Source organism: Eutrigla gurnardus (assembly GCF_963514095.1).
Source record: "Eutrigla gurnardus genome assembly, chromosome: 12".
In the NCBI taxonomy this organism is placed as follows: domain Eukaryota; kingdom Metazoa; phylum Chordata; class Actinopteri; order Perciformes; family Triglidae; genus Eutrigla; species Eutrigla gurnardus.
In genome coordinates, this window is record NC_139926.1 from 10,338,886 (window position 1) to 10,483,064 (window position 144,179).

Sequence of the window (144,179 nt, forward strand, 5' to 3'; positions counted from 1 at the left end):
AGGCAATTGCAGCTCCAAACCTGAAAGGTGAGCTAGTGTCAGATATAACCATTGTGAAGCCCGGAGGTCAGTTCAGTTTAAGTCTTCTTCTGCTGTAGCTTTTCCATCAGCGGTACATTTGGTCGTAGCCTGAACTCAAAGGCTTGTCACTCAAAAGAACTATTGCAAAAGAAGAAGAGGACATCCCTGCCATTTCTAAAAGTGAACATCATACTCGTTTACATTATGTACACATTTATACAGTCTCTCAACAATCTGTCACACGTCCTGCGACTACGTATCCAAGACGTCCTCAGGACATTTGATGGACAGTTGCTTCATTTATCATTCAAAATGTCTACTGCAATATAACAGCTACAGCTCTAGTTTCTAAAAGTGAACGTGACATTCATCATTTACATTATGTACATATTTTCATTTATAGGCTAGTGTCACACTCTTAATGGGGAATTGTGGATGTTTCATTAATGAATGGAGGAGGATGGTGCTTCTGTAAAAAAAGGTTCCATCGATGGATGAGAAAAGATGGAAGGTGGAAGCAGTTGAAGCATGTTTTGTGTGGATTCAACCAACCCTGCGCCTGGGATTACGCTGAGCTATAGTCTTTGCATCTGACTACGGTGCAAACAGAGAAAGTCACACAAATTCAAATAAGTCAAAGAGTAAGAGTTGCTTTGTGATTAAATCCTTTAATATTATCAAGTGTTTCAATTGAAGAAAACATAAAAATAGCCTTAGAAAACAAAACAAAAGCTGACACAAGAGGTGCCACTAATTCAATTATCTTAAAGACTTTAGAGAAGTCATTTAAATGTCAATTGTAATGTTATTGATTCCATTGGAGACCTCAGAAAAGAACAACAACCACATGTTACAGTTAGATTTCTTTACTGAATTAAAAAAAAAAAACATCCAGTGTAAAAAGTTATTTCCAAATATTTGTTTGAACTTCTCAGCATCCTTTCTACTTTGGAATATGATTTTTACTGAATGACAGAATGAGTTGGACTGCATTTGTATCTGATCAGATCTCTTGAAGAAAAACATAACAGGCCAAGTTACTTAAGATTTAAACAATAATTTGAGGTAAAGCAACTCAAAATATCTTTTTATAAAAAAAAAGAAAGAATTGGATTACAAACAGCTCTTATTCATAAGAGCAGACTTCATCTACTCTCAGTTATTTTTAAATGTTAAATCTTGAGAACAAGCTGCATGGCAACTAATCCCAGCAAACTGCTTGCTATACAAGAGGGCATTTATTTTTATTTTCAATCCTTTACTACAACAGGGGCTCAGTTAGCTTCTACATTTTCACACAGAAATTAAGCAGCACTGTCTATTAAGGCTTGTATGAAATCTGTCTGGTTTGAGATAACTCTACAGCGAGATGAAGTACACAACATAGTGCTGCTGAGGAGGGAGAGATAAAACCAACCAAATATTTGACTAACACTACGTTTGGCATGGGAAGGGGTGCGTTTGTGTGGGGGGTGTGTGTGTGTGTGTATGGGAGGGCATGTCTTGCTACCTTTGTTTGCATTTTTTTTTAACCAGGAAATGTGCCTCAACACTGGGCGAGATCCACTCATGTACTGTAGCAGCCAACCTTTCATTTGTGGCGGGTAAAAACTGAGTTTAAAATGGTGAAATGTATGGAGCTGTGCACTGACAATGGCTAGGACATGAGGACGTGAGCCGCCTGCACACAGTGTGAAAGCAGCTTCCTTTCACGAACGACTATGTAGGGATAGAAGGAAGCAACAAACCAACAACTTTCTAGCTTAAAATGAAAAATAGTTTACAAATAATCGTTTGCTTTGGTGATCAAACCAAATCAACGCACACTGCTCCTTGTATGTACTGTGATGGGAGGACGAGGATGATTATTCAAACATAACGCAGAGGTAAGAGGTGAGTGCTGTTTTAAAGGGGTGTCGAATGAGCAATCCCTTGCCTGAGCAAGCTTGATTTAAGGCAAAGGGTAAAAGATCACTACTACGGTCTATGTCTGGACAGAAAAAAATATATATATGCAGACAGTTGTGAGGCTACATGAAGGAAATTGATTAAATTTTTCTGGAATCTGGCTGCACTGAAATTCAACAGAGCAGTGTGCACCGCATTTAAACCATCAACACTGGCATCAGAGGAGGGGTAGCTTGAACTGCTTCAATGTTTGGACTGGGATTGCTGGTTGGATTAATATGACATTGAACACAACATTGAAACAAATTCCTGTTTGTGTAAAGCAAGTGAAAATGGAAATAGAAACTGAAGAAATCATTGAAATGTTTCAAGGTGAATCCTTGGGTGTTGGGTGCTGTGGGATAAAAACGAGACCTGTAACAGATGATGGTGTCCCTGATGAGGACAGTTTTCACATTCGGAGCCCTTGCTGTAGTTTAACAGATGCCAGCCTCTCTATGCCAATACATCAAGGGGTCAGTTCACCGAGATCACAAGATTTAAAACAAAATATTTCCCCACTCAGTCCTTGCAGGATCTAGCCCTGGAGATGATGTGGGATGTATGTTTTCAGATCTTTGCCCTGGGAATTCTGCTGCTAATGGAGCTGAATCTCATCGGTAGTGCTGGAATGATTGAAAATTAGATTTGAAAAACTCAAGAGCATTTTGTATTTTACAACCAACATAAAGTTATGATAAAATAGTGAGAAACGATCCACTGTACACAGCAACACGCTGGAAAGACACACTGCTGTTAAGTTCAAATTACTTTTAGAAGGATTTGTGCACCATGGACATTTCATTCACCCACACTGTATGAAGGGGCAGTAGAAGTGTCCGTGGTGGCTACTTCAGACCGATGTGTAGTGATTTGGGTGAACCGGCCCTTTAACATTAAGGAAACCAGGCTGGGCATCAAGGCAACAATTCCTGTTACAAGTCCCACTAAGTGGGAAAAAAGGGGAGGGAGATGTCCTGCATGTTACACATTGCTGTTGCAGAAAACACACATTGCAACATTACAGCATTCAAAAAAATCAGATAGAGACCGCCTTTTGTTCTGTGGGCAAAAAAAAAAAATGAGCCCGTCCCCACTCCCTGATTGGCTAACGACCGACAGGAAGTGGCGGTAGGTAGAGCACAGCAGGAAATGGGCTGTGTGGCTTTCCATGTGACCTCAGACAGGTTAGGAGTTTAACCTGGAGTGTTACCGGGATATAATGGGACTTGGATGTTGACAGTAGGATTAAGAAAGATGCAGGGGGACACAGTACTGCATCTCTTAAGTTCTGTGTTACACCAGAGCTTGCACCCAGACCTTCCATGCTTTCTAACTCGGGTCTCTATTATGTTTTCACAGTTGGCTCTCCTCCCCAGTCTGCCAACTGACTCAACAGTGGGAGGAGAATAGAGGTGGGTTGGGGTGAGACACCGCAGGGTGACCGTACAGAGACGGCCGTCCACGGGGGGGAGGGGGAGGGGAGACACACACACACACTTTAGTTTTGTTTCTTGGCCTCAGGGTTGCCGTAACTGGAGCCGGTTTTCTTCACCTCGGTGACCCCGATGAGGCGGCGGATAGCTATCGAGGCTGGGGAGAAAACAAAGAAGAGTGGGTCGGGGTGAAGACAGCGATCCAAATGTTAAACAGCACTGCCTTTAGCAATTTGACTTGTTTTTTTCTCCTCCGGGTAAAGTCAAACTACCACTGCCTCTTGGTCTATCCACAAGAGGAAGACGCCATTTTATTGTACAGTTTAAGGGTCACTTGTGCAGAGATCACCTACCTATGATGAGGAAGATGATAAAGCCAATGATTAGGAGTGGGGAGCCACTGACAGCCACTCCGCAAGCAAAGTTGATGAGGGGCGAAAGCAGCAGGGTGGCCCAAAACAGGAAGTTCAGCAGTGTCCATGGCCTGCGACGTGTGACTATTGTGGGTCCAGGGAACTTGCCTTCTTTTTTGTAGATTTCCTGTAAGGCATCCTGTGCAGGACAGCAAGAAGAATTGGTTTGCACGATACGAGTTGATCAGGTATTGCCTCATTCAGAAATTGTGAAGTGAGGCATCAAATCAGAAAATAAATGTCCCCACAAATAATAAACAAACACGTCAAAGCAGGTCTCAGGGGCCAGAGATGCATCTGGGGCCATTAATGAAGTTTACACTTTCATGCCAAATGATCCAAAGCATGTCCAGTCAACATACAAACTGCCTGAATAGAAACTCCACCCCAGTGCATTTAAGTGAGTTATGGTGTCAGAGTGGGTTCTGAGTTTAATGTGGAGGCTACTAGAATTGTAAATGTGTCAAAAATGACATTTGTGAATGGATTTTACATTTTGATTGTGCCTCTAATGTCTTTCCTGGGTTTACCTTCTCCTGGTAGAGCTTGTGCAGCCAGATCGCACACTCTTTCTCATCATCTGGTATATCCTCCACAGGAAAACGCCTGGATGGGGGGGGAAATGTCTTAAACTGGGAAAGGACTTTGAGATTCCTACAACTACAGAGATTAGAGACCAACTATTCCAGCCGTTCACAGATTTGTATTTTGTCAGAAAATTAGCACATAATTAAATACTGGGAAAATACAAAAGAACACCTTTATATCAAGTTAGCAGAAGAGAACAGACTAGTGTGACATAACAATAATAATACATTGGTCCATTAAGTGTAATGTGTGTTTTCTAGCTTTTAAAAGGATATATTGACATCATGACCGACCAACTTAATAGAATCAACGTTTTTTTTGGTAACAAATGAGGTCATTCAGCTAACACTGCATGAACAAGTAGGACTCAACGCTGTCGTGACGTTTCTCACCACCAGGGGGCTCCCTCACCTCAGTGCTCTACCACTGCACTATAGATCATCTTTATTTGACTGTGGGATTTCTTTAAACTAGGTATGTTTAATTGACACCAGTCTGCTGAACCATGAAAAGTATCTTGCAGTTTTCTCCTTTTCCTCAAGTTTCTTTTCTCAGATAAAATGAAGAAATGCTATTTTTTTTCTAATTAGATTTTGCTGTCTCGACAAAAAACATGCTTATCCCAGCCGTTTCGAGGGGAGCCATCCCAGTCCATTTCTGTCTCAGGCTCCCAGCTCTTTACTCATTAGAAGTGTCCTGGCCATTAGAGGGATTGTTCTAAAAACAATTAAATTGCTGGGAAACTAGCCAACATTTAGAACACTCTCAGCGTCTCTTTCCTTATTATGACGTAAACACAGCGGGTAGGGGGCCAAAAAGGTTTAGAATACATTCATCATGTTCCGATTCAGTACAGCTGGCAATGTAACGCGTCTTCATCACTATAAATTAAGATTCGAAGGTAAATGGAGGGTACCGGGGTCACTCACCTTACACTCAAGTCGGCTTTGTATTTCTTGCCATTGACGATGCCCAGGAGAGTGGGAGTTTGGTTGTCTTTGAAGTTGAGAGTCACATCGTACACGGCAGTTACTGCAAGAAAGAAAAACCCAGACTGAGAATAAAAGTCGAATTTGTGAATTGAGTGTGATGACCTTTGTGTGTGTGTGTGTTTGCACACGGTACCTGTGCCCTTAAGACACTGCAGTGTGGTGGTGAATCCTTTGGTGCGCGGTAGTAGGTGGTATTTGAGCTTGGGCAGGCCTTTACTCTCTGCAACCTGCATGCTGATTTCATGCTTTGTCTCTGTAAAGCGGGTGCCCTCGCAGTACAGCAGAAACTGTGGAGGGAGATAAGCTGTGTTAAAACACACACACAAAGCTATAAAAATAAAAAAAAAACAATCACACTGACTGACTTTCTTGTCCTGTCAACTACTTTATTTCTGCTTGGTTGAATCACAGATCAAGTTAACCTCAATATAACACTACGATGAAATCACTATCTTATCTCAACAGACGAGTGGATGACAACTGCACCAAAGAGATAGTTTGTTTATATGAACACCCAAAACCATGTCATCAGCAGTGACCTAATGCTTGACTTAAGGGGTAATTAGATCAACTGCTGATCTGCCTAATCTCAGCTGGTGAACTGGTTGACTCACTGCGAAAATCTGTAGCACAAGGTGCTTTACACCTGCAGTAAAGGTGCACAACAATCAGCAGGACCTGCAGCCACGGATCCAAGCCACCTACTTGTTTAAACAGAAAACAGCCTGAGGAGGCTTTCACTCTGCAATGTGAAGCAAAAAAATCTGTTTGTGGAAAGTCCAGTTCATGAGGTTCCACAGAAAAAACACACACCCTCCTGGTGAGAGATTTCAAATACAGCTGGTGCACTCAGATAACTAGAGTTCCATCTACGTACAGTATGAGAAACTAGGTCAAAGGGCAGCAGCTGGACCGCCACATATTTTGTATCCATATGGATCCTGAAGAACTGACATATTAATTATTGAATTCCAGTTTGTCACAACATGGATCTTATTTTTTTTTGCAGTTATTACTTGATTGTTTCTATTTGTAGTAATATTGTATTCACCAAGCTAATAGTTTTGATACGTGAACACAAGCAATCACACTATAAGGGCATTCACATATTGCATAGAAACTGCTAAATGTTTGGGAAGATGCATACCCAGTGCCTGCCGTTACTTACCTGCAACTTGTTAAGTTGCAGTAATTTTGCAGTAAGCCTTGCTGACTAAACAAAAATGAATGGATTTCAATCAACGTAAAGTCCCGTTACTGCACGATTTGTTAGAGTCAATTTGTATCCCTGCACTAATATTATTAACGCTCCATATATCTACCGTAGACTGATATTTACAGAAGAAAGAAAAGATATTGGCCTCCTGTGATTTGTAGTTCCTTGCCATGACAGGCGGTGCTTGCTACAGCATTCCACAAATGTAACCGTTTTTATTTTGGGGCAGAGCCCTGAAAGATAGGTGCTTGTTGAAGGTGTCGCTCTCGCTTTTCAGCGTGGCTTCGTCGACAATAATGGATTTTTAGGATGGAAGGAGACAAACAGTAATATTGTAACCAGCTTGCTCAATGTAAAGCGCTTACCGGCCGAGGTTATGGTTCATCTTTGAGTTGCTAAACTTCCCAGTCCCTCTTCGGTGACCTCCACTGGCTCCCTGTAGCAGCTCGCATCAGATTTAAGACAATGGTACTGGCCTACAAGGCTGTCAACAGAACTGCCCCTACCTACCTCCAAGTGTTAATCAGACCCTACGCCCCAGCTCGAGCGCTCCGCTCAACTACCTCAGCTGGACGGCTGCTGCCAACATCGCTAAGAGCAAGCAAATGTTGCACAACAAAACAATTTCACTGAACCAAACATGTCTTTGTTCCTAAGAAGTCTATTCTGAGACTGAACTGATCACGTCATCATGTCACGTCACACCATGTGTAGCGGGATAATGTTTCTCAGCACACTGCTAGACCTTACACACAGCTTACACATATACTCACACCAGAAGACAGACACACACAGTATGTTGGACGTCTACCTACCCACATATATTCAGGATAGTCTTTGAGCCTGCTAAGTCCCTTGAAGACAGTCTTTCGGTCCTCCTCCCACTTTCTTTTGCAGAAGACTATTTCCAGGAAGTACCAGGTCCAGCCAATAAGAGGAACCTTCAGTAGCTCGTGTTTGGCTAGCACTTTTGAACTCTAGAAGGAAAGGATGGGTATACAGATGTGTAGAGTAGTGAAGCTTAGATTTCTCGCAATGGGGATTCAAGTCTGACTTCAACTAATTATTAATTTGATTCATTTTTGCTACATTACTGACCCCTAAGACGCCAAATCTTTCGCACATGGTCCAGCCACACAGGAAGTCGATCTCATAGTTGTGGTTGAGGATGGTGATGACATGCTCTTTGCCAAACTTGTCCACCGTAGCTTGGTCAGTGTATAGGGTGCATTCTGTGCCTGACCACCACTCCAGCAGCATCACCAGCTCTGCAAAGATAACAACACATCATGTGCACAACGCTTCATCATGTATAGTCCTATGACAACTTTGCTTAGCAGCAGCTCAAAGCATTTATCTTTAAACGCATGTCAGATTTGCTCCTCTGCGATGCACTCAGAATTATGAGCCAACTGTATGGAGCTATTTTTGTGTAAATGTTCATTAACCCACATGGGCAGGCATCTCCACCTGCCCAGCACCAAACAGCAGATAGACAAGGTTAGCGGGCGCCTGGTGATATTGTGGAAAATCTAGGTGCTTTTGTTTAAAACAAAAAATAATAATAATTTAAGTATCATATACTCACGACTCCAGAGGGAGTAGGAGAGTCTGCAGTTGATTGTGCGATAGAGTTGTTTGTTGATCGGCCAGAGGATGCAGGTGCAGAGCTGAATGAAGTTTATGATGAGGCCGCTCACCACAAACACAAAGCCCATCAGCAACTGCAGGATGAACAGGCTCTTCAGGTAGTCCAGCAGAGCCATAGCTGAGGAGCCTGGAGAGCTGAGTAGGCTCCTCTCTATACACTATGACAAACCTGAGAGAGGGTAGAGACAGAGGAGGCAGCGTCATAGCAATGAAAACAACTACACTGAGATATGGGGGGGAAAGGAGAACAATTAGAGAGTGATGGAACAGTGTAGACAAAGGGATGTGGTCTGTTTAAGACTGTTGCTCTGCAGGCAAACATGCTGTCAGAAATGAAAAAAAAAAACAGTAGCGTTTCTTACCACGGTGGGATCCTTTTACAAGCCGCGTTTACACGGTCCGTCAGCTAAAACTACAGACCTGATGGAGACAGAAGAACAGGGGTTGACCCAACAGTCAACATCAAGCCAACATCAAGCCAACATCAAGTGACATAAAGGAACAGTACAGTGTCATTACAGCACAATCTAATAAAGTGCATATTACATCAAACAGGTTGAATTGTATTAGAATGTCAGAAGTAGCCTCTGTTGCTCTTAGTATGGGTGGAAATTTAACATGAAGACAGATGCCGAGTAAACTGTGGCACACGCCTTGTTAGGTAATGTGCGATTATAGCTGTGTGGAACAGAAGACAAAGAGCATGCATGCTGAGTTTGGATTTGTTTGTGTCTTTCCTCGTTCAGACCCCAGCCTGACCTTTCACAAAGGCCATGAGACATAAGATTTCATAAGATTTCATGACAAGCATTCTACACAAAAGTTAAGCATAGTTCAGCTTCAGGGTTTACATGAAGATAAAGCACAGGCCTCAGAAAACGAAGGGTGCTTTCACACCTAAGCCGTTTGGTTCAGTTTAATCAGCTCGGGTCCATTTGCTCGGCTAGTGTGGTTCATTTGAGCTCAATCCGGCCCTGGTGTGGAACAAACAAGCAAACAGAGACCACTTGAAACAATAGGTCCCTGTCAGCTTCCAAACAAACTCTGGTGTGGTATGTTTATGGCGACAAAGCAAATGGATCAACACTCAATTGTGGCATGATTTCGAAAGCTAAACTACTAATAAATCCACCTGATGATTGTGAAATCTGTTCAGCAACTGATCTTGTAAATCAGTCTAGTCAGTCTATAGTATAATGTATTAATTGATTAACCGATTGGAAAGTTTTGGCGACAATCATCCTGTATCATGAGGACCCATGAGGGGATATCAATTCAAATCAGTGTTGCAAAGCTCACGAAGAAATATCGGATTATACGGACTACAATTAAGACTGCTCTTAGATGTCAACGTTGGGCAGCGCATGGACGAAAGCATGAGAGATCGCTACACTTTTTAATGGTGTAGGTTATACAGAGTCGGCTACAAGCACATCAGTTTTAACAGCTACCACGGGCAATCGATGCATTTTTTAGTGATTGGTAGTAGTCATATAAGCTTTTTGCAAAGAATACACAAATTACCATTAGTTGGAGCCCGAGCCCAAGTGTATGTATGTGTATATTATTCCAACAACAATGCTGCCCACCATGACAGAGCTGTCGCCAGTGTAGAGTTTAAGGTTTTGTCTATATGATTGTGTGAGTTTCCTTTCTGTGCTCCAGTTCCCTCCAACAGGCTAAACACATTCAACTCAGCTGAACTAGAAACATTTAACTGCCCTAGGTAAGGATGTGACTATTCATCTGACTATTAGCACCAGGCAGCAATAGACTGGGGAACTATCCAGGTTGTTTCTGTGATTGTGCAAAGCATGCTGGGAAAGACTCTACTCCTTTGTGGAGTCTAAGTAGAGAATTAACAGATGGGGAAAATATGGATCTATATTCATCATTTGCCACATTTTTATACAGTTTGTATGCAGTCAAAATAAGACCAGGTGCCCATTAGTTAGACTGATTTATTAGACTGGGCGGAGAGTTGTTTCATCAGTGAGCATAGCACTGTTCACAAAAAAGTATTTTTTGTTTGAAGTGACAGTTACTATCAACAAGGGGTGTGAATCTTTGGCTTCACAGTGATTCGATTAATGATTCAGTAGTTGGCGATTCGATTCAACTAACTAACTAACTTTTTTTTTTAACGATTCGATTCTATTCTGTAAATCACGATTCGATTCAGTAACTTTTAACCAAAATTCTATATCCATGAAATAAACATGCAATAATGCGAGTGAGACTATCTGTATTCTTCTGAAAGGTGAAAAAATAAACAGACAACAGAATTACTTATTTAACATATTCTATAAAAAAGTAGTCCTGCATAATATTTCATGCTGAATACAAAAATGTAATTAAACATTGCTCAGCTCAGCTCAGTTATATTGAACATTTTTCAATAGGCTACATATGCTGGCAGGGGCGAATGTGTCTTAAAAGTCTTAAAACAATCATAATTAAGAATTGCGATTCATAAGATTTACTGCATTTATATCGATTATTGGTGAAGCCAAAGTGATTCATTCTATTTATTTATTTTTAGCAGATTGATTTAGTTGAATCGGTAGGACTGACAATCGATTCAACGCTGCATTGCATGAATCGTTACACTACTACTATCAACGATCACTACCCTTCAGGATGGCCACAGGATGCCTGGCCTTGAATCGACTGTGCCCACATCTGCACCGAAGCCCATTAAAGTGTAGGTCAAGCCAGTTTAAAGCTGTTCTGAGAAACTCTTCTAATCCGTCCCTTTGCAGATCTGTGTGGCGATCTGTGGACACCCAATCCACTTCAGGACTGACAACTCAGCCTCCACCTGCTTTACTTTACATTATAACTCTCTCTTTTTAGTGACAGCAACATCAACTATTAAGAGTATATGGTATACATGGTCCATTCTAGTCCCATAAACGCATATTGACATATTTGCACATTTATAAATTAATAAAATGGGAATGCAGTCTGAAATTGCTTAAATAGAATACATGTGTTAACCTGTGAAGAGGGGGTAATCAATTTGATTCAACAGAACAAGTTTCAAATTAAAGCATCATTTCTGAAATCGAAGTTCACTTCATTTTGAAAGATAAAATGTCATATTATTAAACGATTAACTGTGCAGTGCTAGCAACATCAACATATGTTCAGTCCCCTGCATTCACTGATACAACTGTATCAGCAAATCAGCAAGAGAACAAGAGACCGTCTGGTGCTTTATAGAATAACAGCCTGCATGCGAGACAACAAGGGAGAGACAGACACATGGTGTGTCTGCGTGTCACACTGACATAACGGTCTCCATCAACAGCACTGTCTTGTTCACACAGCGTCTGTAATGACTACATTCTTGTCGCTTCAATTACTGTCTTGCAATTAGATCAAACTAACAGAAATGGCAGACCCTAAATCCCTTAAGGAGCCAAAAATGTAGTAACCCGAGTTGTTTTCTCAATCTTGACAAATCATTTGAAAAAGTCTCTCAATATAGATGACCAGAAATACAAGCCTTAATATTTAAGCAATCCAAACATATTTACAGCCACTTTATACTTCAAGTATGTATCATAATGTGAGTGTGAATGGTTGTCTGTCTCAACATGTCAGCCCTGTTATAGACTGGCGACCTGTCCAGGGTGTACCCTGCCTTCACCCAATGACGACGACGTGCCTGTACGCTCTGATTATCAGTCCAAACATCCACAGTTGTCTCTCTGCACTGTAACAGATGTGACCTTTGTTCCTACTGGGAGAGTGACTTGGAGGGGTAAAGTCACACATTTCACCTGTGGCTCCTATAACACATGAAGAAGGGTGGCAATACACAACAACACTGAATAATCAAATATGACAGTGTGTAGTAAATACAAAGTCAACAGAAAAATGATTGCAATATGATCTACTGTCATATCTGTACCCCTGGATGTGAGACCCATTAGAGGATAAGAAGGAGAATCTCTAAAAATGCTCAAATCTCCCCAACAACTTCAAATGTCTAATTTATAGTATTCCATTTCTTAAGTGCCAATTATCCCAATTCATCTATATTGTGTTAACATCTGTCATATTTTGTAATTTAATCTAAACACATTAACCACATTTGGAACTATTAAATGCCCCAAACCAAGTAGCGTGGTGCTTTGTTGTTCTTCGTTTGTCTTCCTTTGCTCCACAGTTGGTGCCTGGTTACAATTGTTGTCAATACTGTATAAAAATAACTTGTGGGGACTTGGCCCTATTTGGCCACAAGCAGCTAATAGAGAAGTTCCCGGACCAACTTTGATTGTGGCAACAAGCAGTAGTGCTGTGTGAGAGCTGAGAGACAGATTTACACACCATGAACTTTGTTCTCATTTTCCTCCACATTCTCTTCTTTCCGTTTCTGTTCACGGAGTCCTACAAACTCGGAAAAACCACACATTTTCACTTGGAGGCCTTCATTCAGAGCGCCTAGGGCAAAGTGCCTTTTACCACTGACGTTGTGTGCATACATGCTGCCTCCAAAAGAACCTTTACTTTATACATTCTGGGAATCCAAAAAGCAATCTTTTTATATCGTTGTACGCAGAGCACTTCAGGAGCAACAACATGACACGCTGCAAACTTAACAGTCTTACCTCAAAATGACCAGAACTCACTGTGATGGAAGCAGAGAATAGATATAGCAACAGGAAGAAGTGATGAAGATCGGACGCAATGCAGGGCGACACAACACGTGTTTGTTGGCTGCTTCTACGCTCTCAGCTCCAGCGACTTGAGCGCAAGTAAAAATGGCTAAAATTGCTTTTGAACCTCATGCTACTACTAACTCCTCTACTGCCATCCAGTCTGACAGAGTGCTCGGCTAACAGCGCTGTCAGCAGCAGAGACACTCTGGGCTGCGTTAGGATTTCACAACTTAAGTATGAGCAGTAGTTCCTCTGATTATCTCTATAGATAAGAAGAGAATGAAGCAATCATCCACACGGTATGACAAATCAATATACTGAAGACGACGTTTAAGTGCAGACCACAAGTGGACGACTGATTCAGAGACGGCCCTAATTCATTCATTTAAGAGAGTCTATTGTTAGCATTTTTACACCAAAATAGATTTCTTTTTAAAAGCTAAGAAACTGGTGGAACTGAAAAGTTTCTGCAAACTTTAGTGCTTGGGAAGAATAAAAAATACATGTCTTGTCAGATTAGATTCAGTTAAACATTGTTAAATGTATTAAGAGTGGATGGGATTGATTGCCCTGTATCATGAGGTGAATGTATTTTAGGTTAGGGGTGTGTGTACAACCGTTTAAATTTGACTTCCCTTTACTCTACAAGTATCTTAACTGTGCTACGGTTCAGAGCCCAGGGTTTCCACCTGACACCAGGAGCACAGGAACTTAGCATGGGTCTTGAGGAGTTGTACACACAAACACACATACTAATGTTATGTTACACAACCTACTCGTCAAGAAGTTCGCTACTTGTATAACAGGTATTTGTTTGAAAAATAAACACGTTAAAGGAATTCCCCAATACACTGGCAGAGACCCTGGAGGCAGACAACACTATTTTTTAACGTATATGATGCACAAATACATAAAATAAAACATACCTAATAAGGATCCCTTGAATTACAGTTGTAACCAAGATATGTACTTTGTGGAACAGTTGAAAAAGAAATTTCTAAGTGCTGCCTAGTGAACAAACTATTTATGGGAGACATCATTACTACATTATTTTATAATAGTTGACAGTTCGGTACACCAATTTCTTCTTACTTTTTGGCTGACATACAGCCATACCGACTTTACTGCATTGAGTAAATATCAATAATAATGTCAACCTGCCCCACTAAGTGTGTGCTACAGGACTGCTATAGCTTTTATAAAGCATTACAAAAAGGTTTCCTCGATTATAAGATGTTTTTCACACAATATATTAACTACCACAATATCATCATCCAACTAAACACCCACAACCAATGTAAATGTTGCTCTATATCCGAGTTCCATGAATAAACAATCCTGCGCTGCTCAGCCCAAGTGAATTTGATTGGATCAGCACTCCATTTCAGCAATTCAGGTTAGTAGTTCAGTAACAGTAGACAGTAAAAACCCACTTTGATAAAAAAATTTCACGCTTGACCCGTTCTCTAGGCCAAATCACAAAATCCCCACTAGCTAAAAACAACACAATGACTTAATCACTGACATTATAACAGTACACAAACATATCAACTTGTCCCTGTGGTGTTGGGATTGGACTAAAACCCAGGTGTTCCCTTATAAATACCATATTTGTCTTGTATTGAGGTGCAATAAAAAGATGTTTAGAGAAACAAACATAGGGTATGAGCATGAAAACAGCCAGTGAAGGTCCACCTCCCTGTTGGTAGAGGACCACCTGTAACCACACAAAGATTAGAGACGCTGACCGAGTCAAAGCTGCTTAAGGCCGCACAGCCGCTTCTGCTTTACATCATCTGAATGCAGCTTCTTAGCCAACAAATAACCACTGCTTGCTCGGAGTCCCAGATACGAGAAAGGACATTTAAAAAAGCTTTAGCCACACACTGGAAGGTACTGCATCTATATCAAGTTATTTTAAATCACAACATTTTGAATGGTCTGCACTGCACTTACTACTGAACAAGTCATCCCTTCAGTGCTATACTGACTTCTATCTCTTTTACAAGTTCTAATAATACCAGTAGGACGTATCCTATCCCAAAGAAACCACCTCTCTCACATTTAACTTACCAGTAGACGTAGTAGCCCATCGCAATGACCACCAATGCCCCACAAACCCCAGTGAAGATCATCACAGCACCCTGGTTCAGCATTCTGGCTCCTGGTATCTCACCAAATCAAAGCCAGAATATATTTTAAAAACATAAGAGTTCTGCAGAGAGCAGTGGGTAGTCACAGGCTGTCCTGCTTGATTGCCATGATAATCCCACAGAAAGACAGGGAGATTATGAAGATGGCAGCAAGAATATAGCTAGATCCCAGATCCTGTAGGAGCAGCTGACTATTCACAAAAAAAGTTTACCAAGGTGCAAAGAATTTCATATCACGATGAAAATTACCAATAACAATACATATTCACTGAGAGCGACTGCAAAAAGTGCCCACTAATGAATGCTAGGAAGACTGAAAGATAGCTCACTTCTGGCAGAAGACACACACATCTACTGTAAGCAGTGTCTTACATGCATTCCCATCCTCTAATCCAATGGATCGGATTAGGGCTGATTAGCAGGCTATGGGCACCCTGGATATGTCACATTTAATTCAAATTAACAAAGAAGACTGGACTCTCCCTCACCAGCGTAGTTAGCAGAAGGGCGTCTGCTACGCTCAAGGAACCAATCATAATGTAGAATTTCCTACCTCACCTTGCCATTGGCTACCTGTTAGTAACACCTAGCATTCTCTCTTTGAGGCTGCATTACAACCGCAATGGGAAGGCCAACAGTTTCCTTAAACAACCTCTTCATGTGTGTTGCCAAGCTGTGCTTCGTTTCTGTTTTGTCAAGTGTTATTACAGATTAATGACCCTGTCTTCTTGACAGTACCTTGGGTAGTGGAAATTATATACAACAGATCCGTGTGCTCAGCCACACAGAGATGACAGACAGGGCTTGTGGGCAAGCCACAAAAGCCTTTGGGTTCCCACACAGAGATAATGTCAAATGTGGTTCAGACAAGCTGGCAGAGAGAGATACAGAAATAAACTCCAGCGTTTACTGAAGCAAATAGGTCAAAGGTGAGAGTACAGTCCCGAGGCCTCGCTACTGGGCATTAAAGCCAAATATATACACAGATAGAAATACATTATGATAGCTTGACAACAAAGGTTATTCACATTTCAAAGCATGTAGTGTTCTTAGTCCTGCACATAGAAAACCTATAATGCTGAATAGAACATTCAGTTATACAGTTGTTTGTTAGGCCAAGTGTGATAATTTAAAGCCACACCACTTAGTCGTGCTACAGCCAAACGTTACTCTTAATGTTACTCTTGGCATGTAAAACAACACTGAAAAAGGGGAAAAAAACAAAACAAAAAGCTTATGGAGGATAATACAAGAAAATAAATGTTAACTTTACATGATTATATTATCAAAATCAACAAATCAATGAAAATATTAAAACCAGCAATTGATCCTACTAACATGCATCGTCAGTGTAGCATCCACCATCATCCAAAAACTATTAAAAACACATTCAAGATTTTCTTTTGGGTGATATTACTTATTACAACAGTGCTTATAGTGTATTCCTCTCAGGAGTGTAAACTGTGTCCTTGAACATGCTCAGTGATGCATGTCTGACACAAAGCTACAATCCAGAGAACAGAAAATGTGAGTTGCCTCAAATTAATCTCAAAACAATGGGATTTGATGTTGAGGAAATGTTGAAAACCCCTAAAATAGTCCATGCAAAGGCTCAACAGAAGGACATCTCAGTATTAAGACAGACAGTATTTATCAAATAGGGAAAGGAGCTGGCTGACGTAGAATGGCTTTGCATCGCTTAAACATGGATCTAGATGTAGACATGAAGTCATGACTTCTAAGACTCTAGGATATATAAAAAGGTCATTCTAGCTGTAGTCAGCAAAATAACAGGACTAATGGTAACAGCAGGAGAACCTAACGACTGAAATTGACTGCTTGAGTATAAACATTCAAAATGTATTGCAAGGATAATAAAATTACAGTGTCTGTGTGGGATTACCATCAAGATCGCAGTCCTCAGATACAATCTATCTGTTATCTATCTCAAAGTCCTACAGGGCAATACTTAAAGATAAAAGATGTCAATAGGTTACTGTGTGCAAACGTATCACTGCATTTACATTTTTTTCTTTAATGACATGCATAATTCATATACATACAACCTGAGAAGTGTTGAGGTAGAAGCTTCATTTTGGCCAACATTGCAACAGACGCATGTGTTATTTTATAGTAAATAATTTCTGTTTGCGCTTAGGTTTATGAGGCCAAAACCATAGGGAGTATACACACATCTTACATATTTCCTAAAAATGTATAACAATAATCATCAATCACTAGCATAGCAGTCTACACATCAGCTCCCTGTTGAGCTCTGTTGCATGCAGGCACACCTACAAAAAGGGACTCCACCATATCAGTGCAGAATCAATTAGTCAATAAAACATATCACCATTAATATTATCTATCCATAATATTCATTGTTGCATTGCAATCAATCAAGCCAAACGCTGCATCTATGGTAAGACTGCGAGGCCAATTTAACTACGTGGAGTAGCCTCTCGCACAAAGAGAGCAGGAATAGTCAGCCTTATTGCTATCACTAGTAAATATCAAATCCCCACCTTTAAACGACCGCTAGCAGGAAGTGAACTGATGATGATGATGATGATGAGCAGCGCTGTAACGTTACTTGCCCGTCACGCACGCGCTGCCCGCTTCGTTACAAGTCTAAAGTTGGCACCGGCTGAAAGACCCGCAGCCTTGAATGAACTCCAGTAACCTTACATATGGCGTGAGGTACGGCACATGACTTACCTCTACTTCAGCATATAACGTTACCCAGCTTAGTTTTACACATCGTTTGGCCTGTGAATAAAACGCACTAGTGTTCTCGTGCGGCATGGCAATCTTAAATAAAATGCTAATAAAGAACTAGGTAGCGTGCCCCTTCTGCCCAAGCAGACTGAGTGGACTTAGACACACATGTCATGACTGCGGCCGGGGACGTACATTAAGCTAGCTGAGCGGTGAACTCAAAGTTACATGAAAACAGAGAATGAAATGAATCCAAACTGCCCTGCTGTCGCTGTCAGAGACCAGAATTATGTGAACGCTAGCCGACAGGAGCCTGACGTTAGAGTTACACCTGACGTTAACGTGCAACTCAGCCGAGCGGCACAAGGACAGAACGGGCTGCTAACGGTGCAGGCTAGCATGCTATGTTTACAACACCAGTGTAGCTAGGGATAATAACTTAATTTGGGGAAGAGGATAGTGTCGCCGCCTCTACTGGCAAAACTGCTAATGAATGCCATGATTCTCCACAGACATCATCTGTAAACAGTCAACTGACCCGCTGTGCTATGCTAGTTAGCCCGCTAACGTTAGCAAGCCGTTGTCAGCAACGGTGCATTCTGCTTACCTGGAAATGATTCGCTCGGGAGTCGATATATTTTCTTCCACTTTTTTGTCGCTGCTTTTTTCCCTTCGGGGGCGTGAAAAATAATCGCTAAAGAAGCCCTTGTTACTTCGTCCGTTTCCTAAAACGCAATAAAGATGACTTGAGGTAATGCGATTAGCAAGAGCGCTATTGTTTGTCTGTTAAAGCTACACATTTCCTCAAAGCCCATCTGAAGGTGGCATCATGCCCCACATCCGGTCCGGCCCCTCATTCATCCTGACAATTAATTATAACGCACATACCTGTTTACACAGTCCCAGACGTGCCAGTCCATATACAACATGTATAATACAAGTAATATTTGACATATATTTACTGAAATTGGCGATATATTTTGTCATATATAAAGGATTCCCTGTGACCAGATAGAATAAATCATAGAGCAGGCTATTGTTTGCACTATTTAGAACTAATTTCACATTTAAATTGATAGATTTTGTGATCTCAGAAAGAGTAATTGAATCTCCACTATCCAAAACATGCACACCATAAGTAACATTACATTGACTGTAACACGACAGCCTAAATTGGATATACAATATATTGCCAGTCATAATCTGAATTTGCTCTGTTGAGACAAAGTGCTTAATTTGAAATGATTCTATAACATTTGGCATTTAATTGCACCCTTTAATTTCACACTCAATGTCTGGAATCCATGTTCCTGATGTTGCATGGAATGATTCGATACATCATCTTGTCATGTGTGTGTGTGTGTGTGTGTATTCCCTGAATAAGTGTGTGCAGTGTTTGATGAACTTTAGACCTCTTTAGCCCTCTGCTGGTAGTGTGGCGTAGCTGCAGTCGGCTACGTTGGACGTGAGACAAGCTGACGGATCAGAAACTTGGACACATAAGCCTCCGAGGCTTTGGTGTGACAAATCTGCTATGCCTGTTGATAACATATGGCACTTTATCTTGCTTGACTATAACGTCTCAAACATGAACCAGTCAGAATAACAAATTCATCCCTTCTCTTTCACAACAGCAGCATTGAGTTTGTCTTGTAGGCCTATTTTGCCCCCAAAGATGTCCTTCTAACTTTGCTTAGTGTATTCAGGTTGTAGTCGGGCAGACATATTGGCCTGTCTCGGTATTTGGGTTAATGCTGGCTATTCCTACTGTGGATTAGTGTTAGCAATACAGAGCTGTCACCTGGCCCAAATCACACAGTATAATAAGTGCCTGGAAGCTGATTTGTTTGCCTTTATTTATAACTTTAACTTTATTTCTTCTTATTATTTCCTTACCCTTTCATGTTAAAAGCACCACGCCTGATTTCTCCTTTAATCCTCTTTCTAATACATGAAGATCAAATGCAATCATAAATATTTCAAGTTTTATTTATGTAGTCCATTAGCATTTATTTTGAATGTCCTTTTAAAAAACACTTAAAAAAACCTTTTTCTAAAGTTAAACTTAGTAATTTAAGAATTCAAGTGAATGATGTGTACCTTTACATCTCCGTAGTGGAAATCTTAGTTTCTTTTGATCCCACACATTACCCATATTCAGCCTGAATTTGATTTGGGGATTATAGGCTATAAATGTTTCACATTTCCAAAAGGACAAAAAAAGAAAAGTTAATTATTTGTATGCAGACATGGGGAGATTCTCTGCCTTGTGTTAACACTTAAGCTTTGACCCAGATAACAGACCTAAAAGAAAAAAAGTATCAGTAATAAGAAATATTCCATCCTTGGAACTTTGTCATAATAATAATGAATACAATCAAAACAGTTTCAGTAAAATATTAATCATTTAATATCGTATATTGCTGTTTCTTCTATCAGAGCAGCAGCTCGAGGTTTGGCACTTGACTTTCTAACGTGTGAGGATCATTTATTACATCGGTACACAAAAACATTCACAACCAATGGTTTTCTTTGTAAGGCTATTGTACAGCATGGTCTCTCATACAGACTCTTTTGTTGAGATATGGTCAACAGTCAAAAATGAGAACAATGATCATTAGTAAATATATTAAAGATTATCTGTGCAAATACCTCAATTTGAGATGCTTAAGACGTGGCTCTAACATGTTATGCATCTGCTAGTTCAAGAAATCTATGCATAATTAAAATCGGAGGTGAAAAACATTTTCATAAAATTGATTAAAAGAACAATTTTAGACATCAATTATTCTCGTGATTATCGTCAAGTTACAATAGAAGTGAAACAAATTGGACTACTGAAACTGAATGGTCGACACTGTCATTGCATAAGATGTTTGACATTTTGTGGAGAAACAAATCACATTTTGAGCACTTATCATGCATCCGATGCATGAATAAGGGTATAACAATTCCTTCAAGTGCATGATATATAATGCCTTTTGACTAGTCCTTACGAGTAGAGCATGGTCATGCATGCATCTATTCATGAGTTGTTTTATAGCAAGACACACATTTCACCATGTCAATGAGGATTCAAGTACACTTACACTATCTTTAAACCTAATCGTAGTTAGCTAGTCCGTTTTCTTTTGTATGACAGATGATGTCTACAGGCCACAGTACAGACGCGTATGGCAGTGATTCCAGTGTGTTTTAGGGATCAGAATGGAAATACAACTAATCCTGCTGACTCCGCTCATGAAAACATGGTTGTACTCCCTCAGAGATTCTGTAAGGCAGAGATACGCGACAATCAGTTGATGTGAAAATACATGTCTGGCGGCCCACCCAGATTCTACGGCGATTTAGAGCCGCCGCAATGTGAGTGTCCACGACAAGGTTACGTTCTTCAGTGAGAAGGCTTTTATAAAACCTTAGCTTCCACTACAATGGCAGGGTTCTCAATGTCAGCTTTGCTCTGAACCATCCTCAGCTCCAGTTGTGAAGGACTGGGCCGATCCCCGGGTCCAGCCAAGTCTGAGGAGAGAAAAGAGCAGTTGAAAGTAAACTCCAGGTTTGTGGATTTGAGCCCACGAGTCAACTTAGCAGTAAAAGGCTCATTCATTCAGCCATTGCTAAGGCTGTTAATCCTCTTGTGACTTTTTACATGCAGTTACACAAGCAGTTGTTTTCCATATAAAATGTCCTTTTACTCAATACCTAACAACAACAAAACCAAATCTGTGAGAGGGTAAACTATGTAATGTAAACAACTCAGATGTGTTTCCAGGCAACCGCTTTTTAAGGTAATGCTAATGGGCTCTACATAACGCAGACAGCTGTTTGACATATGACTATTAAAGAGAGCTAATGGTTTCCTTTTATGTTTGGTAAATGACTTCAAGATAAAGCAGAAAGAGCACAGGACAGACAGAAGCCAGTAAATACACAGATCCCTACCATTGGCATAAGTCATGGTCCTCTTAATGACATGGTGCAGGACAGAAACAGTCTTTTCACAGGCAGCCTGCGAAAAATAGTAGGAAGACGAGGATACAATAAAATACTAATTTATTATCCAGGTGGACATTTTTTGATGGAAACGTCCAGTGTGATTTACCTTCAGGTCTTTAGGGTGATGGTGAGTCCAGGCCAGCAACATGGCAGCAAACAGATCTCCTGTTCCCACAAACACAGCATCCACTTTGGGGATGTCCATGCGGATTTTCTGACTGGTGTTGGTCCCATCTGGTTTCACTACAGCGAGGACACACATCCAAATCTTATAGGCAGCATTAAGTAGATGTTCTCTCCAGAGAAGTTTAGTCTGGTACTTTACCTATTTTTTGGCTCCCTAGGGCCACCAAAAACTGGTCCCCACGTTTGGACGGCAGGTCCGTACTAGTGAGGACCACGGTCTCTGGACCCATTTCATGTAGCAAGTCCATCACCTGGAGAGCAGGAAGGGTTTTCTCAAGCTTTTTGCTTTTTGTTGTCACAAACTAAACTAAATGTTTTATACACTCACCTCAACAGCATCGTCCTCTGTGGTGATTTTCCTCCCAGTTAGTAGCCTGTGTAGAACAAGGCAGTGTTCACAGATGTAGCCATGAGAATCATTCTCATCTAATATCTCTCCAGTATTAGCTAATAACGCCAAATTAGTATCATCCCGTCATTCATTTTGACAATATAGCGTACTATCAACTTTGTTCATGACGACTGGAAATGCACTCACTCCGCTTCAAACTGGTTGGGGGTGAGGATGTCGGCCAAAGGCACTACTTTGTCCCTGTAGACTGGCAGCAGATACTCTGGAACGTACTGAAACACACAGCAAAAACAAGAATTTCACGTTTTTTTTCCACACGGTTTTTAAACTGTGTCACTTACTTATTTTAAATTATGGATTTCCAAAAGTAAAAACAAATAAACTATCTGAATGAAAGTACAAAAAGGGCACATAGTACAGTGATCCCTGCACAGCTGTTTAGAAGAAGAAAAAGGGGAACACACTGTAAGATACGTACCATAGCACCGTGATCTCCCATGACAGGATCACAAACTGTGGAGAAGAGGATTCAAAATTAGGCTCTGGACTTACTTTAAGACTAAAGGTTACACTCTAGGGCTACAACTAATGATTATTTTTATCCTTTTCTTCCATCATCAGTCAATGCAAAGAAAAGTAGCAAACTGTCACAACTAAGATGCTGGAAAAAGGGAATCCTATTGCACTTTTGCTTGAAACAACTGGTCAATTATCTAAATAGATCAACTGATTACCATCATTTTTATCTCCATCTCCTGATCGGTTCAACTAACCAATACCAGTTATTTAAATGTGAAATGTGAGCATTGTACTCTCACCATATACCAGCCTGGGATTGGCCGTCTTCAGCTCCTGAATAATGTCAACCACCATCTCCAGGAAGGACGTGTCTCGGCTGTAACCTGGGTCATAAAAGAGTAACGAAGAGAAAATTACAGACTGAAAGTCTGTTTTACTTGTTCCCAAAAATGGATCAAAGTTTATCGATCCATCCATGACAACACATGCAAATGAATCAAATCTAACAGTGTGAGCCAGTCAAAGAACGGTTCATTGGTGTCTGCACATCAGTGGAGGGGAAACGTGCCACTTCACTCCAAATACATTGAGGCTTCATTGGATTGCAGTCCTGCTGAGGCTGCCGTTGGAAGACTATTTAGTATATATTCTAATAAAGAGCTATACAAAGCTGCTCGAGATCCACATCCCTTTACTGGGATTCGCTGCTTGTATTGTACTCACCTGTGAGGATGTAGTCGTAGCGGTTCACCTTATTGAGCTTAATGCCCTCATACAGCACATTAAGCTCCTCCGCTGTCAGTACTTGCCCTTTCCAATGGGCGTAGCCTAAGATTCAAGAGGGAGAACAGAGGTTCAAATTTACATGACATTTTACAAGACAAAAGTGTTTTAGACCTTTGGGGATCTGTGAGACCCTGCAGGAAATCAAATTAAACTACAGACATGCAAGTGTTTCTCCTCCTCCTCCCCTGTGCCGCGTCCAGAGCAAAACAGGGGCCTCCACTTCGACTGAATGGGATGCCTGTATCCTGGCTGCCAATTACCCCCCTTTCTTTGTCCCTCCTTCACTACTGACCTAGAATACACTCTCAAAAGCTGTTCTGACTGCTAACGATTGGACACAGAATGGAGACGCAGGCAATCACAATGTGGTATATTCTTCATACTGTTCACACGGAGCCCAAACCTGACCCTGGGCCAGCGAGAGAGCTCCACCTGCAGTGAGGTCTCAACAGAAAGCTTGAGGAACAATAAAAGCATGTGCTGGGGTCGTAGGGGAAAGACGCCAATGAAGGCGAACATTTCTGTATATTAATGTTGTTGACACACACTAGTGTGAACTAGAAGCAGGATTACAGTCTCCACAGTAATGTGATTTACTGAACATGCTCCAAACTGACCAGTTCTCAGAAGAGCGGATGCTTGTCCTGCTCCTGTGGTGAAAGAACATTCTTCACATACTTTGGCACAGGACCCCCAGATTATAATCCTGTCCTCTCTGCAGGTCTCCTCCAGCCAACAAGTTTCAATTCAGGACCTTAAATTTGATGTTGTTTTCTTTAATGGGTGAGCATTTACTGGCCCGTTGCACAAATCACTATAATGAAGCTTGTACTGTATGCAGAATAATGATAGAGCTGTTGATTGATCTATTAAAAAAGACAATTAACAATTCAGCGATAAAGATTTTTGGCTTTCATCAGCCTTGATGTGCGAAGGCTGGTTCTGTGTCTCTAACCCAGACTACCATACTACAATGCAGCACATGTACATTTGTTGTATAGATTTCACTACTTTTACATTTTAAATCTGTTTCAGGGCTGCTGCTGAATTGTTGTGTTCAGTTATCTAAATGCAATAACTTGAAGCAGCACTGGAACAGCTGAAAGTAAAAGATATAGTTTTCATCTTTGAATGAAACACAGAATTCACGAGCACTTGATCATTTCCAGCTTTGCAGTGTCTGGTATACTATGACCAGTATATGCCGGCCTATGTTCGCTAATGTTGGCAAACTTGATATATTTCTGTTGGTTATGCTGACCTTATTTCCTGCTCACAGTTCCATTCCACTTGCTCTCAGTCAGGTCACCGAATGAAGATGTTTTAGTTTAGAGCAACTGACTGAAAAGGATCTTGGGAAATAATAATAATGTGCAATCATCCTGTTACTGCTACTTGTGGCCTCTCAGCAAAGGATAGCCTGCATGACCTTCATCCCTCTTATTTGTGATATTATTTCAAATAAGAAAACCGATGAATTCTACTCGCTGATGTCTTAAACAGCCACCTTCTTCCAAACCTTATTCTACTCTCTATGGGTGTTGAATCACTCCTTCTAAACATTCTCAGAGTTGTTAGTTAAAGAGTTGCCTTGCCTTATCTTCAGGAAAACAAAAGAACAGTTGATGACCTCATGACAACATTGATTCATTCATTCAGGTGTTCATCATGTGTCAAATACCTTCCCGTTTCATGTTAACACTCAAAGAATCACATAGGAACCACCAAAATCAATACACTGATTATTACTACATTTAAAATGATCATTTCCAACATGGGGCGGACAGCAGAATATTTAAAAATAGTTATAAAACTTTAAATACAAATACATTCAAATATACAGATACTCTGGCTGAAATGACACCATTATTGCCAAATTGAAGACTGGGATTATTTCTATTTTAAAGTTTTCATTAAAATAGAAATTTTCATATCATTTATGATTACTATTATTTGTTTAGGATTCTACATAGAAGGTGTTATAGCCCAGAGAGGATGCATAAGATGAATGGTGAAATGTCTTCTTTATGTTTTTAGCATATGTTTCGGTGACCTTCTTGCCCCATTTTTGAAATCTATTATTTTATCCCTGTGCCTGCATTATGATGTATTGGTAAATCCTAGGCTTAGAAAATAAAAGATGGGAATGCATTGCTATGGACTGAGCTTTTATTTTAAATAATTTCAATAGCTTCATAAGGCTTATTATAACATTAAAGCTATAGATATATATAAAAGCTATATATATATAGTTGGTAAATTTAATTAAAAAAAATATTGTTTTGTCATATCTTTCGACAGTAGTACATGCAGATAATCTTTTAAAAAGAATCTGATTCCTCCACTTGCTCTTTGTGGCATCTGCAAGTATTCACACTAGGTAATGTAAAGTGGAAGTTAACTGAGAAAGAAGAGAAACTGATGAGAGAAACGATTCTTAGGAAACATTAACACAGTGAGTGTGAGACGCCTCCCCCGAACCTGACTTTTGACCACAAAGATTGTATTTCACAGCTTAAGTCTTTCACAAATAGGTTGATATTTGTGGGAGGGAGTTCTTTACATGCGTGTGCTAAGGTAAAAACAGAAGGACGACTGTAGGTCAAAGTCTACAACCTAAACACTGTATGAAACCACATGGATCCAAATGTAATAGTTTTTGAATAAAGACTAAAAGAAAAGCCATCTGCAACATATATTTGATTAAAAAATATGAAAGGGTCAAGTCATTGAGAATGTTTTTTTTTTCTTCTTTTTTACACAGGGCAATTTAAAACGACTCAGCCAACCTGTGTGATTGGAGAACTGCACCGAGTTGATGGAGTCCACTTCAAAGCCCAGCAACTAAGAAAAGAGAAATTAAGCAGCTATTAAAACAGAGAACAATGACATTTACTGGGTCTTCTTCTGAATTTCACTTCCCTGTGGGAACAGCATGGTTAAATACTGTGAGAGGTGTCCAAAGACCAAACCAAAGACTCAGTTACGCAACCCACTGTCTTTTATGATTATTATAAAAAAGGACTAAGGTCAGTTTTGGCATATTATAGTAAACTTAATGTAAATCACATTGCATTTGGAAACACTTTTACAATGCTTTAGTTTCTAAATGCTTGTCCCTGCACTTAAAGATAGATAGACGGCCATTTCTGGGGACTTTCTGAAAATGATCCTGCAAAGCAGAAAACATGTTTGATATAAGAACCATTAAATGCAAATATGTCAGATCCATCAAACACTGACAATGAAACGCTGTCATGATGTGAATGAGGGAAAGTGGACGCAAACTATTATGATGTTGCTAACTTGTGCTTGTTTTAAGGCTCAGAAATGTGGAAAATTAAAAGGAACCAATGGTTTTCTAGAGTTAAGAGTCAAATTTGCAAAAATCCTGCATAATGCAAACATTTTATTTCTGAAAGTTGAGTCTAGGGCAGAAACATTGGTATGGTGCTTTTATATCACCTTCTTCTTGGGGAAAATTATTAAAATTATGACAAAAAAGTCCGCTGTCCTCCCTGTGTATTATATTCAATACACCAAGCAAAAAGTATTTCAACAAATAAATAAATAAACTATGGTTGTGTTTTGTAGGCAACTATTTAGGCCCTAAATCAATCTCTCTTCGGAATGAAAACGTGTCTTTTAGATTGTCACATCACATCAGTTCTTTTTCATTGAGTTTAGGGTTATTTTTTATTATTATTATTTTATTTTATTTCACAGCCATTGTCTGTTAAGCTCCGTGGGGAAAGTCTTTACATCAGAAAACGGTCCGTGATGTTTGGACAGGAAAGGAAAGGAAACAGACCAATCACAAATCCGGAAGTCTCGCTTCTACCCACGTCGTTTCTTTCCACATTTTACGCCGTTTTCTGTGCGTGCTGTTGCCGAGGCGTCTAGTGGAGCCACCTGAATATCAGATATGGTTCTTACCTGCAGCGGGAATGTTGCCGACTTGTTCCCCACGTATCCCCTGACAACATGACTCTGAATGGACAACACGCGACACTCCATTACCGCAGAAAATCACACCGGCTGCGATTGAAAACTCGAATCGGAGACGACAGACGTGATGGATCCTAAAGCTGCATCAAAGCCGCGTTAAGGCTCCAACACGCCGAACTTAGCATGTGAGGAATAACTCCAGCATTGAAGGACAGAAGCGGCGCTGCTGCTGGTGACATTTGGTTTCTCTTCAGGCAGCTACGAGGACACCTAAAAGGGTGCATTCAAAGGCTCGTGATGATTGTGGGGGAAAACAAATGTCCCCTTCAGATTTCAGTTATCGTGGTTAAACTTTAACCGACTGAAAGGATAGGTTCACACAGTGCACTTTTTGCCTTAACAATATCCAGTGTCCGTATGAACTGTAACAGGATTTGCTTGTAATTATTACTCCGGTACAGACTGACATTTAAGACATTAAATATTTGTGTTGGCCAAGATTACCTCAACGATTGGGGGGCTTCTCCAATGGATTTTGGATTATTGCATACAATTAAAAGATGTAAAAAATGATTCTTACACGGTTACACACAACACAACTTTTGAAGCGTCCCTGCTGACCCCCAGTACGGATCGGCTTGGAAATCATGCTGGTATATACTGGGATTTTTCAACAGTGGTGAATGCAGTCGCCTGAAGTAAAAAAAAACAAAAAAAAAAACGACCTATACCACATTATGCGTTTACACAACGCGGCTTTACAAAGAGAATAGTCCCGGTGTTTACGTTTAGTAGAGTAATGTATAAGATTCACCTGAGGGCTGGGTGGAGTCACATGCCTCTCACAGTATTAATGACCCTGCAAGAAGTTAAATAAATAAACTCCCCACCTGTCAGTTAGAAGCCTCATGAATGAGAGAAGAAAATGATTTAAAAAAAAAAAACTAAAGCAAGTTCAGCTGCTTACGATGAAGCTTTCAAAGATTTCCATGACCTGAAAAACAAAAAAAAATTCAAATATTAAACATAGACCTTGTTTTAGGCGTCTAACCAAAAACCCATTGACTCCAAGAAGATTAGGGAACCAGAAGTGCTAAAATACAAACCAATTTCCGGGTTTTGGGACTCATTCCTGCATTTTCAATGTAAATCATGGAGGACAAAATCCAAATTTCTATATATATTGTATTTATATACATTATATATACAAAAATCCACTCCTTTATCTGAAGTTGATAAACTGTGTTATCCTCTACATAGACATTCATTCTGAGTTTCAGTAGTGGGACAGTAACATAAAGAGGGGATGTTTACTAAAACATTGGAAGATATTCACTTGCTTTTTTCTCATTCAGGCTGCTGAAGTTTCATATTAGCGTCAGATGAACTTTGGCCTGTGTTTTTACTGAGAAAACGGGCCGTGGATTCCGTTTGAGAACGGATTGCTTCAAGGCCAGTAGAAAAGGAAGACTGATTACAACGAGCAAAACTGATTCAGTGTGCATATGCTTACCTGATTATTGTTTGAGGACAGACAGTAAAAATGTGACCCTCACATTTAATAGCTGTTAGCCTAATAATTGTTATGTGAAAATGGATATTACTTTTCAAGAGCTCTGAGTGACCTTTGGATGAATGTACAATAAACTGATGAATGGATGATTTAATAAATGAATCATTGTTTTTTCATCACCTTAGAATCAGCCATCTCACATTACATACGGAGCAGGTCCTCTTCATGGAGCCGGCCGCCATGTTTGCACAGAAGCCCAGAATGGACAATCCAAACACTGGCTTTAGACAGGCTCATTCATGTTTATTTCATGTTGTCCGCCATAGTTCTCCTTCCGGGTTCTCTTGGGAGAAGTTTCGGTTGGTTGCAATCTGCAACATCACCACTAGATGGCTCCAAATCCTACACGATGTACCTTGACATTTTTTCATCCATCCATCCATCCATTGTCTACCGCTTACCCTGTATTCAGGGTCGCGGGAGGGCTGGAGCCGATCCCAGCTATCATTGGGCGAAGGCAGGGTTTACCCTGGACAGGACGCCAGTCTATCACAGGGCCAACATGTAGAGACAGACAACCATTCACGCTCACATTCACACCTACGGGCAATTTAGAGTCATCAATTTACCTATCCCCATCCTGCATATCTTTGGACTGTGGGAGGAAGCCGGAGAACCCGGAGAGAACCCACGCTTACACGGGGAGAACATGCAAACTCCACACAGAAGGAACCCGGGCCGACCCGGGAAACGAACCAGGGACCCTCTTGCTGTGAGGCGAGAGTGCTACCCACTACACCACCGTGCGTAGCCGGCACATTTTTTCATTTCAATAACAAAAAGTTTTAGACATGTTTAATCTGCAGACCTCCAGGTTATGGACATTTAAATGCATCATGTAGCACCATCTGTAGTTAAATGTAATTATATTTATTAGTAGACCTGCACACATGTAAACAGTGTGTTCAGAAATATGTGTTGGCTGGATATGTAAGTACATGAAAGAATGTGTCAATCAATTATGACAAAACGACATGGTGTTATCCTCGGTTTCTAAAAGTACGAAAATAAGAACAATAGAAGACAAATAGAAAAGACAATATAATTATGATGATATTTTATTATTAATAACAATAATAACAATAATAATAATAATAATCATAACAACAAATAGTAATAGTAATCCAAACATTGTTTTGAACGTATTTAGCAATGTATGGAGCCACATGTAAAATACTGTAAGTCATTGTTTATTGTCTAATCACTGACTTTGTACTGAAACCCTTTTATGACCCAAATTCAGATTAGGTGAGGTTAGTAATTTGGTAACCACCAGAGGGCAGAAGAGATTCAAGTACCTGATTTAATAAAAAAGATCAACACAAAACAGAGGAGAGGACACTTTTTATATTAATCTTTTACTTACATATCACAAAGAGGGAGGACGAAGGGCACAACGAGATACCAGGGGCAGCTGCTTTCAGATAAGGACTGAAGTAGATGCAGTTGAAGGATGGACCAAGCGGACCACAATGCACCCTGACATCTGTGTGAGGAGCACAGAGGCCACATAGAGAACAGCGAGAGCCAGGTGGATGAAAACTGAGCTAATCCTTGCTGTACACACTAATTGTCCTGTCTTCACCTTGTGATCATTAATAGTGATGATCATGAGAATCCTGACTAAAGAAGTGTGTCAGTGCACTATAACACTCATTTTAAAGTCTGGATAAATCCTTTGAATAAATGTAATGTGGTATGGTAATGTAGTTAAATTCAATGAAAAACAAAATATTTAATTGGTTTATAAAATGTGATAACAAACAACAAACATGAATCAACATTCATGTTTTGTCCAGGACAACACACAGTGCTGAGGTCTCGGGAGGCTGGACCTGACGGCCAACAGCAAACAAACTGGACCTGGGAAAACAGACTAAACTCAGGCATCTTAAATCAAACGTCTGGACTCACACATAATTATACTGTGTATTTGCACAGACAGGCCGAATGTGTACCTTCATAAGTGCAACCAAAGATGATAAGGTATGCAAGATATATGACTTTGTTATCGTCAAAATTGATCTTCTTCTTTTTTATTTTTAGGTGAGATAAGAACATAATGAAAGCACAGGAGTTCACCACAGAGGGAGTTTGACGTTTTTGAGCATGTGATAATAATCCTGGTGAGTGGGAGGTGTTTGTTGTTGTGCACCTTGTTGGTATCAGTCTGCTCATAAAAGTGCCTTACAAGTCGTGCATTGAAGACGTTACACTTACTGGAAGAGTATCGTTAGCAGACTTTTAGTATCAAAAGTGAAAATGCACAATGCAGAATAAATAATACTATTAATAACAACAACAACAATAACAACAGGTTTATATTGTTATAACAATAATAATACTAATAATAATACTAATAATAATACTAATAATAATAATAATAATAATAATAATAATAATAATAATAATAATAATAATAATAATAACCTACTGATGAGCACTATGTTAAAGTGTTCCCCTTTATAGGTGAAGGTATATATATATATATATATATATATATATATACAGCATGTCTGGATGGAGTGTAGACGGTCAGAAAGGGCCTGTGGCTGCGTTCCAGTTCACGTTTCCCCGCAGACAGCCGCTCTGCGCAGCCCAGACGCAGTCTGGAACGAGACCCGCCTCCGAGGCTAATGTCTGGCCGGGGAGGAGGAGCCAGCTAGCGGCTACTGACACGTAAGAAACCTGCGTAAAATTTAAGGAGGAAGTAACATATTTTTTTTTTCTTAAGTTGAATGTCGACACGGCTTTCTTCGAGTCCGACTCGATGTAGTTGACCCGTCCCGGACCAGAAAGGCCTGTTTGGACGGCTCGTGAAGCGACGCGGGGCAACCGTCAGACCGAGGAGCCGGAGCGCAAGATGAGGTTTTCGGCGTTGATCTCCGTGCTGCGGTCGGTCGGCCCGGTGGTCATCGGTGTTTCTTTAGGGTTCACGTTGAGTTTACTGAGTGTGAACTGGACGGAGGAAGCGTGTTACCAGGACGGCCAGGAGGGCGAGGAGCTGACTCTGGGTCAGGATGGGCAGCTCAAAGGAGCCCGAAAGCCCAACTCCATCTCCACCATCAACGACGTGGAGTCCGAGGAGGACTTTGAACCCAGAATTGTCCCGTATAAACAAGTCCAGCAGAGTCCCACCAAGAAAGTGTTCAGGTGAGCTTTGGATGGCCACTTACTGTTACCGGGCTTACAGTGCAGATCCCGTTTTATTAAACAACGAGCCGTTGAGCCGGTTGATCCTCAGGGGAAGATGAACGATAATTCAATCTCATGTTGCTGGATGTACAGGTGCCTAGCCATGTGGCTAAGAGATTTGGCACTGACATGATCAATAAGACTGAAATATACATATTTATGTTAATGTTAATATACAAGTCATAAAAAAATGCAGGCAAAACTATATAAACATAGTATATTTCTGCAGTATTTTACCCTCCTCTCCCTGATGTCCTTGATCAAATTGCTACCGAAAGCCTGATTAAAATGTGTCTAAATAAGTTCACTGGTGTCTGCCTGCCAACATTCCCTGCCACAGAGCTAAGATTATCTACATTTTGGGGCCTGTGCCCCCCCTGCATGTTTCTTTGAAACAGGCAGCCGTTTCCCAGATTTTACTGGATGGAGACCTTGTGGCGTTAAAGCCCTCACACCCAAAGCGGTTGACATTGAGAAAGAGACTTTTCTCTGTGGGGGAAAAAAAAAATGTTCAGCTGAGGTTTGATATTAAAGCAATTCAATATCCAGTTTCATATGCAGGAAGTGCCACACAGTGGGTTGTAAAGTTATTTTCTTTATTAAAGGAGTGTCAATAAGTAGTGAAAAATGCTTATCAGAATTATCTGGAGCTAGAGTGATTCAAAAAGTCAGGTTGGGTCACAGTTGCAGTGATGAATCACAACTCAAGTCCTCGCATGTTTACTTTTCCCAAGAGCTTGTGGTTTTTCTTGTTATTTCGCATACCGGAAATATTAAAATCACTGAGGATTTCCTTGTAATTTGGTGGACAAAGCCACAGATTTAGTTTGGATCAAAACCTTCTGCTGCCTTTTAAAGGCAATATTACTGTCACGATTATTCCCATCGATTTCTGGATCAATTAATTGTAAGGTAGGAAAACCTTTCTTGTGACCGTAAGTTGCAGAGTTGTCTGTTATGTTGTTTTATTTTGGGTCTTTTTTAATAAAAATGTCTATTTAGCGTTGAGCTATTCAGTAGCTGTCTGATGTCTTTTTCAGGGCTAAATACATAAGCACAGAGTTGGGGATGCGAGAGCGTCTGTTTGTCGGGGTCCTGACATCCAAAAACACCATAAACACTCTGGGCGTTGCTGTCAATCGCACCATCAGCCATCACCTGGACACTGTCATCTTCTTCACCGGCATGCGCAACCGCAAAGTCCCCCACGGCATGTTCGTCGTCTCTCACGGGGACGAAAGGCTGATATGGAACATGTTTCAGAACATCAAATACATTTTAGACCATTACATCAACGAGTACGACTGGTTTTACATTGTCCAGGACGACGCGTACACGGAAGCGGACAGGATCAAAGCTCTGGTGGAGCACCTGAGTATGGATCGAGAGCTTTACATGGGCAGCCCCGAGGAGTTCATCGGCGGAGAAATGGAAGGGAAGTACTGCTACGGGGGGTTCGGGTACGTCCTGTCACGTACCCTGCTCCTCCGACTCCAGCCCTACCTGGAAAACTGCAGGAACGACATCCTGAGCGCCAGGCCCGACGAGTGGCTCGGAAGATGCATCATCGATTACACGCACACAAACTGTGTCAGTGAATATGCGGTAGGTTGAATATATTCTTGACACGATCACACTGCACCTATTCAACATGTTGACATCTCTCTTTTCAACGATAGTCATTTAGAAAACGGTGTATCCGATGCTCAGTGTTTGATGTTCAAAGGGAAGAAACTGAGGCTGTTCAAAGTTAAAATGAATAACCAGCAGACGGAGGGAAAACATGCTCGGGACTGTCACTCAGAACAGGTTGCAGCAGGGTTTCTCCTCCTCGACAGGAAAACAAAACTGTCACGGCAGAAAATTATGCTTTGCCTTCTGGGTCGACACTTAAAAGTGACAGACAGCTATGTAAAAGTGTAATTACTGTTCTAGCACAGAGGTGGTATTTATCCTACAGAGTAGATTGCTAATTCCCTTTTAGCCCTCCCTCCACAGCAGTGTGGAATAGGTAAACAGGCAAACAGACCGCAGCCGAGTTCAGCCTTGCTTAGGTTCAATGGTGTGAAAATCCCCTGTGGGTCAACATGCTCTGCTCCCGTAATGTCATTAGCATTTAAGGTCAAAGAAGCTCTGCGGAGCCCTGACCTGTCCCAGTGCCCTTTCGGCTGATTGTTTGTTGCATTTAGCACAGCTTCCTTCTTCCACGCTAAGGTTTGTGGTCTTTATCATCATATTCAAACATATTGTCAGAAGGTTATCAATGTGTCTGCGGCCAGGATTTTATAGTGGAGTTGTTCCACTGTCCTTTGCCTTCGTGCTCCTCTTCAAGACACAGCTCAGGACACCATCTTGTTACACAATTGAGAGTGAGTTGAATGGCTAAGTAAAGTGCCCGGAGCCAGAAGGGCTCCAGCAGAGCCACCTAAATGAGGGAGGGAAGCGGGTTAAAAGGCCTGGTGCGTGTAAAGCAAACGGCTTAAACACAGAGCCAGACATCAATTTTTCTGTTAAGAGAGAACATTGATGACAATTAGGCACGGATAATGCTTCCCTAAGTGCAGGCTGTTGGCAAACATTTACAACGGAGTGGCCTCGACGCTCGGTTGAGCTCTGTCGCCATTCTTTGTTCTTTTAATAGCTTGATCAGATTGGATTCACTTTTTTTTTAAATCGCTCAAAGCTCCTTTGGTCACTACTCTGTTTTCAGTTTAAGTGACTGTGTCTTGAAGTGGGATTCTGGTGCCAGTATCAGTCGTTTTGTTATCAGGTTTGAACCTTTAAATTCCTATCTGGTGCTGCTGTGATCATACTTTTGTTATGTATAAAAAGTGGCACATTCCTGACACGATCAAAACCCTGATAGAAAGGTTTTGTTTAACACTAGTATTCACTTACAAAATGGATCTCTTCTCTTCATTATGTTGAAACTGGCCTGTTTTCAGGGGACTCCAGATAGCATGTGATGTTAGTTTGAAGTAGCACAGCAGAACAACTATGCTTTGAAAAATCATTAAGCACGTTTCTGTCATTCCAGATTTGAGATGCCTCATGAAACGATGTCTCTGTTTCTTCTCAGGGTCTTCAGTACCACCGTTACGAGCTGGGGAAAAACTCTGATCCGAGTAAAGAACAAAGTGAACAGTTCAAAAACGCTCTGACTGTCCATCCAGTGTCCGACCCTGAACAGATGTACAGGCTGCACAGATACTTCACTGAGATTGAACTCCAGAAGACTTACGATGAGATTGCTAAGCTGCAGGTAAGCGGCTTTTCAAGTGTCACAAATCACCCGCGGTTCGGTCAAAAATAAAAACCGGCTTCTCTTTGCTTACCTCTGGCGGCTCAGCAACCACCTACATCTGAACGCTTCTCCCGTTTCCACAGGCGGAGATCAAGAACGTGAGCGTGGTTGCTTTTGAGGGCAACCGAACCGCCCAGTGGCCAGTGGGGATCAATCCACCGTTTGAACCGAAATCTCGGTTTGAAGTCCTGAAGTGGGAATACTTTACGGAGGAGGAGATTTATTCGTGCATTGATGGCTCTCCGAAGTGTGAACTGCAGGGTATCGATCGCTTGGACGTGGCTGATGTCATTGAAGTAGCGATGGTCGAGCTGAACAAGAAGTACATGCCTGTACTACACCTGAAGAAGCAGCAGCTGATCAACGGGTACAGGCGCTTTGACCCCGTCAGGGGCATGGAGTACACCTTGGACCTTCAGCTGGAGGTGGTGAACCAAAAAGGTCACAGCCGTTCCGTCACCAAGCGAGTTCATCTGGTGCGACCTCTGAGTCGGATTGAGATCATCCCCATGCCCTATGTCACTGAAGCTACAAGGATTCACATCATTATACCTCTCACGCTGCAGGACCGGAGCTACGTCAACCATTTCCTGGAAGTCTTTGCCACGAATGCTTTTGAGACCAGTGAGAATGCCATCTTAACATTCTTGTTCATCTATGACCCAGTGGAGGCACAGCAAGTTAGCCAGAACGATATATTTGCTGGTGTGAAGGCACAGATAAACACGTATGAACGCAAATACTCGGCAGTCAAAATCCCGTGGATAAGTGTCAAGACAGAAACGCCATCCCAGATCAAGTTCATGGACATCATCTCGAAAAAGCACCCAGTGGACTCGCTGTTCTTCTTGGCTAGCGTCAAGACGAATGTCAATTCAGAGTTTCTGAACCGCTGCCGCATGAATTCCATAAACAACTGGCAGGTCTTCTTCCCCATCCATTTCCAGGACTTCAACCCCGATGTGGCCTATCACAACCAGCAGCCGCCGGCAACCGTCGACCTGATCAGGGATGCGGGCCATTTTGACCGCAGGTCGTACGAAGAAGCGTGTTTTTACAACTCTGACTACATGGCGACGCGCACGCGAATGGTGGCAGACGTCCAGGAGAACGAGGACATCCTGGAGACCCTGGACATCTTCGACATGTTCTTGAAGTACTCGGGTCTGCACGTATTCAGGGCAGTGGAGCCAGCGCTGCACCAGCAGTACAGCTACCAAGCCTGCAACCCGCGGCTAAGTGAAGACATCTACCACAGATGTGTTCAGAGCAACTTGGAGGGACTCGGTTCTCGCTCCCAGCTTGCCATGCTGCTGTTTGAGCAAGAACAAGGAAACAGCACTTGAAGACGCCAGTGAACTTCGGCTCGTCTTTTTTTTTTTTTATCTAGTTTATTTTTTTTTACCTTTTTGCCTTTTATTCAGATAGGACAGCTTGAGAGTGAAAGGAGGGAGAGAAACGGCAGAAAGAGGACCGCCGGTCGGATTCAAACCTGGGGCCGCTGGAGTGAGGACTTAGCCTCGGTACGAGGGGCGCCAGCTCTACCAACGGAGCTATCCGGCACCCCACCTGCTCGTCTTTTATCTTTTTACAAGCTGTGCATTTATTGTTATAGCGGGGGGCCCTATGTGACATTCTCCATCTCCCTCAGTGTGCATCAAAGATGATTTGTTAGTTTTTAGCTAGTTTGGAAAAATGAATGCAGTACATTCCTAATTAAACCTTTCCTTAAATGTTACAACAAGTGTAACAAGTGTTTACAATACGCGTCTATACAGATGAGTTGCTAGAACCAAATTAGTTGTTCTTTTATTTGCTACTCCGCTGATTCCCCAAAGCTGCGTGAAGCAATTTTTGACCACTAGGTGGCCGAAACTCAAAGCAGCGGAGCCTTGAGGTAGAGCCGGCTCAACCGGTTGTTATGTTTCAGCTCAGTGTCCACAGCGCTTTCACATTTTTCTAGAAGGTCCTTCTGATGTTAAAGATTTTGTTAAATGGAGCTTTAATGTGTAGTTCTAATGGATACACATATATTATATCGCACACCGGGTCGTGTGCCCCTTCAAGTTGAAACATTGAGCTTTTGATATTGACTGATTTTGAGTATTTACAAAAGCGCATCTTTGCATACGTGCCTTGACACTGACTTTTCATACGCTGACTGTTTTTTAAAAATTACCTTCACGTTTCACAGTTATGTAGTTCAGCCCTTCAGGTGAGGCGCAGCTGACGTTTCTCATTCAAACTCGCAACATGAATTATGAATAGCTGGGAGATATTATCTTTCACCGTGGATAAAGTGATGTCACATAGCTGGGAGAGATGAATGGATGGTCGTCAACCTTACATAATTTTCTTTTTTAACGGTAACTTGGAAAGATCACAACCGTCCACAGGTTGTACATGTGCCTCAAAGCAGGGAAGGAGTTGATGAAGATAACTTGAAGATGAAGATGTGTGCCCCATCAGTGTGTGTTCCTCCCCATAAAACCTTTGATGTTGTAGGTTTATGAAGGAGAACTATTCATTATGGGGAAATAAATCACCTTGGTAAATGTGTGAAGCGCCAGGTGAGTCCTAATAAAACAGGATTTAATTAGTGTGAGAAATGATTGAAATTAAGAATGTTAAGAAGAAACACTTTTTTTTTCTTTCCCACATCAACAAGTAAAGCAGACTGTGTTTATTGTACTCTAAAAGAAGGTGCTTCAATGTTCCAAAGTGTTTTGGACGGTGTTTTTAAAGATTTTGTAAGTTATTGAATGATGTCATTTCCTGAGCTCAGTTTGAGAAACGGTTGCCTCTCCCAGTAGCAGTGCAGTCCAATGGGAGGCCTTTTTCTACATTACTGAGTGGCGGTCGTGGCAGTAGCTGTGCTGGACAACAGAAAGTTATGAGTATATTATAATGTGCAATATTACAGAGAACCCAAAATGGCTCGATGTCCAATGGAGGTCAGGAGTTAATTTCAAAGGTGTTTGCTGCAAGTAGAGCAGAGTGCTCATCACACTACTGTTCATGACTTTACATAACTGCTTTCTATTCGATGTAAAGTAAGTACACTGTAATCTCCTTTGACAAGACTTCTATTTTACCAACACTAGACACTTTTCATCATCAAATTTACTTTGAAATACATAAAATGATGGCAAAAGTGATTGATTTGACTTCAATTGGACTCAAAGTATTTATTGGAAACGCTGCATCCTCAGTGGTGGTCCTCCAGCGATGGTTGCAGTATTTTCTGCCAAGTGAACAAAGACCACAGCGGTCATTTTTTCAACGCATCTCTTTCTTGATGAGAGCAGAGTATGACACTAATAATGTGCGCAATTGGAAACCGAGTCTTCCAAAAACCACTGTGAAAGATGGAGGGCTTAGATTACAACGTGTGTTTTTGTTTGTTTTTTTGTGGTGATCTGCGTCGTCTCTGTTACCTGTAGATGCGAGAAGCCTAATGAAAGTGAGCCTGGCAGATGAATCACCCTGTGTTGTTAACATAGCCATCATTGCTGGGCGAAGTCTAAGTATTTTGTTCATAACTTATTTATGTCATTTCTCTGTGAATTATGCAGATTCTGAACACATCCGCACTAACAGAGGCATTCACGACGCTCTTTGTAGCTTTTATGTACACGGCAATTGATATTTTATTATTTTTGACAAAAAACAAACTGTATCTTACTGTCATTTGACCATGAAGACTATTTTCAAATGTGTTTTTCTCTCTTGCTTTCGATCAAATAATTCATTTCAAAAAGGTAAGGCAAAGACATCGGCTCATTTACATTTTTTTTGTTTACATTATTTTATGCATATGGGTACTAGTATAACCAAAGCGATACATTTTGATTAATACTCATCACATTTAATTGTGTGCTGTAATTCCTAATGAACTGTGAATTATTGTAATTTTTAAATAAAGAGTATTTGAAGATAAACATTTCCTCTTTTTGTTGTCTTTATTTATTGTCACAATTAGAAAATGGTATTCTGAAGAGCAGTTTGTCCTTTAGGTGTCAGCAGAAGAGCGTTTCTACTGCGTGCAGCACACGACCCGGACTGGCTGCCGGTAGCTGAGGCAAGCAGCATACTTGAACAAGATTTAAGAAATGACATTTCTAACACAAACTGGTGCAGTTATCTCATTCATGTTCCCTGCATGTGCTCAGGAGGTCTGCAGTTAACATTCCTGGCCATGTCAGACCCGAGGTATTCCTGATGTCTGTGCCGGGCAAAGCAGGGAAAATGTTGCAACCTTAATTACAGCTTTAGTTATTTCAAGGGTCCGTGTGCGCTACCCCGAGGCATGCTGTAAAACCACTAAACTACAGAGCAGCTGCGAGTTAATTGTAAGCCATTATTTTGTACTTCGCTTTTACGTTCAATCCCAGGACTTTCTCCTCCCACACAGGGACACGGCTGCTTCAGGGCCCGTAGACACTGCAACTACAAGTTTCGCAGTTTTCACGACAACTCTAGTTCACCTGGATGATATTTTTTTTAAGTAGATTTGCAAAATTGTCAGACATTAAGAACTAAATTAAGACAATGACACTTCTTTAAATGCCCATTTTGCCCCCCCCTTAAACCATACCATTGAGATGCCTTTCATGACCTTGTAAGTCAATGTCTCGGTCTGTGGTGGAAAGGCTTTAAATGGGTGGCAAAACAGAAATGCATTTGGACTGTTGTGAAGGAAAGAAAATAGACAACATGAAGTTACACAGTGAATTGGGTTCTGGATTTAGGAGGCACTGGTTTTACCAATCTAAACTTTAATAGTTATCGTATTTACCATATTTAACATTTATAAAACGTGTTCTAACAGAGGAAATAACCACAAGATCACACATCTGTACAAAATGCAAGCGTTCCTTGTTGCTGCAGTGATGGTATGTGGGATATGGGTTGGTATTCTCAGGAATCCCTGACAGCTGCTTGTGTCACCGTGCACTCGTATTTTTCTCTCTTCTCGGATGACCTTTCAGACCTCAGCTGAAGCATAAGTGTCTGAAAAGGGGCGGACAGATTTTTCAAAACTTCACATCAATGGCTGGCCGGATTAAATTGATTTTTTTTTTTTTACAGATAATGTAATCGACACATGTAGCGCATGTGATTGAATGTCACGGTGCTATAAAAAGACGGGCCCAAAGAGCTGTGCTAGAAGGACAGGCTCGGAGTGGAGGCTTGAGGAATCCCAGGAATGTGAGCTACATGTTATCAAGCAGGGAAGTCGTCCCCTCTGCTACGCACAGAGTCGCCCGCCCACCACTCACACGCGCTGATGCAAAACCAACCATTTGTAAATCGACTTATCTGCGTTTAAATGCTTTTGTGTACAGAACGGTTGGGGCTGTGCTTTTACAGGGCACGGCGTCTGGAGGACTGAAAACCTTTCTGCATCCACTCTCCGGGCTCCACCGTTCAAACACAACTCCACAGTGACACGGCAGCCCAGCATTCATCTCCTCAGCCCCTGTGTGTCAGAGGATGGCTACAATTATTGATGACGGGGGAGAAGATTGTTATGCATGGCCTGTACAGGACGCCATCAGAGACTGTGATTGGGAACCTTTTGAAAATGTCAAAGTGACACATGATTATGAATATTAAACGGCCATGTATAGCCCATGATTACTTGACAGGAGGAAGGGATCTGACAAATGGAGGGCTGCTGAACCTCATTGTGCGTTAAAGCGACGAATGGTGATATTATGGTGACAGAATGCACTGAATAAATTAACACAATAATTATGTTGTCAATCGTAAATATGATATCATGTAACGTGAAGTGTTTCATACATCCCTAAGACAATTGTTAATTACACAACAGAGAGGATTGTCAAACTTTAGGGGGGCATTAAGCTGGCTTGAACTTGAATTTTAAAATTTAGTTCAACAAAATGTGTTCTTATTTTACAGCAAAACGGGATATGTGATGTCGGTTTTGAAGCCCAAGCTGCTGTATGATAGCAAATACTTTGCAAGCTTGCTATAAGGGAAACATGATCAAACTGTTGATTTTAGCACTAGTCCTGTGTTACGACTGAATGTGAATCACTTTCTCGTTCCCCAGCATTGACACATACATAAATACACGATGGGGCAACAGCAAGAATTATGATATCTCATGTTTTGTGGTTGAGAGTTAATCAAAACAAGACTGCTTCTCTGGCATTGCGCAATTTTCTGAAATCTCATGACTGAATTATTTTTCAATGGCAACCCGCTCTCTCTCCCAGCTCGCCAAAAACAGTCGGTCGGTCCCTCAGAACCGCCGTTAGAGCGTATGACGAGGGAGAGAGTCCACGTAGGAAGGGTGGACGGGTCAAACAAACACAGGACTTAAGTGCAGGAGACTGCTGTTTGGGTCTCATGTGCAAAAGTTCACGTCAAGCACCACTAAGGTTTGTTTATACTTGAACGTAACACCTTCACAGATGGCGTTCCAGCTACCAGCACACACAAAGGTGTTCATGCTCAATGCGCTGTGTGTTGCATCATTCCCCTGAAATGCCACATGAACAAAATATACTGTGGGGAAGTAAGAAGTGAACTAGTGTTAACGGTAAAATGCTTGGCGGTGACGCAAGTCCTAAGTCAAAGTTAACAGGCGCCTAGAGCGTCATCATTTAAAGCTTAGAGCCGCTGACCGAGCATCGCTATTTGACGAGTTGGGAGTGAGAACGTGTCGACAATGAAGATGAACACAAAGCTGACCATTTGCAAAGCGTGCCTGTCCCGTCCTGACATTAGATCGAAGGCAAAAGGGGAAGAAGAGAAGGAACTATAATATAACCCCCGGTTTACGAATTCTACCGACGCAAAGAATGGTGTCAAGTCATGCCAAATTTTCTAGATGACCTATTTTGTCCTTCTCGTCTTAGAAAGCCTGTAGCTATTTAAATCACCTAAAGCTGTTTTCCACTGCAGGAACTTAACATAACTCAATATATCTTTTTGGTTTTTCTTTTGTTTCCAACTCTCATTTCGTAGATGAGGGCCTGGAGAAATGGCACTAAATGCAAATTCCAGATACTTTCAGGGTTTACCAACACTGATGTTATTGGTGCTCCATTAAGCAGAGGTGTCGTCACATCACAGCCAAAGTTATTATAACTACAGCGGCCGCGTTTTAACTACTGTTTTTATACTGGGCAGGACAAACAGTGTGTTTAAAAAAGAAGAAACACACTGGAAAAACGGTTGTTAGGCGAACAAAGACATCAAAACATGAAGATGTCAGCGTCTGGCGATGACACGCGGTCAAAAAGTCCAGCAAATGAAGTAAAACATTTAAAATGACACAGTGGTTCAAAGAGCTGGACCCCATATTTGACCAGTGACAGCAGCAGTGTGCTGGAGATAGAATAGATGTTCAAGAAAATCAATATACTGCTTCCATTGTTCCGTCCCACTAATGGTATAGTTGCTACTGCTGTGGCCTTTACAGTGTAAATCCAAAACATATCAAATTAAGAGTGACGCAAAAAGGATCTCACAAGTATTTAAAAGTGATGTCAGGTGAAGTCAGGGGTTTCAAGTTGTGGAAGTTCCCGCAGTGCAAAAGGGCTAGTGGGCCCTTTCCAAGCCAACGGTCCATGATGACGACAAACATGACGATGAATGAATTGATGTAAAAGTCTCCTTTTTTTTTTCATTCCCACGTTGTGCTCTTTAAAACTGTGTGGGTTCGTCCGGCTTGTTGAGGATTAAGTTGCCCAGTAAGAATATTTCAGCCTCCAGAGCAATTTTTCAAATTAAACTCTGAGCTGTCTTAACTGTACATTTATTAGATAAAAACCTTACTACTGCAATAAAACTCACGCTTTCTTGCAAACTATTCCAATTTTCAAACAGCTCAGCCGAGTCACATCAGCCTAATGTGCTCAGTCGTTTGTGCAAAATGTTAAAGTGCACATGCAAATAAACACACGCACACGCACACACACGCACACACACACACACACACACACACACACACACACACACACACACACACACACACACACACACACTTTGATGCCCATTCTACATTGTAAATAGCTGCAACACTTTCACAGTGCTACTGGCCCACAAGCCGAAGGAGATGACTCTGCAAAAAAAACAAAATTCTGTTTCTTATTGCTTATGTCAGCTTAAAGTTATGATGCTAACCAAAGTGAAGAGTGGATGGTGGGCAGAAACGAATTGTATACAAAGAATAATTTAAGTACAACCTATTTCATAACTGAAAACATCGTCCACCCATCATCCGAGATGTGTGTGTGTTGACCTAGAAAAAGCAGGACGTGTAAAAGAAACTGATGGAGATAATGGCCACGATCCACACAGTTTGTTACCTGGAAACATGTATTGATGTTCGCCAGTCTAACGTATCTGCAGATTGTAAGTGTACAGTAATTGCTACAATCGTGACCGCTATTGTCATATAAAAGTCTTCTCTAAAATATGTAAATAAACAAAAACGAATATTACATAAGTTATATATTAACAGAATATAAACAACAACCATTGAAACAGAACTTAAGAACATTAGAACATTTTAAAGTTGGACTTTATGTACAGGTACAATGCTACTCTCTAACACCTTAACCACAAACCAGACAAAGTGTATCATGTGGAAAGATGCTGCTAGATCTAAAGCCAAGGTCTAGTTCAGCCTAAATAACTGCCCTCACATTTTGGATGGATGCCACACGAGTAAGATTTGCTCACTGTAAGTATTCTCATCTTGTATACAATATAGAACATGTAGATAATAGTATCTCTAAATAATTACATAATTGAGAATGTGTATTGGCTCAATATGGTACAGTGTGTTTTCTATGAAGTAGGAGGGATAGCTGGCGGAGCGACAGATGGAGGGACACAGAAATCAGAGATGTTAATGTTAAGCTGAATAAATAAATCATGGAGTATAAACTGGATCAAGGTGACATGCAGTCCTCTTGTCCCCTTGTAGAGATCATGTACCAAAAATTGGTCCTGAATACACAAAGTGCCTGACTTCTCACGCGAAGCAGGGGTCCCTTCCATTGAGAAACAGAAAAAAAAAGTGGTGTCCAATTTGTGCCTACATACTGTACGTACAAGTGCTTTGTTAGCAGCACAAGTTTGGTGTTTGACTTTGGCTGTAGCTTTTTCACTGGTGACAGCAAAGGAGCGACGGAAATGCCAAGGGTCTGTTATTGATCTGAACACAGACGGCTTTCATCTTTTGGTGTCACCAGGACGGGAAACGGTGGTCGGCTCTAGCAAGCGAAGTCCTCGAACACCCCGTGGCGCCCGGCGTGATGGTGGTGAGGGTGTGGTGGAGGGTGGTGGTGGTTGGGTAGGATGGTGTTGGCGTACGCCCCGTCCGGGTGACTCCGTGTCACGTCATTGGATTCCTGCTGAGGGCACAGCAAACACGTCAACATCACGCTTCATTTGACTCATTCTACATTGCAATTTAAATTCAACATTTTGGGAAAGGCCTATTCACTTTCTATACGAGAGGGAAATAGTTGTTTGCTGTAACTATTTTGTGCCGACAGAAGTGCATCCAGTGTTACAAGTGGCTTCTCTGGCTATGGTGTAGATAGCCAGATATGGGCGCTGAGTACAGTGAGGTATTGATCTCAGTACGAGCATGAGGCCCTGAACAGCCTCACTGTTATAACTGTGACTCACTGCTGTTTGCCGATAGTTACGGCAGGGAACTTCCTTTAAAGCCCCAAATTGTCTCATTAACATTTCTGTTTAATGAGGGATTGAAAAACAGAAGATACAATCAGAGACAGTTCAGAATGGAGATGCTGCAATAAGAGTTTCCTGTATTTGTGCCACTGCCCCTCCCTTTTAGGAGGCTAGCGGCAGGTCCTGAGTCTATTAACTGCAATGGGAGAAATTAATGTGAACACTGACGGATTATTTTGGGGTCATTTTTCATAAGCCACATATCTTCGGAACATTCTGAGACTAAAATGACATTTTTCAGACAGAAAATTACTATAACAGGAAGGGTTTACTATTTCAAACCACTGACTTGTCGTCTTTATGTCGTTTAGCCAACCAATCGGTCATTATGGTCTCGGTTGACTTAGATTTATTTAGTCTGTTATTCATTTAAAAAAAAAATTGAATTGAATTCACACTTATGAGCAAATCTCTGTTAAACACAAGATTTAAAGTGGTGCTTTTGTGTGAGAATCACTGTTTTCGAGATCTGTGGATCAAATCAACTAAAAAGGCGTCTGCTGTACGGAGGTAGAGCAAGCTGTACCACATTGGGAAGAAGGGCTGTTCTGTCTTGCCCTGTTAAAGTGTCTTTGGGCAAGACACGGAATCCCAAAGTGTCCCTTTAGGCTGTACCATCGGGATGTGAATGTAGCTTAGATCCTGATGGGCAGTGAATGCTGACATGTAGTGTTACGTGCTTTGAGTGGACAGAAGACTCGAAAAGTGCTGTATAAATGTAGGTTCAGTTACCATTTAATCCAGTAGGTTACAAAATCACGAGGGTTAGTGGACTAAGACATGATTTGGTCAAGGACAGCCTCCTTGTTATAGAGCATATTTGATACAATATATTAATTAGAGCTCTTTAGGCTGTGTCTGCTGCTGTTTTGCCCTGATTCCAGTCTTTATGATGCTGACCGCAACCTTAGGCTGCTGCTCTGTACTTAATGAGATATTGATCTTCTCCTCTAACTCTTGAAAGAAAGTAAATAACTGCATTTCCCCCAAAATGTTGAAGCATTCCTGTGAAATTTGATCATTTGACATAAAAGATCTTGGCGAAACAAATCCAGCGTGTCGTCCGTCCAAACGCAGCAGAAACGTTGCTGTAGCTAACGGTGGCTTCAGTGAGACAGCCAGATTGAACTCTGGGATCTTGTGTTCAAGTGTAAGACACAAGGTTCCCCAAAGAAAGCTCAGTCTGCTGGCTGACTAAGAGCTAAAAGTGAAAATTAAGGATGTTGTGCTTTTAGCGTGTTGTGGGCTACTGTGGTTAAGAATGAGACAAGAAGTCTATTGTTCATATAGCAGAATGAAGTGGTGCAATAACAAATCCGAGCTCCAAGGGAGGATCTGCTTTGCACTGTGGTTAGGACTAATTAGGAACAATACAGTCTTCATCATTTTAGAAGTGGAAACACATATTCATTTGCTTCTCCCTGAATTATTCCCTTATAGCTTCCTAATGCAGTTACAGTGCTGCAGGCCAAGAAAACAGCTATTTGCTACCTTTGCTTTCATTTCCTCTAGTCCCACTGTTGCTACGGTGCTGCTCTGCTGCTTGGTCTTCTTCGCCTCCTTCTGTGGCCTCAGCAGACGTTTTAGCCGGTGCTTGATCACCTGGTCTCCCCCACAGCACAGCAGCAGGGAGGGTGAGAGAGCAGAGATGAGCAAGAGGGACAAGAGAGACAGCGGAGTGAAGAGTTCATTCACTGCGATGTCTGACTTTGCTTTATTAACACGGGATTGTTAGTCAGCATGTAGCCGGCTGGAAAGCTTAAGGGGATACAGCTGAGACAGCTGCTGTTAGCAGTACGTCTCCCACACAGACCTGAGCACACATTACTGTAGTTTCTCCAGCCTGGAAATCAAATAAAACTCCTCACATGCAAAATAAGTGATAAAATGTACACGGCTAGTCATGAGATTGTCTGATGATTGTGTGGGAAGAACACAGATATCACAAAAGAAGAAATAAAAACATTTTGTCAATATTGAGGGGAAATTAACAATGGATTGTCTAAATGGTTACAATAGTCCGTAATAGATTTCTTTGTGATGACGTTCCTTATTGTTAATTATATCACAGCTAGTTCTGATCTCACATCGTGATTGGCTGATATGCGTGTGGGCTTGTACCTCATAGATATAATCCAGTATTTCTAAGATTGTCAGGATGCTGGCTCCAATGAATAAGCCCATCTGTCCACCAATGTCACCTGAAAAGAAGGAGCACTTAAAGGAGAAGCACGCAGCGAAGCAGTTCCTGTTTGCTGCTAATGGTAATGAAAAATAAAGTGCAGCTACAACACCTTTCACTCCCGCAAGTCTTTTTAAATGTTCGGAAAACAGAGAAGGGGAAACAAGTGACAGAAATCTTACCTAATAAACCTGCAACGTCGTAGGCTTTCTTTTGCTCAATTGTTTCATAGTTCAGAGCTTCAAAGAAGATATCTAAGACCAGGAAGTTGTCTCTGGAAACACAAGTGGGGCATGGATGTCAAACAGTGAAACACAAAAAAATATATATCATTACGCGTCGTCTTTATGCTCACTGTAAATTGCTATGATGGGATTGTCAGGCCTACAGCGCTTTACACAGATCTAACCAGCGATTGTGAGATAATGAGGTGTTTCAGGGTTTAACTGAGACGAGCAGAACGAGCACTGACAGCATGCTCAGTCGCTGCCACGTCTCTGATCTCTCTGGATTTACAAAGTCTGGTAATAATACACGTTGTGAGGCATCATGAGATCTTTGGGTTGGGCATGTTTATCCTCTACCACATGCCTGCCTATTAGGCACTGAGAGGAAGTACAGTAGAAGCACATTGTGAAAGCATTAAGTTGATTTCAATCTGAATATTAGTCAATGTTCCATAAAACACGTTGAACAGGATTCAAAGTTAAAGCCCAGCCAGTGGTTGCTGGGAGTTCCAGTGTTCATTATGCCTCACTGTGTTAATGTTCCTCCTGCTCTTTTAGTGTTTTTAAAGTATGAAGGCGCATCTTGGGTTAAGGTTTCTAAGTTCTTACTCCTTACCCACCAAACGCGATGAAACTTCATCGCGCGACAAGATTACATGTAAAGTCAATGCAAAGACGCGATTAGACGCTTCATCGCGCCGGGCGACGCGATGGACGCGATAGCGCGGCGCGATGGACGCGATGGACGCGAAAAATCGCTTCATCGCTTCATCGCGCCATCGCTTCATCGCGCCATCGCGCCATCGCTCGAGTTGAAATAATTGAACTTTTGCGGCGAATTCGCGTGAAGACGCGCCGCGACAGCCTATCAGCGTTGAGATCGTCACCGACGTGCTGTCGTACGGACTTTTTGCCGGCTTGCCGCTCCAAACTGGGCAACAGTCAGCCTGAAGTACCGCTGGAACCGGCCGTCGTCCAGGCGCAGCTCCTGCAGGAGACGGTGGAACTCGCCGAGCTCACGCCGCCTCCGTAGGGTAGCATGCACCCAGAACCGACGTCGGCGCCTAGCCCGCAGACGAAGCTGGGAACTTCTCCAGAGTAGATACAGTGCAGCGATGGTGGTTATCTCAGCCATGATCGACGAGAGAATGAAATGGCGGAAGAAATGTTGTTGTTTGGGCGGGCTCGTCGCGCGACGCGATGCCGCGATGAGGCGTTTTTTGGCATATTGGACCGGCGTCAAAACTGGAGCGTCTAGCGCGACGCGATTTCATTTGTCGCGCGTTTCAATCGCGTTCATCGCGTTTGGTGGGTACGCACCGTAGTTGCACGTCTCCAGTTTATGGACAGAAACGTTTAGTGTGGAACGACTACTTTTGCTTAATACCTACCCTATTTGAATATTGTTTTAATGTGTTTCACGATGACTCTCAAGAAGCCAAAACACGTTGGTCTTAAAAAGCAGTAGTTGTATACTTTAAGTGTTCTTGGAAACACACACACTCTGAACCCACAGAAAACATTAAGGACAGAACTTAGAAAAAGGGAATCTGTGTGGTCCCTGTAACCTACACAAAAACACATCTCTGTTGTCATGAATACATATTCATGTTTGTATGGTGACATGCCCAAACTACAGTATATTGCAGTTTCTTATATCATGATAACTCATGATGAGAAATTAGGATAAAATGAATAGTTAAGATTAAGCGTTATGATTGTTTTGTCAAACTGTTATGGCTATTTTTGCTATTCTGAGGTTTAGTAGTGTTGTTGTTTTTTTGGACGTCATGGCACTACTTACAGTCATGGGAACTTTTAAAGTCATACAATTAATCCCAAAATCTCTCTAAGGATTGTTGTTTATTTAATTTCACAACAATCTGCTCAAGTACAGGAAGTGGTGCAGAAATTATATATATATATTGATATATATATATATATATATATATATATATATATATATATATATATATATATTGATACATTTGACTAATAATGACCTCATGGTGCCTGACAATCAACTTGCCATCTCAACGTAATTCCTGATGATTCATGGCGTAATTCAAAGAATCTCAAACTGTTCACCTAAAGACAAAATATAAATTGAAGCTTGAATGAAAATCCAACAGATTTGTGTTTATATTTATGGTTGTGAGTGTGATATCACGGACTGGAGGTCATAGTTTATGGCCCTTTTTATTGAGCACCACATCACTGCATCACTGCCCATACCTGATGTAGTCCTCTGACTTGTCGTATTTCCTGGAGAGATAGCGAGCGGATCCCTTGCTGGGGATTTTGACCATGGAGAGCTCTTTTCCGTAGCGGGTGAGATTACAGGGCGTCTCACATGGACAGGTATCCCCACTGTTCTTCTGTAGCTGTGCTGCAACACAATGGAAACAGTGGTTTAACAGCTATGACAGCAGACTGGGTCAGATAATTTGTTGGCACTTACTCTACCAGAAAAAAATAAAAGATACCACACAGCAAATCTGTGAAAAAGGAAAAAGGAAGAGTGTGTCCTATAAGAATAATAGTGTTTTTCTGACCACTTGCGTGTAACAGAACACGCTGTAAACACAGTATACATATTATAACCGTATAAAGTTGCATTAGCACAAATGTCTAGCTGTGTTTCTTTTAGCTCTGTTTTGGTCTCCACCAACTCTTGAGATAAACACCTATGCTATTAGCTGCTAAATGCTCCAATATGTTTACCAACTGGGCAGGTTGTGTACATGAATGGTGAGACTGAACCAAAACAGCAAGACCAAAACAATTAGCGAGAATATGTTAAAATGCTCCATAGCACTGAGGCCAGGTGATAATTATCTGTGGGTTTTTTCACCGTATAAGGAACCCATTTTCACATCATTGATCCATTGTTAAAATAAAACCGCTTTAAAGTTACATGTTCTTTGAACACAGAAAAGACATGTTTCTGATTTGTTGGCAGGCATCCAGGCTACTCGATATTTATGCACATATTAGCCGGCATATTAGACTGCAGGTAACCATGACAACAGCAACGTAACCTCGAGAACAACTATTTAAAGGCAGATGCCCGGTTTCAATTTGGTAATTGACCATGGTAAGTACAATTGTATGATGATATAAGAAAATTCTACCAGCGGATAGAGACGATTAGGTCTTTTCTCTGTGTGGCTTTTTCAGTAGAAGTGGGTTTTGAAGGCTAAAAAGTATTTTTTATTGAGAAGGAGCATTCAGCACTCAGCATCATTAAATTATATATTACTTTCATGCCCAGAAAATGATTAGTTGTTAGTGTTTCTCTCGGTTGCATGGGTCATTTTTCAGGATGAACAAATTCATTACAGCCTTTAAATGAGTAATTAACAGTTTGCAAAATCATTTAGCGGATACAATGTGCAACGAAATGTCAGGTCACATCAGGTTTTCTCCAGTAGTGGTCTCACAACCATTAACAGACCGATATTGTTGTGGATGTATTAACAAAATGATGTGTTAGTCCAACCATATTATTTAATAGACAACAACTGTGGCAAAATTGTTTACAGTTATTCAGTTACTGCATTTATTTGGAGAAGAAAATGAACGACGGAGTACAATATGTGCTGTTAAGGTCTCTGCAAAGTAGACCTTGACTTAAGAACCAATTAACTTGCAGGCATGAATTGCTCACCCATTAACAAATGCAAAAAAAATCAAATCACAATCCTGACTCTGAAACAACACTATTTACACAGGAGAGTAAATAGCTTTTTCCAATCTCTCTTTTCAAATTCTAAATGCATTCAGTCCAAACAAAAACAAAGAGAGGGAGCTCTGAACAGTCATTATAAATTGATGATTTATACATTTTATAACTCTAACAATAAGGTCATGTGTATTCAGGAGCATGGTGGACCCCATGCTCCTATTATATAATGTATTATATGTATTATATTCTTAATCCATAGAGATTAATATGACGTCAGTCCACCCTTTGCAGCTATTATAGCTTCAACTCTTCTGGGAAGGCTTTCCACAAGGTTTAGGAGTGTGATTATGGGACTTTTTGACCATTCTTCCAGAAGCACATTTGTGAGGTCACACACTGATGTTGGACGGGAAGGCCTGGCTCTCAGTCTCCACTCTAATTCATCCCAAAGGTGTTCTATCGGGTTGAGGTCAGGGCTGTGTTCAGGTCAATCAAGTTCATCCACACCAAACTCTCCCATGGACTTGTTGCACAGATGGCATCCTATCACAGTACCACGCTGGAATTCACTGAGCTCCTGATAGCGACCCATTCTTTCACAGATGTTTGCAGAAACAGTCTGCATGCCTCGGTGCTTGCTTTTATACACCTGTAGCCATGGAAGTGATTGGAACACCTGATTTAAATTATTTGGATGGGTGAGTGAATACCTTTGGCAATATAGTGTGTGTATATATATATATATATATATATATATATATTCTTTGTCTGATATCTGAACCTTTTTAGTATAAATATATAAATTATATTCTAATTTATTACCTTTCATGGAGGGTGAATGTATTCACACAGGAATATGACCCGCATGAATATGGCCCACTCTTGTAAGATATATCTAAGATTTCATTCACCCAACTTTTAAACAGGTTTTGTATTCAGCAAAGAAAGACGTAATTAAATTTTCTGGCTTATTTGGCTGAGAAATGATAATTTTACTTATACATCTGCCACAGCCATGAAGAATGTGTCTTTTTTTAGTTCAACGGTGCTGCCTTTGAAACCAAGGCACTTTTGTTCGTTCAAGATGTCTGCTGGAGGAGAGTGAGGCAGATATGCAGGAATGGAGAGTCGGTTTAATATTAACAGTTCAACAATGGAGGCAGCACAGCCATCAAGCTCTAAAGTGACTAAATCACAATGACTAAAAGTAATTTAAAAACATCAAGTCTACCTCCAGGTATTTGTATTACAGGAAAAAAAAAATCCTTATCATATTTACTGAGTGTTTTTCCATTTCCCTTTGGGGAATCTATTGTAATGAGAAAAGAAAATGAAGGAAGATTGTTTCTTACCGAGTGCTTTGTCAACACAGTTGATTTTACTGGGAGGGCAGATAGCTGCGGTTCCTGGAGAGGAGAACAGAAAAATGAGTCTGATCAATCTGAAACAAAATGATCAGTGACCCGTGTCTGCTGCGATGAGGAGCCGTGGCTGGGAACAACACGCCGCAGCTTATTAGTCATCTTCAAATGAGGGCAGGCACACGGACCATGACTTCCATGACGTCTGTCCTTGATTGCACTGAGACATAGAAATGCTGGCTTCACCTGTAACGCATTTTTAGAAAGTCTTCAGAAAACAATCAATGAGTCATTTCCTCACAGAAAAAAAACCAAACATATTTCCCAGGCCATTAGTGAAAGGTATTCATCAGCAGCACAGTTAATTGGCAGACGCACGTTTGCCTGTCTGTAAAATGTTCACAGCAAAATGTTTTGTGGAAATCTCCTTCCTGATGAATATTAATTAATACATAAAGTAATGTCTGATGATCCATGGAATGAATCTATCCAATAACCTGTAATGATTTGACACAAAATAAACAAAAATGACACATTATTGATTGAAGAAAAACTTGAAATAAACTTTTACATTCTTACACAGTGCAGTGTCTCTGCATACTGTCCACACACCAAGAGCAAGAACAACTTAAAAGCCTTTTTTTTTTTCGGTGGTCATCCAAATATAGAAATAGGACAAAATACTGAAATATTCATCTTGAACCAAAGAATCCCAGAAAACACAGTTTTGCTTCTACACCTCGCAGTTCAGGAGTCATGAGCCAAAATATAAAATGCTTTATAAATAGTCACCTTGAAAAACTAATCACTAGTTCAGTCTGGGAATCTGTGTTGTTTTTGTGATGTCCCCTTAACAAACACAGATGCATAAATGCAACACCAAAAACATAAACTACTAGCTGGAGGCAACAACGAGAATGCATGGAAATGACATAAACAGCAATATAATGCAGAGTCTTATGACAGGAAACATAAATGCATAAACCATAAAAAGACAATCAAACTAGCACAAAAGACTCGAAGCAAGAGACTGTGAACAAATGTGGGATTATGTAAACACGTGCTGATGACAATTTTCTGGCACGTTAAGTAGACTGTAAACACTTACTGGATTACGTATAAGAATGAAATGGATTATCAACATTTGTGCCGTTCTCTCAAAAGCAATCTGAGCAGCACAAAACCGTGGCAGCAAACTGTAAACTGCTGTTGTAGCTAGAGAGGACTACTGGAGAGAAAGAAAAAAAAACGGATACTGTAAATGGTGTAAGGCACATAGCTCCTGGCTTCCAATGATACAGTACTGTGTTGTCACATCGAGGCTGATAAAAGATCCTCAATTTAAAAGTGTGGCCTCGTGCTTACTTGGCGAGCTTTCGAATCAATCGCTCTCTGGAACCTTATGAAGGCGTTTCAGCAAACTTAATATGCAACAGTAAATTGTATTCACTATTGATAAGTGCAGTGCAACTAATGCAGGCTTCTCGCTACCTGACAGAAGCACTCTTCCAAATCCCGACTGGACAAATGGCCTGGAAAAGCTCCCCCACTTACATCTGACATAATAAATATCATATCTGATACAATATATCATCACATGAAGCAAAGTGGTTGTGCTGCTTTCTAAACACATCTGCTCTGTGAACAACCCCCACTATCTATTAATTCAAACGTTTCCCTTTCAATAGTCCTCTTCCTCCCTGTGATTTATTGGTGAGATGGAGGTCTTTTTTTATAGGTTTCAATCTGATACCCTGGGCATTAGATGGGCTGTGTGTGGGACAACAACTACAAAAAAAAACAGGGGTAAGTAAAGTGAAAGCAAGATGTTTCCAGTTTGGTCACTGCAGTTGATGGAACTCTAGTTTCCTCCAAATCATATGCTCACAGCTTATTGTATCACGATGTGGAAGTGAAGTGCTGACACCCTGCAGAGCACCCAAACTGATTAGAAACATGTTCGCTTCACAGCCTGTCGAGATCAAATGATTAGCGGCGATTCCTCTCTGCAGATCAGACCACCACTGTGTTGTGGCCATTACAGCCTGTGAACGGAAGTTTGACTGATATGTAAATGTGTAACCTGAGGACCGCAGCGTTTCTGGATTCTACAGCCTGCTGAAGAGCCTTTGTTAAAACTCCATAATGCTTCGCTTCAGTTACGGCAGTATGGGGTTAAATTGATTTTTTAAAAACGTGTTCCTACCTCAAATGTGTACTCTACTGTGTTTTTTATTCACACTAATAGATTTCCTCCTATTTTCAATGTCAGCTGCACAGTGTGAATGTGGAAGCCTAAGTTTTTCCTGCATACATTGTGAATTTCTGGCATTAACTTTAAATGCTGCCACCTCAAACATGCCCACTTACCAGACACATCAGCCACCAGCATTTTGCACTCAGTGACTCAGCTGTTTGACTTAATTCAGCCAGGACGCGATGACACACGCACAGACTGAGTAGGTCCAAACGTCTTATTTTGTGTTTGATGGATTCATCTCTGCAACAAATCCTCCGACTGAACAGAGAAACTGCAGAAAGGGTGGAACTACGGGGATGTACGTTGTGTCCTGTCTTCTGTGTGTGTGTGTTGTCACTCTGCTCATATTATCACATATGTTCACCATAATTCAACCGATATTTTATTTGTCATGGCTTGATTTAGGGGTCCATAATTTGTTTCTTTTTTGTTTAATATATATTGGTCAAATTCAGTTATTATCAATCTTTCATAGATAGCTGGGAACACTGGCCTGGGTCAACAACAGAGCATGCATTTTGGAATATGATTGCTGTGTGCAACTGCACCAATTTGCATGGATCTTTGTTCATTTGAGTGATTTCCATTTTGCTTTATCATTGTTTGTTTGACTTTATTTTTCATGATTTATTTATTTATTTGAAGGGATTAACTCATTTCTTTTTTTTCAAATGATCTCTAGCAAGATAATACTGTCATCCTGAATTATTTGGGCTATAATAATCATGTAGTGGAAATCTGATATTATAACACTCCTAACTTGATTCATTATTTTAGTGACCATTTTCTGTTTTTATTTCAGTCTAAATTGAGATATTAGGGTACACTTGTCCATGCATGCAATTTTATATCATGTGCTGATGTGGTCAGTTGAGTTATCCATGTTTTTATTTTATTTTTAATTTGTCCTAAAAATAATTACACAAATGAGAAAACACTCTTATGAAAAAGGAAACATCCCAATTTGCTCTGTGCCACAACTTTATAATCAGCTGACATTTAAATTGATTGTGCGTATAGAGGCAATCACTCAGTCAGTGCCAAATCAATTATATATAAAGGCAGGAATACAATGAGCTGTTTGTGAACCATCTACCAGTGGAAACTAAACACGAGAACAACCAGGACGAACACAAATAATCAATCAAAAATAATGAATGAGCGCCACAGGAGCACAACAGAAGAGCTGAAATATATAGAAGAAGGCAAAGGGATCCAGAACTCATCTAGACTTGTAGTCTGAATAGTCGATGTCCAGAGAGCTACAGCACTGCTGAAGGGCATTCCACTCCAGATATCAAGCATCAAGGTCAGGCTTGTGGAAGCCCACATGTCTGCGCTGGAATTATTCAAGAGGGCAACAAAAGTGATGACTTGTTTTGCACAATGTGTCATCTGCAAATACAGGCAACCTTGTTTTTCAATCACGCTAGACCAAACCATTGTAAAAGGAGAGGCAAATACTTGAAAATACTAATGGCGGTGGAGGATTTTAAAAAGTGTTGGTGTGTTTCGAAGTTACAACCAAACAAACATTTTGTGCTTAGTTTTCCATTTTTTCATTGACACGAATCAGCATGGATGTGTGTGCAATTGTATTTCATTCAGTTAATCATGCCATTACATTTTGTGCCCCATCCAACCTGCTGGGCTCTAAATGTGAAGTAGGAGGGTGATCTTACCGGGCATGTGCACCATCCTGCAGCTGCACACTCGCAGGACCTCGTTGGTCTCGCAGAGCAGGCGACAGGCACTGATGCTGTATGTGTCGTATCCTGGGAACTTCTCTTTGCTGGTGGAGCGACAGTTCCCCCAGGGCTGGGGCAGGTAGGTCAGCTAAGCACACAGAGATTTATTAGACCCCAGTCTGAACCACCAGGGGCGAACGGTTGCATGAGAAGAGTAATCTGGTGGGGGGGTGCGGGGGAACAGGGATGGTGGACTGTGATGAAGAAGACCTACCCTCTGCTCCTGACATGAAACAAAGGTCTGGAAGCCCGGAGAGACGCCGAAGCCCAGCTGGTGGATGTAGGGAGGCTCGTCCTGACTGTGGATCTGAACTCTGATGCCGGCCTCCAGGGATGTCTCGTCTTTAGGATGAAACAGAGCACGAGAATGGAGCGTTGCAATGGGAATTTCAGATAGCTGCTTCATCTGACAGCTAACTGCACACCATATTTCAGTCATGTTTGGAAAACGTGCCAGTAGGGATTAATATTACGTGATAACTACAATGCAAACACAAATCTGAGGTAGTGTATTGTATTCAGATATTTCTTCTTACAAATAACATTTTCCAGGTTGCAGGAATGCAATCAAAAAAATGCATTATTTACAGTACATGACCCAGAGAAATGGATGCAGGTTATTTTAAAACCCAGCAGAGGTATCTCATGCTGTAGCATATGATGGGATTACTTGGGACAAATCGTTTTGAAGCTTACTTGTCTCTCTCCAGATGGGCAGATACTCATCCTGCTGGATATCCAACATGATCTCCAGCCCATTTCCCATTCCACCCTGCTTGCTTTTCCTGGATGTCGTCTTGTTGCCATTAAAAGTGTAGCATTTCCCATATCTGGTGTAAACCTGGAAGGGAATAGATTCCTATCATGAACATCACCATAAACATGCCAAAGTCCACACGCTGGCTGTGACAAGATCATACATGTGGCGCATTGCAAAGAAGGCTGAAAAAATAAATAAACAAGCTGAGTGTCTGCTTGGGCAAGTCACTGAATATTACCCACACACCTCTGGATGCAGTCTGCAGGCTGGCTCAGTCCCTCATGGACTTTGATAAGCTGTATTTGAATGAATTCCCAACACCCACCACATAAACTCCGCACAATGCTGCTCAATAGTACTATCATCCCACTGAAATATCAATTGGCATAATAGATTCTTTAATCTTCCTTTGAAAGAAAACAAAAGACAATAAGAGAGAGGCATCATGTCACCACCTATCAGAGGAGCTGTCTCTGTGGGGGACACATTGTCTCTTTGTTTATGCGTCTCATCTAAACTGCTGCACTGCAGAAAATGTTCATCTTAGAGATCATTTATCTGGTGTCCCTTGTGAGTTTTAAAGGGACAATTCATGATCTACATGGGGGGAGGGAAGTATTTTATTTGTATTAACAGACTGAACTTGACAACGACAAAATCGAAATGATCTATTTTTTATTATTCATTAGAACATTGGATGGTTCAAACATCAAATAAAAAGACAGTGAAGAATGTATTAAAGCCAAATAAATCATATGGCAGCAGAGGTCAACCGACGTGTTGCCGTAGAAATGCCAGTGAGATAACGATGAAGCTGAATAGAAAGCAGAAGCATCATTAGACACTGCAACGGTCCCCGCATTCTCCCAAACATCGACATCTGTGTTCTGACTTTGATATCGGCTTGAGCCACCTAATGAGCACTGTGATGTCTAAATAAGGGATGCTGTTGGAACAACAGACGCTCTCATTTACAGACCACAGGGTGTATTCACATCTGAGATGGTTGAGCAACAAATCAAAGTCACGGTTGTGAGGTTCCGTCCAGTAATTCCCTGGAACAGTGGCAATTTAGCAATATCCACAACCCTGATTAGAGCAAGAAATAAGTACCATTTAGAAAAGCTTGGTGTATAGATGAGAGCTGTGTGTATTAGAATAGTAGTCCTCAAGGCCTTTGATCTGAGTGCATGTGTACACGTGTTTGTATCGAGTGTGCTTTTCACTGCACTATGAATGGTAACCTTCAGAGGGAGTTTTTGTCCAGGATTCAGAGAAACGGCAAACACAATTATAGATCACAGGGCGGGCTCTGATGCGTCACAAAGGGGTCTCCATGGTGAACCTTTGTTCAGGTACTTCTGATAGCCACTCTGCATTTCTTCGCTGCCAGTGTGATTAGAAAATAGGGAGGAGGCAATGTGGGGGCGGGGGCCAGGAAGAAGTATTCAAGTGTGACTTTTGACTGACGTGTGCTATTAGGTTGAAATGGTTTAATCTCTATTTGGCTCGTGCGTAGCCGTTGAGGAGGTAAGCTGCACTTATCATTGATCCCCCCCCCCCGTTCATTGACACACTTAAGCCTCCGCAGGCAGACTTTATCTGATGGAGCAGGCAACAGAGGCAAAGGAGGATTTCAGTTTAGAAATGCTCAAAACACCAAGTCCCTGGGTTCCGCTCTAAAACTTTGGGCTCTGGAGGACGCCAGTGCGTTCAGAGATGATGTCCCCAGAGTACGGTGACGTTTTCCCATCATCTCACCCAGGAAATGGTTGTTGGCAGAGCTTCCTGGTATGTTTCTCTGCCTCTGAACCTATTCTCTGTCTGCATCGGCATTGTGATTGATGGAGCATTTTTCCCTTGTTATATCTTGCACCAAATTTAGCAAAGGTAACAGGGCTGACTTGGGCAATTCCCAAGTGGGGACTTGGCAACACTGTTGACAAGCTGAAACAGAGCAGCAGCATTGCAGTTACAAACCAAATGAAAAGAGCTTTTGTACTCCTCCGAGGGACTCAAGTTGTTTACGAGAGCTAATTATTGCGGCACTTAATGTAGCACTGTTCAGTGTGATGTCATTCGGAGGTCTAAAACTGTATCACTCCGTTCAACAGACTTTAAAATGGGAATGGCAAGTAGATCCAAACATGTGGTTCAGATCTCTTATTACTCTGGGATCAAGGGCTGATCACAATCATGTACACCTCTCTAGCTACACTTAATATTATATGTTCTGACCGTATGTTGTTTTGTGTCCATGTACTGTGTTTGCATAGTATATTTACTCTCCATATCCGATTCTATTAAGGTTGGATCATCTACTGGGCAAATTGGGCAAGTGGCCCGGGGCCCCACAGGCCCAATGTTCAAGCTTTTGAATAATTTATCATTTGTTGGTTAATAGTGTATGCCCCACTAAAAACAATATACACTGGAAACTAGAGGGGCATTAGAGGGCTGTAATAAATATTCTCGCGTTAATAATGGACCACAGGACTGCTTGTATATGATAGGACTCTCTTGGTCAGGACCCTGAAATCACTGGAGCTAAATTGAATTCAGCCATTGCTAATCATTTTTACCATTAACGCATTTGATATTTCTAAAGGAATATGTTTTCTTAAAAAAGGTCTATTGCGTTGGCTTTCCTTGGCTCAGTCCTAACTCTCCATAGTGTTGTATCATAGCTCCATAGCTGAATAATGGGAAGGCCTATTTTACCTTTTCCTTAACCCTTGTCTGATGGATCCCTGCTATCTGGCTCACTCTGAGGTTTCTCTTTTTTGTGTGGATTTTTCTGTAGTTTTCACTCTATAAATCTTACTGATACAAATCTGTTATTCTGGGCAAAATTTAAAAAGTTGGTTCAACTTGGCTTTTTACAAGAGAGATTTTACTTTTAAAAATGCTCATCTAAAGATGGCCGATGTGTGACATTCGCATATACTGTATCTCACCAATTATAGCATAACTGTCTTAAATGTCAATTCATTATGTGTCTTTTGGCAGTGTTTTTTCTTCCAAAGGGCTGTGTTTCATTCTCTGCCCCTCCATGCTAAATGCATTAAGAGACCAACCCCTTACCGTGTAATTCATAGGCTCTAGTGGGGGAAACCCTTTAAAACCCTCTTTATGTCTGTGATCTGACGGTCCCCTGGCACTTTTCCTTTTAAATAACCTGCAGGAATCACTTCAGTGCTTCTGCGGAGGACATCCATTTCCAGGCAGGCTGCGTGTCATCGGCTAGCTCTCCGAGTATGAGGAAGTGGGATTTGAATTCATTAACGGAGGGTGGTAGAATTTGCAGAGCACTGATTGGCAGTTGAAAACCATTAAGGCTGGCTCATGCAGATTTAGGGTTGGGGCCGAGCGTTTCTTGATTAAATGGCTTCATAACAACCTTCCAGCAGAGAGACTCAAATCACAATGTGACATGAACTGAATATTTACATCTACAGCTACACTGCAAAAATCTCTCTCTATTTCATCTGTTATCAAATTCTTAATTGATAATGTGATGATTCGTCCATTACCCATTCAGTTTGTTTCAATAATTTTCTTTTCTGATGAGGTATTACATATACTCCTTCCTAGAAATTCCTGGGATATAAGAAACTGCACTGTGAGCAAATGCAACCACCTTATACCATCGGCAGACATGTTGTGACAACTGAAAACATAATATGAGACAAAATGATTATAGTAATGACACATGAACCGGGAGAAAATATCGTTTCTACACAAGCCACTCTTGTGTTGTTTACTTTCCTGTCGCAAAGGCAAGGAAGTATGAAGTCTAAATATTAGACTTCATTCACATTACAGCTAAAAGTGGCCGAGTTCACATTTTATGGACTATATGGAGAGGTGATAGTATTTTAATGCTTAAATGCTCCTGCTGAACAGCCATCCAAATAAATAAATCCGCATCCACACGACAATACATAATGCTATATAAATGCTTCTGAATAGTGTCATTGTTTTTGCCCAACCTGAGCTGGAGGACAAAAGGACATAGTGTAATAATGGGAAGCCAAATAGTTGCTTCGGAGAGTATTTAGGGAGACACCTCAGTTCATTCAAAACTTCAAAACTGTTAATACTAACAGGCATTCAATATACAAATAAATACATAAATAAATAAATACTAAAATGATGTGCTGTTTTAGGTCCTTTCTAAACAGAGAAAATGTCTTCACACTCTGAAGACGGACATTGCTTCCTCACCAGCATCAACAACAATATAGGTTGTTAATGTGACATTAAACTGAATTTGATCAGCTGTTATAACAACAAAAGAAGTAGAGTACAGACATGTTCCCACCTTTTCATTGCTGAATGATGTGTACAGTTCGGTTCTGCTGCCAACTTCTCTAAAAAGAAAAATGGCGGCATGTAGTCCAAATAATTCTCTGAACAAGTTAGTCAATGATAGCAAGTTTTGTTAGCTTGTTTTTGATAATGTCTGAAGAAAACATGCGTTTCCCTTAATATATACAGTGCGTCGGACCGTATGAGCCGACACCCACGCTGCTGGCGGACTGCTTGCTGTGGGGAGGGCCGATGGGGGCTCTGGGTTTTCCTCCAGCTAACACCCCAACGTCATTTTGCCTCTCAACGGCTCTCAATGCGGTGACGGGTGAGCCGACGGCTCGTAGCTAACGACGCCAACAACACAGTGTCGACAGAGCTAACCGTGTTTCCCTGAGGGGGAACCAGGGTGCGGTGCTACGCTTCAGGGACGGGACGCTGTTATCAGCTGTCAAAGCTGTGTGAGTGCAGGATAGAGCGGTTGCAAACCTGACACAGAGACAACAAACACTGATTTATGAGCTTTATTAAGATATGGAGAACTACAATGTTCTTAATTTTTCCAAAATTCAACACAAACAATCCTTTAATCCGCCTCCGCCGTGACAGATCATTTAGGTGTCTTCAGAAATCACAAACAAGGCTCACAGCGAGGCTGCAGAGATTCCGAACATTTCTTTAGCTCAAGATTAGGAGAGAAAAATGACAGTGATAAGTTAACTCGGCGCACATGTCTGAAAAACTGACAAGAAGTGATAAGAAACTCATTGCTAAATGTTTCTTCTTCTCATGCACCACAGTTAAGCTGCATAATTCATAAATAATCCTCAATCAAATGTCAAGCAGATCACTTTCATCCTTGGTCAGTGCTTTGAGATCTCTACAACAGTGGGGAGTAAATACAAATCCAGAAAAACATCAGAAGACCCCTAACGACCCGTTTCTGATATACACAGAGAAAAACAGTTTGGTGAAACACAGGAGAGCGCAGGGCCATGTAGTCTAAACAGTGCAGGCTAGAAGGCGATGCGCACGTGTTTTGCACCATTAACCTCCATCTCAATGTCGGCACCGGGAACGCAGCTTTGGATTGCCATTAAACACATTACAGTTATTGTGTATCAATTCCGAACTCCATTACACAACCGAGTGCCGAGATCTCAAAGGTAGTTTAGTGCAGTCGTTCAAGTGAGGTAAATACTGTGTAATCAGCCGGCTGTCATCATCAATGGGCTTTTTCTGCTATTTGGCAGAATAACATCTGAAAAATGTGGTAATTTCCACAAATTGTCATAAGACATGTAAATGAGGGCCAGATATAATGAGTGTTCCCAGCAGAAGAATAGCAAATGCAACCTTTCCCCATTGAATTCGGCACCGACCCGCCGTGTTCATGATTTAACACCGAGGTAGGTTCACTACACACGGCCGAACTTACTGCATCAATTTAAGTAGTGTCTACATGTTTTGCTATCTCCTTTGACGTAAGTACATACATTAAAATGATGAATCTGTTATAAACTTGCAGGGCTCGTTTCCGTCATTAGTGTAGGAGTTCTGACTCATCTCTTCTCTGCCTTCACTGCCCTCTTTCTCCGACGGAGCATCAAAATAAGTGGAGCACCAAAGTCAGAACAGTGCACTCAGCAAACCTTCTCTGTTCAAATGTTAGTATTCCTACTTTTTCCCCCCCTGTCCCCCCCTCGCCCTCTCCAATGCTGCAGCTCCCTGCATATCTGAGCATACTCAGCTAATGGAGCAGTGAGAGATGCTCTTGAAAAATAGGTTGAAAATGGACAGGCTCTTCAGCACAATACAGCAACTCACAAATAGAATTGTCCACTCCACGCAGCACTCTCAGGGATGTGAAAGCTTCCTTCGAGTACAGCCTGTGCTTACATCGCGGCCCTGAGCCCATAAAGGTGCTGTTTTAGAAATGCGATTAGGAACTGCCATCATAATGGGGATAATTCATCTGGATCACCACTGTGAAACGGGTCCCTAATCAGTCTTTATGTGTAATTGAGATGAATCACTTCCTGCAGCGGGAGCTTGTGCCTGGGTCTAACCAAAATGGTAATAATTCTTGACCTGAAGAGTCAATCTGAACAGAGCCTATTAATTATGCTCCATATGGAACAATAGTTGTACTATAACCATTTATCTATGTAACAATGAGTCAACCTGGATGGTGTATTTAAGGTCAAGCTGGAATTAAAAATACACCTTTAACCCTTTTAGATCAATCCCTGATCATATTGTGTACCTTATGCAAAAAAGAATGATCAATTTCTTCGTAGAGAAGTTTGTGAGTGAATCAAATCCCTGCCAACGTTATGTCCCGTCTGCCTATCACATTTCCCTTGGAAATGCGTCACGGTACGGAAGTAGGTACACCTGAAATGCTCTTTCAAAGCAAAGGAGTATAGTGCCTGCTATACATGAGCCAAGAGCGCTTCGCTTTTCCACTTCACCTCATTCTGCCCACAGTCCTGATCAGTCATTCTGCATGGTCGACCCTGATACTGAGGAGAAGTCTGCCCTTGGCACCGCACCGGCAAACAGTCCCGCCTTAGGCATTTGTCTAACTGTCAACTTTGTTTTTCTGCAGACATTTAGATATTCAGCTTTAATTAAGGTACCTCTGTCATTAACAGAGGATTTCATTTCCTAAGCTCTCAATCTCACACCACTCTCTGCTTCAAACTCTGGCACCCGGTCCAAAACACAAACACTCCCACCCAACTGCCGTGGAAGAAGTGCCGTCACAGTTCCTTGGCCAAACTTTTATTTAGTATTCATCATAACCAAGACACCTGCTTGGTTGTTTTTCTTTCCCAGGGAACCCTGGGGAAATGATATCTGTTGGATTGGAGCCACATGTTAGGGTTGATGAAACTGCTGAAGAGGAAAAGCAGGATCTACTATCTCTTGACATGAATCATCAATATGAAATATGGTTTCCCTTCAGAGATATGAATGAGATGCAGATGCAAATAAATATCAGCTGCTAGCTCTTGTCATTTTTAGACAAGTTTTTCATAACTGAGCACATGCATCAACATATGCACATGCTTGTGATTGCAAGTATATTATAAAATGTAGCTGCTGTCTGAGATACTCATAAATAAATGTCCTGGGACTCCTAATGACATGCAACACTTGCTTTATTCACAAGATGGTGCAATAAGTGCACTTACTTACCCACTTGCAAGTGCACTTGATTCACCAAACCTTTTGCTGAGTGCAATGGTGAAACAATATTTGCCTCTCAACCGTGTAACATTTATGAGCATGGGGATTCATGTTTTTCATGCTACATAAATCATCCAAGTAAACAAGTCTGATTAGTGTTTTTGCTCAGGCGAAAGAGCTTGTTTCGAGTCAAAAGCAGATCTCACAGTCCATTAGACTAAGCTGGATCTAAAGCCAGCGTCCATGGAAGTTTGGCAGAAACTGCACACCTACACACGCCCAGTTTAATTTGGCCTCGAATCACAGTCCTCCCAAATGGCCAAGGAAAAGGAGACGATGTACCAATGGAACAAAAGACTGGCGGATCGAACAGGAATTAAAAGCCTCAGAACACTGATCCTGTCCTTAATCAATGTCAGTGAGAAAAAAAAAATGTTTACAGGACAAAATACCCATATTTCAGCTGTGTGTCTGCAGGGGACTGGTAGAGGTGATGATGATTCATTTCATGAATTGCAATTCAGGTGGCGACATTTCTGACATTATAAACTCACTGTCTTGTGTTTATTCTAATCTGGAACACAAAACGCCACAAGCCCATTCAACCACCCACCCATCCAGAAATGTACATACACACACATCCTCGCAGCATCACCATGCAAATGAGCGACACACACATCCCACTTCAGTTATGAAAGCTACACATCCTCAACCAAAAGCAATGCACCTTTATCACGCTACAGTGTAATAATTCCAGTATTTAGCACAGTGACATATCACTTGTTAACTTCACATTCACTCGGATCTCTCAGATAGTTTACACGTCTCTCTCTAAATGCCTGAGGCTGATGTATTACTGTTGTTGCAACTACTGTTCGCCAATGGGGTCGATAAAGATTAAAGATGATTTGATGCCCCTTTAATGCCAGGTTATTAAGAGTGAGAGCAGAGGACCACTGTAATCCCTGTCTGCAGATCAAAGACAGGCCAGATATCTGGCCTGCTATTAACCGAGTGGCTGCATGCCACCTGCCCAGATGTTTGGCATGTGGACTCCAGGTCTGCCAAATGGGAATCATGAGAACACAGGACGCCTTCCAGGAAGCATCTGAAGCTCCCAAACTTCAAGGACAAGCCCGCGGTCAAAATGTTTAGAATATGTATTTTTTTTACATAGCTTTTATAATCATCTTTAAAATGTTATGTTTGACGTATATGTATGCTGGTCAAGTAAAACATTCTTCAAAAGATGAATTTAACATATTGCCAACAAGGTTATTGCATTTGATTCAGATACCTTTAGAAGTGGATGACACAGCTGCCCCACTTTAACATTTTAATTTTCTATGAACATAACAGGCACTTTTGATATCCTGCATCAGAGGCCACAAAGCTCAGTGTGGATTAGGAAGAGTTGCTGTTGGGCTCTGCATATCCCACAGTCGTGACAATCCCAGGCCTGTTGCCTGGGCTCTGACTGTCAGTTAAAGAACTTACTTGTGATAGGGCCTCAAAAAATTGGAAGGCTTCCTGTGGTTACAGCCCGGACTGTCAATGTGCATTTGATCTCCTCGGAGTTTACTCTGAAGCTGTGTGTTATTTACAGCCAAAGCCTCAGAATGAGCCGATGCCGTTGTGCATTTGGCCGAGCCGTGCTGGAGGTCGAGGTGATCGTTTCCATTATGTTAACCATTACTGAAACGCATTACTCACCGTCAGTCACTGTCACTTAAGAACAGAGATATACAAACAACAACATCAAGGTCATGTGACCTCAATGACACTTGTGTGACAATTTGACACTGCAGTCTAAATCAAACCCAGAAGTTAAATTCATGTATGTCTGCCATATATAAAAGAAGAAATCATGAATTTCATTTTATGCAGACATTTATCATGCCGACATACTGTGATCAACCCTGGAATTTTTGTGTAGTGTGATTGCCAACACTTTGATTTAATACAAAATACTGTATATTCTCACCATCCTTTGTTTGTGCTAATTAAGAATATATTAGCATGCTAACAAGCTAAACCAACTTGGTACTGATGGGAAACATTGATGGAGAGACTGATCCAAATTAAATGTTACAAAAATGACAATCAGTACCATACATATTCTGGATACTTCATGCATAAATATTTCGAAAAAACAAAGACAGCATTTCTCAAATCATTTTACATCATTTTGAGATCTAACACTTGATATATCATAATCAACATGATGGTTCTGTGTCACTTGGTAGTTAACACTAGATTAACAGCAGATATCTGCAATTATATGTCATCCCAATGCTAAAATTAAAATGAAAAAAATACATTTTAGTTTATTTTCACCAATGAGAGAAGGCCGACTTCAATAACACACAGCCTTGTGCATCACTTTTTAGTCTCCCCTGGAAACAAATTCCGTTTTGTTTTGTTTTCATTGCTTTGCATGTTTCATCCAATTAATGTGTTGTGTGTCATCCAGCTGGTCGAGCTGGTTTGTAAATGCTTACAGAGCGTCGCTGTAGACAGACACATGTTTTTTATACTTCCGACTACATGTAGCTCGCTATTAATGAGGTGACAACATGAAACCAAATCAAAAATTTTATGTAACCACTTGTGTAATGATTTCCCTCTGATGCAATACACCCACTTGGATTCACAAGCCAGTATAAATAAAGAATATAAAAGTGAAAGTTTTAAAGAACTAATATACAGTATACAATACCTACTGTAACCGACAACTCTTATTAATTTCACCGCAAATCATATTTTCTTTGTGTTTCAACGTTTGCAAAAAAAGGAGAAAAGCAAAGCCCTCTTTTCTTTTGTTTTTTGACAAAGAATAAAATATATGGAGATTTTTCCATACATAAAGGAACAGATATTTAAGTATTTTCTGTCGATAATGATGAAGAATTATAAATGTCATCTGCGGTGGAGATATTTAATATTCTATAAGAGATAAGACATTAATACTATGTGTCAGAGGTGAATATGGATTCAACATTTATAATATGAAAGTATCAAGCGCATTTGCACACATTTTCTCCATGCGGGTGAATTAGTGTCAACTCAATTTCAAAGGTGGCACCTACGACTTTGACCTTGTCGCAAGCTGCTCAGATCGGGGCTGAGTTCCATTAAAACACCTCAGAGCAAATTCGTTGCATGTAGCAGACACGCAGTCAACCTTTTTTTGCAGACAGAACAGAAGTGAGATGTTGAAAATGCCTGACATATCCATCATATCTAGAAATCTATCATATCTACAAATAATCATCGGGCTATTTGGTTTTCAATGAGTGTAGATATGTAATTAACTTACATTTCATTTTGATATAAGATCAAAGTATGCAGGATTATTTCTCTTGCTGCAGGATCATTTGCACATACACACACATGAGCACACACATGCGCGCGCGCACACACACACACACACACACCCACACACACACAAACACACAGAGAATCGACTCCTACCTGAAGGGGGGAAGCATCTGCAGTGTGTTTTCTCATTGTATTCTGCCTCCAGTGCACGTGTTGGAGAAGTCAGACTCAGGCACTACAAACGCATGACTTATTACAACAAACAACAAAGCTGTAAACCAAGAAGAAGAATCGTGGCGTCTGCAACTCGTCTCGAGATCTATAATTCACTTTGACAGATGTCAGAAACGGAGCATGTTTATTTTAGCCATGCTGTTACGACATGCTGCAAAATATACCTCTGAAAACATCAAAGCCCTAACATCCTGCAGTCTGTGAATTCTGTGCTGTGCATGATTTATCATTAGCGAGCAGTGACACCATTGAGATGACTAAATGATGATAACAAAGCCCCATGCATCAGAGACTCTTCACTGTGACAAAAGGGGGAAGGCCCACCCAACTCTTTGTGAGGCTTTCTATGCGTGTCTGCACCCTTCTCTACAGACAGTCTACAGACATTACACTAAACATGAGCAGCTGGCTTTAAGTGATGACAGTGAGTACACGACAGCAGAGCAAACTTACTGTTTGTACTCAAGACACCTCTCTGGATAATCACATTGGTTGTCATCACAACGAACAGTAAAAGTTTCTAAACTGACTCCGGCAACATTTCACAGACAAATAAAGGAAAAATAAAGCAGCGTTCCAGTGAAATGAAATGAGTATGGCCTTTGACTCATTGACTTAGTCTGATAAAATTCCGCTCACCGTCTTTCAGCTCCACCAAACAGTGGCAAACAGAATGTCTTTAACTGATCGGTACGGCAGTCAATACATCAGCGTGTGCATTGGGATGAAGAAATCAATGTCAGTGCATCCCCATGCCTCCTCCATCTCTGCCAGCAAGCCCTCATACAGGGATGGAAAACCATCAGCTGAACCTGCCCAAAGGGGATAGCGCACACCCGATATTGATGTTTGAAGGGTTGCCTTGGTGCCAAGAAAGGCCCTTGTAAAAGCCATGGTAAAGGATTACCCAAGCAAGCGTGTCCTCCTTCAGCGCAGCCGAGAACACTAGTTTCCACCCTTGGTACCGTTTTGAAGGGTCATTTTTAAACACAGCAAGGGATGAAACAAACAACAAGAGAAGCTATGAAGAACCATCCATCACTCCTACTTGGCTGTACCCTGCTGTTTGTTGAGCTGGAGATGAAGCTGGCCTTATCTTCAATTAAGCTTGATCAAACATTGTTAAGGCCCAATCTGTAATGCTAAACAAAACAAACAAAGGGGCTCGTCTGGGACACATTTTTTACTGTCAAATTGAGCAATAGAAAATTGCAAGTTTATTATGCGGCGATGATGGGTATAATGGTGATGCAATCGGCTGCAGCACTGAATCAATTATACTGATGAAAAAGTGTACTCACGGATACTATGGCTGTGAAACTACAGCACATATATATCATTAGTATCAGCCAAAATATTACTGCTGTAACAAGTCAGTTCAATTGCATTTTGCCTGATATTTCCTTATTTATCTAAATCTATGAATCCAAATATGTAAATCAATTCACATAACGTCAATATATTGTAAACCGTTTCATTTTCTAAATTACTAAAGTCAATAGTGTTCATGTTTAACATTGGGGAACAATTCCAATTAGATGGAGTCCAAAGACGTTTCCACCTTAAACACACTCAAACTCACCCTGTATTGACAAAACAGAGAGCCGAGTATGTGCTGTACTTCTGTGTCAGCCGAGAGGTTTTTGTTAAGGTTTGTGGGTCGTTGCATGCAGTTTAGCAGATAAGATTGATGTGCCACTGCTCTGCCAAATAGACAATGTAATTAAAGTCATGCAACCATGGTCTGTACCACAACTGAGGCCCATGCAGCCACGTCCATCTTCTCAGCTTACGCTGCTGAGGACACCGATACTAAATAGCGTTATGTATACTGGGAAACACCTGTTATTTCAAATTGACAGCCTGTTATGTCTGTTAATAAATATTTGTTGTATCTCAACATTTATAATCAAAACTCAAAAAAATGAAAATGCGACCCCATGTTCTGGGTCTGTTTTTTAGTCATGTAGAAGGGTCAGGAAGTGTTAGATTTTTCCAATACCTCAGAAAAGCAAGAAAAGCAGACTGTGAAGAGAACATAGTAACGCAGTAATATAATAGGCTTGTATGCCATGTGGGCACGTGGATATCGCACATGGGACATACTGTGGAAGCAAAGAAAGGGAGTCTAAAAAGTTGTTTGGTCAGTTCACAATGAACTGAAGTTGCAGAGCTCCACTGACACCATTTAACACGGTGTCAGAATTTCCGGCAGAAGAAAAGTATGGTGCACTTTCAGCCTCAACCAAGTTTGAGTCTGCAAGGCTTGACGAAAAAGTTGGATTCAGACAAGGCGATCAAAGGCAACACTTTCCACTGTGTGGAAGACGAGAGATGAAGAGGACGTTTCAGGACTGTTGTGAGCTCAGACAAAACTTCACTTACATCGCTTTTCACACAAGCCCACAAAGGATCACAACCCATTGATGCATACACCACAGACTTATAAATAAAGCCAAAGATTGTGAATTTGGCCAGCTGTGTGATTACTTGGTACGTGACGGAATAGTATGTGGTTTAACTAACGACCAGGTGAGAGGCAGACTGTTAAGAGAAGCTGATTTGACATCAGGAAACCAATCGATATCTGCTGTGCAAGTGAGAGAGACACACAGCTAAGTCAGAGCACTGACAGAAGAAGTGGAAGTCAACAGAATAATAACAGTGAAGCTGAAAGACAACAAAGTCAAAGCAAAACCAGTAAATCTGGAACAAAAAGAGACAAGCTGCCGTAGACGTGACTGAATCCGAGGAAGCTTGAGAACAAATAAGAAAACTTGAGTTGAAGGGACGCAGGCGCAGACTATAATGTCAGGAAAAACATTCAATGCACTGGATTTTAAAAGCTGTCACCTTCTCTGGTCATGAGATAGCACCACTGGGCAAGAAGGACCGGGACAAGTGTGCAAGTTGTTGAAAAGGAAAAGGACGTTGTCAAAGACTAGGATGATCTCTTCAATGGTCAGCACCGTATACAGATCGACCACACCGCTACAAACCATCCGTTGCTCACTTTTGAGGAAGTAGTTTACCATATAAATTGCAAAGCACTTTTCCGTGCTAAGTAGGGCTTCTGGCAGATACAAACTAGTGGTGAAAGCACAAAGCTGTGTAACTATAAGAGGTCCAAAGAAGAATACAGATTCCTGCAATCGCATGGTGAGTTTTCATCGTCATCTGGGGTGTTTCAGTGGGCCATCACACCAGTGATTGAAGGTCTATATGGTGTTGTAAAGATCATTTATGACTTGCCTTTTTGGGGAGAGCATGACCATTCTGAAAAAGTTGTTGGGGAGAGCAAGGAAGTATAACCTGGAACTATACAAAAACAAGTGCTAAATCAGGACAGGGGAAATCAAATACAGGACAGACACTTAGTGGCAACGGTCTGAGACCGGATGAGGAAAAAATGAGAGCAGTGACTCAGCTTCCATGACCACAGGGCACGTGGGAGCTGTTGAGGTTTATGAGAAATACACTAGTATCTTGTCAACTTGTAGCATATATTGCATATAAAAAGCGGATGTAGTCTACTTGACCATGGTTTGTGGACAGCCGTTTTGAAGCCTTGAGTTCCGCCATCATTGTTTTTTTGCATCCAGAAGTGTCAAGAGACGGTGGAGATACGTACAACTGAATGCTAATTTAGACATATTTAGGTGACCAAAAAGGTTAACGTCAACTTTGAGCCAAAAACTCCCAGACTGGAAAAAAAAGCATGTGTCGCCACCTGCTGGTTACTAGAAATAATGCAAGTTGAAGGCACTTCTGCATTGGCTTCACTTTTCACCTGCTTCATTATTAACCAGTCAAACATCCAAGCTTCATAAATTGAGATTCTTGAAGGTAACATAAAGGAAACACAAAAGAGGACTGGCTCAAACAGCTGGTCACCAATGCTCCGCTGATGTCAACAAAGCGATCACACTGTCAGTAGAGGACATCGGATCATTGACATTGCAGTTGGAAAGCCGGCAGCGTGTGGATAGAGAAAAAGCTACCCATCAACTGTCTACTGGTGTGATAAATTCTTCCGGAAAAGACTTTGATGTCGGGAAAACAAGCTGCATGACAGCATCTTTAAAAGGACACTACGCTGAGCTCCAATGACACCTATTCGCCAGGCAAGGAACTTCACACTGCAGACACTTTAAGTTGAGCAGCAAGAATATCAAGGAGTTGAAAGAAAAGCAGGAGAAATAAAAATGGCATGATAATATGTCAGGATACAAAGAGGAGAGATACCAAAGCCACCTGTGGTCCTGCACAAGCATGAGCAATGATGCGTTACAAAGCCTGTAACATGTAGAATGGTTCACATGGTGTGGTTAAACAAAGTCCATTGAAAAGGGAAAAGTTAATGTGCAGGCATGTGCAGATCTTAGATGTGATGTAGTGGGTAAGCAAAGATAGGGAGTCAAAAATGTTGCTGCTATAAAGCATGTCAAGTAAAGTTATGTTCACAATGAACCGCAATTGTCCAGCCCTATTTACATAACAACAGGAAATTACTGATTGGAATCACGAGTTAGAATTGTAAAAACAAGCCCTGATTAAAGTGGAAACACTGCCAACAAAGGTTGTTCATTCAGAGGAAATGACAAATAGTATGACACACACACAAAGCTGAAAGCAGTGCAATCTTCCCCGTACATTGCCACAAACCCAAACAGAGTTCAAACAATCTGAAATGCTCCGTAAAGCTATGGCAAAGTGCTGAGTCAGGTGACAATCGACTGACAGCGGAGCTAAAGGAGTAAGACATCACAAGAATAACTTGGGACAATAAATTGTTCTCACCAATCTTACTACTTCCTTTCACATCGTCACATTTCAGCAATCTGGGCAACATCTAAAAAGAAAACCCTCGAAAACAAAGCTTGCAGTTGTTTTCTGTGAAAACAGGAAGTATATTATCAGTCAGGCCCCACCACAGTCCTGCTACAAATCCACGCATACAACGAATACACACATCCAAAACAACATCCTATATTCTTTGTATATTGCCTGCCAACCAGTCTGCAATTTAGATCAAGTCAAGGCTGTAAAAAAACATTAGCCGCAGGTTTAGTATCTTGAATAAAAATAGATTCTCAGCAATCTGCCGTCACAGGGCAGTAAATTATGGGTGCTTGTACTCTTGTGAAACTGCAGGTAGTTGGTGAGTGATGATTCTTATATTGGTATGGCAGAAATAATGGCGGGTCATTTTGTAGGACATGAAAACCCTTGCTAAAACAGATGTGCACTGCACACTCTCTTAAAAGGTTAATCTGACAAATTTGTGGTGATGACATCACGATCTGATAATTAAGGACTTAACAATATGCTTTCCAGTGAAAGGTGCCTTGATGACATTTAAAGAAGCAAAAGAACAGAAAAGATAACTTGACCAGATCTTCCTGAGCCCTCTGCACTGTAACACATTTTTTTAACGCAATGATTTTAGTTTATTGTAACACATAAATCACCTCTGTATCATACCTGAGAACATCCACATGTTTGTTTTACCCGCGAGCTGTGGCCTCAATACACCAAACAGTCTTTACAGGAGACCAAAGCATGGGTATAAACAGATAAATATGAGAAGTTGACCCTACTGAAATCCCCAGTTTAATTAATGCCAGGTCCCCTCTCTGTAATTTGAAGTCTCCTTTATTAGAAATTTTAAAAGTGCTCTCCCCAGGGAGGCTGCGAGTCACAGGGAAATTGTGGCACAATATGTTTTTAATTTCCCAGGAGGTCCTTGCACAGCAACTATTTAACGATGGAGAAGCTTTGCTGAATGAAACGAAAAGGTATGCTTTTTTTCTTTTTTGTCATCACAACTGGCCCTTACATGAAATATTCCACCTATTTGCATGGTCCTCTCTTGCTTTACCCATAGCTGAGTGTGACTTACTCTACTAGTTTCCACTGGGAGGTGCATTGTAGTGCTGCTGCACAAACTGCATACAACTTAAATCAAATGGAAATGACATTAAAAAATGAAAAGACAAATAATTAAGTTCTATCAGAATGTAACAAATCTGAGATAAAACGGCTATACAATCGAACATAACATTGTTCTTAATTATTTGCATTTTAAATGTGCCATCATTTTGGTCAGTGATGTTCATGCAGTTTAAGATTGAGAGGGAAATATCTGATCATTATTTAATTTGCCTATTATACAACGCCGTATTAGGGCCACTGAAGGAAAAAAGAAAAGAAAACGGAGCCGAGAGAGGTGGGCAATATTCCGAGAAATAAAGTCGCAAATTTGTGACTTTATAAAGTAGCAAATTTGTGACTTTATAAAATCACAAACTTTCTACTTTATTACGATGCTAACAAAAAGCATTTATACTAGCTAAAATCCCATGAATGTCGCATTTATTTTTCTAATGAATACATCACGTGTGACACCGCTTTGCTAAGGTCCTTAGGGTGATGGCTGTTGATAGTTATTGGTGGTTAATTTTATTTGGGCCAAATTGTCATCTTATGGGTGTTTATTGATCGGGCAGTTGGGGTAAATGCTAGCAGTAGCTTTCACTTATTGTCCATTCTCCATTTATGAAACACTTACGCCTATGTTACATCTAGGCCAAGTTTGAACTTATGAAAAGCTGGTGGACCCAACTCTGCGTCAATGGTAATGGCCTTTGTGAAATGTTCACATTTTTCCCCTTCCTTTTATTAAAGATTGAATGTTTGGGCAAATCTATTAAAGGCGGATAAAATAGTAGCTCAAAAGATTGAGGAGCTGAATGAGTCATTCCCTTCAATGTGCTATTCAAGAAGACGTAATTTCAAATGGCAGCATACAAGTAGTTATTTAGGGGCTCTTTTGGGCAGTTTTTCCTGATCTGCTCTGCGCACAGCATCAGTAAGGCTAAACTAGGCATTAACACGGACATAGACATACACCGACATGTAGCCTGTTACTTTGACTAACTGGCTTCCTTTCACTTTAATGAGCCACCTCAGATTGTTTGTCTTTACAATATTTGATGGTAGTTTGACCACTGTTGTAATCAGGCTTTTCTCTACATTAAATATGTGTCTCTGCTGTTTTGATTTGGGTCAAAGTGGCAAAAGTCACTTCACACATAAGTAAATTAAGGTCATATTTCCCGAAGTCTGAACACTGCAACAGTCTTGTCTGTATCTTTTATCTTTAGCCCACAGTCTGAGGACACATCCATCAAGTGTTCCTGCAGCCTAGCAAGTCTGCTGCTGCTTGCAGTCCTACTGAAAGGGTTCCTCACCCAGTCCAGTTTAACAGATGTCCTGTCAGTATCACTCAAATATGAGCTCAACTCACTGTGGAGTTTGGAGAAACACGTTTTCACCATTTGTACTACACGTCTGTCTGAGAAGCAGCTCACATTTCCATCTGCAATTCCCTCTCCAGCAGTCTGGCCTTGCTTATGAAAGCATTAACCTTGTAGGATTTCTGTTTCTTTACCCTGTGGTAATAATATAGCTCAGGTGCTCATTTAGGAAAGCACATACCTCAGTGCGAGGTTTAAAGCCACAAGACATCCACCCGGTGAAGCAGCTGAGGAGCGAGTCTGATCCGCCATCTTGACAAATGTACTCTGATTCACAGGCTTGAACTGCACAACGTTGGTCATTTCACTGCATTACTGCACTCACAACAGAACCCGAAGATTGAAGTGAATGATGCGAGTCCTTTTTCAAAAATGTATTGACATAAAAACGACTAAACAAAAAAACAACAAAGAAAACATTGAACGCAAAACAAACACAAAAATTCATACTTAATAAATAAAAAAATCAAACTAATGCATCATGATAAACACGAACACACAACTAATATCAGCCAAGATAACTAACAAACATTAAAGATATAATAAAAAAAAGAAGAAAAAAAATATAAATGCAGTTGTGCACAGAGAGAGAAAAGAAAAGAAGGCTTGAAATTAATTTCAGTGTTAAAAAATATTGACTGTTTCTCAGGCTAATTACCCACAATAATTATTTTAGATACGTAATATTCTTTTTAATTAAAAACAAGCTTTTTACCAGTCTTCAACTTTAATAAATGTGTTCCACCTGTCTAAATGTTTTAAAGTATCACTATTTCTATTTGCAATACAACCCTCCACGCCAGAAGCGTTGGAAATAAATCTCTTCACTAACAATATAATCAGATTATCAACATCTATTTCAGTAACATCCGCTTCATCACTGAGAAAGAAAAAAAAACAAGTTTTGTTGCCAAGCAGAGTCCAATTGATTACATGAGTGACAGCAACAGACTGTACCATAGTTTGAGTGAATGCAGTGAATGTGTCAATGGAATTGTGCCAAAAGGCGGTAAACTCTTCTCATTCACACTGCTGCGCTGTTGGTATTTATTTAACTGGATGATTTCAAGTCTTAGAAAGCATGTCCAAGATCTTTTGTTTTTTCAATCAATATATTTTCTACAAATTGAAGGGACAGCAGCATGTCAATCATACCTTAACTTTTGAAATTGTCTGCTAGTCTGCAAGGTGCGTGTTTACAGTTTTGGTAGTTTAACTATTTCCACAAGCCATCAGGAAATTGCCCAAAGCATGTAAGTTATAGGTGCTGTATGTATTTCACAATGAACAAGCTGAATATCAACCTCTCTTTGTGTGTGATTTTATTCACCTACTATTCACAACCAGGAAATACAACGCCGTATTGAGGCCACTGTAGGGTGGAGAGAGATGGGCAATATTCGGAGAAAAAAGTGGCAAATTTGGTAGTTTATGCTAGCATTTATGCTAGCTAACGTCCCATGAATGTCGCTTTTATCTATCTAATTATTACATCAAAACGTGTGACAATGCTTTACTAAGGTCCTTAGGGTGATGGCTGTTGATCGTTATTGTTAGGGTTAGGGTTAGTTTTTTAGTTAATTTTATATGTGCTAAATTGTCATTTTATGTGTTTTTATTGATCAGGTGGTTTGGCTAAGCTAGTGGTAGCTTTCACTTGTTGTCATAGCAATGGCAAACATCCGGGGTCAAGCTACGTGTTTACTTCCTCTATGACCTACCACTTTAAACTAGCAAAACTTTTTTCTCAGAATATTGCCAATCTCTCTGTGCTCCGTTTTTTTTTCTCCCTCCAGTTGCCCTTTCGTAAGGAAATGATAAGGTATCTAGTTTTATTTTTTGTTTTATTGTATTTTCTGGTCTGGTAACTGCAGAATCGACTGATTTGCTGTGAGTGACCATTCAACGAAAGCAGCAGAAAATGCTGGGATAAGGATAGACCTTTTTTTTTTTTTTTAGCTTTGCTGGACATTGACCATGCCATGGTTAGCTATTTTTGCTCCGGTTCAGCATCTGTGCTGGTGTGACATACGGGACAGTGTTAACACATTGCAGAGTCAACACACTGTCAGGCCTTATGGTTTTTGCTCCCCGGTGAGAGACTTTAAGTAGACAAAGCATGGAGGATTGCTCCTGGTAGAAGTCTGGCCACTGCACCCCACATGCTGCTCATGAAGTGAAATGTTGTAATCTTGAGCTTTATAAAGTTTCTGTCCATAGAAGTTAGGTACTCAGCCCTAGCTAGTAGCTTTGATGTTGGAGCTGTAATGAGAACACATTACTACATACCTGTTGGGAAGAAACACATTCAGCAAATCAGTGAGCTGCTAAGCAGCTGTTTGAAGTTCTCTTGCCCGTTTCCCTTTGCTTCACATTTTAATGTGGAGAGATACTGTCTTCTAATGCACTTGTAATATACTGAGTGTTCTTCAAGATGACACAAATCAATAGATATACTAATCCTGGTGTATCCAGTGGGGCATTCTGTTATCCTGCTGGATTTTCACACACTAACTTAAAAATCCGTTGAGTGGTCTTTAGGGCAAGTTTCTTATTCCTGTCAGAAGCAAGAGGGATTATGTATGATACTTAAACCTTCACCCACTTAGAGTTGAACTTTTTTCCACATCAGGCAAAAAGAGAAACTAAAAAAAAAAAAAGACTCTTTACATTTGCTGACATTGTAGGATGTGATAAACAAGCCCTAAACACAGGGGTTGTGCAAAGATTGCCCCATCAAACTGACAGATGAGATGCCTTCTGTTTTCCATGGCTGTTGAAAATTTGGTGAACTGGTGAAGATGGCACAAATTGTTGAATGTGAAACTGAGTCCACAACACTGCAATTGTGCCAAAGGAAAAAATGGGGTCCAGGTATCTTTTCAAGTCTGACACACATATTTTGTGACTAAAAGCCTTAATTGTTTCTGCCAAACTCCCACAGACTTCAACAATACATAACATATATGCAGCTGTCCTACTGAAATGTAGCAGAGGAGATCAATACAGACGGACAGACAGAATGAAGGTTATGGTTTTGTAACTGTAGTTCTGTAAGCAGGCGGAGCACTCTGCTGGACTCTATGGGTAATACCCTCCTCCAATCACAGGCATGTGTTCACCCACTGACCAGAGAGTAGTTAGCTATGTGCCCACCCGACACTGTGCGATCCCGGCAGTATAGAAGGCAGACTACCTTAATGCTCGACATCCCACGCCCTCTTCAGCAAGTAGCGCCGCAGCGGCAGGGCTCCTTTGGTAGAGGGCTCTACCTGTGCTTATAGAACTAGAGTTAAAATATCAGAACCTTTGTTCTATCTCACAGAGGTTCAGCCCTCTGCTGGACTCTACTGTTACAGTGGGTGGGGCCCGATGATTGCACGCACTGCCATGACTTATCATCCGCCCAGCCTCACTGAGCCTGATCAACTACAGCCGAGTCGCCTCAGCCTGCCCACTTGTTTAACCTAGGCTGCCATACATCAACATGTAAGTGCTGAAGCCCAGAAGTGAGGTCAGGTGCAAAAAACACCCACGCACCTTTGTCACCAGTCCTGTGATTTCCCAGTGAGCACAGACCCCGAAAAGCAGTCCAACATGTCCAGGATATAGAAGGGAACTTCTATGGCACGTGGTGGTTAATGGTAAATGGACCTGCATTTGCCTTTTCTAGCCTTTTCGGCTAGTCAAGGTGTTTAACACCTTACACTTTACGTCTATTTACCCATTTACACACACATTCATACACTGATGGCAGAGGAGCGACCTGCACATCAGGAGCTACACATTCACATGCCGATGGCACACGGCAATTTGGGGTCCAGTATCTTGCCCAAGGACACTTTGGCATGCAGACTGGTTGATCTTCCGATTGGAGGACAACTTGTTCTACCTCTGCCACATAGTCCTCTAAACAATACATTTCAAATGATGCATTGGATAGAGATGCTAAATGCCTTGCATTGGTGTCAGATGCAGAGGAGCTGTTTTTATATATGTCCAGTCCATCCATCTGAGTTTGACATGTTGCTATTTGCGTCATTGCGAGAAATCCGTGTTAATTGCCATCAAATAACAAATGCGTACAACGATTTTGAACACTAGCAGTGCTGATAGTCAAGCACTGATTTTAGACAGACTTGTGATTGTACTCATAACAGAATATGGTTGAGTTTAATCCACTCCTTTGTTTGCTTCAGTGATCCTCTTACCAGAACTTATTCCTTATTAAGGGTGTTTAGAGATGACATATTCCTTCTTACTCCCTCCCTCCCATCAATCCACAACTCCAACGCTGCTGTTTGTTGCTATTTTGAGAGGATCCAAAGAGGATATAACAAGACACCTGACTGATGGTAAATTATTCCCCCTCAATCCTTGAACTGTGCGTCAAAGCTCAGATTTATGACTCAACTCACATCTAAGAGGGCTTGATATCCGACAATGTCACAGAGTAAAGAGCTGGCGTGTAATTGAAATGAAAAGCACAAAGCCAGTGGTAGATCGCACTGGAAATTCCAAAAGCCTCCAGATTTGAAACCAAGTCACGACCCTAGTAGCCATAAGTGCCATCCAAGTCAAATCCCACTTGCTTGCATGTGTCTCTCTGTCACATGGAATCCAAATTCCCCCATCAATCGTGGCGGTGGGCGACACGATCCCTGACAACTTTCCACATCAGTCTGGGGATTAGAGGCATAAGGTTTACGCTGGCCTTGCCAGAACCCAGGATAACATTTTTTGATTCAGCAATTTAAACTAATTTCAAGGCTGGCTCTGCAGCAATTTTCTGGATCAATGGAATGTCATAGCTCACTTGGTCACTAGTCCTCTTATCGCAGGTACCTAACACAGGGGGATGCTTTGCTAATTGCCTGGTTTGGAGAGCAGGGGATCTTCACTTCCTTCATCTTAGTCTGACAGCCAGAACCAAACATTTGATATGATTGATTATAGTTGTTAGCTGAATATATTATCTGTGAATATACAGACTATTATTAGACACTACAGGATTTGGCAAATAAAAAAAGAGAAGACAAAAAACACGGACATATGGATGTATTAGAAAATGCATTAATATGTGAATAAATATAGTGGAAGAATAACAAACCTGTTGTTTTTCCAAATGTGGTGTTTATGTATAGTAATTTCAAGAAAAGCCTGAGGCAAAGAAACTGAAATGCATTGGCTTCTGAATGGATGTTGACTGAATTAAGGTGGTGCCATACAATGCATGGGAATATTTTTATATTTTAGTGGACTAGCTAAACACAATATTTTTGTATTGCTATCCAATAAACATGAAACCCAAGAACTGGACATGTTGTTTGTTTGGAGCCCTGAACACTGGAGCGTGAATGAAATAAATATCTGCAAATAATTTCCGTAGTGTGGTGTGGCACGACTGAGGACTGCTGGGCTATTTATTGGTGCTTCTGGCTCCCCTTATTCCTGTGAACAATGATTAACTCAATTTTGAACTGGACTCGACTGAATCATCAAGTCATTACATTTGGTAAGTGCAGAGAAAAGGAACAGACTGACAAAATTATCAAAATTGCTTTAATCTGTGACATATTCAGCAAGATTTTTCTTTGTCCTCATTTCTGCAGACATGCTATTTCAAGACTGGCTTGGGACGAGGCCGGGTTTTTTTTCCCAGGGAGGGCCTGTTACATTTTCTTATGTTTCAATTGCCAAGGACAGGGCAAAGGCACATAGGGTTAAAAAGCAATTTCCTACATCATGACAACTGTACAAATGTATGGTGGCAAATGTTGGAGGAGAAAAGGGGGAGGTGGGGGTAGATAAGGGGGTGAAAGACACCGTTGTGGTAGTGGTGGAGTAGAGAGGTTAATCCGGCTGTTTAATCTGTGGAGGTATGGGGGGGCCTTATCTCTGCCGCCTGCTGCCTCTGTGCTCTCCGTCAGCATCCAGCATTCCTGACTGTCTGACATCACTCAGCGCTGGGTTGTGTTGGGGGTTGGCTGGGGTGAAGAGGGACAGGAACGACAAGCTAGCTGCAGCTACATTAAGATCCAATGCTACCCCAGGCATACCCCACCCTCCGACATGCCCCGTCATGTGGCTTCATGACGACCACGGAGATTCAGATGCGGCTGATTATGTTCAACATCCGGCGGGACTGAACAACGGCAAACTCCATTTCCATATTTGTTTGGTAGAATATACGATGAGGGAAGGAATCTGCGAGGAAATGCTGGAACTCATTGGCCTGCTATCTGACAAGACTGTTGGCAAACCGAACAGCTGTCAACTACCCTCAGGCTGCACAGAAACACGAAAATCCCATATGGGCATACATTTAAGCAAGCGTGCCTATTTGGAAAAACTAAAACTTGGATATTCATTTCTGAAGCCACATCACAGTAACTCTGCTCATGGCCCTGATTAGTAGATGGCAGTATAATATGTACAACTCTGAAGGCCTGCAGCAAGTCCAGCTTGACTGTCATTAACAGCATGAAATAACTGGCCAGCCTCCAGAAAAAGGGAAAAGAAAAAAATTAATCTTTTGATGATGACATCCACTTGACCTTACAACTAACATATTGGTTTCAGCCTTGGATTCAACATGCTTTTTTGGAGGACTCCATGTAACAAACAGTAGCTCTGATGACTGCAAATGGAGAGAGATATTACTGTATTCACTGATTTAGAGTTGCAGTAATTATAAAAATCAGCATAATGAGGGAGACGACTCGTGACTTCATCATTCATTTCCTTCATGGCTGTTCCTGTATATCCAGCTCCTTAAAATAACTATTGCATAAATTCAGGGGGGAGGGGGGGGCATATATAATAGTGCCATTCCTCATTATGTTCTTTTCTATTCACAATTTAACCTCCATCTACTATTTCTGATACTCTGTTTAGTGCTATACATTTATTCTCCATTATTTTTCACTTTAACTCATCCATCAAATCCTTATCACTGAGAAGCTTAATCACCTCAAGACTAATGTGAGACCATATCTGATATGACATATGGAAACTTGTGAAGTTTTAAAAATCTAAATAGAATGAAACAAGTTATATACAGGTCAATGTGTTCATGTCGAGTAAAGGTGGAAAGAAAACTTTATAAATCTTGCTGTGAACAATGCTGTCAGAAGCCACCGCTACTATAACTCACACCTTAGAGATTAGATTGGCAGTTTCTACAAAGATCTAGATCAAACACAACAAGGAAGAGCTACACGTGCTGGCAGTAAAGATGCCCTGTTTTGGACGTTTGGACCCAATTAAAATGACCTGGCATTCATGCTTATCAAACGGTATATTCATGCAGAAAATGGACAACCCTTAGCTATCATACTGAAAAAAAATAAACAGACCAACAAAACAAATCCGCATCTAAAGCCTCAGGCTACAAAAACAATTACCAGAAAATCCATTTATACATAAGCAGCTACCTATTCTTTTAATGACTCTATTAATGATAACATTCCATGGCCTGGCCAAGGCCAACTCTATTGTCCTTTGTGTTTATTTTTATAGAGCAAAATGAGAGAAAACGCTTTGAGATAAACTGCCTGTTGTCTTTACAGAGCAATTTGGCAATAACAGCAGTTATGCATCAGAATGTGTGAGATGTTGGACAGACCAGTCGATAGTAGATTTATTTACACAGAGATTTTCATCCAAATGCCAGAATAAGAATAACATTCCTTATATGTGCTTGTAACTGCAATTTCTGGAGGTGATGCTCTGACAAAGTTGCTTAAGCAGCTTTACAGGCTCACAGTCTCTGAGCCTTTTCATAAAAATAAGATTTGCAGATATGAAACTATGTCCTCGGCAGAGTCTGTGTCCACAAATGGTCCCAAAATTTCCAAGAACTATAAGCATCAGGAACAAACGTGGGGAGCATGTGTTACTTTTGTGTTGCCATTGCATCTGAAAAAGTGTAAAGATTGGGCAGTAAGACTGCTGTGAGATAAAAAAAAAAAAGCAACTGGATGCTTTCAAATGTCACTTTAGCACATGGCGAGACTTTAACACTGAGTCATGAAGCTATTCTCTGGACAGGACACAAAAGGTGGAAAGGGAGATTAAAAACACCAGAAAGCCCAGACAGCTGTCTCCAAAGGGGACTGTGCTTATCAGAAAAATTACATGCGGTCATTTATTCAAACCCTCTAAAGCAAAGTAGTGTGACGTCTTTACACAGCCAGGGCAAAACATCTTAGGAGGGAGAACAAGCTGGATGATGGTTGACTCTTCAAAGGAAAGCTCATAATCCTCATAACCACGATCACGATGCAGTGTGTTTTCCTGATATTTACTTTTTTTAGTTACCTAAATTTAAATGACAAAACATGAGAAACTTGTGAGGAGATATATGAATAATGTAATGCTAATAACTGTCATGTAAACATTAATGACATAAAAAACAGTGTTGTGTCCTGAATTAAATCCTGTTGTTGCACTGGCGAGGTCAAAAAGTCTAAAAGTCAGTGCTTAAAAGTGTTTTTGTGATTTTTGCTGTCCTTTTTCAAGCATAAAGACAGACTTGTCTTCACAAATATAGACAACCAAAGTTCAGCACATTTCGACAACACTCGGAGCCTAATATTGACCAGATACATTGAAGGACAATGTTTTCAGTTTAATAATTGAGGCAATGCTCTATTTTTTCTTCCTCTGTGTTAAGTCCCAGCAGGCAGTGTTAATGCACAGTTGCCGGCTAATGACAGGTGTATTAAGTGATCATGGGATTTTAATGGCCACTTAACACTGGCTGTCAAAGGCAGAGTCGCCAGAAAGCTGCTGGGAGCTGCTACAGCTGCTGTCTCTCTGCCAAATGGGCAGCTTTCTGCTCTCAGCCTCTCCCAAGTTTCTGTTTGACTTTGTTCTCTTCATCATCCATTTGAACCACATGCTCATTTAAGTCTACAGAACACCTGTGCCATTGTTCATGAGAGCCGTCTGTAATGTTCACAGCTTGACGCTGAGTACCACTAAACCTATTTATATCATTTGATGTGTGATTTAATGTGTTACAATATACACCTGTTACATGCATAGTGTCTTTTCAAAATGAACTTTTTAAAGCAACACTTAAGAACTTTTCCTCTTCGGTCCCCCTACAGGTTGGAAGGGAATTGTCCATTCCTGCCGTCGTAAATAATTAGCCTACCGTCGCACGCACGTTATTTGTTTGTTTGCAGAACCTCTGGAAACGATGAACGGCTTGAACGATGTCCAGTGACAAGGTAGAGTAGCTAACTCCTTAGCTAAGATTAGCTAACATGACCCATAGCGATAGTTACATATATATTACCACAATAGCTAACACCTTAGCTAACATGAGCCAATAAAATAATCGACAATGTATTGTACACAGATGCACACTGTTGGAAAAAAAATGATTACCGGTATTATTTAGAAGTCCAGCAGCAACAAAGTTAAGTCACCATCCGTCTTGCATTTTGTAGCCTCCTTCAGCTCTCGCCAACGAGTGTGAGCCGGTCCGATATTCACTCTCGTTCGAGCTCGTTCTTTGTCATGCTCCTGTTTTCTTTCCTTCGCCTCATCGGACATTATACTCCTCCTTTTCTTTGCAGGCTCTGCCATGACCCCAATTTAAAAACTACCTAGCTGCAAGGTATCTTCCACGCACCTGCCGGGTGTTCTCCCACTGATCTCTAAGCAGAGCCTCCACCTACCGGCTTTTGTAACGCTTGCTGTAAAGCAGGTCAAATTCGTAGTCTCATTAGAACTACAAAACCACTACCCGACGAGGCAAAGTTACATAGTGCGGTTACAGCCGATAGAGGGCTGCAGAGCGAATGCTGAAGTGCCGTTCACCCGGTTTTGAGGTGATGAACCACTGAAACTATTTTGGAAACATTATTTTAGGCACTAAATACTCTTTAGTGTTGCTTTAAGGCAACAATTCTGCGGTGACTAAGGGGCCGCTAGAGATTTTGGGCCCTATGAAAGAATATAATATTCTAACTAGGGCTGTCAAAATTAAGGAGTTAACGTGGGGCGATTAATTTGTGATTTTAACACATTCATTTTTTAAGTGAATTGAAACAGAAGCTGCGACAATAACAATGAACATACATGTAAGATCCATCATTTATAAGCAGATGCAGTACGTGAGTAAACAGACAATTACATTTGTTATGAAGTTGTCAGCTGTGTGTCTGCCTGCTTTAATCTGTTAGGGTTTCCACTTACATATAACTAAAGTTGGTGAGTGTCCGGTGGGGGGGGGCGATAGAGAGAGAGAGAGAGAGAGAGAGAGAGAGAGAGAGAAAGAGAGAGAGAGATGAGTATAAAATCAGCAGTAACATTACAGAGCTGAGGGCATGTCAATCTGTAAATTACATTTATAAAGCACCTTAAAACTTACCTTTTCAGTTTAGCAATCTCTTAATCTTCATCCATTTGTTTTAAATGTATTTGATGTATTTTCATTGTATTGCTGTATTTTCCTATTTTGTTGTATTTTCACTGTATTGTTAAGCACCTGGTATTGCAATTTTGTATGAAAGGAGCTATATAAATAAATAAAGTTGAAGTTTACAGCGTGAATGTAGAAGTGCATTGTGGGTAACACTTATTTGTCGGTGAATAAATGCTACAACGAGACAAAGCTCAGTTACCATGTCTTGTTGTCATCCAGCTGTAATATAAGTGAAGGCTAGCCTTGTAGCTCTCAGGAACACTTAAGGTGGGCTGACCTTTAAGGTGGACCTGCACTATTCTAAGCTCCTCTGAGTCTTAGCTTTTTTTTATCTTTAATATGTATTTTAAATGTGTAACTGATAGCACGGTTAAATGGCTAATTATTAATATCCCTACCACAAACTGTGCTCTGTTTGTATCAGGAAAGCAACGTTGAATGTTTTCAAAGTTATTGTTAGAACCACAATGGTATTAAACAACAGTACTTGGTATCGGCAAGTAATGAAATTGTGGTACTTCTACTTGGTGTGAAAGAAAGTGGCATCAGTGCATCCTTATTGGCGGGGCTTCAAATCCTGGTGCATATTCACCTTCTGTCATTTATCTGTCCGTTCCCACAACAATATACAGAAAATGGGATTGTTTATCTGGTATATTTACGAATGGTGATTAATCGTGATTAATCCACAGCTACGCTGTGATTAATCTGATTAAAACGTTTTATCGTTTGACAGCCCTAACTGTGATGCATGGGGTTGAGAAAGGGTTGTATATTGAAACTGACTGTGACACGTGTGAAACGTACACTAGAGGGGTATGTAGAGTCATGGTTTAATATTTCCCGCCGTGTCATAGTTTGAGCCTTCACTGACCAAGATGCGTTATTTGATGCACTGGTGCAAGAATATGTTGTTGTATCAAAGCAGTTTCAACACACCTGTCATTCATGAACCCTCACTGACAAGGCAATGAATGTGAACATATTCATAATATGCAACGGAAACACATTGCCTATGAGTTAATAATGAATGTAATGAAATCCATTAATCCCCATTTTTGCTGTTATCAAATCCTGCAACATGCTGATAACAGCAGTTTTATTTAATAATTAAGAATGAGCGTACTCCAAGGGCGTATTAACATTTCAACAAGAAAGCGTCAATCAGAGCATGGAAAACATTGCAATTATATCTACCAATCTCAATATTTACAGTTGAGAATTGAAATAACAAAAAACTGACAGAAGTGTACCTTGCGGAAATATACTTTTGAAAACTAAACGGTTGGAAATCCTCGTTGTAAGAGAGCTTGCACTGTCAGTCAAGTCAGTGTCTGCAGAGAAAGACAAAAACAAGTCTTTGCATTGTACATAATGCATGTGGATCAGAGGACATAAAAGAAGGAAGTAATGAAATGTTTTATTTTTGTGTTTTGACATTACAGGAATCCTATTTGTTGTAAACTAATGGGAAGGGGAGATGAGGAGGCTACCGCTTTACCTTTGAACTGCCGTGCATCTTAGAGAAAATAGGTATGCATTTCCTCGCTCCCTTTCCTCTGGCAAAGAACATTTCTCACCGCGATTCTCGCGGGGGAACCTTCTAAAACACATCCAACACCCACATAACTTCGATTTTAGATCTGCATCGCGGCTAGTAATATCACAGATTTCCATTTCATAGCAGCCAATCCTGTGCTGATGCTTTGTCTGGTGTGATTACCCCTGGGGCACCAGTCCTCTGTTAGCTTGGCTGGAATCCCCTACGGTAACATTTAGCTTAGGGTCTTTTTTACATAATGGTGGTTGGGCAATGGTAAGCTACAGGTCAGTCAGCCTGTGTTTGTCTCACATCCCTTTGAGATACATTGTACAATATCTGCAACTGACATCTATCACTTCAGTCTGCATCAATTTATTCTTTGGATCAATTCATCACTTCTCTGCTGGTAACTTCACACATCTCATCGAGCTACATTTGAAATGCCAGTGGTTTCATTGATTTCCTTTAACAGAGTTCATATCCCTTGGTTGCGGCCACAGCCACGTTGGTCAGGATATTTGAATGCTCAGATTGTTTAACACACTTCAGTACCTTTAGAGTTCACTGTGACCATACTTCCCTGTTACTTTCTTCAGCTGAGCAGGGTTATACTGTATGTAGATCCAATTAAAAAAAGTCAACAATCCATGACATGCATTTCTTCCCCTCTGTGACATTCTTTTCCACTTTTCCACCTACCTGACCACCGAGGACCAGCTCCATAGTGGTGCTTCAGGTTCATTTGGAATAGGAGAGATGATCGGTTAATTCCCCTTTGGATAGGAGAGGGAACCAGAGAGTCAGGCCTCTTCTGCAGGCACACAACAAGAGCCATTCGGTGTTCCAGGGGACATACTTGAATGTCATGTTGGATCACATCACACATACTGGGAATAAGGTCAGCATCGAAAACGTGGAAGGCCTCAGTGGCTACAAGGACGAAACTGAGTAAAAATAGGGAGATTATCAGAAAAACACAGCTACCTCCCAAGGATAGCTGGGAGTTGCACTTCAAAAGGAAACACATCTCTTTCTTAGTAACTGTTGCTGAAATGATGAAATCATTATTGAAGTAATAAATGAAAGAAATCCATCCATTTTCTACCACTAATCCTGTATTTAGAGCCAATCCCAGCTGTCATAGGGCGAAGGTGGGGTACACCCTGGACAGGACGCCAGTTTATCGCCAACAACAGACAACCAGACAACCATTCACGCTCACATTCACACCTACGGGCAATTTAGAGTCACCAATTAACCTATCCCCATCCTGCATGTCTTTGGACTGTGGGAGGAAGCCGGAGAACCCGGAGAGAACCCACGCTTACACGGGGAGAACATGCAAACTCCACACAGAAGGAACCCGGGCCGACCCGGGAATCGAACCCAGGACCCTCTTGCTGTGAGGCGAGAGTGCTACCCACTACACCACCGTGCAGCCCTAAATGAAAGAAATGATCTACTAAATCTTAGAAGGTTAATAGTAATTACTTTTTTCAAAACATATTTAATGGAATACCTCCTGTTTTGAATAATATCAATTTGTATCAGTTGATTTGAACAGCATATCACATTTTTATTATGATATGGTGATTCAATTAATGAGTAGAAATGAACATTTAATAGACAAGCAAATATGTGAATAACAATAATACAGGTTTTTGTATAAGGAGGCTCTTCCATTATTGCCGAGGTGGGCAACTCATTCCCATGAACAGAGGATATGTATGACAAGTGTCCCAGGCACAGCGTTTAACCATGGGTAGCTCAAAATCAATAAAACCAGCCTGAAGATGAAAAACAAGTTTAAACAACTTAATGCTTCATCTACACGCACTGCGTGGGAAAGCACAATGCTATCACAAGATAAGTAACAACTTTGTGCGGCTCATTGTCTGTAACCAGTGTAGCACGAAAGCATGGTGGAATTAGTAAGTTAGCTATATAACTAACTAGATAGCCATTAATGAGTGGAATTTAACAACTTCATCCATCTTTATGTATTTGCTCTTGTCACAGTGAAAGCACACTGCTATGGCCAGATAATCACAGCACAGTAGTACTAGCCAGTAGTAGCCAATCACATGACAGACAGATGGGACTATAGGCGGAACACTGTTGGGGAAATAAAGGCGTGACGGATCCTGGTCGCAGCTGGCCCTCGAGGGGGAATTATGGGCCTGATATACTATCTGTATTACTGTGTTTTCTTTTCAAATTCAATCTGAATGTATTAAAAAGTACACTGGATACAACTCTATACCTTAAATACAAAGCAAGCAAGACGGCTTGTTCCTCTGACAACTCGTGTGATGATCATTCTTTGAGCCTTCAAGATCAAGCACAGAGCTAAACGTGCCTCACCTAGCAAGAGCTATCACTGGGAATGCTTTTGTCAGCAATATGTGAGCGCCTTTGCTAAATGTCAGCCAACAAGACTAAAGGAAAAAGTAGTGCATGCACACATGAGCTCATTAAGAAATACTCTGATCTCCCTGGCCTCCAGCGGTATCAGTAGGTAGTTGTGAAGACAGTTTAACCGGGGAGATAGTCAATGAAGTGATGATGAAAATGAGCCCCCCGATGCAGCTGATTGATTTTTTTCAGTGAAAAATGGCAGGTGCATAGGGACTACTTAACGGCACTACACACATCGCAGAAGGTATGGGGAATCATTTTTACTAGGTATTCTCATGCTACCTGAATTTATCTTGGAGAGAGTGGGAGGGTTAGATATGCCTCGAGTTGAAGTAGTGTTAGAAAACTCCCTTAGGGTTTATATATCTAAGAGATTATCCTTATTTGCCATTAAAAAAAAAGAAAATATATATTTTGGTGCAACTGATCAGAGAACACGTATTTAAAGCGGAAAGATCCGGAGAGCTCAGTGTGCTTCAGCTGGCAGCCTCAGAGGCCAGCAAATATTTAGACAGTGAATCGATATTGATACTACAACCACCTGAGTAAGGGTTTAAGCCTGTGTAAATACAGCACCCAAAAATCATTGAGATGATGTCCCTAGTCATCCTTAACTGCCTCACACAGGATTCTGTGATATCAGGACCTAAACTTCTTGGATCTTCCAGCAATACGCAGCAGAATCAGATGTTTCTCTGCTCAAGGACATTGGACTTCAGAGGGAAAGAAGGACTGGAGCACATTCATTGATTTGCAGCCTTTAGTTTGGAATATTCTACTGTGTCTTCATTGCTGCGGAAATGGCATTAGTAACATCTTAATTTTAGATGTTTGAGCACATCTACACAACAGACACAAGACACACCCTATGAGACATAAGTGCAAGTATTTGAGCTGTTTGGTATCGCATTTCCATTAAAACAAATGATAGAAATCAAAGTAGCAGAGGCCGATATTCTGATGTTTAGTCCTAAAGTGCTGGATCCTGTATTTGCCATATCGCAAAAAGAAACAGTTCAATGTCATCCAGGAAAGTTGCGGTGCCCTTTATCAAACTATATTGTAATACAATTGTTTGGAAGCCTGACGCTGGAAAAACTGGTGTATGCAGAAACCTACAATGACATAAGATTGCTGCAGGTGTATGTGTTCACATAGAACTACATATGACCCCCAACAATGATCACGTAGTGGGTACCAATTTTACATTTGAACTGCCCCAAAAGCATTAGCATGTTGTGTATTATTATAGTTACATTATCTATATCAGTTTGAACTCAGCTACTTCCTACGTTTTCCTAAGTGCAAGCTTTCAGTCAGCTACTCTTAAAAGCTGTAAATAGGAGGTGAAAATATTCTATGTAAAAACAGAGAGAAAATATCTCTAATGGCAGCGTCTTTTCAGTAGTTTTTTTTTTTTCACTGGAGTGGAAGAGGAGGAGGGGGATGAACAGATGAACTGATGGCCTTTTGCTGTGTTTTACAGGACTATAGCCTTGCCAGGATTGTTCTCTGCTTCCCAGAAGACACCAGTCTGGAGCTGGAGGCTAATGTTAATTAGAGCCTGTCAGCAGAGCAGCCTTTCAAAAGGGGTCAAAGAAAAGGTCAGTGTGCTATATTGTAATTATTTTAAATGTTTAAACCAGAGCCTGTTTTTCCTCTCAGAAATCTGACACCAACATGATCTCATGATCTTTTTTCCAGAGTGGAATTTATCCACATAATAGAAAAGGAAACGTCACATGCATTCACTGTTGATAAAACTATGTAATTAATTATTTACAACTGAAATATTTAACTGTTGTTGACCGACTGCTGACTCATACAGCCTTTCTACAATATGTATCAATATTGCATTTCTAACATCTTAAAGTCAGGGGGAAATTGTGAGTATGGCAAATAAACTATGGTTAAGGCTCTCCCGATTCAAGATTTTCCCTCCCTTTCCCTGTTTTCCCTCCCTGTCTGTTGTGTGTGCTCAGTTTGTCCATAACCCTGTCTGTGTGTGTGTGCCCTGCCTGGGCGTGGCTGACCTACTTCCTTCCTTCAACCTACACACCTGAAGCCGTTTCCACTAGAGGTGAGAGAAATAATCGATTCTCTGATGCATCGCAAGGCTTTGTTGAACAATTCTGCATCGATGCATTAAAGTCTATTATTTTATTTTTTTTATTTTTTTATTTAAAACATTTTTGGGCAATCTTTCCACATTTTATATAAGGAGCATATCAACTGTATCATACAAATATGAATTGGTTTGAAAGATTTGAAGCGAAAATTCTCATTATATCTAAATCCAAAATAGAATCGTTTAATAATTGAATGAATGAATAATTATTGAATTGCTTTTGTAAAATTGTTCCAAACTTAAAGGGGACTTATTATGCTCATTATCAGGTTAATACTTGTCTTTCTTGTTTCTTCTAGAACATGTTTTAATGGTCAACATTCATTATTGCTGTCATACAGTCTATCGGAAATATACCTTAATTACTGATTTCTGAAATTCTCAGTTTTAGCGCCTGTCTTTTTAAGCTAAGACTGCTCTCATTGGCTTGCATGAAAAATATGATGAACCTTTGAAAAGCTAGTTCTCAAGCCTCGGGTGGAGATAGTCTTGTGAGGGACATTCGAATGAGCCTGAATGTGACGTAGGGTGGTAGGCCTACACATGTTTTGTGGTTTAGGTAGGCAAACTGACTGGATTGTCTTATTTCACATTTCTGCGGATTGGTAGGTCGTCCACATTTATGCACACATTAATTCAGTCAGACAAGCAGTTGCGTAAAATTGGAGGCATGCAGAGAAAAGGAAGGAATTCAGCCTTGTTCCATAGATACCTATGTTATGGGCTGAGCCGTTGTCAACATCATTCGGATGCTGTTAACCCACAATACATCAGGTGACACCTGTCTGTCCTGTTCTGACCTTCCCATTTTGTCCTCAACCCGCTCATGTCCATCCTCCCTGGCAGTGTCAGACGGAAATCTCCCAGGGCCAAACTCTGCCATGTCCATTCACAGCTTCCACCCCGTCAACCAGCAAACATCTTCAGATTGGATTGTCTGACCCAACCCCCAACCCCGCGGCTAAATAGAACGCCCCCCCTCCCTTCCCCCTCCACAGACAGGTGGAGAAAGGTAGAAATGACTGTCTGTCTACACTGGACATTCATCACACCTGCTTCCTCTCTGGTATCCACTAAACAATGTAGCAGAGATAATACACCATTAGAGTCCTCACCTTCATCATGCTGACATTTGTTACGCCTTGCTAGAGCCGCTGTTTGATCCAACGCATGTTTCAACATCACATCTTTAATCTGTGTAAACAAGTCAAAGGCCAGCGTGGCTTTGGAGGCGGAGGATGGAGAAAGATTATTCAGACTGAAGCACGTAGCAGGCGGGGTGAACCCTAACAGAGATTAGAGTGTATAGTCATGTCACGAGGAGATCAAGGCGATCACGTCCCGTGTGTGTGTGCGCGCACACGAATATGGCTCTAGCAGGTGCTTTCTCTGTGACATACGAGTGGAGCGCACTTGTTGGATTTCTGCATCGCCAAACCCGGGCTGTTTATCATACAGAAATGTGTGATGTTTGAAATTGACATTTCTAATATGCAGCGATCGTATCTACAGTTACATTAATCATCAATACATTAATCTAAGAAACATATTTGTTTTAAAACCATCATAAAACCTTTTTTTCTTCCTATGTCACTGATAATGAATATGAGATGATATACTACCTGAATGGGGAAAAAAATGGCACGTAATTAAAGTAATGATATTTATACACATAAATTCATAATGGAAACCCCTGTTCACATTAACTAGGAGAAGAAAGGGTGCAAAGAAGAATATGGATAAGACAAACTGCTGTCCTCCATCTCTCTAATGTCTGTTGCCAGCAACAGTGAGTATTTGTTTATGATGACTAATGAACATGATATTGATAACAGACATCATAATAACCTGTGATGCATGAGGACTATTATGCTGTATTATTACATTTGTTCTTTAGTCAATTTGATTAATTATGCTAATCATTTGAACAAAATTGTACATGATGATGTAATGCTGATTGTATGAGGTCAATGCTGAGATCAACCACAGAGCCAATTGGCCACAATGAGCTGTGTCATTGGCAGATTCATTAAAAGTGTACGTAATTTATCCAATTTGTTAATGCGGCTGTGTTGTCTCAGGGTGACCTCTTTCTTATTAAAACAGATGTAGAGGTTATGAAAGCAAAAAAACATACATAAAACCACTTACATACCCTTGAATTAAAGCCCACAGCTCAGATCCGCCCTGCTGAGACTCGACAGTGCATACAACTAGCTAACCAAAAGCACTGACCACTTTCACTGGCCAGAAATAGAGCGTGCATCTCTCACTGAGCGGCACAGTGAGATGAGAGCATCAGTCAGAGCAGAGATTCTATTTCAGGTTGTCAATTTGTACAAAGTAAATAACAGGCTCGCACTGTCAGTTCCACCATTTGATGTGATGCGGTTTCAATACAAGGTGGATCCTTCCACGTATTGAACATGGGAGCATTTACAGCAAACACAAAATGAAGACATATATTCAAAGGTTCTCAGTGACAATAAAGGACAGCTTTGAATGCAATTCTGAATTAATTTTGGTGCTGGATTCAGTTTGACTGAAGAGATACTCGTACTATTTATATGGACATTATTCTGACCCTTTGCTGCATATTGTTATGTTTTCAGGAGGGGAACTCTTTGAGATCATTTGGTATGTGTATGTGTTTTTAAACCCTCATTTTCTTGGCTGACATGTGGTTTTATAACATGTAATGGCCAATTATGACAGAATAAAAATTACAGCTGTATTTCCTTCTTCAATTTGTAGTATGACTTCAGGATTATAATTAAAATAATTACATATAAATATAATCATTAAATAATCATAATTAAATAAGCATTTAATCACAATTGAAAATATAGGCCTGTTTTACTCTACGACATAAGTTATTCATACAATGTATTGTGTTTTGTTAGTCTTTGTATGATAAGACCTGCCAATCAATTTGAAAATAATAGGATTTATACACGGTTTTCATTTCGTCGTAGCATCCTTTTGTCGGCATTTGGATCAAAGATTAATGTGAATGCAATTTATTTTCAAGCAATACAAAAGTAATGATACGTCTCGGAAAGGATGGATTAACAAATGTAGCCATATTAATTCACATAAATTCCAAAGAGCAAAAGGAATAAAAACTTAATACGAAGTCTCATACCCTGAGAACATGAACATCAAGGCAGAGCACGACATTTTTATGCTTTGTTAGTAAAGGTCAGGCCGGCACACTGATGATGTGCTTATTATCTGTCTCAGTGACAATCTGTTTAAAATTACCTCATTATGTTGATGACCAAATCAAGTGCACCCCTGGGCCTCATGCACTCCTCCTTAGACACTGCTTATGCCAAGTCACGGGCTACCAGTGCTGTCATGTTAGACCTGATGAGAGCTGTAGGGCATCTAATGCTACATGTATGCCAGCTTAGCCATGACACAATATTAATTATGTTAAAGCCCTTCCTGTCAGGCTGTCTGATCTCCTCATCAGGATCACAAACAGGTGAAGCTCCAGGCTCCTTCACCCACTCAGAGCGTGTTGAGTGTGCACTGAACTAACTAATTGCATGTTTTCTAAAAATGTATAAATTAATAAAATCACAATGGAAATGTTCATGTTGCCATAATAATTCCATGATTATCTGCATTCTTATTAGCTATATGATTATTGTTTTTGTAACATTTAGCAACAGGTCAAACAGTGGGAGTAGGACTTACATAACATATACTTTCTTTGTGCGGGCAGGATGTATGTATAGGGAAAACAAATATGCACCTGATAGCATCCAAGTCCTGGCATGACTTTGAATTTCACAGTTTAAAGGACACACCAAACACACTGCTTGTAAATTCATTAACAAGTTTGCATCTCAAAAGTGTATAAAAAGAAGTCAATATGGCTTTAGTCATAATTTACATTTGTTTGTCATCACAGTATAAATATGCTAATTCAGTAACAGGAAAGTCAGAAAATCTCGTTTGTGATTAATTTTTTTTCTGTAGTATTTATTATACGGAGTACGCTATGCAGCCTGGATCTGGTCCACATAATTAGCATTTTAATATCAGTCAATCTGGTTATCTTCATATGCAAAACAGAGTAATAAATACATCTCCTTTATCGTCATCATTATGTCTTGTGGTAATTTGTCCGGGCACATCTCCCCACCACACAGTTAAATGCTGTGGAAGAAGAGGCGACCTTTGCCTGACAACAGACTTTGGAAACATGCCTGCAATGTCTGATTTTTAGAATAATATTATATAAAGAGCACTTACCGTATCACTTTGAGTTTCTTCATGTGCAAAACTTGCAGTGCATGCTGAAGAAAATGTCAAAATCACATCAAAAGCTTTCAAAAAGTATGGAATTAGTATTCCCAATTGTTGTTGTTTTTTTCACCTAAAGTAACTTGATTGATTATTCACTCGTCATTTCACTCAATTTCCTTGGTGCTTTGTTTGTGCTGAACTGTACCAGAGTGAATGCTTTCATGCAGAACATGTGAGTGGCCACCCACGTTCTTATTGATTAGGCTATAACCAACTGAAAGATCGGGCATTTTGACAGAAAGCAAAAGCAGTCAAACCTCGACACTTATCCCACTGGGATCAGTACTATTAAACAGCTCTGTGTGATGGCCCATTTGTATAGTTGAAAACATTTGACAAATTCCAACAAAAAAGTCAAAGAACCATTTGGCTTTAGGCACATATAAACAACTGAGTTAGTTAATACTGCTTCCACGTCCACAAACATGAACAAAACAGGACATCCATAGGGTGTAAAAACTGAATCTGCAAGCTATAATCATGCAGCAGCCACATTAAACGCAGTACTAATACAAAAAAAAAAAAAATGTGTTGAGAACCGCCACTATAATTCTGACCATCATTAACCTCTGGCTGACCCTAATTCAGCTCACAATCCCCTGGATTCTGAGGATTAATGCTGCATTTAAATAATTAGGGTCAGCAATGGACAAACACCACATATATAAAACCACTGCTGACATGACCACTCTTGGATTTAATAAGACTGTGCAGCCACAATGAGCTGTTATCCTATATGGAACTGGTGGATAAAAATGTGGCAGCAAATAACACATTGATTAGTCTGTTTCATGCAGCAAGCTGTTCTGCTTTATTGCAGCCCACGGAATGCCATTCATATACAAATGGAGGGTAAAAGGAGTCTTAAAGTAGGGAGTTGGCATGCATTATAAAAATAAGGTGCGGTTCTCATTTATCAGGCAACCATTGAGAAGCAAATATAGACATTTTGGTAGACAACAGTTTGTGACCATGAAAACAACTTTAAAATAGTAAGCAGCTAGAGATTAGATTAAATGAAAATTTGCAGTCCAAATGAAAGCTAATGTCTTATGTTCACTATTATTTGCTGGATGTGTAAGTGTGTTTCTAAAGTGGTGATATGTTAATGTGCAAAAAGCAGTTAAAGCAGGTCTAAAGGAACCCTGACCAGCAGCACTGTGGAGGACAGTTTTCTTTTGCATCTCATGCACCCACATGGTGATGCCGCACACAGTCCTGCAGATGGTTTCATGCTATTCAGCTGAAGGACAGCTGGTGTTGGTAACATACCAATAAGAATGTAGCAATACACAGATTTGGGCATGGAAGGCTGCTAGCAAGCAAACATGGATGTGAACGATGTAGGTTTCAACGTCTTCCAAAAAGAAAAAAGAAAAAAAGAATATCATGCCAGAAGGATGCACCAAATGTTCTTTGGTGAGGAAAAACAAAATTTAAAAATACCAACAAAAAAAAAAAGAAAAAATACACCTTTATCCTAATAAAGGATGGCTTTATTGTCACAGCACACAAAATAGCTTTTGAAGTGGCTAATATCCACATTCACTGAAGCAGATACTGTAAGGGCATACAGTATCTCTGAGTACTGAAAAAAAAAAACATTTGCATTCATCAGACTGAATCTGAATCATTCAACACCTGCTGTTGGTATTTTGATTTAGCATGATGCGTAGAATTAAATGGCATTCAAATGTAATGCAGTCTGCCACTAGTCTGCATCAAACTCCATGTAAAGTTACTGTATGTTGCCTTTCACCTCCAGATCCCAAGAAGGCAGAGGAGTCTTCTTTATCAGGTTGCAAAGGGGAGAATTACTGTAGTGAAAGTGAGATGACACTTCAAACAGCTAATTGATCTAAGCATTGGAAAATATAATCAGGAAATCTGACAAATAGGTTAGGCCTCTTAAGAAGTGCTAATGAGGAATATCGATCCCATATAATAATGTCTAAAAGCAGAGAGCCCGTCTCTCACTGTGTAATCTACTGTGAGACTGAGGGTGCCAGCTCACCACTTTTGTGAAGGGCATTTCTCCCTGAAAGCTTTGATGGTATAATGTCTGCATTACTTGGTGTGTGCCTGTGTGGGTGTGTAAGAAGGGGAAGGGTGTGTGGTTGGTAAACATTTCTCCTCTCTTCTTTTTTCTCTCTTTCTTCGGCCACAGCGTATGTCTTTGCTACTATTTGAGGTTGAAATCAGCGTTGCCTTCAGCTTGATTTGCAGAGTGAGTGACAGGTCAGTGACAGGAAACAAATGTGAGCCTTCATCACACTGGGCAACCACATAAACATTCGGCAACCCCAGGGCCATGCTCTGAATTGCTAATTCGTTTGTGACGAGGACGACAGGGAACGTATTTTGAAGGGGGAAACCATGGGGGTCACAAAGTCTACCCCCGCTTCTATTTACAAAGTCATCAATTCAGTGTGTTTTTCACTTTCCCCCACCAGCTCCAGAAAGAATGGACAGTTTTCTGGTTTCAACAACATTGATCAGCCTCTGAGCTGTGAACTGCCTGGACTTGGGATATTAGAGGGAAAATGATCAGCTAGGCCTGGAGAAATAGCTCACTGCTGGGAGGCTTTGATTGACTTTCCTTGGGGGGGGGGGACACTGCCTCAGATCTACTTTGAGGTCTCAGCTGATATACTAGTACACAATGCAGCTGAAAGGACAACATTTATATACACTGTCACCTCCTGGATTTAACCAAGCAAAGAAAACAACTAAGGAGATTGCTGAAATTGGGTTGAGAACGTATTAAAACCTGGAAGGATAGTGATTAACTAACGTTTTCGAGGAAGAAATTTCGGCGAAAAAAATCTTGAATCATCGCAATTGGAGATCACTTAAACGTTTGATGAATTCAAATAATTAAAAAAGCAACAGTAGATGTTTAATAGTGAAAGTAAGAGCATTCCCACATTCACAATGCAAATAGAACGCAAGGCATTGGGACTAAACAGCTGTGTAGCCTTAAGAAAACCACTTATAACCGTGGGGCCAATCAGAAAAAAAAGGCTTCAATTTGCTAAGGAGCAATGGCAAAAGGTCATGTGGTCTGATGAACCCAGGTTTAGACTGTTCCAGACCGACGGGCCCATCATCAATACAAGATCTTGGCGAAAAATTAATGCAACTCTGGACAAAAATAAAACTGCAACATTACATAAGCTTATCGAAATGATGCCACGGCGAATGCATGCCGTAATCGAAGCTAAAGGTGGTCCATCAAAATGTTACAGTGTGTGATTTTGTTTTTTGGCCAGGCAGTGTGTGTGTGTGTGTGTGTAGCACAGTACAGGGTAACAAAAGGCCAACCCAAGAGAAGGCGGGATGTCTGACCCACTCTATGTGGGTTGTAAACTACTTGTTTGTTTTTCTATTTTGGGTGAAGTGCTGCTCTGGGTTTCTTTTTTGAGGCAAGTAGCAAAGTAAAAACATTGCAGGAAACCGGTAAGTGTAGGGATAGAAGTGTGTACAGGGTAAAGAGGTGACTTAAGATCCCATGCAATCCATGTCTCACAAATTAAGTCTGACATATTGAGTTGGCAAACAATATTTCCCTTTATTTATTTACTCACTAACTAAGGCACCATGAGGCAAACTGTGTGGTGTGAAAAGGACAGTTGTATGCTGGTGCTCTGAAAACAACGTGAAGTTGGATATTCTAGTTTGGTCCACTTATATGGTCCACTTAACAACACAGTTAGCAGCTGAAGCAGCGTTTGTGACAGCTCATGAAGGTGATTAACTACTTTAATTTCATTAAAACCATTAGCATCCCATATTGTCTAAAATGCGGTACACCTTCTTGGAGTCATAGTTTATTCAAATGTGAATAAACATAGACATTATACCATATTTTATACTTTTCTTTAGACCAGGATATCATTAAGGCAATGTCCATCAAAAATAAATGTTCAGAAATCCACTTCAACATCATAGAATAAAGACTTAGGAACCTGCCTGAGAATGATCAAATTTCCTTCAGATTCAAATGAATCAAATGATAGACATCCTGCTAATCACAATATTTGGCATCCTTTTGTGTCTGGGTGTGTGCTTGTCTCAATTTTGTCTGACCAGATGCCCACAGCCTGACTTTGAAAACCCCTGCTATTATCCTGCTATAATTTAAAGTGTGAGTTTGGTCTTTTGTATGTGAAATCAGTGGCACTTAAAGTAAGCACTGGGCCAGCTTTTTTATTTAAAAAAAAAAAGTCTGACTCAAAGCCCAGGGATGTATCCAACCATGCACAACAGGAGTGTGTGCAGCCAAAATGTTAACCTTTCTATTATGATCACAGGTCATTTTAACATGGCCGCCTCACAACAGGCGACCAAAACTTTCTTTTGCAATTCAAATCTACCAGTTACATTTCTTAAAAGGCTCAGTGTGTGTCATGTAGGGGGATCAATAGGCATACATGGATTATATGTTTTTTGTGTATAATCACTTGGAATAAGAATCCTTTCATTTTCGATACCTTAGAATGTTTATATCTACCTAAGGTGTGGGCCCTCTTCGTGGAGCCACCTTGTTTGTAGCTTTAAATAGGGAACATATGCATGTTCGCATTGGCAAGTATGGCAAGTGTTTTTCAGCTGCTATATGATCTGAGAATGTCAGAATAGATACCGCACATGTTATCAGAATACGCAAAGACCCTCTTCAACAGAAAAGGCTGGTTGTCTCACGGTCACCATATGTCACCAGATATCCATGCCTGGCAGTTGAACCTGCTGGTGGTGTGCTTTTTATTCAAGAAAGTTTGAGACATGCCATCACCTCCTCAGCCTCCTGGTTGGTGCTACAGCCACTGTAGTGGCCTGAACTTTGGACGAGTGACCACTGAGAACACCACAGCACAATGAGCTCTTATCACTGGAGAGATTTAGATCAAACTGGTGATGTTCATTCTTATTGACTCAATTTGTGGTCCTTACATTTACAGACCAGAAAAAAACTAAACAAAGCTATTGTAAGATAGGCGAGGTAAAGAAATGAAATGCTTGCTCAAATATTATATTTATGACCCAATCTGTCAAGGCCACCATGCAGGCATCTGTGTTAGTTTATGTTCCTGTCTAGCCTCACATGGCCTTGAATTATGCTGTTGAATGTGGAGGGACATGAGATAGAGTCAGAAGGCTGGATCTTTGGGCTGCCAGGGCTTTGAGCGTTTCTATTGCTTTGTTGTAGCTTCGTAACACCTAAGGAATCTAATGATCTTACCATGCTGGGCTACTATAACTTAATGGATGCAGTGGCTCTACAAGAAACCCGCCAGTGTTCCTATATGGGATGCTGTTAATATGAGTCATAGATGTGCAATATAAGATTTAAATTGATGTGCCTCAAACTCTGACGTTCGAGTGAGTCATGCTGTGAAGTAACTCAAAGTTCATTGAATATTATAATAGCTATGTGCCGTCAGTAAATTAAGGTTGCTTTATTAGACCCACATCCACATCCCGTTTTAAATGGATGCAGTGTATGCATCAGCTCATTTCTCTCATATTTTGGTCAAAAGTAAACGTTCAATGCAATCAACAATGTGAGTGATTCGTCACATTTTTCTTGATCCAAAGCACCATCATGTCTGTAAATCAGCCTATTTCCATTCTACACCAGCTCCCTCATCCTAGACTAATGGCAAACGATCCCTTGTGGTGCAGCATCTTTTTCCATTTCACTGCCAATTGTACAGGACATCTTTCACATTCTGTCTCTTCTTTGACATTGTCCCCTTTGGGTTGCCAAAGCAAGCAAGGAATACACAATACGTAGGTGGATCTTCATACTTGTATCTGACTGGAATACTGATTAATATGGTGTACATATCAAGTATGTTTCTCTAATTTCTTAATCTTAACACTAAACTGAAAAAAAATCCTAAATTACTGTGAAGTCATTACGTTAAATCAGGATTACAGGGTTGTGTATCATAGAGGAAATGCAGGTACCTGAATATGAAGTAAAATGCTATATTCAACGGATTGCAACCGGCGTTTTAAGTATCCTCATGCAATTGCTGGCATGCTACAAGCAACCGAATGCAAAAATAATCAAGCATCCACTCCCTCTCACTCTAATCTCCATGACTTTCTGCACTATGGCTGATAAAGTCCATTAGAGTGAAAATAATATATCGAGACTTGACACATTTGGCCTCTGAAGTTAAAGGCGCGGGTCCCCCCCCCCCCCCCCCCCAACACATCATCAGTGAGATGACGGCAAGAATAATGTGCAGCACAGCAGTGCAGAACACGACACAGTAAACAGGCTCAGTGTTTGATTCTGAACAAGAGATGTCTATGAGGGATATAGACCAGCACAGTCTCATGTGAACAACCCAAATATGTTATTTACACAGATATTCTGCAAAGACGATGGTGTGCACAGAAACATTTTGCTCTGTAATACGGGCAGCTGAAGATTTACATTAATTTACTATGAAGACTCAACTGAGAGGAGCCTAGATCCTGTAGAATTTAAAAGAAGCTTCCTCCCAGTAGACTGCGCTTTACATCAAGTAGAGCCCTGGTTAACATTCAGATCATGAGCCTCTTGGCTAGTTTTAAAAAAGAAATGTCAGGTCATTATAGATCGCAATTTTTGCTGGGGTAAAACGAATACATGAAACCTTTATTACCCACAAGGCAGAGCGGCAACAGAGGAAAGACACCTTCAGAATAATTCCTTTCTTCTCCTAGTTTACTGGTCAGATCACTCGCTTCCCCCCCAACCCCCAACCCCCTCCCCACCCCCCATCCACGGGCTGCTTTTACAAGTTCCTAGGGCAGTCATGTCAGGGTCACTGCCTAATCACATTAGGGCTTGATCAAAGTTGCAAGAGCAAGAGGGAGAGTAAGAGAACCTCATTTCTCACAGTGTGGGGATTAAACTTCCAGCAACATCTCAGCATCATCGGCACAGCGCCACGTCCCACAGGCCCCACAAAAGGCTTCAGCTGAGTGGTGGGCAGTGTACATGCTGCTGAACCTCTTGTAATCTGGAAGATAGAATACACAGGGCAAATCCAGCCTCCATGTGCTGGGCCAAGATAGATGATCGGCCAGATAAAATATAAAGAAATACAGGAGTAAATCACTGCTACGGATGTCTCTGAGATTGACATGATTGACTGACATTTCAAGCATGCAGATACTGTTCATTGTTCATTTTTGTGAAATATTCCATGTAATTGGTTTCCACCAATAGGGCTTATCAATAAAATGTAAATTATTTATTTATAGCTGCCCTGATTAATGACAAAACATCACACATCGAGTGTCCTCGAACAAACAAGCACATTCAAATACATGAAGACTTCTGTTTTTACTGTTTGGTGGCTCTCAGCAACTGCAGCTTTTTGATTTGACAATTCTTTCCCTCTGTGCCTGTGAATCTGAAAATAAATGACATGGATATACGTGTCTCTGAGGATATACGTGTCTCCCACCACTTTCCCATTACATGACCATGTCCTTTTCCTTTTAAATCATGACAATAACGTGTCAGTCTGCTAAATTAATCTTTACTCATGCTAGCAGCGTAAACAAACAAAGAACTCCATCATCATCTCCACATCTCTGGTGATAGAAATATCACCTCATAAAGTTGTATAATCAGAATTAGGAGGCTGGCAACTTCCTAGATGTCTATTTGAGATGGCAGTCACATCCACTTTTGCTCACAGTGCCCCATACTAGTGTTTTCTGATCTGGTGCCCCTTTCCTCACTGGCTGCCAAAACAGTGTTGATATTACAACTGAGTTTTTATTTATTTATTATTCATACGACCCTTTTCTGACCTGCCACCACTACGGTTTGGTTAGGATACAATCTTGTCAAGGAACATGCATGCTTCCAAAATCCTCATCTAAGAGGTTTGTGAGGCTATAACACTATTTCATTACTTCCTCCTCAGTCATAATAGACAAGAAACATACAGTAGGCCATTTTAGGCATGTTAACCAAGGACCTGATGTTTTACTGGTGAAGACTCCAAGGTAAGAGCATGAGGGCTCATCAACAAAAAAGTCAGTTACATTTTGATTGTGGAAAAAGGTTTGGAATATTACAGATGACACCTTGTTTCTGTCCTCCGTTTCTAACTGTCCGTCATTACCTCTGACATGTGACGTTTCTTTGTGAGCTCCGTCGTGACAACCTTGAATATGAATAAAGCAGTGAAGTACAGCACAACCTTCTGTGAGTCACCAAAATAATGTTTTGATTTCCCCCTGCAGGCACATGAGGTGCCGATGATGCGGGGCGACATGTCACCAAAATTGTCCGATGAATGAGTTACCTGCCAGCCCATGTGACTTCATGTACCTTAATTGGTGTCTAATAAGTCAGTGTAACCCTGAAAATGCACAAGAACATGAGGTAATTTGGAACCAAACAGGTGTAATGCAAGTCACAGACGGAGTCTCATAGGCGATGTGACATCAAACTGTCTACGACTCCGGTCTAAATCTATTTTCCTGTTAATATCACAGTTTCACACAGTTATCTATTAAATAGGTAACTGTGTGAGAGGGTTTCAGCCAGGAATAACTGTGCTCTTTATTTCTTTCATCTCTATCACAACAGGGTAAAATGAAAATGTTTAAATATGTTTTACATCTTACATTATTCCGATCAGTTCAATATAAAAAGCATGAATCGTTTATAAGTGATATATTATATTGCAGGGGGTACACAACGTTAGGCATCCAGTAGCTTAACCAATTCACTTGATTCAGGGATGAAAAAAAAAGTGTTGCTATATGCATGGTGCCTTTATGGATGGAATAGAATTACAGATCAGTTGGAGATTTTCGTTGGAGATTTTCATTTTTATGTGGCTGACTAACAATAAAATAAAATATGATTATGTTCATGTAAATACAATGCCACATATGGTTTTAATAACACAGTGTAGTCCATTGCTGCGACAGTTATCTGTTTTGTGGTTTGCTTCTATGCCCTTTTGTATCAGCTTTAGAAACCTTTCATGGACTGTTCATTATGTGACTGATTAAAATAACCAACCTTTCCAACCCATCAGCAGAAAGAGAGGCTCACTCTCGCAATAAAGTCAACTAGTGAAACATTTCAGCAAATCCAACCATCTGAGAGCCAACTGTTCGCCCAACGACTGCTGTCTGGATGGCTAATTAAATCAGTGTAAGCTCGAGCTTAACTCTATTCCACTGTGATTACACTGAATATCAGGTCTAAAACAATATAAAGAGTAAAATAAGTGACGGGCAAGTGAGTATTAAAGCTAATCCACATGCAGTAGGTGTAGTGTGACATTTTTATATGGGAAAGAAAATACATTAAAATATCCCAGCTGATAAGGTGCTGTATTCTTGGCAGGTAATTTTTTAGTTTACAGCCCTTGGCAGTGAGCTAAAAAGTTCATTTCAGACGCTGCCTACTTGTCACAACGACAAGGCAGAGCAAGACAGTCTTACTTTCATAGTACGATTTCTTACTCTGCTCGTAGTGACGTGAAGATTTTTACGATAGTGTTGCACACTAACGAGGAACAGTCCCCAGAGTTGGAAAGAGATTATGGTACTATCAACAGCCAGAAGTAAACATGCCACTGCCATTTCAATCAACACCCAGACTTCAGTCTCCATTTAGAGCATAGATATATGCTCAGGAAGTCATTTCACCCGAGAAATGGAAATATATGTTCAGTCTGTATGGCAATAAAAACTCTCTAGTTCAACCTGGCAAACTGCACACCTGGGAAAGCCATTAAAATACCATCATTAACCTTCTTTTTAAACTTTCATGTAAGACTGTACTATGCAGTGCTCCAAAGTGCTGTTCGTACAGAAATATTGAGGTGGTTGTGTAGGATAGTCCACGCTGTCCCGGCATATCATATTTCAGTTATAGTACATCTCCTAGAGATATCTGGGAAATCAGAGTTGATATCAAGTTTTCAATTTGTTTCGTGGACTTGCAGGACAGACAAACTGACGATGCAAGTTTTATCTTAATAAAAGGATGCTCCAAAAGAGACCACATGCTTACTGCAGGCTGACAATCTGAATCTTTAGGGTTTGAATTGGTGTCCTCAGGCAGATTATTACCACTGTCTTTGGGGCTCTTGTCTTTTGTAGTTTACTGCTCTGCTGAATGTGTTTACTTATCCGTGGGGAGCACAATCAAGGGGAAATTGCATGTTCATGCCACAGATAACACAGACTGGCCACCAGCAGGAGACACTTTTGCTGAGGCCAATTTATCTCGGAAGCAAACTGTCACTGAGTCTTTCAGTGTAAGTATTCTCTAGATTACACTGTCTTCCTGGGTGTACGGATTTCAGCAATAATCTTACACTTTAAAAAAAATATCACCGGGTGAATTTTGCCCCTGTAAGCTTGCTTGTACCTTCAACGAACATCTCTGCCTCAGTATTCTGTGATGATGCAGCTGGTGTAACAGAGCAGGCGATCATGCCTCATAACAAGCTCACAGTAGCCACACAAAAAAAAAAAAAAAAGATCTTTGCCAATAAAAATAAGGCTGCACTCTCTACATTTTTAAAATGAACTCTCCAGGGAAGGCAAAAACCTGAATCTCTTCCACAAGCAGGGAAAGGACCTCAAACAGTCCCTCTTTTGCTCCACTTTTCAGTCTTTTGTCCACAAAACCACCAGCACAAGTACTGTCTAATGAGATGCTAATCCTGGCATCTTACGCTGGTGTTTGGAGGGGTGAGGGTTTTATTTATTCAGTGGCATCTACTCTGTATACAGACGATGTCTGGTGAGATCAGACCATCGTCCTGCATAACCTGCATCAGAAAGAGGCACGGTTAAAGGTGACCTCTTCCGAGTATCATCATTAGCGCTATGACGATCAGTCATAGAGCTATTCATTTCCACCTGATAGCCCAATTTTAAAGGTGGTGAATTCAATTATTCAGAGGGGTATGAAAGTGTTTGTTGTGTTCATATTAAAAATATATATGTTTGCTGAGTACATTTAAGGTTGAAACTTCGCACCTATTATGCTGGAATAGTACTTGTATAGCAGCTCCTGACTTCTTTGCAAGCTGAGTCATTCAGCAAGGAAATGATGCAAATAATGTCTTGAGCTGCATACAGCAGGTGGAAACGGGGGGGGGGGAGTAATTTTGCTCTCAAGCCAGCTGGTCCTAAAGCAGGGCTGCAGCCAATCTCACTGACCACTCTGTTTCCCACTGAGCCGTTTCAGCCGAAGGAACTGTGCCAAGAGGTGTGGCACCTCTCTTCAAATCACCGTTCTCTGGGCTTTACAAGGCTCTCTCTGGTTGTAATCGGAACATAATCATGCCCACTACATCTATCGATTTGTTCACAATACACTTCCACTGGAGCAGCCAAACGCTATCCTTAGGCAAAGCTCGTGCCAAGATAGATATGATGACATCAATTAGATCCAACTGATATTTAAACACACAATGGATTGAAGTGGCGTGGGTCTCGGAGAGTCTCAGACTTGGCCAACGTTGAAGCTTGGTAATTTATCCAGTTGTCGCGTTGTCCCAGACGTCCCTCAATGTCATGCTAATTAATTATTTATCATTACCTAAACGCACTAATTAGTTGTCAGTTTAAGGGCATGCTTTTACGGAAGACATATTAAATCTGTCTCTGGGGATAAGTTTCATCATAGTTTACACGCCAATTATTTAATAATATCCTGCTAATTCTTTTTGGAGTGGAAATAGTGAAGGTCAGAGAGGATGAAAAAGTCACAGTGATTTGTGAGTGAAGCCCACTGACATTTATCCCTTTCTGTGGACTTTCAAGATCTGTTTAGAAAGATGCCGTTGCCCCCTTTCCTTATTCTCAAAGTGAATGTCAAGGACAGGCGTAAACAGCAATGCCATACCTCATTACTGGTCATATTTATTCTAAGGAGATGCCCTTATCACAGTGATTTATAATTAAATGGATGAGACCGCAATTTTGAAAAGATCTGTCATTTTCTCACTCCAGGGGTCCCTGTGGTGGTGGTGGTGATGGGGGGGTTTAACGGATGAGCTATTTGTCTTTTCCAGCCATGATGCATGTTATATGCTTTTCATCTAATTATAAGATCAGACAATCACATTTTGAGTGGATCTAATTATAGCCTCCCATGAGTTGGCATTAAACTACAGAAGCATGCTGATAGCTGGTATTCAAATAATTGGCACGCTTAGAAAGGGTCCGTGGCATTTTACAGATGTTCCTGCGCGCTGTGTAAAATGTGTCAGTACACCCATTAACTCATTTTGAGATGACACTGAAAGTGCAAGACAGTGTATCTGGGAGCTCAAACCTCCTTACTTCAATACTCTGTCTGGTGTTAAGGGCATCTCAAATGCCACATCGTCAGGATCTTAAAAGGAAGTTAAAAAAAGAGATTCATGCTTAATCATTAATCAAATGTCTTTTCATAACATCGACTGTTAGCTTTACTACACACGTCAATATGAGATCAGATCTCTCAGCACACACACACACTGGCTTTGGCTACTGCTGTATAGCAGTGAAATTTAAGTGAATTTTGAGATTTACCCATGTACAGTTTAACCACATTACAATCAGCAAATTCTGCTACATTGATGGATCAAAATGTAGTGTGGGTTAGAATATCACCTGGAAATGAAGCATGCTGTGATCAACATCCCAGTTCTGAGAGATGGTTGAAAAGGTCAGTGATGTTCTATTATGTCCATAATACTTTGCCCCTATGTGTCCCATAAATATAAGCATTTTATGTGGTCTAAGTAAAATCTAGGACAGTAGGCTATTAATGGCCGAGGGACTCCTCTCCTGGGGCAACAGTGTTAATCGGAGCAATAGGTCTCCTTCCTGCTGGATCAATGTCAGCACAAATTTCAGATTGCTTTCCTGATGTGCGCCAAGTTATCTGTGATTCAACTTTAATAGGTTATTGAACGGAGCCAGCATTTAGGGAGCAGGGCCGTATTTCACGTTATTGACAATCAAATGCACACAACTTTCTCATTAGCATGCATTAGGATAACATGGAATTAATCATGACAACACCATTGGGGAACATGACTGGAGTTACACGCTTGTTTAAACAAACACGCTTAATGTGGGTCGGTTTCTTGTGAGGAGGGGACATGGGCAAAGAAGGTAAATACTGCCTGACAGACATTACCCTGGACAAAAAGCTACCGTGTTTACTGAAGGAGAAGCAGAAATGAAGAAAAAAAAAAAGGGCTGAGCATGAATAACAGTGCACTTCTTTCTAAAAATAAATCAAACATTGAATAATGCATGTCAAATGATAAAGCGATCCACAATATCATCTTTAATGTTGCAAGACCTCAGTGCATCATGGCTTCGCTCACTGTCATTTTGGATAAAATCATGATTTCCAGCGTGAATGCCACATAGTTCACATTTACTTGAATAACAATTTGTTAATTACATGGTATTTAGCTTTTACATCAGTCACCCATGTTCATATCCTTCATATAACAATTTCATATTCTTTACAGTATCAGCTACGCAAATGCTACGTCCAAATGATATAAGGACTCATGATGGACGTGATTCTCCTGCTTTAAGTGAGGTCATTACACTGTAATGCATTTGCTCTCACCAAAATGCAGTGCTTGGATGACAAAATGAGTGGTGGCAATTCAAACTGGCTGTGCTAAATCAGATGACATTTCACTGAGCCTGAAGGTCAAGTGGTTTTGTCAACATGGACAGAGCCTGGCAACGATGCTGCCGACATCAGGTGAAAGATTTACAGTCCGTGAGTAACACAAACAAGAAGTGGACATAATGTGTCTGAGAGGAAGGTTTGTAAAAAGGTTTGTGTTTTTAAAAATGTAGATTTACACGGTTACATTGAAGGGTTGCATGTAGTGACACAATATCCATACGTCTAGGAATCTCAATATACTGTATTTCAGGCTTGTGTCAATTTATTAAGTGTGAAACAATAAAGAAATAAGAGTCATTATTGGAAAGACAACAATCACTCTTTTTTATTTAATTGAAAACGTAATTGAAAGCGTCTAAGATAGACATTTTAGTCAATAACTGATGCCAGAGAATGTAATTTAGCTGTTGCTAATTCAGATTAATTCTGTGATTGAGCGGAACAACAAGTAAGCTAGCAGCCAGATCAAGCATCTAAGAGACAGAGTTGTCAGATTATTTTAAATGTATCACCCTACAGGGTTTTACAAGGTTTTTAATCAAAGCATCCAGAATTATTTTAATACCTTTTACCTTTTGTTGGTTGTTGTGACTGGCTCTGTTTTAGCTTAGCTTTTCAAAACAGTAGAAAGACATTACCAGGTTTACTCCACAGCAAATGGCCTCAATGATGACCAGTGGGAGCTACTGGCATTATGAGGGCAATAACTTGAATTATTCAGCATTTTCTATCATAGCATATTGTTCCATACGCTTGGTGCGCATTATTAAGTAATATAATGTCAAAGATTTTCAGTCGCTATGAACATTACAATGGAGGAAAAAAAGGGTTTGTTGCATTTGCTGCTGACCCAACCTCGAAGCCATTTGACAAATCCTCGCATGCGTCTCCCACGAGGAAGCTACAAGGTATGCCACGAAGGCCCGTACACGTGGTTCACACCACAAAGTCATATAGATTCAGACAAAATATCACACCTGTCATGACACCTTAGCGTTTACGTACAACAGTTCAAAACCTGTTTGCATAAATGTAGCCAACAGTAATTTAGCCAGAGAGGAAAAACGAAAAGGGATGTTAAAAATCATGTTCGTTATGTGCAGTGTGTGTGTGGGGCAAAGGCAAGTGTGTGACACAAGACATAATACAGTATAAGGGCCAAGTGTCCAGCCAAGCGGACAGACGAGGCCTTCATGTTGGGGCTATGCCAGGGATAAATATTCACTATGACATTTGTGCTGTGCACTATTTCCACCGACTGACATTTGTATCCAAGTCACACTGGCCATGATTTCTACAATGGAAATCTATTTAAAATATCAAATATTAAAAAATTCAGCGGGGACAACAGACAGATTTTGAGAATGTTCATAAAAAAGATGGCAGTTGCATTAAAAACATTGGTTCAAGCTTAGCTAAGTATATCTTTTGAAAGTTTCATAATCTAGTAGACATCCCTGATTTAAAGTCACCACAGCAGCTCGTCGCTTGTATTCTGCAGACTGTTTGGACCACAGCAGCTCTATCGAGGCATGACGTTGCACTGCTGGCTAACCGCTCGTCTCTCCTTCATGCTAGCTTGGGTATTCTTAGTTATCGTTTCGGCATTCATCCCATTAAAATTGCGTTTTTGAGGCGTGTTTTGAGATTTTTCTGGTTTTCCCTTCTAGTTCAAATTCACAAACAGCTGCCAAGAGACACTTAAACGTAATACTTTCTGGTATGAACTCAAAATGATCCCATTCTCTGCTCTCTCATTTGCAACCTCTAAATCGGTGGCTCAAATCCATGATCTTGTACTTGCACTTCTTCTGCGAAAGATGTGATGCATTCACATGTCTTCTGTGCAGTTCAAAGGCATTTAAATAAACAATGAAATGTAATCTAAAAATGAAACTTTAGTTTTCATAAAGGAAAATAACACAATTGTACTGAACTGAATTACATTGTGAGGTGTCTCTATTTTTTTGTCCACCTCCTGCATGTGCTATCTCTCCCAAAGCAATTAAACCGTACGAGCAAGGGGAATGAAGAAGCACGAACCCATTATGTGGCGGTGGCCTAAAAGCAAGCTTGGTTAATTTTTCAGAGGAATTCCGCTAATGTATTCAGAGACTGGGAAACATGACAAAATAAAAAGCTCACATTGGCAGCTAAAAAGAAAAGTGTGCATCGCAAGAGGGCTCGGCCGAAAGCTTTCATAGTCGTGGTTATCTCGTATGCTGAATGTTGTTCATCATCAATGTAAATTAAAAAAAAGCCTTACAATGACAGATGTGCAAGTGTGCTACAATTCTTCATTAATCAAATGGAGTTCAAGTCAACTATGTTGGAGGATGGATAATCCATCCTCGCTACTAAAATAGTGTATTAGTTTAATTCAAACAGTAATCAGCGTATTTTCCTAAATACATTGATAATGTTAATGAGTTCTGTTTCGAATGATCCTCGGGAATGATACTGTGTGCTTTGAGGTAGGTTGAGATGGATTTGTCCGATATCGACACAGAGGCAAATGAACCCTTTCAAATGGGTAACACAGACCCAACTTGATTATTCCACAATGTATTAGCCCGGTTAATGCAGAGAACGTCTGAATGAGGAAATCGCTTACGTACATGTCGTTACCCACACGACCCTGCAATATGCTTTTTATTTGCAGGAACTAATTCAAATGCAGTAATCTTTGAGTTTGTTCAGTTTCTGAGCAATCAGGCCCAAGGGTGCAATCTCCATCAAAATTCCCTCTCGCTCTTTATTAGGTGGATCCTAATTCAGACGGTGCTGTTTTTGGGAACTTAAATAGCAATCAACTACGTATGAAAAACTTCCATTTTTACTTTTGGATGTGACTTTAAACTTGATTTCCTTCCCGTCACCACAGAGTCCAACGCTGTGAGTCATCTCGTGTTGCTCGATAATTTCAGCGCCCTTTAGGAAAAAGGTAGGCAGTGCATATTGATTGATTTCAGGGCTGGATATACCCTAAAACAAACAGATATCTTGTACTCTGGCAGTATTAACAAATACTGTTGAGACTGGGCCCAAAACACAGACACAAGATAATTAGTCACACCAGGCTTGGAGTAGGAAGGGCAGGGAAGCAATCTGACTGAAGGATGTATTGATCCTGCAGAGAGGGAGGGGCACCAGTCACGAGTCATGATCAATCTTGTGGGCCAACTCTCTCAATCTGTGATGAAACCCGTGTGTGTTTGTATGGGGGAGCATCCTATCTACACGACACACACTCGAAATACATGTTTCCTTGTGCGTGTGTGTGTGTGTGCGTATGTATTTGTGTACGTGCAGACACATTAACACTTGTCAGAAAGAGACAAATGCCTGTGTGAGTAAAAGACTCCCAGGGGTTAGAGGAGGGGGGTTTAGCAGTACCACAACATCCGAAGCCTTTATCATTGAGTTAAAAGCCATCCCTGAGCCGGAGATTCTCCCCATCAAACAGTGTGCACAGTGAGAGGTTTTAAAACCGGCTTAGGGAGTGATAGAAAACGTAAATCTTCCCAAATATAAACTGTTTGCATATTGGTGTTATTCAGTGGCTGGTCACAGGTGGGATTCATCTGATTAGACAGTGGTGATGCATATCAGGAGGTGCAGCCGACCAATTGCACCGTAATTCATCTTCCTCTGATAGGAGGAGGAGGTGGAGAAGGAGGAATGGAGTGGGTTGTTAAAGCAGCAGTCCTCCCTTTGGCCTCCAAAGATATGGGATCAATGATCAGTTATTTCTTTTTGCATTTTGTAAGAAGGGTGAAATAACAAGAGAAAGAAAAGACAGCACGTGTATTTGTATGTTTCTGGGTGGTCGGGGGTGTAATAACGCTCAGTGCTGGCCTCCAGGTTTGGGTGTGTGGATCAGATATGAGACAGCATGCTAAGCTGCAGGGACACCCACAGCAGTGGAACTGTAGACGGCTAATTGACAGGCTGCTGGAGACGAAGTCGGTCCAGATAGCCAGTCACTTTCACGCTCCCACACTCCTCGCTCTCCACCGGGGGGGAAGGCGGGCCGCTCGGCGAGACGTGCATGTGTGAGTGTGTGTCTGTGGGTGGGGATGCTGTCAAGGGCTGCGTGCAGACCCACAAGGGAGGTGGATGTCACTCTCACAGTCATCTGCACATGTAGACAGCACATTTGACACACACACACACACACACACACACACACACACACACACACACGCACTCACACGTGTATATATATATATATATATATATATATATATATATATATATATATATAAACATTAAAAACTGAGAATGAAAGCTTGTGTATGTGAGTTTTTGCAGAAGTCATAAGCATGAGGATCAGGGGATGTATTTCTCACGGTGACAGTAACGATCCCACTCTTATCTCATATCTTTCTACCGATGCTCAGAAACCAAACACAGAGTAACAGACTGACAAGATCAAGTAAAAAAAAAGAAAAAAAAAGAAAAAGAAAAGAAAGGTTCTCTGTACAATGACACCTTGGTGTTATACGTTACATTGCTGGTAGAAACCCCAGAGGTAAAATTCACACACAGTCAAATATTCAAATATTGCCGTACTCTATGTGAATTCTCCGCTTGGTTTAAGCGCATGCTTTACCCACAGCTCTTTATCATCAATTTCCGTTTCACATTAAGGCTGCTGTGGCTATTATTAGGCTGTTGTAGTGTATGCCCTTTGCTCACAAAGTCTTTTTTTCTAATTCACCACACGAGAGTCGTTCACTGTGATCAACTCACAGGAATGCATCCTTTGTGTAATTTGTTGACAGTATTGATTAACATTAATGGGGTTTAAGATTTCATCCCGGTATGAAGGACAGGAAGCGCAAGGGTGCGAACGTCAAACTATTAAACTTTCAATTATCTATAAAACACACAATGGGGGCTTCAGTCAGCGCAATGACAGGTGTGCAGACTGGAGAGCTCTCCAGTGCCGTCCCCGTTAACCCAGGTTTTTATAGCTCACCCGCATGGCACCCTATAGCTGTTTAGTTATCTCCATGAATATATGCAGAAGGGATCCGTCCTTGCTGAGAGCAAAATCTGATAATGCAGCAGCAAACACAGCTGAGAGTAAGAGCAAACCAATTCAGAGCTCTGTTTAAAAAAAGCCAAAGGGCTTCTGCTCATCTCCGCGACAGCACAACACAATAGATGAACAATTATTCAGAGTTAGACTGGAAGAAAAATAATCTATTTATTCATGGCTTGTTGAATTAGCTTTATCTTCTGTGATTAATCCAAGTCAGTAATGTAATCTTTAATTATAAAGAATGGCCTTATTACCTTCGTCAAATAATCACGCCATCCACAATACTGGAAAGTGGAAAACAAATTTCTCCGCTACGTGATTATGTATTTTCCTGTCACAAATTAGAGCAGCCAGACAATTTTGTTTGGGGCCTGAGACTTGTATTTATTTAAATCCTCTAAACTGCTAATGCTAATGCATAAAATGCTCACCAGAGGTCTATAGCTTTACAGAAGAAGCTAAAATTTCAGAAATTATTTCAGTTCTATTTCATCATGCAACTTTCCCAGAAACCCGAAATCCTTTTAGCTACTATCAAAATGAAACATCTGGAGCTCTCAAAATGACCAATCGAAGGAAAACACATTACAAGAAGCCGATCCTGAAGGAGGGCCCCATGAGAGGACAAATAATGGTGCCGATGTGCACATTTGACATTTGCGTGTGTGTGTGTGGCGTTTACATGCTTACATGTGATTAATAGCACGCCACCTGAAATATTGGCTTCCTTTTTGTAACAAATGATGTCCAATTTGTAGTTACAAAACACACACTCATAAAAACACCAGCAGAGGAATGAATGTGTGCGACTGAGTTTGTACTGCATTTACATGCTGCTCTGCTTCCTTGTCCCACAGCTCCCAGTCCTTCCTCCCCATGAACTCCCAGTTTTGTTCCCCACCAGGACTCAGGAGTAAATGATTTGTCATGCGTGGAGGCAGCAAGTAGCCTGTAACAAATCTAACTGACAGCCCACGGAAATGCAGATCGCATAGCCGACAGAGAGGAAGCAGCAGCTTCGAGGACTTTCGACGGGATTTTAATCTGTGCTGAAGTCACCCGATGTCCAAAGAGAGCTACAGGACACTTCATAGACTGACGCAGGACAGACATTTCCAAGATGTCAGAATTATCCGCTAATTAACGTCCTCACAAAAGGACTGAGCGTCAACGTGTCAGAGGACATCGCCGTCAAATGTACTAGAAGCACATCATAAACTTTTAGTCATGTTGTTGCTTCAGACTGAATTTCGTCAAACTTCTCAGCTCCCCCAACAGCATGACATTTTCTTTTGCCTGATAGCACGAGGGAGAACATTTCTTGGATGCGGATCCATTCTCATGACATGCGATTTTACGTCTCCATGTGAGGGGTTGCCTTAAAGACAACAAAGACGAAATAAAACCTCAATAAGCTGTTGTAGAAACCAAATGAGAAACGTCATTATTTCGTTGGTGTAATTTGGCACATCAGAGGCAATGTAGTGCCATCCCTGTGATAAGAGAGAATCTTTAGGTCTCAGGAAGGTGAGCATATCAATGTTCAACATACCCTATTAAGACTTGACACCTGCACTTTATCATCACTAAAGCAATTGCATATTCCTATTCCTGCAGGAGAGATGGGGAAATCCATCTCCTGCAAGGACAGTGCCTTTAATAAATAGTGCACAGAACACAAAGGCACAAACTCTCCCTCTTTCACCTGATCCCCCTCTTTCTCCTCCCTCCCTCCCCCTGCTCTCTCTCTCTCACAAACACACACACACACACACACACACACACACGCACGCACACACGCACGCGGACACGCACTCCCTCTCTCATGAAAATTGTTTCATTCCTTTTAGTCAATCTGGCTAATGCAAAAATCATGTATGTCTGTCTTTAAATATTTAATATTAACAGCAGCAAGATTGAAATGCAACGTTGAAGAAGCATGACTCCTTCCCTCCCGAAAGGTACAAGAGCTCAGAGAGAGCTCAGGGAGGGGGGGGGGGGTCGGTAGAGAGAGAAAGAGAGAGAGAGAGAGAGAGAGAGAGAGAGAGCGAGAGAGAGGCAGCTGCTCTGCAATGTCAGAGAGAGAGAGGGAGCGACAGGGAGAGATGGAAAAGAGAACAGAAGAGAGCCGGCTATTTTCGATGACAATTTTGTTGCCATGCAATCTCAGCTACTGGAGTTGGAAGCGGCATGAAAGCGCAGTTTGCCTTGGAAAAGTATACAACCACATACGACAGCTCTCTGTTTCTCTTCTTCGGGAGCAGCCTTTGTTCTTCTGACATAATGGATTCTGGTACAGGCTGAAACACACGGCTGGAGAGAAGCACTGTTGCTGCTTAGAACTTAGTGAGAAGAAATGCAGCTCAGTGACTGAGCCACAGTCATGAATCTTGCATACAGAAATGTATCGTGGGAACCACATGGCCCCTGGAGATGAGTACCCGCACAAAGAGAATTTCAATTCCTCTCGCCTTAAGTATAAATTTTGCTTTTATTCTTATTGATAGCTTTGTGTGAACAAGACTAGTGTCTAAAAGTTACGTTTGCATGATTCCTCAGAGTGTTAGAAATGTGAAAATGTTACTCAAACTGAACTTGTTTCATACAAAAAGTTTGAATGAAGCCAATAAATCACAATGAAGCAATGTGTTATGATAAGAGTCTGGCAAAGTGAGAACTTTGAGAAACTTTTTCACTCACCACGGAGAAGTCATCAACTGAACAGTTCTGTCCACTGAAATTGCAGCTCATGAGCATCTCTTCTAACTGATGTCCTGTCCTGTTGAAGATGTCCTGCATGTCAGGGGCAGGATACATTAAATCAGTAGGTTTGTGCCCATCCTTGTTTTTGGGGGGCAGACCCGTCAAGTTAGCCAGGTGGTAGATGTCGGCATCAGTGAGAGCGGAGAATCGAAAGCGGTTGATGTTGCAGATTGTCACAGCGGGGAAAACCATCTCTGGGGTCGCCTCTTCATTCAGAGCCGTGACATGAGGGTGCTCCAGGTAAGAGATGGCACACTTAGCCGCTTGGTAGAGAAACAGCGCCAGTGAAGTCAGAAAGGCAAGAGCCCATAGAGTCTGCCGGATGCCCAGGCGACCAGAGACAAAGATGTGGTTAATCCCATGAAGAGAGCAGGAGTTAGCAAACCCGGCCAAGTCCTTAGCCGGAGGTGTGCAGCTCTCCTCGATCAGGCTCTCCCTGTCCCCATCCTGCTTGTTTTTCTGCTTCTCATCCTCCTCTGCAAATTTGATTTTGCAAACAAATTCGATAGGCATGGGGGCAGCCAGGTCTGCGTTTTGGTTTTGTTTTTGAATGCAGCTATCAGCCCTGGATCACTTCCCTCCTACTTCCTTGGCTTTTGTCCTCTGAGCAGGAAACAACTCCAGAAAGAAGAGAAAAAAGACAGGAGAGTTTGCTGCTGCTGCTGCTGCTGCTGCCGTTGCTGCCTCTGCTGTGACTGATAGTGCTGCTGCTGCTTCTGCCGCCACGGCTCCTAGTGAGTAGAGCGCTGCTGCTGCTGTGCTGCTACTGCTCTGAACGCTTGTCTCACTACTTGATCAGCTCACACAGTCTCGCTTATCAGCAGTAATACAGCTGTCAAATAAAAAAAAAAAACACCCTTGCACGCTGCCTCAGACTCACTGATGAAAATGCAGCATTTTCAGCCTGACTAAAATAGGCACAGGGTACTTAATAATTCATGAGAAGGTAACATTGTGATTATTTCCTCCTCACTGGCGCGAGTCGCATCTTCCCCCGGTCATCCCAGCGCTTCCAGCAGACACCCCCCCCTCCCTTAATCCACTTGTTTGGATGGCGCTTCCTTGGCTTCACCTGAAGAAAGTTGTTGTCAAAGGGTAGTTCTGCCAAACATCCGGCGTTTGATGTGCATCGCAGAAGGTCAGCGCTTTTTAATACCACCCCCAATAAGGTCTCTAGAGAATGCCTAATTGAAACAATAATGAGGAGTGTGAGAAGCCGAATTGAAGACAAGCAACTCCCGGCAATCAATTTTGTCTTTGCAACAAAAAAGTGAAAGACTATTGATTTTCAACAAATGTGTCCGTCAGAGGAAGTACACAGTGTTTTCTTATCGGGAACTCATGGTAGCAACACAGGACTCCTGCACGAATTTAAATTAGTGATTGCCTCCTGATCTGGACCCCGATGCGGCTAAAGATGTTGAAATAATGTATTGATCTGCCTCCGACTCTATCCTTTACAGTGTGTGTCTCAGTGCTGTTAATGGCCCTTTTCCAAGTTGCCAAACAAAATTATGCAAATTCGGGGCAGAAAAGTGAGAGCCCTAATGCATGTTATTCCCCTTTAAATGGAATTAGTCATGCGGGTCACATTCACATCACAAGGGGCTGGAACCTCTAGAGAAAAGGCATTTTTAAAAGTGAATTCAACCGCTAAAAACACACACGACGAGTCAAGTCCGAGAGAGCACCAGAATTGCAGAATTACTCAAAAGACTGCAGAACGAATAGGGGTAAAAAAATAAATCTCTTGATGATGCTGACCTGTGAAATATCATACATTTGTTTTGCTGTACATAAAAGAAAATGCATGGCATAATCTCAAACACTAAATGTTAGGAATAAACAGATCTACATCAGATTAAATGTGATAATTTAACTCTTCGGCTGGTGAAAAAGCAGGTCCTTCAGGGACAAAACAATGTAATAACAAATATCCCCCAACTGCCCTTTTCCCTTTATGTATTTGTCACTGCAGTGACTCAGACATTTGGTTTTTATTCTTTTTTATTGTAGGATTGTCTTTTGATGGTGTCTTCTTCAGCTAGATAAGACAGATATCGAGGATATTGCCTTTATGTGATGGAAGTGAAGCGTCCACGGTTTAGCTACGCCTCTGGCAGGCACTGAGGTCCGCTAACCAGAGTGTTTTATGTAGTCACTCCCGGAGGATGCTGAGCTTATTTACAGTCTCACAGAGGAAATGAAAGCGCACAGTCCACGCCATGACTAAATACCAAATGTGAACAAAAAACACGAAGGCACATCTGGCACATGAAAACCGTTCAAGGAGTGCATGGCATTATGTTTGTAACACTCCATAACACTCCAAACCCCAGGCCTGTTTAATTTGTTGATGCCCTAAAAATTAAATGTAATTTTAAATGAAAAAGATTAAATGTTGCTGACAAGCAAATTATTTTTTTCACACTGACAATGTGTGTCATTTTGCAGAAATCTTTTTATGATAAATACATGAGCTAGGGTTAGGTTTTTTTGTGGGGCTTCCTGGTCACTTATAACACAGCTATAAGATATAAACTTTTAAATGTATTGAAAGCCGTGATCCAAGTAATCAGGGTAATTTCTAGATCAAATATAGGCTCATCTGTGAATAAAAATGTTCCAAAATAGCAGGTTGAAAATGGGTATTTTTGGTGAGTTTACAGGGAAGTAAAAATAGTTGGAAGTACTGGACAATGTGGACGGACGCATTCAGCTCAATGTCCACATTTTAAGAAGCCTGGTTTAGGGCAGACACTCAATTAGTATATCTCATTTTGTTTGTATACGATTAATCCATTTTCTTTGGATTTTTTTCTTCGTATCTTTGATATTTTCACATATCAAATTCAACTTATTTCCAACCTGGATCTAAGAAATTTAATTATTGAGTAAAAACACCACAGGGTAGAGGTGAACAAAAGATGGAAAGTACAAAGCTTCAAGTTGAAAGATATTTGGCAATAAACAGCTACTGAGCCCTGCAAACTCTGTCCTGATAGTTTTATCGGAAAGTGTTTCCCCTGGAGCAGCGACTTTTCAGGTCCAGAAACTGTAGGGAAGGGCTTACATTTAGACCCTGGTTCCTATATCAGGATAGAGAAACGGTTCCCAAGTTCCCGGTAAAGTTGCAGTGGGAACAGGTTATTATGCTGGTCTCTTGCCAATACGTTTCTCTTTTCAACAGGGCTATCCAAGAGAGCATACACTATATGTTGAACTATTAATCAAAATCAATACAGCATTTTATTTTTTTCTCCATTGGTAAGCAAAAGCCATTAAAGTAGTGAAAGCAAAACTCTCTAAAGAAAAGTGTGTTTTGCTTTTAAAAGCACACTTTGCAAACTCTTGGTGAGGTGTGGTAGTTATATAATCTTTGTTAGCCATCATACATTAGCGCTAAATTATGGTTTGAACTGACTTTTTACCTACAAGAATCTGAGCATTCACAAAGCTGCTTGCAGGTGAACTACAGTATCATCCAGGTAACCCCTGTCAAGAAAACAAATCCACATATTGTTTCCCCCTTTTTATGTACATTTGTATTTATTTTTTTATTTTTTTAAATGCTAATTTCTATTGTCCCTCTCTTGCATGCACACACATACTTACACACACACACAAATACATAAAAGACTGCATGGCACACACACACACACACACACACACACACACACACACACACACACACACACACACACACACCTCGCAACCTGTGATCCGACCTTGTAGTGTTAATCCTGTCATGTATTCAGTTCTGTCTCGTCTTGGCTGGTGTTTTGACTTGTCTCGCTGCATAATCATAATAATACAAAAATAGAAAAAAAATGTCCATATGATTTCAACAATATGTTGACTTTCAGTGTAAGACATTTTTAGCCGACAGACACCTTGAACCTGTATAAAAAAACAAAAAGCTATGTTTAGCATGTATTAAATGAGTTCTAGCACAATGAAGATAAGCCACATGTTTCAAGTAAAAGAAAACAAGACAGAATCTTCTGAATAAAATTAATAAAAAATGCAAAGAGAGCTTTGAGGAGCCCTTTCACTCTTTATTTTTTATAATAATCATTATTTATATGTTTATTTTTTTAGGTTTTTTTTTTTCTTTACTTCCAATGCGTGCGAGAGATATGGGCCTATGATTGCACTGCTAGTAAACTTGAATGGAGTTATGGTCATTCTCATGTACATGTGTTGGAAACATGGTTAAGGTGGTCTGTAGTCAGATAGTCATCTCTCTCACATCTCTCTTATATATTGTTCTCTCTAAAAGAAGGTAGTGGAAAGATATATTGACTTAACAGAATTGAACAAATGTGGACTGAATGCTTAGAAAAATTAAACGTAACTTTGGACATGCATTTGAGTTTTTGTTTTGTACAAGTAGAAAAAAAGACAAATTATGAAAGATAGCATGAGTAAAGTGAAGTAATCTTTCATAATAACATTTGTGCTGCTGAAGGCAGTTTTGCACATTTAGTGGATCATCATTTAAACTGTTATTTAGTCACAGAAAAAAACACATTAAAGATATATCACGGATGTGACTTTAACTAACTGAACTTATAGTGATGATGTGCTGGTTACGTGTTTGCTCTGGAATATTTTGTTACTGCGGTGTGATAAAACACTGGAAAATAGGAACACGATGGAATTTAAGCAAGGTCCAACTTTCTATTTACTTTCAGCTTCAGAAGATTCTTGTAAATGTCCTTCAAAAAGATGCTGACAGGGATTTCTTTCAATCATTAGATAGCTGAACGCAGCAGTTTCCGCATTGAATGTGAATAACAAATGAAAACAGCAGTTAATTATTAGTCAACTATTGATTTTTTTATTGACTGGTATTTATTTTTCTGTTCATGCTCTGAATACATCACCCACTTACAGTTTTGTAAAGTTATACTATTAAGATGGAATTGTTATTATTAGGACTGTTCTGTATCTTTCAATCTCTTTGCAATAAAATGAAAAAAGAGGGGGGAAAAATTAGCTGTGCACTGCAATTCAATCCTGAAGGTGCAGAGACCAGATAGGCCTCTCCACTGATAGATTTGACATACAACTTTTAGACTTGCATATGTCTAGTTTCTATTTGACAGGTATTAATGTGTTGATAACAAATAATGAGGACTCGGAGGCTGCTGCTACCTCAGCAGTAACACAGGCAGGTATCTGTGGTCAACAGAGAACCTGGCTCTGTGGAACCGGCAGGGGAAATGTCATATTTGCATAAAAGTCACAAAATATTGTATTTCTTGTTTTTCCTCGGCGTTTCATATTTGAAGGTGTGGAAATGTGGAGGCCGCAGACGGGCAGGCTGATATTTGCTCTCTCGTTTTCCCTTGAGCTAACAGCCGAGCTCTCGGCACAATGACAGGAAACTGGAATTGTTGCAATCTAATTAGAAAGTGTACTGAAGGGTACTTTGTTATTTCGTGTTCAAAATATTTTTTATTGTAGTATTTTTCTGCATCTCTATTTGATAACTCTCTCATGTCATACGGATCTTTTTCCATCACTACAATTGCTGTAATAGTTAAATAAACATCATAGCTTTTGTTTGGACATACCTGCACCGGGTAGAGCTATTTACACTGAAGGCTATTCAGTATAATTATGTTGCGATGGATGTTTCTGCGAGTTGTTTGAGCTTAAAGCAAATATAATATGTCTTGTGCACAAGAAATGCACACCAAGATGTGCGTTAATAAGCCATGATAAGGAGCACTGCAAATGCAAAAAGCCATCTTTATTCCTGTGTAAGCTGTACATTTAACTGACAGGAGAGGGCATCCATTTATGATATCAGGCCTCTCTGATCTGCACATATGACACAATAATGACCCTGCAACATCCTCCCAATGCCCTCACTGGTCTATTAGATGGTCATATGTGAAGCATATCACAAAAAGATCTGACTTTCAGTCACATTTCAAAAGGATCATGCATTCACAGGTTGACAAGTCATGGTCAGTTCAGGCCTGCAACTACCTGCTTTTCTCCATGCAAACTGAAAATGGTCCCCCTCTACTGCCACTGAAATGTCCCTCCCTTCTGCTGAAAGTACACGGCAAACAGGAGTGACAGCCTGACTTAACTATGCATGACCTACCTACCTGATACATGATACTTTTATACAAAACCTAAGAATATATCATTATATTTCAGAGAAAAGACAATTAACAGCACTCCTTGAAATTATGTGGGAATTAAACACTGAACATATTATTATTATTATTATTATGATTAGAACAAGAGGCCACCTGGTAATTTAAAACTCGAGGCAAATAAAGAAACAACAATAATGTCTAGTCCATGAGCTGATAGAAAACTTTGTTTATATATAAAAAAAACAAGGCCTAGTGAATCGACATGACTACTCACACACAATGAGACAGAAGGATGAAAGCGATGTCTGTTCATTTATGATTTTGGATTCGACCGATTCTACTGTGAAACTACAGCGGGGAATTTAGAAGCATTCACTTCATTGCAAATTCAGAACACTTGAGTTTTACAGTTGCTTTAATCACTATGAAAATGCTGAAATGACTGGTGTAGCTTGCAAGGTATCATATCAGCTTGCATTAATGCTGAGATTGGACATGGTGTGGTTCAGTAGCTTAGTTCAGCCTTTGCGAGCACAAATTCTGCTAGCATGTTATAATAGCAGATGAAAGTCAGACGTTCCACTGCCCAATGAGTGCTCTCATTATTAAGGTAGTACTATCTTCTGAAGGACCATATGTGTACTCATTTTTCAGTATATGTAGGAACACACTGCCCAAAGGGATGAGAAAAATATGGGAAGCTTGTGCAGTGGACTGAGGAATTGCCATGCTTTGCACATGAGCGCAAAGAGCAGGGTTCAGTGATTTTTTTTATAGCCCTGAGGATCACTTCTCCTCAAGTTCACACACACACGCACGCTGCTTTATACGGCAATGCAACATATTACTCATACACACCCTCAATATTTAAATGCAAAACAGAGGGGGGAAATTAAGAATGAACGTGATCACTGTGTCACTTGCTGGAGGTAAAGGAATTGTGCATAACCTCGCCAGGGGCTGGAAATATGTGTCTGAACATGAAGAGGCGTTAACTTTGGCGTCAATTATTTCTACAGAATGACTTGTAACGATACTCCGATTGGAAGAAACAAAATATAAGTACATAAAGTGTAAAATGAATGATCTCAACTCTGAATTAAAAAAACCTTGGCTAATAATCCACTCGCAAAATAGCATTTGGCTTTATAGCTGAAGGTCACAGCAGCGAGGCAAGTAACTGAGGCGAGCCATTGCTTCTCCTTCCAAAGTGTGTTTGCAGTTCTCTAAACTGACCCCCGCAAGAAAAACTAAATAAATCCCCTCTTGCCCATAACAAAGTGGAGTAAAAGCTAAATGTCACCAGTTGAATCTTTTCTGACCAAAAAACCATTCATGCGAAACATCTACGATATATATGTTGTTTACATAAATAATAAATGAGCTAACATTCTTCATAAAAAAAAAAACCCAACACATTCTCACTTCTCCTTTCAGAGTTCATGGTGTCAGGTTTCCCGAGCGGGCTGAGACGAGGAGGGAACGCGACTAGCTATTTGAGAGTCGAGTGAAGACCGTTAGAAACCCACAGAAGCATACCACAAAGAGAATAAGTAACATTGTTTTGCTTTGTCTTGCAGTTATTTCATAGTTAAAAGAATAGTTCAACCTTTTTCTCAAATATACATAGATGTCTCCTTTCAGAGTGAGATGAGAAGATGGATGTTATTAATGTGAGTTAAGTGCTCACAGACATGGAGTCAAATTATTATACGCCTAACTAAGCAGGGGTGAACCACAAGTCATACTGAAAGAAAGCCAATTAGCACCTCCAAAGCTTACTAATTATCATGTTATATCTTGTGTGTTCAATCTGTCCATTAAGAAGAAATCTTAATTAGTAGGGGTGTCAATAAATGTTTGCTTATAGTGCTTTGTAGAAGAGCATTTGTTCTGATGAGGCTACGCTATCAACATCTACCTGTTAGCATTTAATATCTTGATGCTGAGCGGGGGACCAGTACTGGACAGATGCTGACTTATTATTCTAGTCACCGCCTGTCAGTGCGGGACAGATGGGATGGGATGGGGGGGACGGGTTGGGAAGCCTGGGAGGTACCGCTGACCCTCTTCCCCTCCCCATCAGCTGTACCAACAACATGCCACACGCATCATGGGCCCGACCCACCCTCTACTCTGACAGAAGCTCACCTGCCCTCAAGCCCCCCAGAACAACAAGGCACGCTCCCCTGCCAGCTGTGTCTAACGGGCTGCACCACTGGCCCGCTGAAGCCAACTCAGTCTCCGCAAGCCACCGGGGGATTTCTTGCTCATTAGGGCTGTGACATTTTATAAACAATGGCGTAAGTAAGAATTGTTGGGGGGAAATGTTCAGAAGACTGTGAGGGAAATACAAATAAAAAAAAGTCAGCACAGGAGAAGCATCTGAGGTAATGAGATGAGATTAACTGCAAGACAATGGTGTTATGGTGTCTTTTAACATCTGGCAAGGGAAGAATTTACAGCTATTAATGTATTGCCTGCATATGAAGTGAAAGGGGTACTCCAGCATTTTAGCATTGCACGTCTATAAAATTGTGAGACAAAAAAGAACAGACAAAATTGATGTTTTTTGGTCTCCAGCATGGCGCAAACTGTGGATCCTACATTTCCCATATTGCAGCTCAATAGCAGAATTAATTAGACAATACCTGCCTGTTAAACACCCACATCTTTCACACACCACACATCCTGTTTGTAACATGGGCTTTTGGTAAAAAAAAATTAAAAAAATTCTTAAAGCCCTAACCGAGATAACCCTGATGACATCTTAAATTATTGTTTTAACCTTCGAAAGTATAGTTTAATTCTGTACAATAGCTAAAGAAGACATGACTGTTTTCAGTGAGAAGTACTCTTTAAGACAAGTCAACCTATCATGTTATATTCTCTATTTATCTACGTTGCAACCCAGATATATCTGCAGTGCCGTTGTTATTCTAATGTGTGTGTAAAGTGTGTTTGCTGTGATGTGCAGAGTTCCTGGGAGGTGATTTAGAGGCAGAACTAAAAGGTGTATTCTGGTGCACCGATGAAGGTCACAGGCTAAAACGTTTATACAACTGTCAGCTGCTCATTAAATCGACTAAAGAGCCCCTGGCATCATATGATTGTCTTTTCCTTCTTGTTGTTTTTTCTTGAGTAACAAACCTGAAGCTATTTACCGTCAGCTGTGCAGAACAGCCTGCTTCAGTGCCCCGCTGATGCCTGAACACATTCTACGATTTCCACTGGAAGATGATTTGACTAGGATTCTGTGTACAATAGGTGTATTGAGATATTGTAAACAAATGCAGTAGTACTCTAAGTACAGCATGTGCATGTAGTGAGTATGTCTAATACATCACTAATTTGTTTTTCCAACTGAACACTAAAGGGTTATTTTGAGGAGAGAGTGTTTTTGAGAAATGGAAAACAGCTTATTTGTTTGCTTCAAAATGGTAAAGCCTTAAAGTGAGAGACGGAAAGAAAAACAACTTCTATCGACAACATAACAAATAGAAAAAGCACCGATTTGTCAGGATTCGTTTAAATGGTCAGTCTCACTACTAAGTGGAGAATGTCACTGCCTCTTCCTTCTGGAGAAAGTGAAGCTTCAGTCTGTTAAGAAGGTCTGATACTTGGATAGATGTCTGATGAAAAGTACACAAGGCCTCGCCAAACAGGTCCAGGAGGGCAGTCCTGACGCAAGATATTAGAGTCGGAATAAATCATGTAATGTTGCTGTATCATCCCTGCTCAGATCAATCTGCCCCGATCAATACATCGGTCTCCAGGCATGATATCTGAGGGACAGTAGGGCTGGCAACTGGTCATTAGCATCAGGTGAATGATTGGCTGACAAACAGACTTGGTGGGGGCGGGGGTGCAATTACAGTATGGGCAACGAGGGGTGAAAAGCATAACCGTTGCAAAAAAGTCACCCCATAATAGAATTCTTGCAAAAGCAAATAGAGACAGATCAATTTTACACGATTTGGTAAGCTTTCACATCAGCCATATGCTCTGTGTAAACTCTGGAGATGGTTAATGCTTGGTATTTCTACTCTACTCTGGCTCAGTTGTTCATAACACGATCTGGCTATTCACAGTATGATGTTCACTTATCTGACAACACCTCATATTGTTCAGGCAGTTTATGAATGCACGTCAATTCTTATTTTGTTCTGTGGAACAAAGATAAAGAAAGCAATAATCCTTTGTATTAAAAGTATTGCCATGGCTCCCTCAGTTCCTCAAAGAACTCTGAAATAACAACACACCGTGCTACTAGTTGCTGATTAATTCATGTAACACTTGCTCGCAGCACGAACAAAGAGTCTCACTATACAATCTCACAGGGATTAGTGTTCATTAGGTAAACATTTTAACATTACAGTGTATCATTTTGTTTTGTTATTGTGATACTGATACTTTACCCGCTTTGCAGGCAGAATCATTTAAGGTTATGATGTAGTGGTTTTTTGTTTTTCTCCAAATATTCTTTGACACATCGTTGCTGATTGTTATACTTATTGGAACCTAATTGCTGTGTTGACAAATCCCTATTTGTTGGTACGGCAGCACGTCAGTCATTGCTTGTGAAATTTAGCTGTTTACAAAATGACAAATTACACTCTGCCTCATGTCAATTTTATGACTGTAATAGTGCTTCCTCTCCCTTATACAAACAATGAATAATAAATAATTGATCATAAAAAAAATCCCAAAACAAATATAAACCTCTGGTAATAAAACAATTCCATAACCCATATAGATGTTGATTTATTAGCCTGGAAACATAAATACTCACCAAGTGAAGGCAACTCCTTCATTTGGCACCAGAAAAATACAGCTTTAGAATTTAACACAGCGATGATGAAACACTGAAAAAAAAGCAATGAATAGCAAATAGTATGTATAATTGTTAAACTGAATCAGTCTCTACTGTAGTTTGAGACCCAACTTGCAATACACACTGAGATCTGGATGAGGGCATCAGTGATTTGGTACTTGCCGGCGTCAGATGCACACATATTTAACGTCCCAAAGGTGCTCAACTGAATTTAGGTCAGGAGAACATGAGGGCCAGTCAATGGCATCAATGCCTTCATTATCCAGGAACTGCCTACACACTCTGGACACATGAAGCTGGGCTAGTCCTGCACCAGGAGGAACCCCCAGGGCCCATGGCACCACGATGAACCCAGGGCCCACTGGACCAACATAGGCTACGTTCACACCGCAGTTACAAGTGACCTGAATCTGATTTTTTCGCTCATATGTGACCCATATCTGATTTGCTTTTGACAATGTGAACAGCACAAGTCGCATTGAATCTGACATTTTCTAATCAGATTCAGGCCACATTTAAATGGGGTACTGAATCGGATACGTATCGGATTTTTTTGAATGCGACCGCAGTCTGAACAGCCAGGTCGCATTTATTGCGACTTTGACGTCATTCTGACCTGCGCTGCACTGTTTTGTAAATGAATGACAAATAAAGTTGATTGAAAAGCGGGCGGGAGCCAAAACAAACATGGAGGACAGCAGCGAAGCAGGCGGCCAGTGGAGGGACAGTGAGGTTTTAGACCTTTTAAGTATTTGGGGGGACGCTTCTGTCCAAGCTAAACTTGAAGGGTCCTATCGGAATCGATCCGTTTTTGACAGCATTTCGATCGAAATGTCCCAACGGGGCCATAGAAGGTCTCGGTGTAACCAGCCACATCCCGATCCCACCACTCCTGGCTCCGACGCCGCATCCAAATACTCCTCTGTACGGATGTTGCCGCTATTGCTCCGCATAGAGCCATCATTAAAATGTGAATTTTCTTTCTCCTCTTCCTCCTTCGTGCAATCACCCGCTCACAAATTTGCCGGCTGCCGCCACACACTGTTTTTAGCATGAAGCCATACAGTCCCACGTTACCGGTTGCCGTTGCCATGTTCGCTTCCGTAAACACCGCTGTGGCGTGATGTCATCAATGATCAACTGCGCATGCGGGTCACTTCAGGAGCGTGAGCTGTTCACACAGCAATCCGTAGACAGGCCGCATTTAAAGAGGTAATGTGAACAGCCAAACAAAAAATCGGATTTGAACCATAAATCGGAATTGTGCATTAAGACCTGCGGTGTGAACGTTAAGGTCTGACAATCCTTATAGGTATTTCATCCCGGTACCTACCTACCGATCCTATAGGTGCTGGACTACCTGTGAACCTGATTGGGATGCAGATACCGCCTCTTGCTACAAGTAGTGACAAGGACAAGCAAAACACAAGACTAGAGAAGAATCAGTCAGGAAGGAGGAGGAGAGAGCAACGGTCTGTGGTCACCGCATCAAAACCATTCTCTTTTTGTGGGCTGCCTTGGTTTTGCCTCCATTGCAGAGGTTGTCACTTTATTTTCACCAAAGCAGGTGGAATTGATTCACAATCACTTGTGCTTCCTAACTAGACAGATTGATATCCCTGAAGTTTAACTGACTTGGTGTTTGACTGTAATGATGAAAGGGTTTTTTAGCTGTTTATTCTGATTGGAGTTTGGGTAAAATATTAGAAATATTGCTTCAGTACTGCTTAGAACTTTCCTGTGACAGTAATTCTATGTAAATATCTAGATAAGCATGGCAGACCACTGACAAACATAAAATGTATCAAGTTTCAGCATCAAAGAGTTTGCCTCACAGCTCTCACACTTGGGTTATTTTTTGAGATATCCAGACTTTTTTAGCATGAAAATGTGTCTGAGTTGTGAATGAGGACTGCACTAAATGTCAGGGTGGGCTAGATGCCAAAGATAAAGTTTGATTTCCAATAAAGGCATTCACAGATATAAGGGAGAATAGGCGACTCAAAAACACCCTGCATTGATGCATCAATAGTACAAGACTTCATCATAACAGAGGGACAAATGCAAAACCACAATATCGTGTCTACTCATTATTTTGTAGCATCAATAGGGAATTGTGGAGGTCAGTTATAGAGTAAACTGGAGTTTTTTGTCAATAAAACTGCATAGAAAATGCACAACTGTAGATTATTAAAAAAAGGTCCTCATACATGTACATACTCTTTATAGATCTTCTCCCCCAAGTTATAATTAAGGTTGTCAAAATTAACATGTTAACGCAGGATGATTCATTTGTGGAATTAACATTTTTTTAAATATTTTCAATAAACTAAGAAACATTAGTGAGTGTCCAGTGGAGAGAGAGTGTGACAGTGAGTATGAAGTCATAACATTACAGCGTGAATGCAGCATGTCAGTCTGTGTTCACTTATTTTTCCGTGAATAAACACTACACCTAAACACAAGCTAAGTTCCTGTGTCTTGTTGTCGGACAGCTGATGGAAGTGAAGGGGGTTAGCCACGATGTTAGCAACAACTCTGGCTGCTCCTGCTCCAGCGCACTTGAGGCTCTGGCTCAGTAGCACTTAAGGTGGGCTGGCCTTTAAGGTGGACCAGCACTAGTCTCATTTAAGTGAGAAGCTGATCCTCTGAGTCTCTAATATTTATTTTAACTGTATAACTGATAGCACAGTTAAATATTTACTTATTAATATCCCTACTGCAAACTCTGCTCTGTTCGTATCAGGAAAACACAAAGGTTAAAGGACAAATCCGTTTTTTTTTTACCCCATTTCCGTTGTCCTCAGGGTCATCCCGACTTATTAGAAGCAAAAAACCTGACAAAAATTGACGTTGCCTAGCCCGAGATCTGTACCTGCCTGGCAGCCTTCCAGACTCGCTCCAATGCTAACCCATTGGGGCACGTTTTATCTGCTTTCCTGGGCCTCAGAAAATAATTCCAAGACCTATGCAACAGAGGTTGGGTCCGTACGAGACACCACGGCGCTCGTTTAGCTCAAATAGTGTTGCAAAACGACATAAATATGTGTGTTTTAGCATGAAGTTACTCACCTCAAATCACCCCGTAGACATTAGCAGTAGATAGCCGAGCGCCTATCGTCCCTCCCAGTCACCGCAGAATTTTGATTTTGTATCCACAATGAAACGACCGAGCAGTGCAGTCGTCCTGTCTGTAATAAATCCATGAAGCTGCTACGTCCATATGTATGACTATGTTACAACATAGCAACGATAGCTTCAGCTAGTAACGCCGGGCGCTCGTCCGTCCCACTCACCGCAGAAACGAAAACGTTTTCCTCGTAGATTTTGTATCCATAAAGAAACGACCGAGCAGTGCAGTCGTCCTGTCCGTAATAAATCCATGAAGCTGTTATGTCCATATGTGCGACTATGTTACAACATAGCAACGACTGCTTACAGCTAAACAGTAGCCGGGAGCCAAAACAATGCAAGTCTTGCGCAAGTTCCCGTCTGCCGTCCTCACTCTGGAGCTGCTTTCAAGCCAGTACAGTGAAAAATCTTGGACAGTCGCGCGAGGGTCACTTTGATCTCACTCTGTTGATGAGAGACTGCAGTCTGCACGCGCGACACGCGACTCCCACTCGTGCTGTCAACACAACTAGCCTACTGAGACTGCGCGAGATTTGTTGTCTTTGTAGCAGGTTCAACTGTCACACAGGCTAAGCAATCTTACTATGTAGGCTAGCGCTAGTTACACTGTCATATGGACATGACGGCACTGCTCGATGGAAACATAGTCATACATATGGACATAACAGCTTCATGGATTTATTACGGACAGGACAACTGCACTGCTCGGTCGTTTCTTTATGGATATAAAAATCAAAACTACGTGGAAAACGTTTTCGTTTCTGCGGTGACTGGGAGGGACGACAGGCGCTCGGCTATCTACTGCTAATGTCTACGGGGTGATTTGAGGTGAGTAACTTCATGCTAAAACACACATATTTATGTGGTTTTGCAACACTATTTGAGCTAAACGAGCGCCGTGGTGTCTCGTACGGACCCAACCTGTGTTGCATAGGTCTTGGAATTGTTTTCTGAGGCCCAGGAAAGCAGATAAAACGTGCCCCAATGGGTTAGCATTGGAGCAAGTCTGGAAGGCTGCCAGGCAGGTACAGATCTTGGGCTAGGCAACGTCAATTTTTGTCGGGTTTTTTGCTTCTAATAAGTCGGGATGACCCTGAGGACAACGGAAATGGGGTCAAAAATGACCGGATTTCTCCTTTAATGTTTTCAAAGTTATTGTTAGAACTGTCATGATATTATCAAGTACTCATATCAGTACTCTATTGGAAATTTTAGTAGAGGCTTTAAATTCTGGTGCATATACGCCTTCTGTCATTTATCTTTCTGTTCCCACAACAAAATACAGAGAAAATGGGAATTTTTAGGGTTTAGGAATGGTGATTAATCGTGAGTAATCACCAGCTACCCTGTGATTAATCTGATTTTTAATAGATTGACAGCCCTGTTACAATCCTTAACATCCTTAAGAAACCGCATTCACTCCAGGGAGGGACGAATTTAGCAAGGCCACAACGCTAAAGTTGAAGCAAAAATGATTTGCACTAATCTTTACGTCACAAACACTTTTGCCACCAAAGATACACTAAGCAAGTGTTTCATCAAATGACCAGTGCTTCTTTATCTAGAGGCTATCGCACAAACAGGAATGGTGAAGACAGGTCCATACACCATTTAACGTTCTCTCTTTGAGGTACTGAGTTAAGTGCAATTGGAGGAATGTGGTGGCAGGATTTTGTTCAGCTGTTTGGCTGGTTTGAGCTTTTGTTGAAATTTATTCCAAAATAATTTTGCCACACAGCTGGATGCATTTAAGCTTGAAAACCAAATGCAAAAAAAACAAAACAGCTGCAGGCTCATACATTGAGCTATATTCAGTTCAGAGGGTTTTTAATCTGTTGGTATATTTCTGTTAATCAAGATAACCTGTTTCCCCCCTTGCATTTCAACACTTAAACTAAACTATTTTAAATCAAGCTTAAGCTAACATACATACAACCTAAATCAACTAAGTCTTTTTTCATTATGCTCAAATGAAAGATGAGTTCAGTAAGCCTTGCCTACAGTGACAGATATACCAAGATACTGAAGAAAGCAACTGATTATTTCCTGTTCTCTAGTTAAAGGTGTGAAACACTAAGTATTATTATTATTATCATTAACAGAATATATATATTAACAGAAATGTGTGTAGCGTTATGAGGACATTCATCAAATTTCATGCATTAGTGAGGATGTGTATTTATATATATAAATTTGATTATTTCTATATCCTTTCTCTGATACAATTTTTTTTTTCAATTTGGCATTAACACTACAAAAGAGACATAATCCCAGAGTTATTTGGTATAAAAGCCACATTGGGGAGGTCTGTCTCTTTGACTAACGGGTCAAAAATCACACAAAAAATCTAATTTTCTCACCTAAACAAGATTGGTTTTAAATCAAGGGAAGGGGAACATTTTTAATCTGGGAAGTATTTTGCCTATGAATTAATGGAAGGTCTTTTGACAGACTGCAGCACTAATAAGATCAGCACAATGCATAATGGCATGTGACCTTTTACAGTGCTTTTGGCTTCACCTCCAGATTGGAACATTTAGCTGTCGCTGTGGCCAATTATTTCTCAGGTACCTCCTGTTGTGCTGGATAATAACACTTAATTAGCCAGAGAATGCAGGGTGGGCTTTCACTTTTCCCCCCTCATCTCTCATGTCCTCTGTCTTTCCCTGTTGGAATGAAGCTCTCCAACAGGCTTTGCAGTAAGAGTCAATCATGTCCACTCTATTGCCTCAACACTCACCTGCACAGTGAGGGGCCGTGAGCCCATGCGGTCTGGCCTGGCCATAATCAGGGTATTCACAGGTATCATGCTTTCAAGGGATGTGGACGTCAGACCAGCAGCGCAGGGAGGGAAGATGACAGCCCATCTGCCCCTCTAGCCCCAAAGCTACTCTCATCATCATCATCATCATCATGCAGCAAGGCAGAAAATATTAGCCAGCAGCCACTGAAATGCTGTGCCTACTAACTGTCGATTCCGAGATCACATTCAGGAACCTGGACCAACAAAAGGCTGAGGCCAAAAACTCAAAATATTACATCCTATGATATTTTCCTAACTACTATTCCCTGACCTTGACGGAAAGTGTCATGAAGTCAAAAGATGTGAAGGAGAAGTCATAAGGACAGGAAAAGACAACAATCTTAAAGTAATTACACTATGCAAGCGTGGATGTTTTTTTAGCAACTTTATTTATGACCTACAGAAAGGCAAACCTGATGCAGTAAATTAAGTTTTTCTGTCAAACAAAATGACACCTCCTAAGAAGGACGTTTACATAAACATGTCAGAACTGGACTTGAAGGAGGACTCAGACGCAGAGTGAGGACAGTAGATCCAAGTTTTTATTTACAGGTTTGCACGATTTCCAATAAACGAGTGACAACACAATGGCTATGAAAATTACTTGGTTCCTAACTTTAGGAAAAGGGGAGAGAGAGGGAAGGGAAAAGGAAAAGGGGAGCAGGGGTAGGGAAGGTGGCGGACGTACAAACACGACAAAGGAAAACGCTCCGAAGGGGAGGATACAAAATAAAAGGCTAACTAAATGTCTACTCTAGCGAGGACTAAACTATGAACTTTAACAAACGGAAAACGCTCCAAAAGGGAGGATACGGGACTACAAAAGATGATCTACTCTGACCCTATGGCTAACGCAAGAACGGAAAACTCTCCAAAAGGGAGGACACGAGACTACTACAGGAATATCAAATATCACAAATAGGAACAACACGAGAACACAAAACGCTCCAACAAGGGAGGAAAATAACGAAACACTATAAGGCTGAAAAACAGAAAACGCTCCCAGAAGAGGAGGACAAAAACTACTACGAGAATTTCTATCTATAAACTTGGAACTTAAAACTTTACCAAACACAAAATCACTCGTCTAGAGGAATACCTGAAACACTGAAACATACAAGACTTGGTCGCGATCGAAGGCTGTGGTCATGGGCTAGATGCAGACGTGGGACGAAATACTCTGGCAACGAGACAGGGGAAGACACAGACTATATAGACAACAGGGAGGGGAGCACAGGTGACAACAATCAGGGATTAGGGATGACGTCAGACCGAAGACACATGAGGAAGGGCAAGTGACCTGAAACGAGAGGAGAGTTACTTTTCAAAATAAAACATAAAATTCACAAGACAGAAAACCCAAGACAGGACACCCTTCACCGCTGTGTGACAAAACAGTAATGGTGGTGTTATTGACGGGACATGGCACATCACTTTAAATGTTGCTGTGCAAATAATTGTGGACAACATTGTCCCCTTTCCTTGGTCCAGTGCAGTGACAGTGTTAGGCCTATTTTAGGGGAACTGGAGCCCCCCCCCTAAATAACTAGTTTTTTTATTTTTGAAAAAGGTTTTTTTCAGTCTTTATTTTCAGAATAATCTCATACTGATGAAAGGGTATACATATAGTTTTAGGATTATTGCATCATAGTCTGTAAAAAGAATATACTGTAAAGCCTATTTTGTTTTTTACAGACACTGTATTCTCATTTTGCTGGAATAGAATAAATGCATACAGTTATTTGGGTAAAGTTCATATTTATGTTGTCAGATTTCACTGTGACCTTTAAAATCAGTCTTGGTTTATTCTACTGTATACTTAATGACAGGAAAATTACAAAATCACACTCTCATTGAACCAATCTATAGTACAGTAATTGGTGTAATTTAAGTACATTATTTAGACTTGCAGCTTATCTAATGGAGAGAGTAATTAGATATGGCATCACTTTAAGACACAACGTTTCCGTTGGTCAGGCCGATGTCACTGTTCTCTGTGTGCTCCGGTGTAGCGTGCTACTTGCAGTGTAGACGTATGTTCCCAGCTGTTTAGCTGGTTGTGGGAGGGGAGACTTTAATTGCCACCGCTGTCTTGTTTAGCTTTTTTGTCTGGCTTTAGTTCATTTTTTTTTTTTTTTCCCTGCTTAAGTTGCAGCTTTGCCTATATTTTGCTCACCATTCAGCCTGTTTTAGTTGCAGTTTGCCATTTATTTAGTTTTTCCCTTATTTGCTAAAATTTGGTTTCAGTTTTTGCCTATTTTCATTAATTTATTTGTAGTCGCCCGGGGCTGCTTGAGCTAGCTGTCTTGCTCAGTTTGATTTTATTGTCACAGCTGTTCCTAAAACTATGTGCTCTGCTCTACGTTGGTCAAGATTGTTATTTAACGCATGGGTGCATTGTTGTATTTATTTATTGCAATATTGTAAGGGCACATTGCACCGCAAGCAAGAGTTCATTCTGTTAACTACTGTGCATGCCCTCATTTGTTTATTATGCCATTAGGTATATTTTTATTTTTTGTTTCTCTAGTTTGCAGCATTCTGTTACATTATTTTTACTGCCACTTTGCACCTTCATAAACGCTCTCTCGAGTTAATGGTGTGTATTAAGTAAAGATTTATATTTTGTGAAACCTGATAAAAAAAAAATATTTTTAAAGGATAACTTGATGAATAGTACTGTTTAAAACATTGTTAAAATAAGTATTGTATATTGGTACATTTCACTTTTGTATTCATTTGAGGATTCGCCAGTGTTTTGTAATTGGGTGCCAAAAATAGGTGAGAAAAGTAATTCTGATACTTACAATATAGTCTTTGGTTCAGTTTGGTTTTAGTTTATATTCAAGTATGGTAGAACTCTCTCTCTCACTCTCTCTAGACTGCCTACCCGGTTACAAGATGATTTCACATTTGGCTTACTATAATTTGTGGCTATAAAGCCTATCTAAAAACCAATAAACCACAAAGACACTTGAACATGAGCCAATTACACCTTACTGTGATGCTGCTATGTCCAGACAACAAAGGGCCCTTGACTTACATTGACCAGATGCAATATTTCTATAGTATATCTATCTATTATAACTATCTATATTCAGCAGTGGTTCTGTCTCTTTGAAGTGATGATGAGGAACAAGTGAAGCTATCCATGTGATGTTCTTAAATATGGTGGTATTTTCTTATGGCAGTCACAAATCTTATTTAAACTGCATTCTATTTTTAATAAAAAACACACAAAAAATGTGTTGGCACTGCTTTCATTTTGCGGTGCCAAAGTCCATAATGATACAGTAGTCTGTGTTTGTGTTGGCTGTGCTTCATAGTGAGCAATTATTTAAGAAATACTGTATGTTTTTTATGGTATGTATGAATAAACACTAGGCCATACTTGACGTGTACTGGAATCTGTCTTACAAATTCTGACATTTTTTTCCAGAAATGAATGGATTTCACAGACTGTAGAAGTAGTTTGTAATGTTGTGTTGTAACTGTGTTTGTAACTGAAGCAGTAGCTCTCTCCCACACTTGCTTTCTCCCTCTCTCTCTATCTTGGGTGTGTGCTATCTTGAGGCAATACGCAACTACAACTATCCAAACCGATGACAATTGTTGTTTTGGAACTGCTCGTAATGGACGCTAGTGTCCATCTTCAGTTGAACTTTAGTCTGCAAATTAATCTGGCCACTGTTGATAAATCAGAGATAAATAAGCATGCATGAATGCCATAAGCACATCCACAAAGCCGTGCCCCGATGATGGTGTGGACGGAGGGGGCTTTTAAATCACAACGTTGGGCGCAGAGGTCGATGACTGTCAGCCAACAGCGATGGACGATGGCATCTGCCTGACCCTAATATGGGCACAGTTTATTTTCCTGTAGCATAAATCTGTCTGTGTGTAAACTGTAAAATATAAATGATATATGAAATCATGATGACATTAAGTTCCTTTGATAATGTAACGTCACATTAACGTAACTGTAGCATTTGCATCTTTGCCACAAAGCACCCTGAGCTGCCCTGCCTTATCTTTGAATGATGTCCTGTCATCTTCTTTTTTTAGTTGGATATTAACTGTAGCTATATAGATTAAACTTTTATTTGGTCCCTCCTTTCTGTCGCTATACAGCAAAACCCAGGGCAAAAGGGCCTGAGAGCACCTCTGCAATATTCCCGATCCTTAGGCCTACTGTGTCGGATGTGACGTAATAATTCAAGGCAATGAGGTTGTGCATATCGACAGTTTTATCAACCCTTCCTCTCTCATCTGGATTTGGCTAGGGAGGGAGGACAGTCTTTCGTGTGGTTTTAGTTTTTTACTCTTGCAGTTTCCTCACAAATGTTTTTTGCCACATCACTGTCCTCGTAATGTTTCAGGGTTAATTTAACTGGCCTTCTTAAAGTCCCAGTCTGACAACTGTGGTTTAAATAGGCCAAAACACCTCTGGTTATATTATGTTAATGTGATTTTGTCTCCCGATACAAAGTACAGCTTTATTGCGTTCCGACTTTGGTTTGGAAAATCACATGAATATAATTAACCAACCTATTTATTGCTTTCTTTAGCTCCCCGCTGTGTACCTGTATGTCTGTTGTCTATGGGACTTTCATTTTTTTTTTTAATTATTGACACAAAAATGACAGTAAATAAATTCCTTTTGCCGCTCCATGGTCAAAAATCAACCTAAAATGGACTTCTTCATACTGTAGAGATTTGTAAAACAACACTACCAGACAGTTCAACTAAAATGTCCCTGCTTCACTTTCGGTCTTTCAGTCCAGCCTAATGCGTATTCAGCAATTAGCTGTACAAAAACGTGTCTACAATGTGAAGCCTTTCTGCCAGACTCAGTGTAATATGTACTTTCTCATAAAGGAAATGTGTTCTGCTGTCACAGTAAATGTTTGTGGTAAAAGAAAAAGAATAAGAATCAGGTGCAAAATGTGAAGGTCAAAGACATCCATATGCTGCCGTACCCTGCTAAGTACAGTTTTTGGCTCCACTTTTCTCATATTTGATGATTTTCTCCAGTGTGGAGAAATTTAACATTCATTACATCTTTTCAACCAACGCTGGGCTTAAATAGGGCAGAGATACCATAAATTGCCAAACAGAACTCACTATTTCCCTTTTGATGTGGCCACAGTGAAAATCAAAGCTTTAGCAAACTAGCAGATGTCTGCGGTCTCAGTCAATCATTGCAAAAATGGCAGCTGGGCTGAGATCAGAACAATAGAGCAGACAGTCAGTAAATGACTTCAGTCAGTCATCAATTACCCAGAAGACCATGTGGGAAGTACAAAAGCTACCTAATTACATTTAATCTCAACTTTAGATGTAAAACAGGAGGTTAACATAATATCACTTAACCATCTTCATGGTTCAGTGATGCCAAATGACTAGGCTAATGAAAGCCAGTCTGCCTCACTAACACCCTCTGACTGGTCATTTTTTGTGAGACAAGGCGCTCTTGAAAATCCAATTTTCTGTGTGCTTGGTTTCTTTTCTATGTCTATTCACTTGTCATGTCTTGCGTCAAAGAGATTTTTTTTTTTGCCGTTTTCCTGCCTCTCTCTAAATCTATCATTTACAGCAGGTACAATACATGGATAGGGCAAATCCTTTCTGCATGAGCTCCCCTTCTGTGGCAAGGACTTGAAAGGGGATGAAAACTGTTGAGCAGAACGATGAGTTCCTGGGGTTTTGAATATGTCATTGCTGTTATAATCTCAGGAGGTAAGTCTATGGTACAGTTAAAAACAGTGGCATTAAGAAAATAAGTCATTTGGGGATCACGCAGGAAAACCCTCCACAAGCTGCACTTTTAAAAAGAAGCTAAACAAAGCTTTAAAACCCACACTGGGAATAAATACATAGGCATAAAACTGCACATAAACCCCTGTACTGGGTTCATGTGTCTCACTGGTGTCCACACCACAGTCATAGATTGCGAGGAGTTATTACAGTTATAGCTTGTAATGGGTCTGTACAGGTAATGGGAGAATGGGCAGAATGTGACAGACAAATGGCCAATTTTCTCTCCAACCTCAAAAGGCCTCTAATACTCCCCCATATGTTTTGTGCTCTCATAAGACACGTTGCAGGACTTTGGAGCTCTCAATTTAGGCAGCACATATAACGTAAAAAGGACTACATGAAGGAAGATCTATCAGAAAAAAATGGTACATGATATATGAAAAAAAAACAACAAAAAAACACCAGCACAGGCTTTGTGTAATGAATTGATGTTGAAAACCATGTTTCAGATGCTGCTGTGAGCCTTGTCATATTCAGACAATTAGCCCAACAATGTTTACAGCAACCTTCCCAAGGCATCGAGGCAAACTCCACAGCAACCCAAGGGCATTCAATATTGGACTGTGCAACAACAAAAATATACCACCTACTGTAAAAATGTTTAGACGTAAATGACCTGCCCCAAGGCCGACATTGACAGCAGTGAGTGTACAGGGCCTAATGAATGTTAATTAGGTTTTTAGGGCAACAACATATGGCTTTGACCCCTTTCAAACACACCACTGTGTAATTAAGAAGAGAACTAACATTATCATTAACAGCAAAACACAATTCCAACCCCCTTGTCTGTTGTCTGTGAACACAGGACTACCACTGGGATGTGGCTGCTTTGGGCTTTTATCTTGAAAATCCTGGAAGTGGCTTTTGCATGAGCAGGCACTTACATTGTCATTGTAAACTTTAGTGCTAGTTAAAAGGAGTAGTACCTTACTTGGGAATGTGCTTACATATAGGATGCCAGTAAGTAAATTATCTTAGTGTAGCATAGAGGTGGGGAAACAGCTAAGCAAACGGTGAGGTGTAAAAATGGCACATTGTGGTGATACAAGGAGATATGTGGAGAACTACTTCTGGCCTGGCACTGTGACTTCCAAAAATAAATAGTCCCGTTTGTGTTTTCATTTATTAATTTGCTTTGGAGGTGCTGGTAGGCATACTTTGTTACCTGTGGACAGAGCCAGGCTGGTTGTTTCCTCGTGTCCAGTCTTCAGTGCTCAGCTAAGCCAACTTGCTGCTGCTTTATATTTACTGTGCAGACATAACAGTGGCATCAATCTTCTCAAAAGCAGATCTTAAAGTATCCGGCAGCTTTTCTGGTTGCACATTAAACATGTTGTAGCTCATAAACACCCGTATGAACTTGTGTATCAACCTGAGCTCCTAAAACTCACCCATCTATCATATAGTGCATATAAACATATATTGCCCAAAAAACTGATGTCTTCGTGTTTTTGTATCAAAATGCAAAAAACAAAACATGAAGCATTTTTACATCAGTACTCATCAATTTAAACCATTAATATCATGCCATCCATCCATCAATAAATCTGTGAATACAGCTCTGCTCTGAGCTAGAGAAGGTTGTGATCTAATCTTTTGAATGATCAAATCAAATTCCTTGTGTTTCACTTGGATATACGTCACTATACAGAAGCTAGATACTCTTGAAATCCTATTGCAGCTCACCTTTAGGCAGCTTGGATTCATTTGAATAGCCAACATTACATAAGTAATGTCCACTCAACCCCATTCTTGCAAAGAATTTTCAACTCGACTCTGATCATGTTCACTGGCTCACTCTTATGGTTGAACAAAAGGCCGTCTAGACTTTGCAGCTTTCCATTCAAATAATTTTGTCCTGTGAGCTGTGTGAGACAAAGTTCCCCATCATTTTAAACATTTCCCTAGCTAGCATATGCCTGTGCCCTATAAGACACTATTATGCTTAATTTTTAACCTATAATGTCAGAGCAGAAGGGAATTTCAGAGGGCCATTTCACCCTCAAAATGCTTTTATATTTTTGTGTGACCAAACATCATTTAATAATGTTTGTTGCTTGAGTTTCTTTCTTGTCATGTCCATTGCTTCAGTAAAGCATGGTGCAATGATCTGTGAACACTGTGAACCGCAAATATAAAATTAGTATAGACTGCAAAAAAGGATTACTATATAGATTTCTTGGGCACTAAAACATAATACAGCAGTTGTTGCAAACATGTTTTTTTCAACTGTCTGTAAATAATAGTAAGTTGCAGCAACAAATAATTCCACCAACAGTGTTGTGGCCTTGTACTATATGCTGTACGACATGTTGTGTTTACTGATGTTTAATCTTTCCATCATCATTAGTTGTGCCACATTATTGATGGGAAATTAAAGATTTATGTGTTCTGTGGCCATACCTTCAGCATAAACCTCTCCCCTAATTCAATGTCCATTGCTTACAGGCTATTGTGCATGTGAGTAGAATACTAATGGCACGTAAGCTGAGGGGCTGAGAAAAGTCACACCACATGCATACAGTATAGCAATATATAGATGTCCCACACTTTTAAGTGCAAAAATACTTTGAATTTAGCTTCCACAGTAGACTAAACATAACTAAATATTCATGTTTTACAAGGTATTCTTCATTTGGCTCCCTATAGAAACATCATGATATCCTCAAACATGTTTAGAAAATAAAAGCCACAACATGAAGCTTCAAAGCATGAAAACACCATTTACTTGGCTTGTCCTGACCTTTGACAATACTACAGGAATTATTTATTATATATTTTATCATATAGGTTTTAATATTAGATGCATCTTCCTGCAATGTTTGGATTTATTGCATTATTAGTTCTTATTATAAGAAGTTCAGAGGTTGACTTTTAAAATGAATGTATAAGGGAGTAATTAATATTAAATGATGCATGGTGCTTTAAAAATCAGCTCCCCACCTCAGGACATTACTTGTTTTCCATAGGTTTCTGGCTTTTTTTGTTGAGAAGAGTACAGAAGTACTGTTGCTGGTACTTGGTAAGTAATTTGAATAACCATTTGATTATGTATTTATCACTGAGTGTGCATTGTCAAAAGGCAAA

The 144,179-nt window shown here is 40.7% G+C and overlaps 4 protein-coding genes across 8 annotated transcripts; 1 reads left to right on the plus strand and 3 right to left on the minus strand.

Moving 5' to 3' along the window:
- Positions 1-673: 673 nt before the first annotated feature.
- agpat3 (1-acylglycerol-3-phosphate O-acyltransferase 3) lies at positions 674-18,584 on the minus strand. Of its 2 annotated transcripts, none has more exons than XM_084023537.1 (10): positions 18,412-18,584; positions 8,626-8,683; positions 8,202-8,432; positions 7,712-7,881; positions 7,429-7,590; positions 5,531-5,684; positions 5,335-5,437; positions 4,348-4,423; positions 3,758-3,956; positions 674-3,561 (listed from the first exon to the last, which is right to left on the minus strand). In XM_084023537.1, exons 3-10 carry the CDS (start codon positions 8,377-8,379, stop codon positions 3,470-3,472), a joined length of 1,134 nt encoding a protein of 377 aa, XP_083879663.1. In that variant the 5' UTR covers positions 8,380-8,432; positions 8,626-8,683; positions 18,412-18,584; the 3' UTR covers positions 674-3,469. The 2 variants fall into 2 exon arrangements, with proteins under 2 accessions (XP_083879663.1, XP_083879662.1); XM_084023536.1 differs by lacking the exon at positions 18,412-18,584 and adding an exon at positions 15,007-15,397.
- Positions 18,585-19,874: 1,290 nt separating this feature from the next.
- Positions 19,875-27,878, minus strand: LOC311022539 (pyridoxal kinase-like). Of its 2 annotated transcripts, XR_014598118.1 has the most exons (12): positions 27,580-27,878; positions 26,433-26,487; positions 23,581-23,685; positions 23,157-23,240; positions 22,817-22,851; positions 22,525-22,610; positions 22,315-22,360; positions 22,126-22,237; positions 21,907-22,043; positions 21,747-21,813; positions 20,894-21,323; positions 19,875-20,108 (listed from the first exon to the last, which is right to left on the minus strand). XR_014598118.1 is itself a non-coding variant. In XM_084023849.1 (11 exons), the coding sequence occupies exons 1-11, from the start codon at positions 27,658-27,660 to the stop codon at positions 21,211-21,213; spliced, it is 921 nt and encodes a 306-aa protein (XP_083879975.1). In that variant the 5' UTR covers positions 27,661-27,878; the 3' UTR covers positions 20,191-21,210. The 2 variants fall into 2 exon arrangements, 1 of the variants encoding a protein (XP_083879975.1); XM_084023849.1 differs by lacking the exon at positions 19,875-20,108 and having other exon boundaries at positions 20,191-21,323.
- A 3,984-nt stretch (positions 27,879-31,862) lies between these two features.
- chpfa (chondroitin polymerizing factor a) lies at positions 31,863-39,598 on the plus strand. 2 transcript variants are annotated; one of them, XR_014598039.1, is made up of 5 exons: positions 31,863-32,317; positions 33,400-33,964; positions 35,439-35,621; positions 35,747-37,597; positions 37,630-39,598. XR_014598039.1 is itself a non-coding variant. In XM_084022478.1 (4 exons), exons 1-4 carry the CDS (start codon positions 32,028-32,030, stop codon positions 37,007-37,009), a joined length of 2,301 nt encoding a protein of 766 aa, XP_083878604.1. In that variant the 5' UTR covers positions 31,863-32,027; the 3' UTR covers positions 37,010-39,598. The 2 variants fall into 2 exon arrangements, 1 of the variants encoding a protein (XP_083878604.1); XM_084022478.1 differs by having other exon boundaries at positions 35,747-39,598.
- Positions 39,599-44,006: 4,408 nt separating this feature from the next.
- Positions 44,007-119,362, minus strand: asic4a (acid-sensing (proton-gated) ion channel family member 4a). Of its 2 annotated transcripts, none has more exons than XM_084023533.1 (10): positions 118,319-119,362; positions 57,573-57,717; positions 57,091-57,218; positions 56,811-56,964; positions 52,860-52,913; positions 50,055-50,208; positions 47,775-47,866; positions 47,532-47,611; positions 46,902-47,012; positions 44,007-45,061 (listed from the first exon to the last, which is right to left on the minus strand). In XM_084023533.1, the coding sequence occupies exons 1-10, from the start codon at positions 118,892-118,894 to the stop codon at positions 44,924-44,926; spliced, it is 1,632 nt and encodes a 543-aa protein (XP_083879659.1). In that variant the 5' UTR covers positions 118,895-119,362; the 3' UTR covers positions 44,007-44,923. The 2 variants fall into 2 exon arrangements, with proteins under 2 accessions (XP_083879659.1, XP_083879658.1); XM_084023532.1 differs by having other exon boundaries at positions 44,008-45,064; positions 118,319-119,360.
- Positions 119,363-144,179: the final 24,817 nt, after the last annotated feature.

Bases quoted from the DNA above. Each gene is read 5' to 3' on its own strand.
- LOC311022539 (XM_084023849.1), bottom strand. From the start codon at position 27,660: ATGGAGTGTCGCGTGTTGTCCATTCAGAGTCATGTTGTCAGGGGATAC. The intron at 22,611-22,816 runs GTACGTATCTTA...TGTGTGTTTCAG, and splicing joins TGGGAGATCACGGTGCTATG to TACGTTCCAGAGTATCTGCT. The intron at 22,361-22,524 runs GTGAGTGCATTT...TGTTCTACACAG, and splicing joins CCCAACCAGTTTGAAGCGGA to GCTACTAACTGGGAGGAAAA.
- asic4a (XM_084023532.1), bottom strand. From the start codon at position 118,894: ATGCCTATCGAATTTGTTTGCAAAATCAAATTTGCAGAGGAGGATGAG. The intron at 57,219-57,572 runs GTAAGCTTCAAA...TTCATCCTAAAG, and splicing joins GCCCATCTGGAGAGAGACAA to ACGAGACATCCCTGGAGGCC. The intron at 47,013-47,531 runs GTACAAGCCCAC...GGGGGAGACCAG, and splicing joins TACTGGATTATATCTATGAG to GTGATCAAGCACCGGCTAAA.
- agpat3 (XM_084023537.1), bottom strand. From the start codon at position 8,379: ATGGCTCTGCTGGACTACCTGAAGAGCCTGTTCATCCTGCAGTTGCTG. The intron at 5,438-5,530 runs GTACCGTGTGCA...TCTTTCTTGCAG, and splicing joins GCAGTGTCTTAAGGGCACAG to TAACTGCCGTGTACGATGTG. The intron at 3,957-4,347 runs GTAAACCCAGGA...TGTCCTGCACAG, and splicing joins ACAAGCTCTACCAGGAGAAG to GATGCCTTACAGGAAATCTA.
- chpfa (XM_084022478.1), top strand. From the start codon at position 32,028: ATGAGGTTTTCGGCGTTGATCTCCGTGCTGCGGTCGGTCGGCCCGGTG. The intron at 32,318-33,399 runs GTGAGCTTTGGA...TGTCTTTTTCAG, and splicing joins CCCACCAAGAAAGTGTTCAG to GGCTAAATACATAAGCACAG. The intron at 35,622-35,746 runs GTAAGCGGCTTT...CCGTTTCCACAG, and splicing joins ATGAGATTGCTAAGCTGCAG to GCGGAGATCAAGAACGTGAG.